Below are 143,505 nucleotides of genomic sequence, written 5' to 3'. Positions count from 1 at the left end.
CAGTAAACCTTTAGCAGAATATTGCTGGCCTACTTTATAAAGTACATTGTTGCATACAACATGGATACAAAGTTCCAAAGTTCTTGTCTTGACTAAATCAAGCTTTGTACAGCTTCATTTACTGTTCAGGTTTCATACAAAGTTCCGCTAAATCCTTTCACCATGTATATTTCGTAATCAAACAACAAACTAAAAGGAATTTGTGATTAGTTGCAAATAATTAGTAGCGTGTTATGAAAGTAAAGAGTCAAAATTCATAGTTTCAATGTGCAAGAGTCCACAACACAAATAACCCACAACTCTACAATCTGTGAAATATCAATTGGAATGCAAGCTGATTAAAAAAGCTCAAAGGCAACAGAAATGAGAATTAATGCTATTGGTGAAACTCCAAAGGTTAACATATCACACTGCATGCACCTTTGTATACATGGGAAGGTAATAAATGAGATTTGATTTGACATATTACCGTCACATGTAGACAGACACAGTGAAAAGTATTGTTTTACATGCTAACCAAACTAGGTTGATACGGCATCAGGAAAGCCAGTGCCAGACATGAGACTGCTGAGTGAGAGAGTTTATTTCAGGGGATAATGTTTGGTGTAGGAACCAGAGGAATGTACCTGCATGAGTAACGGGCATGGTCAATGTGAGGTCAGGTCGAATGACATATAAAGATCAAGTAGATGCAACAGCCCTGAACGAGAATGTCACCAAGACCATACGAATGCTGCAAACTCGCAAACAGTGCAGGGGCACAACGTGCCCAGCTCCTCGACAGCCTTTCCAATAGTTTGGGAACATGTGTGTTCGACTTCTCCGTCAAGATTCTCGGAATCTGAGATGGTCACTGCCTCGACGCCTTTTCCGCTTGCAGAATAAAACTGATTTCTTGCGAAATACTCTCGGTGCAAGAGGCAGGCTACTGCACATTACACTCTGCCCGTATCCGAGACAGGATTAGAGGAACCTGACCCGACGCTAGAACATCCAGAAACCACAAAAGAAAAAGAACCAGCCTGTGTCCTTGAACTCAGAAGGGGAGGAATATATTGAATGTAATGAGGTCAGCCAGATGGACAGCACAGAGTGAGTTTCCTGAATGGGGCTTAATCTGGTCCAGTCAGGAAGCCCTGGCTGATTGATAAGAACTGGAGTGTCGGACATCCTGCTCACTCTGAAAGAGTCGGTTGAGTGTCAAGGACTCTCAGTTTGTAAATAAAAGGTGACTTGGTGACAGGATACCAGCTCTGCGGAATTATTTCAGGTCCCTCTTAAAAACAAAATTTTTGATCCCTTCCACTGCGACAAATTAAAAATTCTGAGTGAAAACCCAAGAGGACAGCGGATGCTGTAAATCAGAAATAAAAGCAGAAGTTGCTGGAAAAGCTCAGCAGGCCTGGCAGCATCTGTGAAGGAAAATCAGAGTTACCATTTCAGTGACCTTTCCTCAGTTCTGAACAAGTACATTCATCATATGAATGCTGCAAACTCGCAAACAGTGCGGAAGCATGACATGCCCAGCTTCTCGACAGACTTCCGATAATTTTGAGCATCTTGCTAAATCTCCTCTACACCCTCTCTAAAGCTTCCACATCTCTCCTATAATGAGGCGACAAAAGCTGAACATAAAAATACAAGTGTGGAGTAACCAGAGTTTCAGAGAGCTGCAGCATAACCTAATGGCTCTTAAAATCAATTCTCCTGTCAATGAAAGCCAACACACCATATGCCTTCTTAAAAACCCTCTCAACTTGGGTAGCAACTTGGTGGGAGCTTTGGATATGGACCCCAAGATCCCTCTGTTTCTCCATACTTCCATTAACCCTGTAATCTACATTGAAGTTGAACTTACAAAATAAATCAGTTCACACTTTTCTGGTTTGAATTCCATCTGCCAGTTCTTTGCCCAGCTCTGCATCCTGTTGCAACCTGCAACAGCCCTCCACACTATCCACAACTCCAACAACCTTTGTGTCATTGGCAAACTTAGTAACCCACCCTCCCACTTCCTCTTCCAAATCGTTTATAAAGATCACAATCAGCAGGCGTCCCAGAACAGATCCCTGCGGAACACCACGAGTCACCGAGCTCCAAGCTGAATACTTTCCATCTACTACCAACCTGTCTTCTATTGGGCAGCCAGCTATGTATCCAGACAGGCAAATTTCCCTGAATCTCATGCCTCCTTACTTTCTGATTGAGCCTACCATGTTGAAGCTTATCAAATGTCTTGCTAAAATCCATAGACACCACATCCATGGTCTACCTTCATCGATGTATTTTGTCACATCCTCAAAGAATTCAATAAGGCTTGTGAGGCCTGACCTACCCCTCTGAAAGCCATGCTATTTCGAATCAAACTGTGCTTTTCCAAATAATCATAAATACTATACTATTCATATTGGGATATACCCACATCACATGGACTGCAGTGACTTATTCTCACCTTCTCAAAGGCAATTAGAATTGGACAATGGACACACTCCATGAATGATTTAAGGAAAAAAAAAACTCCGTGTCTGTCATTTTTGTTCCACTGACACAGTCATCCTCTTCTTTCCACCCTCTACCCAGTTAGAAATTTTAGGTTGAAGCTCCAAACCAGGACTTGAGCACAAAATGATGGCAATGTTGAGGGAATGCTGCAATGCTGACGTACCTACTCTTGGCATTCTTTCCGAAGCCTGAATTCAATGGAAGTCAGCAATAAAAAAGTTAGCCAGAACGTGTCCATTAAACCATTCTCAATTGCCATTTGGTTCACTAATGCCCGACACAGAAGGAAACCTGGCCTAGGATACACGTGATTCCAGTCTTCGCATTCATAAAATCACAGAATCATATGGTACAGAACAAACCCTTCAGTCTAGGCCATGCATCATAGTTTACGCTTAACTGCCTTCTAAGCAATTTGGCATGAGCAATAAACAGTCACCTAGCCAGCAACACAAGGCCCATTTAGAAAAAGTACTGATAATATTGGCTTCCAAGAGTTACTGACGTCGACACCATCAAGAAGCTGAAATAACATAAATATAGTGATGCAAAAATTGACTCAGCGGCACCTAACTAAGCTCCTTGATAATGAGCAGAGACTCAGAATCTCCAAGCTGGTAAGCTCAATGTCATTACTAATCAAAGCAAAGGATGCAGAGGTACATGCTGTTAATCTTAGTTGTGTGTCACTGGTCAAGTTCAAAAAGGGGGCCACAATGATGATTAAGAGCGTCTAAGTTGGCGGTTGGTTGGCTGACTGTCATAAGCCAAGCTCATTATGTGCTGAGGACACAGAATGACTTGTATGAAAATAAATTAATTTTAAAAATTATATTTCCTCATTAGAAGTACAGGATAGTTTTAATAGCCCTGAAGGGAACATTATAAAGAGTCACTTTAGGCTTTATGTTTGTTTTGCTTCTGTCCTACAGGGGTTATGCGTGTAATTTTCATCAAAAATGATTAGCTGCTCTAGGCTGGCCCAGATTAAAATTCTAGCAGTTTGGTAGTGGCTTGACCACTCGACCATAAATATAGCATAAAGACCCATTCATTCCTTGGCAGTTTTATTAACTCCAATACCGTTTGTTATTAGAAAGGCTGTCAAAACATATCAGAAAGAATCCTTCAAAGGAATCAGCTGAGAATACAATACTGCAAAGATAATTTTCTCTTCAAGTTGTCAAATCATTTTATTTTTAAGGGTGGACAACTATCGTGGACAAACAAGAGACACAAAATTCTACAGGTGGGGGTGGAGTAGTGATATCATCGGACTATTAATCCAGACCCACAAGCTAATGTCCTTGGGACTTGGCTTCAAATCTCACTATGACAGACGATATAACATATTTACTCTCTCCTAATGTCCCCTTAACTCCTCAATACCTTGTACCTAAACATTGGAAATTAATTCCCTTTATACAATTACAGGAATAAAAATAATTTACATTTTCGATAGTCAAATATCAAACTTCTAGTTAGATATATGTCACAACCAACTCATACCTGACCTGATCAGAATTATAAAACTTTCAATGAATGTTTAAAACAAAACCAGTGTTATGACAGTGGATCAGAGCTTCAAAATACAAACAGGCCTCTTTTCACTTCGCATTTCAAAATTACTCACTTTTGAAAGAAAAACAGGACTGCTACAGAAAGTATAAACTGTAAATGTGAACTCACTGAAAAGATCCTACAAGAAGCCCACGTAATGCTGTAAAGAATCACAGAAATTTCAAACAGGGACAGACCTCCTAAAAAGACAGACCGAGGGGCTGACTGCACCCCTGTCAGCAAACAGCCACCTCTTTCAGGCATATCTGTGTTAGCCTCCAGAAATGTATGAAAAAGAGGTTAAAAAGTGAATGCAACAATGAGCCTGTCACTATTAGCAGAAAATGTCCTGGTATATGGCCCAGAGTGCTGAGGGACACAGCTTTGAGAATAGCGATTTTTAACAGCCCTATCCTACCAGAAAAAACACAGAATCACCCCTTCTTCCTCCACATGCTGTCAGTGAGTTCAAAAGTAATCACAAAGGAATTTTGATTACAAAATCAACATCAAAACTGTCAGCTCAACTATCAAGGTCAACGCTATTGGCCCAATCCAATCACAGCTGCTACATCTTTGCACTTGCTCCTCACAAATAATTCAGAGGCTCATCTGCATTTTGCTTTTACTTTTATCCAGTTGCACTCATCGCTTACTTTTATAAGTTTAGTAGTTTAATTATGTATTTTTTTATTTTGAAGAAACTGAAAAATGTTTGGGAGGAAACAAATGCTAGGAAAGTCAAGGAAAACTGTCTCAACTCCCCTAGTCAATTTTCATCATGGGATATCACATCCCTGGAATTATTGTAAATTGCTTCTGCTCTGCATCCAACATATTCACAACATTCCCATAGTATTGGAGGTTTTCATCTGCCATGGTGGCATAAACCTATTTAGAAGTAACCTTGCCAGAATCTTCCTGGAAAAGGTAAATCTGACGAGCAGCAATTCTAACATGTGAAGCTGTAAAGGCAACAATACACATTTTCAGCTCAGACAGCAGAAGGGAAGTTCTCCAGGGAAAGAGAAAAAAATAGCAAAGAAATAAACTGTAATGATGGCTGAGAGACAGTGGGCAAGTGGCAAATACAGTGAACTAAAAATCCAGAGACCCAGGCTGATGCTCTGGAGAATGTAGGTTCATGTTCAAACACTGTAGCTGGTCAAATTTACAATTCATTAAAAAAATACCCAGAACTAAAAGTTATTTCCAGTAACGCTATCATGAAACTATCAACAATTGTTGGTAAAAATCCATCTGATCCACTCATGTCTTTTTGGGGAGAATTTGATCATCCTTACCCCATCTGATCTACATGTGGCTGCAGAGCCACAGCAATGTAGGTAGCTCTGAACCACCCTCCCAGCCATCCACTCAGTTCAACAGCAATTAGTGAAGGACAACAAATGATACCTTCACCGGTGATAGCCACATCCCTTGCAAGAATGGAACATGTTATAATGAAATGGAAGGACTTGATCAATGTAGTGTGAAATTATCAACAGATGAATGGATAGAATTGGATACAGAATGCAGTTCATCAATATGATGAGATGGTGCAAAACAGAGGATATTGCTTTCAGGATTCCTGTCATTAAGGCAAACTCGAAGACTCAGCAAGCAGTTAGGGCACTCATTAATGTATGAGCAGAAACTAAATAGCCATGAAAACCAACATAAAAGTACAAACAGCAGGCTCTTAAAATTTTTTGGAGATGTGCAAGGCAATATTAAATTATGCCCTGAAGTGGTTAAGTTCAGTTAATCCTATTATAAATAGCACTGAAACTCACTGTCAATTACACATTAGTCCAGAATTTTCGAGGCAATAGATAAAGTGAAGCAGAATACCAGTTTCCATGAGGAACAAACTTAATTTGGAAGTTAAAGGGATGAAAGGAATTACTTTTCTGAACAACGTTCTGAACAAAGACAGGCAGAGGGCAGATTGAGAATATGAAACATTGAGGAGATGGTAAGTAAAGAAACAGGTTTGGAAGCAACAGTGTGGTAGAATTGTAGAAGTTCTCTGGCCTCATGCAACATCAGGAATGAATACATTTGATCTTTATAGAACAGAATGTCAGAGAAGGGGGGGCTCTCTTCCAAAATGGTCAAGCTTACAAAATGTAGGAAAAAGGCTGCCTTCCTCTTGGTGCTTCTCACTGGATGAACACTCGAGGAAAGTTGTGCTCATTGGTTGCGGACCTGTTGGTGGTTGCTTCGTTCATATCAGGCAGATTCTCCCACAGCGGGTGAAGGTGTGGTCACAGTCTTCACTGGGGGCAACTGAATCTATTCCTCTTCTTTGTTCTTTCATGCAAGTTCTGTGTTTGGATTCCTGATTGTGGCTACAAACTCATCTATCTGTCCCTCGAACGATCAAGTCTCCGATCACTCACGTCCTGTTTACCTTACCCTTTTCCGCCGTGCCCCAGAGCCAATTACACTTTACTTTAAACAAATTTTCAGTCCAAATCACGGTAAAAGGAAGCCATTTGGTCCATCATGTTTGAACTAGCTCTCCAAATACATATCACAAATTTGTGCCTTTTCCTTACCCTGCACATTATTTTTCTTTCATTAATCAACTAATGCTCTCTTGCATCTTTTGCTGAAACTGCCTCCTCCAGGTAATGCATTCTATAGACTGTGATAAAGCTATTTCTTACAGGGCAGTTACTTCTTTTGTCAATCACTGCAAACCTCTGCATCCAATTCTCAATTCTGTCACAAGGTAGGAAAGTCTTCCCGTCGTCTGCTCTGACCAGACCTCAAATGATTTTGCAAGATTCAACATAATCTCTTCTAAGTCTTAGCATCTTCGAGGAAAGCTGTCCCAATTCCTCTAATCAATTTTCATGAGATATCACATCACTGCAATCATTATTGTAATTTGGTCCTGCTCTGTCTCCAACATTTTCACAAAGTTCCCTCAGCATGGAAGGTTTCTGCACCCATTCAGAATGGTTCCTTCCATTTTATGTACTGTTTTTCCGACCGAACTTAACCACTTCACAATTTTCTGCATTACATTTAATGTACTACATCAACTGGTGCCTCTCCTCACCTTGACCTCTAACTTGCAGCCTCTCTCCACTCCCAAACCTTTGGGTTGTGCCCTCTCCTGCTTCTCAATCTCTAAGTAACAGCCTCTTTTCCTTCCCTCCGTGACCTCAGGGATGCAGTCTCTGCCTCCTCACCTCCTGCTGCTATTCAACAATAAATAGAACACAGAACAGAGAACATTACAGCACAGTACAGGCCCTTTGGCCCTCGATGTTGTGTCGACCTATCATACCGATCTCAAGGCCATCTAACCAACACTATTCCATGTACGTCCATATGCTTATCCAATGACGACTTCAATGTACCTGAAGTTGGCAAATCTACTACCGTTGCAGACAAAGCGTTCCATTCCCTTACTACTCTCTGAGTAGAGGAACTACCTCTGACATCTGGCCTGTATCTTTCACCCCTCAATTTAAAACTATGCCCCATCGTGCTTGCCGTCACCACCCTATCTAACCCTCTGATTATTTTATATGCTTCAATTAAGTCACCTCTCAGCCTTCTTCTATCTAATGAAAACAGCCTCAAGTCCCTCAGCCTTTCCTAAGATCTTCCCTCCATACCAGGCAACATCCTAGTAAATCTCCTCTGCACCCTTTCCAAAGCTTCCACGTCCTTCTGATAATGCAGTGACCAGAACTGTACACAATTCTCCAAGTGCAGCCGCACCAGAGCTTTGTACCGCTTCACCATAACCTCTTGGTTCCGGAACTCGATCCCTCTATTATTAAAAGCTAAAACACTGTATGCCTTCTTAACAGCCCTCTTAACCTGGTTGGCAACTTTCAAGGATCTGTGTACATGGTACAATTTTATTCATTTCGTTAATCTAATATTTGATATTATAGCAGCACTAAGTAGAGCTGAAGACTAAAAATGGCAGGAGATCCCAGACCTGTGTTATGCTGCTCTTGCTCAATGTGGGAGCTCAAGGACGTGGCTGATGTCCGTGACTCCTTCACGGGCAGGAAGTGTGTCCAGCTGCAGCTCTCGTTAGACCACATGATGGCTCTGGAGCTGTGGATGGACTCACTTTGGAGCATCCACGATAGCACATTCAGCAAATTGGTCATATCGCTAATGAGGATAGCTGAGGGAGAAAGGGAATGGGTGACCAAAAGGCAGAAAAAAAAGCAGGAAGGCAGTGGTGTCCCCTGTGGTCATCTCCCTCCAAAACAGGAAGGACAGGAAAAAGAGTGGAAGGGCTATAGCCACAGGGGATTCTATTGTAAGGGGAGGAGATAGGCGGTTCTATGGTCAAAAACATGCTATGTTGCCTCCCAGGTCCACCGGTCAGAGATGTGTCAGATCGACTGCAGGACATTCCAAAGGGGGAGGGTGAACAACCAGCTGTAATGGTGCATATAGGCATCAATGACATGGGTTAAAAAAAACACACAATGAGGTTCTACATGCAGAATTTAGGGAGTTAGGAGCCAAGTTAAAAGGTAGGACCTCAGGAGGTAGTAATCTCAGGATTGCTACCAGTGCCACATGCTAGTCAGAGTAGAAATGAAGAAATAGGCAGGACAAGTGAGTGGCTTGAGAGATGGTGCAGGAGGGAGGGGTTCAGATTTTTGGGACATTGGGACCGGTTCTGGGGGAGGCGGGACTATTACAAATTGGACCGTCTACACCGGGAGCCAATGTCCTCGGGGCTGCTTTTGCTAACGCTGTTGGGGAGGATTTAAACTAATGTGGCAGGGGGATGGGAGCCAAATGCACAGGTTAGTGGGCAGTAACAAGATAATAACTGCAGCCTGTAAGGAACTAGATAACGAAGTCAGTGTGACTAAGAGGAAGAGTAGACACAGAGCAGATGATGAATGCAGACGGACAGGTGGTCTGAGGTGCATTTGTTTCAATGCAAGAAGTGTGTAGTGCGCTATCAACGCAAGGTCGCTCAACTGTGGGGTCCTTACAAAAGTTATCTCAAAACTGAACAAGTTGAACTGCTGGGACCGGACAGATTTAGCAAATATCATGTGTGGCACAGCACAATTTTTGACAAAACAAATCTGAATTCTCAGAGATAATGGGAACTGCAGATGCTGGAGGGTTCCAAGATAATAAAATGTGAGGCTGGATGAACACAGCAGGCCAAGCAGCATCTCAGGAGCACAAAAGCTGACGTTTCGGGCCTAGACCCTTCATCAGAGAGGGGGATGGGGAGAGGGAACTGGAATAAATAGGGAGAGAGGGGGAGGCGGACCGAAGATGGAGAGTAAAGAAGATAGGTGGAGAGAGTATAGGTGGGGAGGTAGGGAGGGGATAGTTCAGTCCAGGGAAGACGGACAGGTCAAGGAGGTGGGATGAGGTTAGTAGGTAGATGGGGGTGCGGCTTGGCGTGGGAGGAAGGGATGGGTGAGAGGAAGAACAGGTTAGGGAGGCAGAGACAGGTTGGACTGGTTTTGGGATGCAGTGGGTGGGGGGGAAGAGCTGGGCTGGTTGTGTGGTGCAGTGGGGGGAGGGGACGAACTGGGCTGGTTTAGGGATGCAGTAGGGGAAGGGGAGATTTTGAAACTGGTGAAGTCCACATTGATACCATTAGGCTGCAGGGTTCCCAGGCGGAATATGAGTTGCTGTTCCTGCAACCTTCGGGTGGCATCAATGTGGCACTGCAGGAGGCCCATGATGGACATGTCATCTAGAGAATGGGAGGGGGAGTGGAAATGGTTTGCGACTGGGAGGTGCAGTTGTTTGTTGCGAACTGAGCGGAGGTGTTCTGCTGAATTCTCAGATAAAGATGCATGAAAACTGATGCTATCATAAATCATGAACTATATTCAGAATTTTCATAAAGCTCAATGATAAACTGAATTCATCAAGAACTACTGTAATATTTATATTTTATTATATACAATCTGATTTAAGTATTTCACAAACAATGAAAGTGCATATTTTTCACATTTTTCATTTCAGTGGTTCAGCCAGTTATTTTCTAACCATCTTTATCAGGCCGGAAAGCCATAACTAGTGGAGTGCCACAGGGATCAGTCCCAAGACGACAATTATTTACTATCTACGTTCATAACTTAGAGGAGGGGACAAGGCATAAATCCATCCAAATTTGCTGATGCTACAAAAATAGAGTAAGGGAATGTTGTCATGAGGACATAAAGAATCTGCAAGGGGATAGACAGGTCAAGCAAGTCGGAAAAAAGTTGGCAGAGAGAGTTTTCTGTAGGAAAGTACACTTTGGTAGGAAGAATCAAAAGATAGACTCTTACTTAAATAGAGGGGGACTCTAAAAAAATGCAGGGTAGGGGACTTGGATGCTCTCGTCCATGAAACACATAACAGCATGCAGGTGACTGATTGCTTTATCGCTGTCACATGTACTGAGATACTGTGAAAAGTGTTGATTTGCATGCTGGAGAGGCAAATCATACCGTACAAAGTGCAGAATACAGTGTTTACAGCCACAGAGAAGATGCTGAGAGAGAGAGATCAGAATTAACATTTGAGAGGTCCGTTCAATAGTCACAACAGGAAAGAGGCTGTTCTTAAATCTATTTGTACGCTTATTCAAACTAATATCCTCTGCCCGACAGAAGAGGATGGAAGAAAGTATAACCAGAGTGAGGGGGTATTTTGATTATGTTGGTTGCTTTCCCAAGGCAGTGGGAAGTGTAGATGGAGTCAATGGATGGAAGGCTAGTTTGCGTGATGGATTGGGCTGTGCTCATGATTCTCTTTAGCTTCTTGCAGTCTTGGGAACAGCAACTGCCATACCACACAGAGATGCATCCAGATAGGATGCATCTACAAAATTAGGTAGGGTCCTCGTGGACATGCTGAATTTCCTTAGCCTCCTTGACCATCATGTTGACATGGGTAGACCAGGACACATTGTTGGTGAGCAACATTCCCAGGATCTTCACACTATCAACCATCTCCACCTCAGCACCATTGCTGCAGACAGAAGCTTCCTGAAATCAATATCCAGCTCCTTCATTCTGCTATGTTGATGGACAGATTGTTATCTTTCCATCATGCCAGCAAGCACTCAATTGTTTTTCCTGTAATCTGACTTATTGTTGTTTGAGGTCCGACCTACAATGGAAGCATCATCAGCAAACTTGTAAACGGAGTTGGGGCCACACAGTCATGATTCCATAAGGAGTATAGAGTAGGGGCAGCTCTGCTGGGCACCGGTGTTGAGGCTTACGGTGGAGGAAGTGTTGTCATCTATCCTTACTGATTGTGGTCTCTGGGTCAGGAAGTCGAGAATACTGTTACAGAGAGGGATGCTGAGGCGTAGGTCTCAGAGTTTAGAGAGGAGATTGTTTGGAATTACAGTGTGGAAGGTGGTGCTCTGATCAATAAGTAACAGCCTGATGTAGGTATCCTTGTTATCCAGACATTCCAGGGATGACTGTCAGGCCAGGGAGACGGTATCAGCTGGAGACCTGTTGCAGTGGTAGGTGAATTGCAAAGGATCAAAGCACTTTGGTAGGTTGGAGTTGATGTGAGCCATGACGATGGTGATGCAAGTAATTAAGAAGGCAAATGGAATTTTGGCCTTTATTGTAAGGAGGTTTCAGTTTAAAAATGGGCAAGTTTTTTTGCAACTGATCAGGCTATCGAGGAGGTCACACTTGGAGAAATACAAGAAAGGATACACAGCCATGGGAAGCAGTTCAAAAGAGATTCACTGGGCTGATTCGTCGGATCATGATTTATCAAGAATGGTTACACAGAAGGTCTTTATTCATTCAAGTTTAGAAGAATGAGGGGTGATCTTACTGAAACACAAAATTTTGAGGGGGCTTGACAGGCTAGATGTGAAGACAATGTTTCCATTAGTGTGGAAATCTCAAACTCAGCAACATAGTTACAGAAGAAGGGAACATTTATTGAAACCGGAGATGCAAAGGAATTTCTTCTCTCAGCAGGTAGCGATTGTTTAGAATACAAGAGAATTGTGAAAGGGACATCACTGAAAGTATTTAAACAAGGTGGTCGAGAAGATTTTTGAAATAGAGAAGTTGAGGGCTCTGAGAAGCTGGTATGGAAGAGGAGTTGAGTCCTGGGCAGGTCAGCCATGTTCTTATAGGATGGTGAGGCAGGGTCGAGAGGTAGAACATCCAGATCCTGGTGCTATTTCTTATGTTTTTGTCTGCTTTCTAGAACTGATAAGGAGTTTTATTGTGCTAAATGGCCAAGCAAGCTACTGACACAGAACAAGACTGAAATAATTTGCTCAATAAAACATTTCATGAGGCTTTATGGGATAAAGAATATTTTCATGTACTACTTTGCTGACATCAATCAAAATCTGCTCAATTGAAAGAAATACATTCAGTTCACACAATTTTATGTCATTCTTTCCTTCAATGTATCAAGTATATCTTTGTTGTAATTCATTAAAGTTTGTCTTTCTCAGGGACTTAAAATATGAAACAATACATAATACTGAAGTGTACAGCAGTGAGCACAATGGTCCAATTCCAAATTCTTTTAGATGGATCGGGAAAAATATCTGCTACCTGCAGCTTCATCATGAATATATTCAAATTGTTCCAGTCCTGAACCATTTCAGACTGTAGTTCGGATGCTCACATCTCTCACTATTTGGATTTTGTTTTGCGATTACATTCTAAAGTGCAGACTACAGACCAGAACATTGTATTTTTGGAAAAGAAATATTATAAAACTAAATAACTTCATGAACCATGATAATAAAATATTAATTGCTTGCTTAAATTGAAAGGGTTCTTTATCTTGCTCATATATTTGAAGCCAAATTATTTGTACATGCTTTCTACAACAGATTGGCTAGTTTAGAAAATGTTTTCACTGTTACTTGTATAAATTTCAACCTCATATTTAAGTCATCAAGCTGGTGAGAAATCTTTGGAGAGAAAGAGACATCAAGTGGAGATAACTGACTGGCCAGATCATTTAATATTTTGACTTCTTGTTTGACTGGGGCAATTTCTTCTTTAAAAACCTAATGGAGAGGAAGCGTATAAAATCTGAGAAATATCCTGAAATTAATGATTAAATGTAAAGAAGAAATTAAATTAAAACTAACATCCTAATATTAAATACAAAATACAAAAGCATCTGCTGAAAATGACATTCAATTAATAAAGATCTCGAGTTAAAAGTAACAGTGATGATGAAACTATCATAAATTGTTGTAACAGAAAACTGAATTCACTAAACTATTCTTCAGGGAAGGGAATCTGCCTTCCTCAGCAATTCTGGTATATGACTTCAAATTCACTGGGATATGGCTGACTCTCTACTGACTTCCAAAATGGCCCACCAAGCCATTCCTCGATGGGAAATGAATGTTAGCCTTGCCAGCAGTGCTCTCATCCTGTGAAAGAATGCTTTAAAAAAAAGTGGATTTAATAAATGTAGAAGTAAGTAACAAAACAGGACAAAACAACTCAAAAAGGCTTTGAAGGATAATACTACTAAGTCCTGTTCTTCTTCCGTACTTTATGCTATCTGTATGCAGAACTGCATTTGAAATTACAATTTGACACCTGCCTGATGCACATCACACATAAAGACATCCTGAGGCATCCCAAAACTCAATCTGTTAACCAGTTCCAATTCAAGCCATTAGGAAATCAACCTCTGGATGTCGGGTATGCGTTGCCTGAACAAGCATAAACTCTTCCCTTTTTATATATACCACCAAGCAAATAGCAGACAATTAGGTTTAATGCAGAAACGGTTTTAGGTTTTGGTTGGGAAAATCAGGGCAGAACTTATACACTTAATGGTGAGGTCCTCAGCAGTGTCGCCAAACAAACTTGGGGAGCAGGTTCAGAGTTCCTTGAAAGTGGAGTTGCAGGTAGAGAAGAAGGCGTTTAATATGCTTGCTTTTCTTGGTCACAGCACTAAATATAGAAGTTGGGAAGTCATGTTGCAGCTACAAAGGACATTGGTTAGGCCATTTTTGGAATACTGCATTCAATTCAGGTTTCCTTGCTATAGGAAAGTTGTCGTGAAATTTGAAAGGGTTCAGAAAAGATTTACAAGAAGATTGCCAGGGTTGAAGGGTTTGACTGTAGGGAGAGGCTGCTTTCTCTCAAGTACCTGCTTCAAAATCTTCCCACCCCCAGCCTCATCTCATATCCAGCCCGACTGATCCAGACTGATCAGAAGGTAACAATGTGACCACCTCTGAATGGCACTTCTCACAAGACATTCGAAAAAAGTCGCTCAGCCACATCATTTCTTTTTCTGGCAACAGAAGTTTTAATTGCAAGAAATTACAAAGAATTAACGAAAAGAAAAGCATGCTGCTGTTCGACTCTTCAGAAATATGACAAATCCCAAATTTCCAGTTAAATCTTGGTAAAAATGGAGTGACGAAAATCATCTGCACACAGAGTGCGAGCAGCAGCGGAGTCAAGACGGACCCGGAAGACTGCAGCTCAGGTAAAGCAGTTTATTTTTAAAATTACTTACCGGTAGCGGGCAGCGGTGTTTTTCCTCTTTCAGAGAAGGAGCGGGAGCAGCAGAGGAAGTGACGAGGACCAGAGGGGCAGCCGGGAAGGAAAGCAGTGACCATATATATCAGCAAGGCGTGTTAGGGAGATGGAGCTGGAGCTGGATGAACTACGGATCATTCGGGAGGCAGAGGGGGTAATTGAGAGGAGTTACCGGGAGTTGGTCACTCCTAAGGCTCAGGACGAGGATAGATGGGTTACAGTTAGGGGGAGGAAAGGGGACAGACAGACAGTGCAGAGATCCCCTGTGGGCATTCCCCTCAGCAATAAGTATACCGTTTTGGATACTGCTGGGGGGGATGACCTACCAGAGGAAAGCCATAGTAGTCAGTTCTCTGGCACTGAGCCTGACACTGTGGCAAAGAAGGGAAGGGGGCAGAATAGAAAAGTACTCGTGGTAGGGGACTCGATAGTTAGGGGAATCGACAGGAGATTTTGTGGGCAAGATCGGGATTCCCGGAAGGTATGTTGCCTCCCTGGTGCCAGGGTCCGGGACGTCTCCGATCGGGTGTATAAGGTTCTAAAACGGGAGGGTGAACAGCCAGAAATCGTGTTACATATTGGCACAAATGATATAGCCAGAAATAGGTTTGAGGATATAAAAAGTGATTTCAGGGAGTTAGGATGGAAGCTGCAGAGCAGGACGAACAGAGTAGTGTTCTCTGGTTTACTACCGGTGCCACGAGATAGCGAGGTGAGGAACAGGGAGCGGGCGCAGCTGAACACGTGGCTACGCAGCTGGTGTAAGAGGGAGGGCTTCAGATATGTTGATAATTGGGATGCCTTCTGGGGAAGGTGGGACCTGTACAAGAAGGACGGGTTGCATCTGAACTGGAAGGGGACCAATGTCCTGGGTGGAAGGTTTGCTCGAGTAGTTCGAGAGGGTTTAAACCTGAGCTGTATACCAGAGGTGAGCGTTGATGCAGGTGAGGCAGTAACAGGAGGTAGACCAGCTAGTGGGAAGGATTTTCCTGGGAAGGAACCAAGGGATCGGTTAAAGTGTGTTTGCTTTAATGCAAGGAGTATCAGGAATAAAAGTGATGAACTTAGAGCATGGATCAGTACCTGGTGCTATGATGTTGTGGCCATAACAGAGACATGGGTTTCTCATGGGCAGGAATGGTTGCTGGATCTTCCAGGGTTTAGAACATTTAAAAAGAATAGGGAGGGGGGAAAAAGAGGAGGGGGTGTAGCACTACTAATCAGAGAGGGTATCACAGCTACAGAAGCTTCCTTTGTCGAGGAAGATCTGCCTACTGAGTCAGTATGGGTGGAAATTAGGAACAGCAAGGGAGTAGTCACCTCGTTGGGGGTTTACTACAGGCCCCCCAATAGCAGCAGGGAGATTGAAGAAAGCATAGGTCGACAGATTTTGGAAAAGTGCGCACGCAGTAGGGTTGTTGTAATGGGTGACTTTAACTTTCCTAATATTGATTGGAACCTCCTTCGAGCAGAAGATTTGAATGGAGTTGTTTTTGTAAGGTGTGTTCAGGAGGGTTTCCTACCGCAGTACGTTGACAGGCCGACGAGGGGAGAGGCCATTCTAGACTTGGTGCTCGGAAACGAGCCGGGGCAGGTATCAGATCTTGTGGTGGGAGAGCATTTTGGTGATAGTGACCATAACTGCCTCATGTTCTACATAGCTATGGAGAAGGAGAGGATTAGGCAAAATGGGAGGATATTTAATTGGGGAAGAGGAAACTATGATGTGATTAGACATGAGTTAGGAAGCATGGACTGGGAGCAGTTGTTCCATGGTAAGGGAACTATAGACATGTGGAGATGGTTTAAGGAACAGTTGTTGGGAGTGATGAATAAATATGTCCCTCTGAGACAGGCAAGAAGGGGTAAGATTAAGGAACCTTGGATGACGAGAGCGGTGGAGCTTCTAGTGAAAAGGAAGAAGGTAGCTTACATAAGGTGGAGGTCAAGTTCAGCTAGAGAGGATTACATGCAGGCAAGGAAGGAGCTCAAAAATGGTCTGAGGAGAGCCAGGAGGAGGCACGAGAAAGGCTTGGCAGAAGGAATCCGGGAAAACACAAAGGCATTTTACACTTACGTGAGGAATAAGAGAATGGTCAAAGAAAGAGTAGGGCCGATCAGGGATAGCATAGGGAACTTGTGTGTGGAGCCTGAGGAGGTAGGGGAAGCCCTAAATGAGTTTTTTGCTTCTGTCTTTACGAAAGAAACGAACTTTGTAGTGAATGAAACCTTTGAAGAGCAGGTGTGCATGCTGGAATGGATAGAGATAGACGAAGCTGATGTGCTGAAAATTTTGTCAAACATTAAGATTGACAAGTCGCCAGGCCCGGATCAGATTTGTCCTCGGCTGCTTTGGGAAGCGAGAAATGCAATTGCTTCGCCACTTGCGAAGATCTTTGCATCCTCGCTCTCCACTGGAGTCGTACCTGAGGACTGGAGAGAGGCAAATGTAATTCCTCTCTTCAAGAAAGGAAATAGGGAAATCCCCGGCAATTATAGACCGGTAAGTCTCACGTCTGTCGTCTGCAAGGTGTTAGAAAGGATTCTGAGGGATAAGATTTATGACCATCTGGAAGAGCATGGCTTGATCAAATACAGTCAACACGGCTTTGTGAGGGGTAGGTCATGCCTTACAAACCTTATTGAGTTTTTTGAGGATGTGACTAGAAAGGTTGATGAGGGTCGAGCTGTGGATGTGGTGTATATGGACTTCAGTAAGGCATTTGATAAGGTTCCCCATGGTAGGCTCATTCAGAAGGTCAGGAGGAATGGGATACAGGGGAACTTAGCTGCTTGGATACAGAATTGGCTGGCCAACAGAAGACAGCGAGTGGTAGTAGAAGGAAAATATTCTGCCTGGAAGTCAGTGGTGAGTGGAGTTCCACAGGGCTCTGTCCTTGGGCCTCTACTGTTTGTAATTTTTATTAATGACTTGGACGAGGGGATTGAAGGATGGGTCAGCAAGTTTGCAGACGACACAAAGGTCGGAGGTGTCGTTGACAGTGTAGAGGGCTGTTGTAGGCTGTAGCGGGACATTGACAGGATGCAGAGATGGGCTGAGAGGTGGCAGATGGAGTTCAACCTGGATAAATGCGAGGTGATGCATTTTGGAAGGTCGAATTTGAAAGCTGAGTACAGGATTAAGGATAGGATTCTTGGCAGAGTGGAGGAACAGAGGGATCTTGGTGTGCAGATACATAGATCCCTTAAAATGGCCACCCAAGTGGACAGGGTTGTTAAGAAAGCATATGGTGTTTTGGCTTTCATTAACAGAGGGATTGAGTTTAAGAGTCGTGAGATCTTGTTGCAGCTCTATAAAACTTTGGTTAGACCGCACTTGGAATACTGCGTCCAGTTCTGGGCGCCCTATTATAGGAAAGATGTGGATGCTTTGGAGAGGGTTCAGAGGAGGTTTACCAGGATGCTGCCTGGACTGGAGGGCTTATCTTATGAAGAGAGGTTGACTGAGCTCGGTCTCTTTTCATTGGAGAAAAGGAGGAGGAGAGGTGACCTAATTGAGGTATACAAGATAATGAGAGGCATAGATAGAGTTGATAGCCAGAGACTATTTCCCAGGGCAGAAATGGCTAGCACGAGGGGTCATAGTTTTAAGCTGGTTGGTGGAAAGTATAGAGGGGATGTCAGAGGCAGGTTCTTTACGCAGAGAGTTGTGAGAGCATGGAATGCGTTGCCAGCAGCAGTTGTGGAAGCAAGGTCATTGGGGTCATTTAAGAGACTGCTGGACATGTATATGGTCACAGAAATTTGAGGGTGCATACATGAGGATCAATGGTCGGCACAACATTGTGGGCTGAAGGGCCTGTTCTGTGCTGTACTGTTCTATGTTCTATGTTCTATGTTCTACAACGGGGTGGCCTGTTCTTGAATCCATAGTATTTATGTAGCCGATCTTGTTCAGTTTCTGGTTAATAGTAACACCTCTGATGTTGACAGTGGGGGATGCAGCGATGGTAACAGCAATAAATATCAAGAGATGATGGCTAAATTCTCCCTTGTTGGAGATGGCCATTGCTTGGCACTTGTGTGGTGCAAATATTACCGAGCACTTATCAGCCTAAGCCTGGATAATATACTGGTCTTGCTGCATTTAAACATGGACTGCTTTATTATCTAAGGAGTTGGAAATGGTACTGAACATTGTGGAGTCATCAGTGAACATCCCCACTTCTGACTTTATAGAGAGAAGCTGAAGCAGCACAGATGTTTGGGCCTTGGATGCTGCCCTGACGAACGCTGAAAGAGATGTTCTGGAGGTGAAATGACTATGTCTAACAATCACAAACGTTTTCCTTTGTGCTTGGTATGACTCTAATTAACAAAGACCTTTTCCCTGCCTTACAAGAATCTAAGTCCACCTTAAAATATTCAATGACCCCAACTCTGTCATCTTATGAGGCAGCTAGTTCCAATGTCATACAACTATCAGAGAAAAAATGCTCTGCTCATCTGTCCTGAAGTGGCAAGTCCAAATTTTGCATAAGTGTCCCGAGTTCAGCGCTCGCCAAAGTATAGGAAAAATCTTTCTACATATTCCTCATGAAGACCATTCGGAATCATATATACTTCAAGGAAATCACCTCCTTACTCTTCTCAACCTCAGCAAAAACAAGCCCAGTCTATCTAAGACAACAAAGTGTGGAGCTGGATGAACACAGCAGTCCAAGCAGCATCCCTGGAGCACAAAAGCTGATGTTTCGGGTCTAGACCCTTTAGCCTCTCTGATGAAGGGTCGAGGCCCGAAACGTGAGATTTTGTGCTCCTAAGATGCTGCTTGGCCTGCTGTGTTCATCCAGCTCGACATATTGTTATCTCGCATTCTCCAGCATCTGCAGTTACCATTATCTCTCCAAAATAAAGGCTGATGTCTTTCAAAACCCAATGTCAGATTTTGCAGACAGTCCTTACCATGGAAAAATACTAAATATGTATAAAGAAGAAAACTGGAGGTGAAACCATTCAAACAATTTTCATTGGCACAACAAATGTTCAAACTGTAAAAGCAGGTTAAGCACCTGTATATGAGGAAACTGTACTCTAACTTTGACCAGACACTTAGAGCTAACAAATGCGACAAATATCCATTTCTTTCTGGATTACCAATTTTGCTGTTGGGAAAATAGGCCTAGACTTAGCAATGTAAATTCAAACAAGATAGCAACCTCTCAGATCTCAACACTCACAGTCATAGAGTTCTGTTTTCACAGGTTGGAGTATAATAGCATCAAGTACAATACACCAAATCTTCTTTGGTACCTTTTCCTTCCATAAAACTGTTTTTAGTCGATGCGCACAGAATTCATTTTATACACGTTGAAAAGTTCAAGAGGCCAGTTCCAGCACTTGGACTTGCATCTTCTTCATCATCACAACAGAACAAAATAAAGACCCACTCTTTCGAAGTCACGTTTTCCATTTTTAGTGACAAGGTGAAGTGCAAGAACTGCTCACTTGATGTTAAAATCTCTTAACTATGTACCTATATATTTCAATTCTGTGAAATATGTGGAATGAGTTCGAGAAAAGGATTAATTTTGTTGCTCTGGGAGAGAGCTGGTACAGATAAAATAGGTTGAATGGCCTCCTCCCATGCTAAAAATGTCCATAACTATTCTTGGCCGTGCTAAATTAAAGTGGGCGTCCTTTCATTATGACTGTGAGACGCAGCATGTTACGATAGATGGCATAATGGAGAAATCCTTTGTTATTAATGAATTTGTCGGCACTAGGCATTCTTCCCAAGTCAAATGTTTGACATGTACCTGTTGCACTGACTTGGTTCCAAACACTTGTAATGTGGAGGTGCTGGTGTTGGACTAGGATGGACAAAGTCAGAAGCCACATGGCATCAGGTTATAATCTGACAGGTTTATTTGAAATCACACAAGATTTGAAGTGCAGTCCCTTCATCACATGCGGTCAGAGAGGAAAACACACAGACACACAATTTATAAGCAGAGAGATCAAAAGATCATACAACTGGTGTGAGTGGAGTGTCAGATAATAAGTCTTCATCCAGGACGTTTGTTTATTTGCAGATATTTTGTTGAAGAAGCACACAACTTGTAGTTACAGTCAGTGTGGCATCTTATAAATTCTTGCTTTTGAAATAAAGTTTAAAACTCTACGACAGATTCTGAACACAAGCCTCTAAACTACAAGTCAGAGTCTGACCTGAGATGTCACCTTGTACATTCCTGTTGCGCTGCCTGATTATCATGACAACACAGCACTGACATTGACTTTATAAACACTCTCCTTGCCTTTAACACTCTTGGTCGCCTGGAAAGAGTTATTATCTGACACTTCATTCAGGCCAATTCTATGATCTTTTGATCTCTCTGCTTATAAGCTGTGTGTCTGTGTGGTCACCTCACGAACTGCACCTGATGAAGGGGCTGAACTCCAATAGCTTGTGTGAATTGAAATGAACCTGTTGGACTATAAGCTGGTGTCATGTGACTTCTGACTTCACACAGTTGTAGGATATGTTTTCAATCCTACCATGACTTGACAATAAGCCAACTTCTTAAAATTTATAAAATGAGAAGTATGTCTAACCTTGAGCCTTTAAAAAAGGAAAGATTACAACCATAGTATTCCCCATGGTAGGCTCATTCAGAAGGTCAGGAGGAATGGGATACAGGGGAACGTAGCTGCTGGGATACAGAATTGGCTGGCCAACAGAAGACAGCGAGTGGTAGTAGAAGGAAAATATTCTGCCTGGAAGTCAGTGGTGAGTGGGGTTCCACAGGGCTCTGTCCTTGGGCCTCTACTGTTTGTAATTTTTATTAATGACTTGGATGAGGGGATCGAAGGATGGGTCAGCAAGTTTGCAGACAACACAAAGGTCGGAGGTGTCGTTGACAGTATTGAGGGCTGTTGTAGGCTGCAGCGGGACATTGACAGGATGCAGAGATGGGCTGAGAGGTGGCAGATGGAGTTCAACCTGGATAAATGCGAGGTGATGCATTTTGGAAGGTCGAATTTGAAAGCTGAGTACAGGATTAAGGATAGGATTCTTGGCAGAGTGGAGGAACAGAGGGATCTTGGTGTGCAGATACAGAGATCCCTTAAAATGGCCGCCCAAGTGGACAGGGTTGTTAAGAAAGCATATGGTGTTTTGGCTTTCATTAACAGGGGGATTGAGTTTAAGAGTCGTGAGATCTTGTTGCAGCTCTGTAAAACTTTGGTTAGACCGCACTTGGAATGGTGCATCCAGTTCTGGTCGCCCTATTATAGGAAAGATGTGGATGCTTTGGAGAGGGTTCCGAGGAGGTTTACCAGGGTCCTGGCTGGACTGGAGGGCTTATCTTATGAAGAGAGGTTGACTGAGCTCGGTCTCTTTTCATTGGAGAAAAGGAGGAGGAGAGGGGACCTAATTGAGGTATACAAGATAATGAGAGGCATAGATAGAGTTGATAGCCAGAGACTATTTCCCAGGGCAGAAATGGCTAGCACGAGGGGTCATAGTTTTAAGCTGGTCGGTGGAAAGTATAGAGGGGATGTCAGAGGCGGGTTCTTTACACAGAGAGTTGTGAGAGCATGGAATGCGTTGCCAGCAGCAGTTGTGGAAGCAAGGTCATTGGGGTCATTTAAGAGACTGCTGGACATGCATATGGTCACAGAAATGTGAGGGTGCATACATGAGGATCAATGGTCGGCACAACATTGTGGGCTGAAGGGCCTGTGCTGTGCTGTGCTGTACTGTTCTATGTTCATTGTACAGTCTGGCAGTAAAGACAGAACGAATGATTTAATCGACTGTGTTTGACACCTCACAATTAATCCCCCTGATGGAAGAAAGGTTGGCTGTGTTCTCTTTGTTCAGGAACATCCAGCTAATACCACCTTACTACTGCTTGTTTTATTCATCTGGTGTTCCATCTAATTCCTTTCAGTCTTGGTCAAACCTTCATGTAATTTATTTAAATTTTCAATAAAATAACTTTAACTTTATATTCCACAATTTTAACATTTCCTTTGAAGGTTTGAATGGTTCACTTAGTACACTGCACATGTTGTGTTCATAATTGGAGAAGATGGTGGAAAAATCAAGATATATTGACAAGTAAACAAATGGCTAACTTCTGCTTTCTTGTCAGTAAAGCCTTTTGAACAGAACATAAAGTTGCGCAACTACGTAGAGATAACAATTTAAAAGTGGGAAGACCACTGTTTGTGGTCCCCACACCAATCTCTATTCACTACCTACGGACTGCATTACTCCTCCTTGGCAACAATGTTATGTTACACTTGTCTCAGCACAACCTTGGCATCTTGTTTATCCCACGATGAACGTCCGACCACACATTCATGCAATCCCTAAAGCTGTCTCTTTACATCTTTTTAATACTGCCTACCTGTCTCTTGTCTTGACTCATTAGCAGTGAAACCTTCATCTGGAACTACTTCACTTCTGGACCTGACAACTCCAATGCATTGCCTGTTTGAGTCCCACATTTGCCCATTGAAAGCTTGATGTCGTCTAAATCTCCACTGCCCGAGTCTCATCTTGAGCCAAATCCTATTCTCTGTACTTTCTACCTGACTGATAGTATTAACAGTAATTTTATTAAATTCTCATTTTTGTTTCCAAATCGTTCCTTGGCTCTGCCAATCGCTATTTTCGTAATCTCCACCAGTCCAACCATAATTCAGGATATCTGCACTCGTCTAATTATGTCCTCTTGCCCACTCTTGATTTCAAACGGCCCACTACTGGTTGCCAAACATTTAATTGTGTAGGCTTCAAACCCAAGAAAAGACTTCCTACACCTTCAGCGAGCAAACTCACATCCAGAACCTCAACCTGAGCAACAAATCTTCGCAAAACTCACTAACTTCCGACACCTCTTAGCCTCTGTACATTTCCTCTTTTAAGGCACTTTTTAAAAGAATCCTCTTTGATCAAGCTCTTGATCATCAGAACTAACAACTTAATAAGGCTCAGTTGTATTCTGGGATCGTTAATACTCCTTTCAGATGTCTTCAAAGTTTCTCTCCAATAAAGAGATTACATAAGTGGTTGAAGTCATTGCCAAGCAGAGGGGGACGAATTGGGGAGTTATTTCAAAGAGCTATGATATGCCAGGAGACCTCCTTCCACACGCCAACTCTGATTCTACAAACACAAAAATGAGTTTCAGACTTGGGAAGATCCTTCAAAAATGTCACAAGTAACCAGCTTTTGGGCAGAGTCGAGCTGCTGAGATGATAGACCAGGATTTAGGGGTACCAGTCGTGATAATATGCTGAACACAATCAAATTTTGAGGTTGTAGAATGATGCGGTCTTCAGCATTTTTGACACTTTGACCATTTTCCTTCCTTTCCACAGAACAAGTCAAATAGCAGCAGCACAATGTTGCATGGCCGCTCAAGCCTGCTCCACCGTTGATGATGATTGTGGCTGGTCTTCCACATCAATTAAACTATTGCTCATATCTCATCCGCTTTTCAAAACATCGATTTATTCACGTGTAGCATCCCTCTCGCTAACTTCATGAGAATTCATTCCAATCACTGAACTCCTAACGCTGACCCACCTGAGATCAAAAAATTCAGCTGAGATCAGGAACTGATCTCGCCTGTATGGCTGAGCTGGCTTTTAAAAAGTTTGCCAGTGAGATAGTCCCAGTGAGAAACATTCATTCAAAAAAATAGAATTGCATGGATTGCTCTCCAATCCTAAACTCTATTCAAATTCAGTTGGCTGAACGGTTGGTTTGTGATGCAGAGTGATGCCCTGCAGAGAGGGCTCAATTGCCACACCAGTGACCTTACCACAAAGGGTCTTCGCCTCAACCGCTCTACTTGCCTGAGGCATGGTGATCTTCAGGTTAAATCATAACCAATTGTGTCTCTCTAAGGAGTGGCCAAATGGCGTGGTAAGGCTTTACCTTTAATCCTGGTAACATGGCAACAAGCAGATAACTCAGCTGATATCACTGACTAATAGAATCCTCAATTATACTAATATTACCGATGTGATATCATCAGAAGGCAGGCTCAACGAAGTTTTAATTTGCAAATTAAGTTAACAACCATTCAATCAATATTACTTCACTACTCATATTACTGATCGTCTCGATACAACATTGTGGTTACATCTGTTCATAAGTGAAGTGTAATGTAATTGCACTTACTGTGGTTTTATCAATGTGATCCTGCAATGAGTCAATAAGCAGTTCACCCACAGGTTGTCAATCAGTGCGGACCCCTTCAGCTGTTATCACATGAGCCTCAAGATCATCCAGAGCTTTCTGCAGTTCTTGAAGTTTCTCCAACACCTTTTCCACCTGTTTCTGCCAGTTGCTCGCATGGGTTTTCAATTGCTCCCAAGTTTCCTTCACTTCTATTGACTGTTTGCGGACAGCTTTGGCAATTCTCTGGGCTCTCTCTTCCGGGGTAGGTTCTGGAAATATGAAGCGCAAATAATTTATCAACTATTCATGACTTTGATCTATAGAACTTAAGTTTTCTTTCTAAACCCCTTTCCTCTAAAAGGTCTCTCTGGACTTTCTCCTGAAATTGGGAATAGAAAGTATAAGACTAAAGATTTTATGACAGGCACATCAATGATAAATTCTCTAATTAGCTAGCAGGTCGCGGAGCCATTAACAGGGAATCACGGAGAGCCAATGCCAAGCCGAATAAAATTCTGCAGATATTTGAAATTTATGGCTCCCAAGGAAACTTTAAAAAAGGAGAAGGATTCGAGTGACTAAATGGGTAAAATTCTCAACAAAAGATATGAACAATCCTTTCAGGATCTCTTTCGTAGCTATGAAACAAACATCCAACATAAACCAACTTTCATCTTTCAGGGCTGGCAAGTTAGAATGATAAACCCAAAGTCTACCCTGCATAGTTCTCTCTAGAACTCACTTAATGAGGTTCTTAAGAGATATAGACACAACAAAGTGTGCAGCTGGATGAACACAGCAGGTCAAGCAGCATCTTAGGTGCACAAAGGCTGACATGTTGGACCGAGACCTTTCATCAGAAAAGGGGGAGGGGAGAGGGTTCTGAAATAAATAGGGAGAGGAGGGAGGCGGATCGAAGATAGATAGAGGAGAAGATAGGTGGAGAGGAGACAGGCAAGTTAAAGAGGTGGGGATGGAGCCAGCAGAGGTGAGTGTAGGTGGGGAGGTAGGGAGGGGAGAGGTCAGTCCGGGGAGGACGAACAGGTCTCCGGGGCGGGAAGAGGTTAGGAAGTAGGAGATGGGGGTGGGGCTTGAGGTGGCAGGGTGGGCTGGTTTTGGGATGCGGGAGGGGGAGGGGAGATTTCAAAGCTTGTGAAGTCGACATTGATTCCACGGAGACGCAGGGTTCCCAAGCGCAATACGAGGTGCTGCTCCTGCAACCTTCAGGTGGCATCGTTGTGGCACTGCAGGAGGCCCAGGATGGACATCCTATCTGAGGATTGGGAGAGTCAAAACAGTTCACGACTGGGAGGTGCAGTTCTTTAGTGCATTGAGCATAGGTGATTTGCAAAGCAGTCCCCAAACCTCCATTTGGTTTTCCCGATGTAGAGGGGGCCACAAAGGGATCAGCGGATACAGTATACCACATTAGCAGATGTGCAGGTAAACATCTGTTTGATGTGGAAATTCTTCCTGGGGTCTGGGATGGGGGTGAGGGGGGAGGTATTGGGACAAGTGAATTTTAAACATTATGATGACAATATTTGTGGATATATAGGGAAAAGTGCTGGGTGTAGGGGGTGCTGGAGGCGAGTGTGGAGCGGATAAGGGAGTCACCTAAGTGTGGAGGGAAAAATGTCTTTGGTGTGGGGTCGGATTGCAGATGGCAGAAGTGTCGGCGGACGATGCATGGAATCCGGAGGTTGGTGTGGTGGTAGGTGAGGGTGAGGAGGACACTGTTTTGGTAGTTATTATGGGGAGCGGGTATGAGGGATGAGTTGTGGGAAATGCGGGTGACACGGTTGAGGGCGTTTTTGACTATTGAGGAGGGGGATGTTGTGGTTCTTGAACAACCCTCAACAATTTCTCTTTCAATTCCTCCCACTTCCTACAGACAAAGCGGGTGGCCAGTGTACCCACCTGGGCCCAAGCTATGCCTGCCGCTTTGTAGGTTACATGGAACGCTCCCTCTTCCGTACCTACACTGGCCCTCAACCCCACGTCTTCCTCCGTTACATTGATGACTGTATCGGCACTGCCTCGTGCTCCCACAAGGGGCTCGAACATCCACTTCAGCAACACCTTCCTCCCGAACTTTAAGTTCACCTGGACAATCTCTGATACCTCTCTCTCCTTCCTGGACCTCTCTATTTCCAACCACCAAGAAACAAATATCCATTTCAAGTCCACCAAATTCCCGCAACAATTCATCCACTTTCCCCATTCCTTTGACTCTGCATCTGCTCCCAGGATGAGGTATTCTACTCTCGTATATCTCAGATGTCCTCATTTTTCAAGGACCACAACTTCCCCCGCTCAGTGGTTGATAACGCCCTCGACCGTGTCTCCAGCATTTCCTGCAACAAATCCGTTTCACCCCACCCCACAACAACAACCAAAACAAAGTCTTCCTCGTCCTCACGTACCACCCCACCAACCTCCGGATACAACGCATCAGTTCCTTCGAAACTTTGATATTCTCTGGGAGGCTACGGAGGAGGTGGTGGAGCCTTTGGCCTTCATCTTTGAGTACTCATTGTCTACAGGTTTAGTACCAGAGGAATGGAGGGTTGCAAATGTTGTGCCTTTGTTCAAGAAGGGCAGTAGAGATGACCCAGGTAATTATAAACCATTGAGCATTACATCTGTTGTCGGAAATGTTTTGGAAAGGGTTATAAGAGATAGGTATTATAATCATCGAGCAAGCACCAATTTGATTGGAGATAGTCAACATGGATTTGTCAAGGGCAAGTCATGTCTCACAAACCTCACTGAGTCATTTTAGAAGCTGACGAAGCATGTGGATGAGGGTCGGGCAGTTGACGTGGTGGACATGGACTTCAGTAAAGCCTTTGATAAGGTTCTACATGGTAGGCTACTGGAGAAAACATGGAGACATGGGATTGAGGGAGATTTAGCAGGTTGGATTAGAAACTGGCTTTCAGTAAGAAGGCAACCAGTCGTGGTTGATGGAAAATATTCAGCCTGGAGTCTGATTACTAGTGGTGTGTCTCAAGGATCTGTTTTGGGACCACTGCTGTTTGTCATTTTCACAAATGACTTGGACGGAGGCATTGGTAGATGGGTTACTAAGTTTGCAGATGACACTAAAGTCGGTGGAGTGGTGGACAATGTGGAAGAATGTTGCAGGTTGCATGGAAACTTGGATGAACTGCAGAATTGGGCTGAAAGGTGGCAAATGGAGTACAATGTGGATAAATGTGAGGTGATTCACTTTGGGAGGAATAATAGGAAGGCAGAATATTGGGTCAATGGAAAGATTCTTGGTAGTGTTGCTGTGCAGAGGGATCTTGGTGTTCATGTACGTAGATCCCTGAAAATTGCCACCCAGTTTGATCGTGCTGTTAAGGCGGCTTACGGTGTATTAGGTTTTATTGGTCGAGGGATTGAGTTCCAGAGCCGTGATGTCATGCTGCATCTGTCCAAAAAGCTAGTGCGGTCTCACTTGGAATACTGTGTACAGTTCTGGTCACCCCATTCCAGGAAGGATGTGGAAACATTGGAAAGGTGCAGAGGAGATTTACCAGGATGTTGCCTGGTCTGGAGTGAAGGACTTCTGAAGAAAGGCTGAGGGACTTGGGTCTGTTCTCGTTGGAGAGAAGATGGTTCAGAGGGGATTGAATAGAGACATACAAGATGATCAGTGGATTAGATCGGGTGGACAGTGAGGGTCTTTATCCGAGGACGATGATGTCAGCTTGTATGAGGGGGCACAGCTAAACATTGAGGGGTGATAGATTTGAGATAGATGTCAGAGGCAGGTTCTTTACTCAGAGTGGTAAGGACGTGGAACCCCCTGCCTGCCAATGTAGTTAGCTCAGCCACATTAGGGGCATTTAAACAGTCCTTGGATATGGATGATAATGGGATCATGTAGGGGGATGGGCTTAGATTAGTTCACCGGTCCGCCCAGATCGTTGCAATGGGCAAAAAAGCCCACCATTGTCTCTACTTCCCAGGAGGCTAAGGTAATTCTGTGCGTCCACAAGGACAACTTTCACTGATGTACCACAGAAAGCATCCTATCTGGATGCATATCACAGCACGGTTCCTTCAGCTAAACAATCACAAGTTATTATGGCTCCTGCCTTTCTTCTTCAAGGCAGAATTGGTTCTGCTTTGTCATAACTATATTGGGAGAAAATCCATGCTCAGTGCAAGTTAATTCTTCCAACAATTGAGATACCATGGAATACTGAGCAATGAGTTGGTGTGAGAGAGAGAGAGAGAGAGAGAGAGAGAGAGAGAGACAAAGACAGAGAGGTTGGTCGGGGGGGGGGGTGGAGGGAGACAGGGACAGAGAGAGAGATGGGCGATGAGGGAGAGAGAGAGACAGTCAGACAGACAGAATGGGCGACAGAATGTGAGCGTGTGAGTGCCTGCATCAGACAGTGTGAGAGATGTTGCTGAGGTGGAGATAGTTGAGAGTGACGATCACCAACGATCTCTCCTGGTCCACCCAGATCGTTGCAATGAGTGAAAACAGCACACCAATGCCTCTATTTCCCCAACAGCAGCTTCTTCACCGCTGCTATTGGACATCTGACAAAGGAAGTCAGGAAACATATCAAAGAAAAAGAGACAGCCTATAAAATGGCCAAGAGCACTGGGAAATCAGAAGATTGGGAAGGCCACAAAAACAGACAGAGGATCACAAAGAGAGCAATCAGGAAGCAGAAGATCATATATGAAGGTAGGCAAGCTAGTAATATTAGAAATGACAGTCAAAGCTTTTTTCAATACGTAAGAAGCAAACGAGAGGCAAAAGATGATATTGGGCTGCTCCAGATTGATTCTGGAAGGCTATTGATGGGAGAAAAGGAAATAGCTGAAGACCTTAATAAGTACTTTGCGTCAGTCTTCACAATGGAAGACATGAGTAGTATGCCAACAATTAGGGAGAGCCGGGGGCAGAGTTGAGTACAGTAGGCATTACAAAAGAGCAAGTGCTCGAAGAGCTCAAGGGTCTAAAAACTGATAAATCTCCTGGCCCCGATGGGCTACATCCTAGAGTTCGGTGGGAGGTGGCTGAGGAAATCGCAGAGGCTTTGGTCGTGATCTTTCAAAAGTCACTGGAGTCAGGGAAAGTCCCAGTTGATTGGAAAATTTCTGTTGTAACTCCCTTGTTTAAGAAAGGATCAAGGCAAAAGATGGAAAATTACAGGCCGATTAGCCTAATCTCGGTTGTTGGTAAAATTCTAGAATCCATTGTCAAGGATGAGATTTCTAAATTCCTGGAAGTGCAGGGTCAGATTAAAACAAGTCAGCATGGATTTAGTCAGGGGAGGTCATGCCTATTCGAATTCTTTGAAGAGGTGACAAGTATGTTAGACCAGGGAAACTCAGTAAATGTTGTCCATCTAGACTTCCAAAAGGCCTTTGATACAGTGCCTCACGGGAGGCTGCTGAGCAAGGTGAGGGCCCATGGTGTTCGAGGTGAGATACTGGGTTGGATTGAGGATTGGCTGTCTGACAGAAGGCAGAGAGTTGGGATAAAAGGCTCTTTTTCGGAATGGCAACCGGTGACGAGTGCTGTCCCGCAGGGTTCAGTTTTGGGGCCACAGCTGTTCGCCTTATATGTTACTGATCTGGATGAAGGGACTGGGGGCATTCTGGCGAAGTTTGCCGAAGATACGAAGATAGGTGGACAGACAGGTCCTACTGAGGAGGTGGGGAAGCTGCAGAAAGATGTAGACAGTTTAGGAGAGTGGTCCACGAAATGGCTGATGAAATTCAATGTGAGTAAATGTGAGGTTTTGCACTTTGGTAAAAAGAATACAGGCATGGACTATTTTCTAAATGGTGAGAAAATTTGCAAATCAGAAGTGCAAAGGGATCTGGGAGTGTTGGTCCAGGATTCTCTACAAGTTAACTTGAAGGTCGAGTCCGTAATTAAGAAAGCGAATGTAATGTTGGCGTTTATCTCAAGAGAGTTGGAATATAAAAGCAGCCATGTGCTTCTGAGGCTTTATAAGGCTCTAGTTAGGCCCCATTTAGAAAACTGTGTCCAATTTTGAGCCCAACACCTCAGGAAGGACATACTAGCCCTGGAGCGTGTCCAGCGGAGGTTCACACGGATGATCCCTGGAATGCTAGGTTTAATGGAAATTAGGAACAGCAAGGGAGTAGTCACCTCGTTAGGGGTTTACTACAGGCCCCCCAATAGCAGCAGGGAGATTGAAGAAAGCATAGGTCGACAGATTTTGGAAAAGTGTGCACGCAGTAGGGTTGTTGTAATGGGTGACTTTAACTTTCCTAATATTGATTGGAACCTCCTTAGAGCAGAAGATTTGAATGGAGCTGTTTTTGTAAGGTGTGTTCAGGAGGGTTTCCTAACGCAGTACGTTGACAGGCCGACGAGGGGAGAGGCCATTCCAGACTTGGTGCTCGGAAACGAGCCGGGGCAGGTATCAGATCTTGTGGTGGGAGAGCATTTTGGTGATAGTGACCATAACTGCCTCACATTCTACATAGCTATGGAGAAGGAGAGGATTAGGCAGAATGGGAGGATATTTAATTGGGGAAGAGGAAACTATGATGCGATTAGACATGAGTTAGGAAGCATGGACTGGGAGCAGTTGTTCCATGGTAAGGGAACTATAGACATGTGGAGACGGTTTAAGGAACAGTTGTTGGGAGTGATGAGTAAATATGTCCCTCTGAGACAGGCAAGAAGGGGTAAGATTAGGGAACCTTGGATGACGAGAGCGGTGGAGCTTCTAGTGAAAAGGAAGAAGGTAGCTTACATAAGGTGGAGGAAGCTAGGGTCAAGTTCAGCTAGAGAGGATTACATGCAGGCAAGGAAGGAGCTCAAAAATGGTCTGAGGAGAGCCAGGAGGGGGCACGAGAAAGGCTTGGCAGAAGGAATCCGGGAAAACACAAAGGCATTTTACACTTACGTGAGGAATAAGAGAATGGTCAAAGAAAGAGTAGGGCCGATCAGGGATAGCATAGGGAACTTGTGTGTGGAGCCTGAGGAGGTAGGGGAAGCCCTAAATGAGTTTTTTGCTTCTGTCTTTACGAAAGAAACAAACTTTGTAGTGAATGAAACCTTTGAAGAGCAGGTGTGCATGCTGGAATGGATATAGATAGACGAAGCTGATGTGCTGAAAATTTTGTCAAACATTAAGATTGACAAGTCGCCAGGCCCGGATCAGATTTGTCCTCGGCTGCTTTGGGAAGCGAGAAATGCAATTGCTTCGCCACTTGCGAAGATCTTTGCATCCTCGCTCTCCACTGGAGTCGTACCTGAGGACTGGAGAGAGGCAAATGTAATTCCTCTCTTCAAGAAAGGAAATAGGGAAATCCCCGGCAATTATAGACCGGTAAGTCTCACGTCTGTCGTCTGCAAGGTGTTAGAAAGGATTCTGAGGGATAAGATTTATGACCATCTGGAAGAGCATGGCTTGATCAAATACAGTCAACACGGCTTTGTGAGGGGTAGGTCATGCCTTACAAACCTTATTGAGTTTTTTGAGGATGTGACTAGAAAAGTTGATGAGGGTCGAGCTGTGGATGTGGTGTATATGGACTTCAGTAAGGCATTTGATAAGGTTCCCCATGGTAGGCTCATTCAGAAGGTCAGGAGGAATGGGATACAGGGGAACTTAGCTGCTTGGATACAGAATTGGCTGGCCAACAGAAGACAGCGAGTGGTAGTAGAAGGAAAATATTCTGCCTGGAAGTCAGTGGTGAGTGGAGTTCCACAGGGCTCTGTCCTTGGGCCTCTACTGTTTGTAATTTTTATTAATGACTTGGACGAGGGGATTGAAGGATGGGTCAGCAAGTTTGCAGACGACACAAAGGTCGGAGGTGTCGTTGACAGTGTAGAGGGCTGTTGTAGGCTGCAGCGGGACATTGACAGGATGCAGAGATGGGCTGAGAGGTGGCAGATGGAGTTCAACCTGGATAAATGTGAGGTGATGCATTTTGGAAGGTCGAATTTGAAAGCTGAGTACAGGATTAAGGATAGGATTCTTGGCAGCGTGGAGGAACAGAGGGATCTTGGTGTGCAGATACATAGATCCCTTAAAATGGCCACCCAAGTGGACAGGGTTGTTAAGAAAGCATATGGTGTTTTGGCTTTCATTAACAGGGGGATTGAGTTTAAGAGTCGTGAGATCTTGTTGCAGCTCTATAAAACTTTGGTTAGACCGCACTTGGAATACTGCATCCAGTTCTGGGCGCCCTATTATAGGAAAGATGTGGATGCTTTGGAGAGGGTTCAGAGGAGGTTTACCAGGATGCTGCCTGGACTGGAGGGCTTATCTTATGAAGAGAGGTTGACTGAGCTCGGTCTCTTTTCATTGGAGAAAAGGAGGAGGAGAGGGGACCTAATTGAGGTATACAAGATAATGAGAGGCATAGATAGAGTTGATAGCCAGAGACTATTTCCCAGGGCAGAAATGGCTAGCACGAGGGGTCATAGTTTTAAGCTGTTTGGAGGAAAGTATAGAGGGGATGTCAGAGGCAGGTTCTTTACGCAGAGAGTTGTGGGAGCATGGAATGCGTTGCCAGCAGCAGTTGTGGAAGCAAGGTCATTGGGGTCATTTAAGAGACTGCTGGACATGTATATGGTCACAGAAATTTGAGGGTGCATACATGAGGATCAATGGTCGGCACAACATTGTGGGCTGAAGGGCCTGTTCTGTGCTGTTCTATGTTCTATGTTCTATGTTCTAATGTATGATGAACGGCTAAGGATCCTGGGATTGTCCTCATTAGAGTTCAGAAGGTTGAGGGGCGATCTAATAGAAACTTACAAGATAATGTATGGTTTAGAAGGGGTGGACGCTCGGAAGTTGTTTCCGTTAGGCGGGGAGACTAGGACACGTGGGCACAGCCTTAAAATTAGAGGGGGTAAATTTAAAACTGAAATGAGACGACATTTCTTCAGCCAGAGAGTGGTGGGCTTGTGGAATTCATTGCCGCAGAGTGCAGTGGAGGCCGGGACGTGAGATGCCTTCAAGGCAGAGATCAACAAATTCTTGATCTCAAAAGGAATCAAGGGCTATAGGGAGAGTGCAGCGAAGTGGTGTTGAAATGCCCATCAGGCATGATTTAAATGGTGGAGTGGACCGGATGGGCCGAATGGCCTTACTTCCACTCCTCTGTCTTAAGGTCTTATGGACAGGTACATGGATGGGCAGGGAGCAAATGGACACAGACCCTTAGAAAATAGGTGACAGGTTAGACAGAGGATCTCGATCGGCGCAGGCTTGGAGGGCCGAAGGGCCTGTTCCTGTGCTGTAATTTTCTTTCTTCTCTTTATTTGTACTCTTGCCTCTCTCTTACCTTTATAGCTGAAAAAAAACTCCTGCAATTTTTTTTTAATATTACCCTCATTAATATTGCCCTCATATTTCATCATCTTCCCCCTTATTGCCTTTTTAGTTGTCCTCTGCTAGTTTTCGAAAGGCTTCCCAATCCTCTGGCTTCCCACTCACCTACACCACATTTTATCCTTTTTCTTTTGCTTTCATCCTGTCCCTGACTTATCTTGTTAGTCGTGGTTGCTGATCTTTTCCTGATCTCAACTCCACTCTCCTGCCAGCTCCCCATGGCCCTTGATCCCTATTTTTCATCAGAAACATATTTATTTCTTTCCTGGATCGGTCGATTGGTGCTGCCTCCATTGCATTCAGAGGCAATGAATTCCACAGATTCACAACCCTCTCCTCATCGCCATTTTGAACATTCCATCTCTCACTCAACAGCCACAGCTTCTTGTTTGAGACTGTTCCACAATGCAGAACATGTGCTCAATGCCTATCTTTTCAATCCCCTTTACTATTTTATATACCTCAATCAGAACCACCCCCTCACTCTTTCGAATGCCAGCAAGTACAAGCGCAAGCTACTCAGCCACTTCTCATATGACAGCCCTTTCATCCCTGGAATCAATCAGTTAAACCTCCTCCGAACTGCCTCCAGTACAAACGTATCCATCCTCAGTGAGGGGATCTAAACTGGACACAACACTCTGGTCTCACCAACACCCAATGTATGAGGAAAAACACTTTGTTACTTTAATGATCCAGTCCTTTTGTGACAAATGCCAGAGTTCCATCTGCCTTTCTTACGCTATGCTATACCTGCATACCCACTTTCGGCTATTCATGCACAAAGGCAGCCAGATAACAGACTTTGAATCTTCCTTCCATTTAAATAATAATTCGCCCTTTTTTCCCCTGGGCAAAACAGGCAAGCCTTGTGCTTATCCACATAAACCACCTGCCAGATTCTGGTCCATTCTCCTCGCCTGTCAATGTTCCGCTCTGTATGTTCTATTTCACATCACAGGCTGTTGTCCCACCTATTTCAGAATCATCCATGCATTCTGTTATGTTACATTTTGTCTCTGCTTACATATCATTTGTATAGGTTACAAATAGTTGAGGTCAGAGAACTGAACCCGCAGCACCCCACTAGTGACAATTCACCATCCAGGCAAAGACTCATTTATCCTGACACTCAGCTTTCTGTCAGTTAGCCAGGCCTTTATTCAAACCAATATTCTACCCTTCATCCCCTTGGATCTAACGTTCTGGTTCACATTTTTATGCAGCAACTGGTCAAATTCTTTCTGGAAATCTCAATATGCCACATCCCTCGGATCCCTGTACAAGATCCTCAATTCTGCCACCTCATCAGTTCCTGACTTCATTACAGCTTTTGTTCAAACATGGTCGAAAGAGTTGAATTCCGGAGGTGAGCTAAGGATGGCTACATTTGACCGAGTGTGGCATCAAGGAGCGCTACCAAAACTGGAGCTGATGGGAATCCAGCAGAAACTCACCACTGGTTCGAATAATATCTGCACAGAGGACGATATTTTTTCCATTCTTTCATGGGAAAGAGGGCATTGCGGGTTAGACCAGCTTTTATTGCCCATCTCAAATTGCATAACTGATATCTGGAGTTCCATGTAGGCCACACCAGGCGACGCAGTTTCCTTCCCTAAAGAACATCAGTGAATCAGATGGGTTTTTCCAACAATTGACAATGGATTTACGGTCATCATTAGACTCTTAATTCCAGATTTTCATTGAATTCAAATTCCATTATGTGCCATCGTGGAATTTGAACCAAGTCCTCAGCACATTACCTGAGTGTTTGGATTAATAGTCCAGTCATAATACCATTAGGTCATCGCCTCTCCTAAAGGGAGGCATTTTGGTTGTTGGAGGTCACCTGCAGGAGGTCCTGAGAGTACAGTCCTAAGCCTAACCATCTTCAGCTGCCTTATCAATGACCTTCTCTCCATCATAAGCTCAGAAGTGGGGATGTTCACCAGAGATAGCAGAATATTCAGCATCATTCACCACTCCTCAGATAGTGAACCTGTCCATGTCCAAATGCAACAAGGCCAGAACGATGTCTAGGCTGGGGCTGCTAAGTGGCAAGTCGCATTTATACTTTACAAATACTAGGTAATGACCATCTCCAGTAAGAGAAAATCCATAAATTGTCCCTCGACATTCAATGGTGTAACCATCACTGAATTGTCCGCTATCAAAATCCCAGGTTTTACCAGTGAACAGAAATTCAACTGGACTTCCTATTTAAATGCAGTGGCTACAAGAGCAGGCCCAAAGTTCGGATTACTGCATCAAGTAACTCACCTCCTGATTCCCCAGGCCTGTCTACCAGCTACAGGAACAAGTCTGAAGAATGGTGGAATACTCCCCACTTGCGTCGATGGGTGCAGATGCAAAAGCACTCAACAAGTTCAACACCATCCAGGAAAAAGCAACCTACTCCCTCCAGTGCTCAAAAGCAGCAGTGTGTACCATCTATGAGATGCACTGAGAAATCTGCACAAGATCCTGAGATAGGACTTTCCAAACCTATGACAAATTTCAGCTACAAGGGCAAGGGTAACAGATATATGAGAACAGCACCACCTACAACACCCTGTCTAAGCCACTCACCATCTCAACTTGGAAATATATTGCTGTTCTTTCACTATCACTGGGTCAAAGTCCTGGAAATTCGCCCCTGACTGACTGAGTCTACCTACAGCACATGGACTACAATGATTCAACAATGACAAGGGTAACTAAGGATGGGAAGTAAATGCTGGCCCAGTTAGTGATGCCAGTGGCCCAGAAACAAATAACAATTAAGTATCACCTATCTCTTCTTAATTCCAGTTTCTCATGCAGCACCATTCTGATTAATCTATAAAACCTGGTCTTTCTATAGCAATGCTCAAAGCTACACACAGTACTCAGTTGTGATCAAATCATAGTCTGCACAATATTAAGAACCATCACTGGCTGATAAGTATGATTGCCCAGCTAGGAAATTCCATATCACAGGTCCTGAGCTCTGTGCGGGTTGATTAGCCTGAACTGGAGCCACATATCTGACCACACGTTTAGGAGGTCTTTCGGAGTGGTGGAAGTGGTCTCGGCCTTGAGAACATTGGCATTCCTTTCTCCAGTTCCTTTCCCACACTTCAACTTCTTGTCTGGTGTTCATGAAGAATTATGTGCCTTCATACAGGAGATTCCCCCAAGTTGGTTTCTTCTGAATGGGGATATCCATACTTAGACCTCCAAGTACTACTTCTTGAAGGAACATTTCAAGGTCTTTTAAATGCTTCCTTTGACTTCTTCTTGTTCAGATGCCTTCCTTGAGTTGGCAAAAATTTACTTTGGTAGTCATAACTTAGGCATCCCAAGTACATGGCAATCCCAATGAGGTTTGTTTCAAATCATCATGGCATCAATGCTGATGCTGGGAGGTTTTTCCTCCTCGCTGATGTGGAGAATCCATGATAAAACTGTGCTGAACGGGTCTTGAAGTGGCAGCTCTATGTTATCCAGGTTTCACAGTCATATAGAAGAGGCTGAACGATGCATGCCTTGAACTCAAGGATCTTGCGATCAGCACAGATGTCACAATTGTGCATTCTCATCCTCTGGAGTCCAAAGGTGCCACTCGCAGATTGGACGTAATGTTAGAATCTCTGTATCGATGTCAGCCTTAAAAGAGAGAGAGCGTCCCATCTAAGGGAAATGTTCTACATTTGGGAGGATTTCTCTATTAATTTTGATGAAAAGATGGACCACAACATGACAGATTGGTAAAGGATTTGAGTCATCTTGAGGTTCGAACACAGAACATAACAGCGCAGTACAGGCCCTTTCGGCCTTGATGTTGTGAAACCAACCTGAAGCCCAACAAACCTACACTATTCCATTATCATCAATATGTTTATCCAACAACCATTTAAATGCCCTAAAAGTTGGCAAGTCTACTACTGTTGCAGGCAGGGCATTCCACGCCCTTACTACTCTCTGAGTAAAGAACCTACCTCTGACCTCTGTCCTATATCTATCACCCCTCAATTTGAAGCTATGTCCAGCCCGTGTCAAACATGGCCATCCGAGCCAAAAGATTCTCACTGTCCACCCTATCTAATGCTCTGATCATCTTGTACGGTTCCATTAAGTCGCCTCTTAATTTTCTTCTCTCTAACGAAAACAGCCTCAAGTCCCTCAGCCTTTCCTCAAAACGCCTTCCCTCCATACCAGGCAACATCATGATAAATCTCCTCTGCACCTTTTCCAATGCTTCCACATCCTTCCTGTGATGCGGTGACCAGAACTGTAGGTAATACTCCAAGTGCAGCTGCACCAGAGTTTTGTACAGCTGCAACATGCCCTCATGGCTCTGAAACTCAATCCCTCTACGAATAAAAGCTAACACACCGTATGCCTTCTTAACAACCCGATCAACCTGGGTGGCAAATTTAAGGTTGAGGCTAATTCTTCAGTATACTTCTGCAAAGGCCTTAAGGGAGATTTGAAGACTTCTGAGAGCGGAAATGACATTGTGAACCACATACTGAAGTTCCATATGCGAGGTCAGTGTCATTTTCTTCTTCGATTTCAACTGGTTGAGGTTAAAAGGTTTTCCATCAATCCTGTCCAGGCCACTGGGAAGCTTGTTCTTCACGAGATTAAGAATGGCGGTGACAAAGCTGGAGAAAAGGGTGGGCGTGATGACACATTCTTCCTTGAGCCTCAACTTGACCTCAAAGAGCTTCTGCACAATATTGCATTTCTGGTATTGAAGCCTGATTTAAGCTGTTGGCCTTTTATCATTTTAGCAAACTACTTCAACTTTGAGGGAAGATTGTATTTAAATGGTTAAATCCCTAAGTTTCCACTGATTGGAACAATTCTATCAAGTGGAATAATATATTACTCACCGGAGTGCAGTACTCCACCATGGGGCAATGTAACTTGTGTCCCTTTGATGTGCGCCCCGAAAAGAAACAGCTTTGGCAGATGTCAGAATTGAAGTGCTTGAGACTGCGGTACCTATAAAGAAAGAACAAGAAGTAAGAGCAATGTTCATTTTTGTTTAGATATTTTCAACCTTTGAAGGAATGCAAGCTAAGTAGTTAAATTACATATTTCTTTTTATTTTGAAGAAACGGTAAATTGTTTGGGGAGAAACAAATGCTAGGAAAGTCGGGGAAAACTGTCCCAACTCCCCCAGTCAATTTTCATAATGAAATATCTCATCCCTGGAATCATTCCTGTAATTTGGTCCTGCTCTGTCTCCAACATTTTCACAAAGTTCCCTTCACATGGAAGGTTTTCATCTGCCATGGTGGCATAAACCTATTCAGAAGTAACCTTGCCAGAATCTTCCCAGCAATGGAAAGGCTGGTGATCCCATGGTTCTTTGAGCAATCTGACATTTCTCCTTCAGTTTTGTACAAGATATGGCATCTTAAAGATTCTGTGAAATCCTGCCCTGTTCCTCATAGTCCATGAAAAGCTAACAGATCTTGGCCTTCAGAGTTAGGCCACCATTCCTCAAGCTTCAGATGGAATTCAATTGACTCCGGGTCGCTGTTGCTCTTTACTTAGTTATGGCAGTCATAGTTTCATCCACAGTTGGGGTCTCACTTCTTAGACAGGGAGTTGTTTGGTCAGATCAATGGCAGTAACATGCACCTTTTCAAAGATGGTCAATCGTAGAAATGTAGGAGAATAGTTAACCAAAAAGGTTCAATTACCCCTTAGAAATCCTGTCCAAATATGCATTTTAATTTACTAATTATGGACAAGAAGTTTTATCGATCATTTAGCAACACCACAGCAATCACTTTCATAGGATGCACACACACTGATTACAGGACTAATAAAAAGGCCTTTCTGTAAATTCCCAATAATTGCAAATTACAGAAGCAACCGCAAGTCGAGTTACAATCCATTCTGAGCCACAGTGTCTGTGATCAATGCAACTGTGAACAAAATACCATAAACATGCAGCATTCACCTCTCACAAAAATTAAGGTAAAGAAGTTGATACTTAATTTATCCTAATTACTTCTCTGGTCCATAAATTTGTTGGGATTTTTGACGATTTCAGTTATCATTTACTGACAGAGTTTCCAATAGAACATCTAAAGTTAAAGCTTTCTTTAAAAACTAATTCCCACTAACTTTCTGCTGGTTTGCACATCTCACCTGAAACCTACGATTGGGTACTCTTTGCAGATGTTACACTTAGCCTGATGTTTTGCAGTTTCAGCAGCTGCCACACGGTGTCGAACAGGCAGCCACACCATGGACTGAGGCTCCAATCTCATCCACTCGACAAAGCGTTCAACATCAATCTCTGGTTTGTTCTGGCCCTGGAGGGAAATAAAAGATCAGCTGCATGATTAATTATGTCAAGCTTACGTCCGCTATCCTCAGTGATATGGTATCTCATACACTATCACTGGGGTTTCTGACATTGTTTTTTGTCATTAATCTAATAAAAACATTGACTACTTATCAACATGATAGCCTTGGATTAGTGGTGGTACATGTTGGCCTCTGGAACCAATTCAAACCAAAAATGAGCACAAAAATCATACTGGCAAGTGGACCCGCTTGACCTTATGAATTGGTGCAGAGCACACTTACATGTTGGAAGCAACTGCGGATACTTGGTTCAATGTTGCAGCCTCCAAATGAAGCTACCTCACCCAGCTGCCAAGGGATCTGGACTGCATCGTAAAGCAAAAGACTCAGGCTTCGTTGGTCACATAAATCTGTGGGTTCAGCGACTTGTTTGAAGAGATCTGCCAAAGTTATCCAGAAGAAAAATATTGATATTCCTCAACTTAAGGGAGGTAGTTGAGAGTTCAATACATCCAATACATCTTCCTCAATTGCCTTGTTTTGTAAATTATGTTAAAAGATTATTTTATGATCTTGATTGGCTATTTGCAAACAACTGTGGAAACAAAAACTTCTGTTTGTTTACAACAATGGACAATGTATGTTGTATGATTCTCCAAGGAAGTCATTTTGTCAATTTCTTTCTTGATTGTAAATCTCAAAACTCTCTGATATCTCCTCATTCATTTCACAGAGGTAATCTTTGTGTGGACCTGGAAAACATGGGCACTGTCCTCAATGAATATTTTGCGTCAATCTTTACAACGGAGAAGGACACTGCAAGTATAGATATCAGGGCAGAGGACCTCGGAACATCAGAGGTTAAGACATAGGGAGATGCAGCTGGTTTAGCAACTTTAAAAGTGGATACATCTGCAGGCCGAACTGAAACGTATACCAGTTAGCGAGGGAAGTGAGGGAGGAGATATCTGGGCCCCTGGCAGCAATTTTCAAACCCTTGTCAATCACACGTGAAGTCATGAAGGACTATTAACATTGTCCCACTATTATCAAACGGACAAAGAAACAGACCAGGAAATTAAAGACCAGTCAGAATAATCTCAGCACTGGAGAAGCTACAAAGAGGCATTCTTAGGGGTAGAATGTACTTGCATGAATTAATCAGGGATAGTCAGTATGGATTTGTTAAGATGAGGTCACATTTCAGAAATTTGATCCAAATTTGAGGAGATGTTGGAAGATTGATGAACTTCTGCATTTGATGTTGACTTCGTAAAGACCCCCTTGGCAGACTGATCAAGAAAGCAACAGTCAACGGGATCAAAGGCAAAGAGGCACACTGGAGCCAAAACTGGCTGAGGCAGAGAGCACAGGGTGATTGATGGTAGAGGGATGTCTATTTGACAGGATGTTTGCTTTCAGTGGGGTTGTGCAGGGCTTGCCACAAGGACCCTTGAAGTTTGTCATGTATATTCTTCATTTGGGCTTAAACACAATTTGTATGACCGTGTCACTAGCAAATCACGAATTCAGTGAGGAGGATATCGGTGGAATGGTCATATAAATAACAGCCATGGGATCAAAGGCAAATTGGCAAATTGGCAAATTGGTTGACAGACAGGAAGAATAAACTTCAGGAGGAGATCAACAGACTGGTCAGCGGGACACAGCAATTGGAACTCAACCAGGAAAAGTGTGAGCTAACGAACTCGGGAGGGCTAACAAGGCAAGGGATCACACTATGAAGGGTGTGATCCTGGAGATTACTGAAAAAACCAAGATGCTGCCTGGGCTGGGGGTTCTCATGGAATCATAGAGTACAGAAGAGGTCCTACAGCCCACTAAGGCTGTACCTCTAAAAATACACTGCGACATATACTAGTCCCATTTTTACACACTAGACCATTCTCAAAAATATTATGACATTACAAGTGCTCATCCAAGTACTTTTCAAAGGTTGTACGGTTTCCTGTTTCAACTTCCCTCCCAGGCAATGCATTCCAGACCTTTACCACACTCTGGATGAAAATGATTTTCCGCAAAGCTCCTCTAAATTTCCCGTCTTTCTCTTTAAAATTGTGCCCTGTTGTTAGTGATGCTTTAACTAAGGGGAACAATGCTTTCTACGCAACCTATCTATACCTCTCATAATCTTCTATGCCTCTATCAGGACCTCCACTCACCCCGCCAAACGTTCTCTGCTTCACAGAAAATAATCTGAATTTTTCCAGCCTTTCTTCACAGCTAAAATGCTCCAACACATGCAACATCCTTTTCATTCCCTCCAGTACAATCACATCCTTCCTAATGGGTGGTGACCAAAACTCCACACGTGACTCCAGCTGTGGCCTAACCAAACTTTTAAACAGCTCCAAAGTGACCTCCCCACTCTTACAATCTATGCCACGACTGATAAAGGGAGATGTCCTATATGTCTTTGTAACAACCCTTACTAGCCTGACCTGATCCCTTCAGGAATTTATGAACAAGTACCCCAGGATCCCTTTTCTCCTCTAAGCTTCCCAGTGTCCTGCTATGCATTAGATTTAGATTTAGGTTTTATTATCACATGTATTCAATACAGGGTACAAGAGTACAATGTCACCTCAGACGGTGCCATCTCAGGTACAAAGTACCTCGGTACGAAATTTTAGATGCAGATGTAGAAAATTTATCCATCCTTCTTTACTCAGAGTCGTAGGGGAGTGGAATGCAATGTTGAAGAGGGTAGTGGAGTCAGCCTCATTAGGGGCATTTAATCGGCTATTAGTCAAGCACATGAATGACAGTATAAGGTAGGAGTGGAGGTTAGATAGACCTTAGGATGACGGTAAAAGTTCGGTACAACATCGTGGGCCGAAGGGCCTGTACTGTGCTGTACCGTTCCATGTTCTATGTTAGAAAAATAAATGAATAAGTTAACAAGTTCAGCACGACAGTCTTCTTAATATAACAGTAGAAAAATAAAAACAAAAGTTTAAAAAGTCAAACATTACAGTCCTTTCTGAAGCCACGAGTTTGCAGACACACTGAACGAGGGCTCCACAGTGACGGCTCGTATTCCCCTGTGCTGGGCTCAGGCCCGCCCATCCTTGCCAGTGGACTTCACTGCTGACGGCCGTTGCTGTCCTCCATCGGGCATGACAGGCTTTGCCACATGAAGTACTCTCTTATCTTATTCCTTCTTCAGGCTATATCAATTTGCCACTGACCTGCCCAACTGACCGATGCCAAGAGTGGAGCAGACAAGGGGACCTGGTAAAGGTGTTTAAGATTTTGAAGGGCATAGAAAGGATAACTGGAAGTTGCTTTTTCCATTCGTAGACAGGGGAGGGGAGTTGAGGAGAACCTATTTACCCCAGTGTGGTGGGAGTCCTGAGCTCACTGACTGAAAGTGTGACTGATTCAGAAAGTGTCTGAATATTTAAGCAGTATTTAGATGTTCACTTGTGTTGCCGTAGGCTCCAAGGCTATGGGTCAAACAGTCAAAAAGGAAATCAATGCCTTGTGAGTTCAATGTAGACAGATCTTTGTTGAGTAGTGCAGGAACTACAGACCACACGGCCTCCTCCTGTGCAACAAACATCCATGAGTCTATAATTACACAGCTTTTCTTGGAGGCATTTCTCCACTTGACTGATTCTTTGTAAAAGCAAGGCTAACAAAATAAATCCTTTTTATTAAAAGCTTCCATCTCACTGAGAAAGCTTCAGGCCAATTTGATAATCTGCTCTCAAAGATCTGCTCATATTTTGATAGTTGGGACAAATTCTACTGTCAGGGCTGACACAATCCACAACATTCTAAATCAATCAACAATATTCCAGAAAGATGATCATTTGCCTATCCGACCGATTTTAACTGATGCTTTAAAAAAATAGAGAAATAAATCTGGATCTGTCAAAAACTAATCAGTTCTTCCTTTGACCATACCCATACGTACCAGCTTTCAATGAAATATGCCCATTAGTTTGTGAGATACATTGTTGACAAACAGCACAACAAATGGGCAAAAACATAACCTCACACTAAGTGTTACCACTGCTGCAACTGAGCACTTGAGTCATACCACACTTCTGAATATTTTTCCCAGTATTCTAATGATGAAAACATGATTGGGAACAAAAACAGCTGCTAAGGTTAGTGTCTTTGAGAAACAATAGCATCATACATATGTAGCGCATCATTTATCTTGCAGGAATGCACTGTGCAGATTCTGCACAGACCAAGTTATGACTTAACATTCATAGTGGTAATGACTAATTACAGAAATATACTAATACAGCAAACCTTTTGTTAAACAGCACCCGTGGTACCAGGAATGTGCTGAGTAATCAAAAATTCCAGTTGATCAATAGGTGCACACGCACAAAAAAACACACACTCAATAATCGGAACATAATGCACAGGATATATGCATCACTGTTCTCCTTCATTTACAGTATAAATAACTTCAGTAATGAAGCAACTTTGCCTTAACTAAAACTTACTGGCAGGGAGCCTTCTCACTTGCACCCTCACCAGACATCACAGAGATTATGAGAATACAGTAAACATCTGGTGTATAATTTTTGTCAGTTTATTGAGTGTGCTAGTTTGTTAAACAAAGTTTACATACAGTTAAATCTACAGTTTACATGTGTATCAGCAATGATAGATTTAGTACTGACACTTGTATTTTTCCTCTAGATGATCCTTGAAGAGTCACGTCAAGCCAATTTTCAAAGAAAGCACTCTGATTCTTCCACTCATACCCCTGGAAAAGGAAGTTGCAGAATGTCATGACTGACTTTACTTATTTGAATACAGCATAACATACATAGAACATCGAACAGTACAGGCCCTTCAGCCCACAATGTTCGGCCGAACTTTTACCCTAAACCTCAGGTCTATCTAACCTCCACCCCTATCTTAAACTACCATCCATATGCCTGTCTAATAGTCACTTAAATGCCCCTAATGAGGACGACTCCGCGACCCACTCGAGCTGAAACAAAGATCTCTTTGAATTGTCATTTGTCAGACATGTATTGAATCAAAAAACAAATTTCTCACTTCCATAGATTTCTACAGCATCTTAATATGATTTGTGAAGATTATACTCCACCCTTTCATTTAATAAATACAACTTTAAACAAAATGCCACTATATAGAACTTGTATGTTGGTATTTGTGCATATGCCATTTCAGTTTGTGTGATCTGTTTCGATGCAACGAGTGATAAACACTTTGATTAAAATGGTTGAGAGCAGTATATGTGAGATTTAATACCATGTTTAATCTACAGATAGTCCATCTGCAGGTAGTTATTCATGAGACTCAACTGACATCATGTCTCAGGGGAGCTTGTGATCTCTGGGTTATGCACTGTTTGACCATTGCCGACTGGTCACTAGTTGAGTGGAAAGAGAACTACTAGCTGCTATCCATTTTCAACAAGTGATCACGATAATCTACCTGTGTTTCAACGTCCCATCAACATTCAAGAATTATTGCTCGAAGAGGCTTCTGTGTAACAAATAGGAGCGGAATCAAGATCAGCCATGTTGTTTTCCCTATCTGAACAAGCTGCCAACACCATACATAAAGGGACCGTCTTAATCATTCTTATACAATTAACTTTTACAATAGACAACAGGGGCAGGATAAGGCCATTCGGCCCTTCGAGCCAGCACCACCATTCATTATAATCATGGCTGATCATCCACAATCAGTATCCTGTCCCTGCCTTATCTCCATAATACTTGATTCCACTATCTTTAAAAGCTGTATCTATCTCTTCTTGAAAGTGTCCAGAGACTTGCCCTCCACTGCCTTCTGGGGCAGAGCATTCCATATATCCACCACTCTCTGGGTGAAGAAGTTTTTCCTCAACTCTGTTCTAAATGCCATATCCCTTATTTTTATACTGTGTCCTCTGGTTCTGGACTCAATCATCAGCAGAAACATGGTTCCTGCCTCCAGAGTGTCTAATCCTTTCATAATCTTATACGTCTCAATCAGACCCCTTCTCATCCTTCTAAGCCATGTCCCGGTACAGCTGCAGATGGACCTCTTTGCTCCGATACTCAATTCCTCTTGAAGGCCAGCATGCCATTGGCTTTCTTCACTGCCTGCTGTACCTGCATGCTTGCGTTCATTGACTGATGTACAAGAACACCTGCATCTCGTTGTACTTCCCCTTGACCTAACTTGACTCCATTTCGATAGTAATCTGCCTTCTTGTTCTTGTCACCAAAGTGGATAACCACACATTTATCCACATTAAACAGCATCTGTCATGCATCCGTCCACTCACCTAGCCTGTCGAAGTCACCCTGTATTCTCATAACATCCTCCTCATATTTCACACTGCCACCCAGCTATGTGTCATTGGCAAATTTGCTAACATTACTTTTCATGCCTTCATCTATATCATTAATGTATATTGTAAACAGCTGCTGTCCCAGCACCGAACATTGTGGTACCCCACTGGTCACCACCTGCCATTCTGAAAGGGACCCGTTTATCACTAGTCTTTGCTTCCTGTCAGACAGCCAGTTTACAACCAAAGTCAGTATTTTGCCCACAATACCATGTGCCCGAATTTTGCTCACTAATCTCCTAAGTGGGACTTTATCAAAGGCTTTCTGAAAGTCCAGGTAGACTACATCCACGAGTTTTCCCTCGTCCATTTTCATAGTTACGTTCCCAAAAAATTCCAGAAGATAAGTCAAGCACAATTTCCCCTTCGTAAATCCATGCTGACTCTGACCTATCCTGTTGCTGCTGTCCAAATGAATCGCAATTTAATTTTATAATTCTTTCCCACCACTGACGTCTGGCTAACCGGTCGATAATTTCCATTTTCTCTCTCCCCCCTTTCTTGAAAAGTGGGACAACATTAGCCACCCTCCAATCCGCAGGAACTGATCCTGAATCTAGAGAACATTGGAAAATGATTACCAATGTGTTCACAATTTCTAGAGCCACCTCCTTAAGTACCCTGGGATGCAGACCATCAGGACGTATCAGCCTTCAGACCCAACAGTCTATCCAACACCATTTCTTGCCTAATATAAATATCCTTCAGTTCATCCATTACCCTAGGTCCTTCAGCCACGATTACATCTGGGAGATTGCTTGTGTCTTGCCTAGTGAAGACAGATCCAAAGTACCTATTCAACTCTTCTGCCATTTCCTTGTTCCCATTAAATAAATTCACTCGTTTCTGTCTTCAAGGGCTCAATTTTAGTCTTAACCATTTTTTTTTCCACACACCTAAAAAAAACTTTGACTATCCTCCTTTATATTTTTCGCCAGTTTTCCTTCGTACCTCATTTTATTCTCTGCGTATTGCCTTTTTAGTTATCTTCTGTTGCTCTTGAAAAGCTTCCCAGTCCTCCGGCTTCCCGCTAATCTTTGCTCGGTTATACTACTTCTCTTTTATCTTTATAGAGTCCTTAACTTCTCTCGTCAGCCACGGCCATCCCTGCCTCCCCTTAGGATCTTTTTTCCTCCTTGGAATGAACTGATCCTGCATCTTTTGCATTATATCCAGAAATACCTGCCATTGTTGTTTCACTGCCATCCCGGCGAGGGTATTGAACCATTGAACTTTGGCCAGCTCCTCCCTCATAGCTCCCTAGTTCCTACAATACTGACACTTCCAATTCTCCCTTCTCCCTCTCAAATTGCAGATCAAAAATTATTGTATTATGGTCACTACCTCCTCATGGCTCCTTTACTTCGAGGTCCCTGATCAAATCCGGTTGGTTGCACAACACCAGATCCAGAATGGCCTCCTCCCTGGTACGCTCCATACTGACTCTACATCTCCTGATTCTATGTCTCCACTCGCAAGGGACTGGAGATTTTATATTTCTTCACATTCATAATTTCATATTTTTTCACTATTTTTATTATTACTTCATTTCATATTTCTTTACTTCTGACTATTTTAAATACAACAGGTTTTCTTATGCTACATCAGTGACGACATTTCAAAGGTAGTTTAGCTGCCTATAAAGTACTTTTTATGCCTGAGACCATAAAATGTGCTACATAAATGCAGTTCTTTCTTTTATTAACTGCTGTAGTTGTGTGTTTCTTTGCCAATGGAGGATTGGCTACAATTACGCAGAGTAACATAAGTGAAATACATTTCCATGACAAAATTCCAAACCATGGTTACTCAATTAGAATAATAAAATATTGGCTGTTTGCAACCGAACACTGTAGATGAGCGAGCGTCACTTAGTCAGTAAAGTACCAAATAAATATGTTCCCGACATGGAGAATACAAATGAAAACTACGGTAATGCTCACAGGAAATTGGACAATGTTCTATTTTATGATCACAGCAATGCCATATCATCAACACATGCTTTAATAGATAATAAGTCACTCTGCGATATTTATTCATTTGTTTTTCATTCTCAAGATCATCTTGGCAAATCCTGTGAACCGGGACCACTTAGTTAGGACTTAATTCGCATTTTTTTCCACCTATAATATCCATGGTTTATCCATCTCCACTCTATGTTTGTCTGCAGGAAGATGAGTTGACAGGGGGTTTACAGTTTTAATTCATACAGATATATGTCCAATGTTTGTAAACATCTGTCTGTAGCTAGAATCTATGCTGTTGTAATAAATAGGTATTCTTGTTAAGAACAGAAAAGTGAAAACTGCCGGGTTAGAAAGTTCCAGCTACGCGCTTACCTGATGGAAATGCATTGACTGTGATATTAATATATATAATTGTTAAATGAGAATACTGACGAATTTTGCTTATTGTTTCTGTGATGATCTAAACAATCCATTTGTCAACACTATAAAGTAGATATTGTTATTGTAAACACCCCTGAAAATGCAAAGAAAATTTCAAGAGGGGCCAAATAAGTAGTGTTGGGGAACAAAGAAATGGCAGAGGAACTGAACAAATATTTTGCATCAGTCTTGAGGTTGGAAGGCACCAGTAGTAGAGCTTTAAGGGAGTCTGAAGCAGAAGTGAGTGCAGTGGCCATCACTAAGGAGAAGGTACAGGGGAAACTGAAGGGTCTGTGTGGAATTTGTACATTCTCTCCATGTCTGCATGTGTCTCCGCCAGGTGCTCTGATTTCCATCCACAGTCCAAAGATGTGCAGGCAAGGTGGATCAGCCGTGGCAAATGTGAGCTTGCCGGGAAACAGTACAGGGCTGGGTCTTGGTGGGATGTTCTTTGCGGAGGTGGTGCAGACCCAATGGCCTCTTTCCGCTCTGTAGGAATTCTATAATTCAGAGAAGATGGTAAATTACATGGACCAGATGGACTGTCCCCCAGAGTTCTGAAGGAGATAAGTGAGAAGACCATTGGTGATCTTTCAGGAATTACTGGAGTCAGGGTGGGTCCCAAAGGAGTGCAAAATGGCAAATATAACACCCCTGTTTAAAATGGAGGGAGGCAAAAGATGAGAAATTACAGACCTGTTAGCCTGGCGCTGGTCATTGGGTCAGATTTCAGAGTCTATTATTAAGGATGAGACCGGACAATGCTTGGAAGTACATGGCAATACTTGGAAATACATGGTAAATTGGGCTGAGAAAACACAACTTTGTCAAGGGAAGGTCTCTGTTAGATTCTTTGGGAATGTAACCAGTGAGTCAAAACCAAAGAGAGCCATTGAACTTTATCTATTTGGAATTCCAGAAAGCCTTTGACAAGGTGACACACAGGAGTCTTCAAAATAAAAAATGAGCTTATGGTGTTCGGGAGTAGGTACTGGCATGGACAGAGGATCGGCTAACTGGCAGAATGCAGAGAGTGGCAATAAAAGGGTCTTTTTCAGGATGGCAGCCAGCAACTACAGGAGTTCCGCACTCATCAGAGATCAGACTACAGCCATTCACGTTATACATTAGCAATCTCGACAAAGGAACTGATGGTATTGTTGTCCACAGGGCGTTGTTGCTAAGTCTGCAGATGACATTTCGATAGGTGGAGAGGCAAGTAGTGTTGAGGAAGTGGGGAGGTCACAGAGAGTCTGTAGAGATGGGCAAGTACAGGCATAGACTATTTTCTAAATGGGGAAAGGCTTCAGAAATCTGAACCACAAAGATGCCCCAGTTCAGGATTCTTTTAACATGCAGGTTCAGTTGGCAGTTGGGAAGGCAAATGCAATATCAGCATTCATTTCAAGACGGCAAAAATATAAGAGCAGAGGTGTATTGCTGAGGCTGTGTAAGGCTCTGGTTATCTTGCATTTGGAATATTAAGAGCAGTTTTTGGCCATCTATCTAAAGATGGATGTGCTGGCCTTTGTCAGGGTCTAGAGGAGGTTCTCAAACATAATCCTGGGGATGAAGGCACTGTCACGTGAGGAGTGGCTGAGAACTCTGGGTCTGTACTCGATGGAGTTTAGAAGGACGAAGGGGGTCACACTGAAGGTCAGTCAGGCCTGGATAGAGTGGACATGGAGATGATGTTTCCACGAGTAGGAGAGACCAGGACCTGAGGGCACAGCCTCAGAGTCAAAGGGACCACCTTTCAGGATGGAGGTGAGGAGGAATTTCTTCAGTCAGAAAGTTGTGAATCTGTGGAACTCATTGATGCAGAAAGCTGTGGAGGCCAAGTCAGAGTTGATTTCAGGCATAGATAGATATGTTCTTGCTTAGTGAGGACACAGGAGGTTGAGAATGACAGATGCCACTCAATGGGCTGAATGGTCGAAATCTGTTCTGAAATCTGAAGGTCGAAAACACTGGAATGTTAGTTCAGTGTTATTTTTATTGCACTGCAAGGACAGTATCTCTCCAAAAGACCTAACAAATTTTCCCACTCTGTTGTTGCAAACATATTCAATAACTAGCAACAATGCTCCTATAGTGCCTCCCTCAGCCGACGCTAGTTCGTTCTACACTCATCGTAACTGCACGTGTTTGCCACCACTGAAACATCCCGGTATTACTGGCACTAGTGCCATGTTTAAAGGCTATTGTGAACCAGTAAAATACCCAGAATCCAGAACTGCCTTGTACAGTTCATAGCAATTGTCCCAGACAGGGCAGGAAAGGGGAAATTAGCACCTTATTTACAGTTAGGGACCTGGAGGTCCTGGTGGATGGATTGGTGCAGTGGAGGACTGTCCTCTTTCCCAAGCACAAGCACAGGAGGCCACAACACAATATTCAGCCAGACTCATCTGAGGCTGTCCAGTGTCAATGCAGTCTCAACCACCAAAAGAACCATACAGCAGTGCTGCAGGATCAGTGACCTCTGCTCCAATGGAAGAGGATCCTCATTGGTCTGTGCTACCTCACATTCACACTCTCTCTAATTCTGCACCACCCTTCAGCACAGCTCATGTAATACCATTCTCACCAAAGCATTCAATGTCTGTCTTCGCTTGCTCTCGTCTACTTGAGGCCCCAAGGCTATTATTCCTGTATGTTCTCTGTGCCTCTTGCTCTCACCCAGGAGACCTCACCTCCCTTCCCAAACATACATGAGCACTAACAAATGCACCAGCTCATTTCATCTCACTCAATTCCTCCCTTTGTTTCATTCCAGGAAAAACAGCCCACAGTAGGGCAGAAAGAGCTAACACAGGTAGTGAGGTGTCTAATGTTTGACTTCTCACAACCTATGACGACAGTGTCCTGACCATGGTCATTCTGAGCAGCCAACTGATTGCATCCAAGCCCCTCGAGTGATATCAGACAATGCCCTGGAGTTAGCTAGATCTGCTGCCTGAAAGTGCCTCCCTTGACTGGAGACCATTCCCCTCAGAACATGAAGCATGACCATGTGGTTGGAGACAATGCAATGCCTTCTGTGCTTCTGCAGCTGGCACAGACTGCAGGTGTGAGATCAACATATCACGGTGCTGAACGGCAACACATCCACTCCTTTGATTGATGACTGCTGACAAGCATGACAAGCTGTCTGGCTTGGTCTCGATGCTAAAAAGTTAATCAACATAGTAGCGTTATGAGTCTGTTAGATGTGGCGGAGGGGCAAACCTTAAGAAGACAAGGCAAATGAAGACAAGGCAGAGGAGCTGTTAGCATTCATGCAGGGACACAATGAGAGTTGAGAGCTCAAGCAAGGTGTCCTGATGTGTAACGTGGCCCAATACACGAATGGGTGCCTGTCCCTGCATCCAAAAGTGCCCTGGCAGTAGCACTGCAATGAGGGGGGCTGCTGCAATCCAGAATGCAGCAATGAAGTACAGAAGAGTACTGAAAGCAGATCTGTGATGTGCCATGATGTGCTGAGGCTGGAACATGTCACATGTCAAAACTGAGGACATGGGGTGATCCTGATGGGTGTGGCTGCAGATGCTGCGGACTAGTGCCCAAGTTGGAGGTGCAGAGGAGCATTGAGCAATGTGGAAGCACCACACACCCACTCAGAATTTCATGTCGTTAATTCGGAGCATCCAGTTTCTGTCTGGCAGGTAGAAAAAGGGAATAAGTACTAATGAGGGTGGTACTGGGAAATAGTGCATGTCGTTCAGTGCTCCCTAGCGAGAATTTCAGCTCAATATCTACAATTTCCCTGGAAAAGGCAACATTTTGGTTTTGACATCCTGAAGCAGCTTGAGCTGCTATCAATATGAAGGGTACGCACCTAATGAAGAATGTCAAAATTGACAGTCGCAATAACAATTTAATATTGGAACACATCTCATGCAGACAAAGCTCAATTTTATATTAATGGTAAATTCAAGGTGATTGGGGTGGATAGGAGGACACCGAAAGTTTAACCCTGGACGTCCATTGCCAAGTCCTAGAATTGTATCCAGCCTGGACTGAAAGAAAATAAAATTCTCTCCGCTTGCAAGGATTCCCCAATATACTGTCACAGTCCTAATACATTTCCAAGTGAAGTGCATAACATTATTCCTAAATGGAGTTTACTAAACAATCTGACTGAGATAAGCTGAACGACAATTAGTCTGGAAAATACCACAATGGCACAGTTAATGCTCTTCAAGATACTGGCGAGGTTAAAAAGTCTCAGTTATGAGATAGACTGGTATGCTGGGTTTGTTTTCCTTGGAGCAGAGGAGGCTGAGGTTGGGGTTGGGATCTGATTGAGGCAAAGAAAATTATGACAGGCACGGGCAGAATACATTGTGAGAATCCTTTCTCCATGGCACATGTGTCTAAGACCAGATGGCACAAGTTTACGGTGAGGATTAAATGCTTTGGAGGAAGTCTGAGGAAAAGCTTTTTCATCTAAAAAGTGGTAGACGTATGGAGCACGCTGCCTGAGAGGGTAGTTGAGGCAGGTATTCTCAACATTTAAAAAGCATCTGGGATGAGCATTTAAAATGCTAGGTCAAAGTAGGCTGTGGAACAAGTGCAGATAAATGAGATTAGTGCAGCTTGGTGTATGTTGGGAGGCATAGACACGGTGTTTCTATGCTGTATGACTCTACGAGATTGAGGGTCACATAAAAATTTATTCTACATCTGGCCGTTTATTCCTTGACATTAACTGGATGATGTTCATATTGTGTACTTTATACACGTCTTTCTCCAGCACTAACATTTGTCACCGTGAAGAGCATTACAATCAGAGTGTCGAGATGTCTACATGATCCTGAACAGATCTGACCAAATGGATTCCAAAGTATATCAGTTTCAATTTTACGATTTAAAACAAAAATCGCTAAAACTTTCAACTACTTTATCTGTTTAAGTGAAATGAAATTAGAACATACTGAAACCTTATGTCAACAATACCAGGATTGATTTTAATCAGTCGACAATCTTCATATTCACTGAACGGATCATATACATATCAAAATCCAATCCGTCGGATGCAGTTTAAATGCACCTTAGGAGAATCTAAACATACTACATTAAAGTGTAAATCATACATACGTATCAAATACGTTCAGCAGCCAGTTCAGACACATGTCGACACAGAGTGGCACATTGACCAAGTCCTTGTGGTTTTGTTCCAAAACATCATAAATGGACGTTAAACAGTTGATTACTTCAGTCACATTCAGAAGTTGCTCGGTTTGTGTCAATTTGTGTTGATCAAAGACGCGTTGCGCTGTGTGCAACTCCAACAGATCCACTACAAAGGAGGAAGAAAACTAACTTTGATTACAGTTTTAACTTATTGAGCTATCAAATAAAATTAATTCCTGTATTTGGCCTAGAAATAAATACAATGATTCACAAAAGTACTCTGGAATGAAGGAAACAGGCCATTTCCTTCTCAAATGCACGATGTCAAATCTAACTAGGGAACCGTCAGTGATAATGTATGGTTTAGAAGGGGTGGACACTAGGAAGTTGTTTCCGTTAGGCGGGGAGACTAGGACCCGTGGGCACAGCCTTAAAATTAGAGGGGGTAAATTTAAAACTGAAATGAGACGACACGTCTTCAGCCAGAGTGGTGGGCTTGTGAATTCATTGCCGCAGATTGCAGTGGAGGCCAGGACGTTGGATGCCTTCCAGGCAGAGATCGACAAATTCTTGATCCCAAAAGGAATCAAGGGCGAGGGGGAGAGTGCAGGGAAGTGGTGTTGAAATGCCCATCAGCCATGATTTAAATGGCAGAGTGGACTTGATGGGCCGAATGGCCTCACTTCCACTCCTATGTCTTATGGTCTTATGATGCTGGTCATATTCTGTCGTTTGGTTCAGTAATTTCTGCAGAACAATGGTGGAGGAACAGTAGCTTTGTATGTTATGAAGCCCTCCTTTATATTTATGAAGCAGGACTCAGTACAATTTAAACTAAAACATCCATCTCTTTCAACCGACGTGCATTCTCACTACATCCAAATCCAAAGTACAAACTAATTGGCTCTTTACTCGTTTCAAATAGTGGATCTTACAACCCCTATTTCACTGCTGGTAATCAGCATTCATTTAAATCACACTAGGTTGCAGCTATGAAGTGTGTTAATCACACATTCTTGTTCATTTTAAAAAGGCGCTCTGTTACCTCGGTTTTGAACTAGATTTCTCTTATAATTTTGCTCTTTTGTCAGACACATGGTATGTTCTACAGCGTCTACCAAAAACAATTAGTAGTTAAACAAGTATCAATTCAATTTTAGTTCACATGATGCCAACAAAATCTGGCAAACATGGTCAAAACATGGAATGCCAATCGAACCACTCCAAATACAACAGAACCTCCATAAATAAAATCTAATGGCAATATGAGGAATGAAGCTCCCAGAGATATGCATTCATCTGAGTGAAATCGTTGATTTTCTCAGCTTCTAACCCTTTCACAGGCAGAGAGATCCTGGCCCATGAACCTTCACTGCTTGAAAAAAATTCCCCTCGACATCGCCCTACATCTTTTCCCCAAAACATGAATGCATTCCCTTCTCCTTGTAACATCATCCACCAGCCATGGGAACACAGCCTCTCCATGTTTATCTTATCCCAACCAATCATAATCCTTTATGTCTCCATTAACTACTTATTAATCCCCTGTACTCCAATGAAAATAGCGTTAGCTAAATTTGTTGATAAAATGTCACAATCCTAAAACAGGTTGGGTAAATTTCATCATTATTACTCAATATTACCAAAATTATTACTCTTGAAGTTTAGTCCCAGATTTGGGTGTATCATTCCAGTCCTATTTCAAGGTTCAGGATAACTTCTTTGTTTTAGCACTGCATGAGCTACATTATAAAGCCCCATCCCACAGATACGAAGGTGGGAAGAAACACATAAAATCTGGAGGGCACTGTGTGTACATGTGTGGAAGTTCTGGGGAACTGTCAAGCAGCCTGCCTATCCTTTGACCTCCTGAGACTAATTGATGGCAATTTAAGGGATCCCCTCTATTGCGTAAGGAGATGATGTCAATCAGGAAGGCAGTCAGCTTTACATGCACAATCCAGCCTCGAAAAACTGAGTTGGTAGGGGATCCTCATCCACAGGCCCCTTGGCCTGATCCAAGGCACTTCACGCCCTTAAACTCTCATCCAACGTTTCAACAACCCCGAACAACCCTCGACCACTCCGCACCTCTAGTCCGGGACCTGCCATCCAGCCATCAGCAACTTCAGACTCTTCTGGGCTCTAAGTGGCCAGGAGTTCTACAAGGTAGAACTTCCATCCAAGAGGGCGCCCCATGTCCTGCCTCCAGCCATTTAATGCTGCAGGGCAGCTGTGAAGAGCATGGGCAGGGTCCCATTTGGCATTTCAACTGGGAGACACCTGAGCAGGAGTGGGGGCAACAGCACCATGTCGAGTACTATTCACCAGACCAAAACTTCCATATCCTCAGCATTCTCTCCAATGTTCTGCCAATTCAACAGTCAGTGCCCAAGGTTAGTGGGAAACCAGAAATAAGGAAAGATTTCAAAGCCGAGAAATAGAAAAGAAACCGACAATAAGAGCTTATTTAAACAAATGAAAAGGAAGGAAGAGGTCAAAGTGAACGCAGATCCCTTAAAGAATGGAGGCTGCAAAAATAATAATGGGGAATCAGGAAATGGCAAATGAGACAAATAAATACTTTATGTCAGTCTTCACAGCAAAAGGCACAAATACCATCTCAAAAATATTTAGTGAACAAAGAGCAAAAAGCAGACAAGAAATATCACCAGAGAAAAGGTGCTCGGGAAACTAATGGGGTTAAAGGTCGATAGGTATCTGGGACCTGATGTACTCTGTGCTAGTATATTAAAAGATGTAGCTAGTGCGGCCTTACTTGAAATACTGCGTGCAGTTCAGGTCGCCCCATTACAGGAAGGATGTGGAAGCATTGGAAAAGGTTCAGAGGAGATTTACCAGGATGTTGCCTGGTCTGGAGTGAAGGTCTTATGAAGAAAGGCTGAGGGACTTGGGTCTGTTCTCATTGGAGAGAAGAAGGTTAAGAGGTGATTTAATAGAGACATACAAGATGATCAGTGGATTAGATCGGGTGGGCAGTGGGAGTCTTTTTCCGAGGATGATGACTTCAGCTTGTACAAAGGGGCACAGCTTCACATTCAGGGATAATAGATTTGAGACAGATGTCAGAGGCAGGTTCTTTACTCAGAGAGTGGTAAGGGCGTGGATCGCCCTGCCGGCCAATGTGGTTCACTCAGCCACATTCGGGGCATTTAAACAGTCCTTGGGTAAGCAGATGAGTGCTGATGGGCTGGTGTAGCGGGGTGGGCTTATATTAGTTCACTGGTCTGTGCAACAACAAAGCCCGAAGGGCCTGTTCTGCGCTGTATCGTTCTATGTTCTAACCCCCCACCAGCACTCATCTTCACTGGTTTCATCCTCGCCGCTTCGAACTGTCTGTCTCCTCTCGAACTATCTTCTCAGCTATCCATCTTCAATCCGCCTCCCCCTCTCTCCATATTTATTTCAGAATCCCTTCCCCTGCCCCATTTCTGAAGAAGGGTCCAGACTCCAAACATCAGCCGTCCTGTTCCTCTAATGCTGCTTGGCCTGCTGCACTCATCCAGCTCGACACCTTGTTTCTTCAGATTATCCAGCATCTGCAGTTCCTACTATCTCTGAAGAGATTTTCTTTCTCTTCTCCCACAGCAGTCTTGGAAACAACTCATATGGGCGTGGGGATTTGTTCACTTTTAAACCAGCCAATAATTTCAATTTCACACTGCATCTTCCTGCTTTATAGACATCAATGCTCCTCCTTGAAGGGAGGACAGATGGGAGGTGCTTGTCGACTGTATCGATGCTCTTCAGTTCTGAACACAGATTGCCCCATCACCCTTCGTACACCCCGGTTTCTAATTGGCCCTACTCTTTCCCTGGTTATTCTCCTGCTTGATATGCCTGCAGAATATCTTGATATTCTTTCCAATCTTGGCCACCACCGTTTCTTCACACTTCATTTTTATACGTCACTAGTCATCCATTCATTTGCTCCCTTTGCACTTGTCATAAACATGTCCTGAACATTCCTCAAGATCCAGGGTTCTCCAGGCTTGTTGATCATAAATTTCACCCAAAACGGAACATAGCTGGCCTTTACTCTCCCAGTTCCTTTTAGAACATACAACATAGAACATAGAACAGTACAGCACAGAACAGGCCCTTCAGCCCACAATGCTGTGCCGACCATTGATCCTCATTTTCTGCTGTAGATTCGCCCTCAACTAACTTCCCAAAATATTACACCCAGATCCTGCCTTGTTTCAGTCAAATATGCCTTACCCCAAACCAAAAACATTTTTTTTTAAACAGATCTCCTCTCCCACGTTGAAAAGTCTGTTGTCATGGTCACTATCACTAAAGCACTTAGCCACTGTCACCTTGAACACTGCCTTTGTGTCCCAGAAGTAGGTCCAGCATTGCACCGTCCCTTACAAGCTCGTCTACATGGTGATGTTAAATAATCTCTCAAATGTATTTAAAGAATTATTTCCCAAGTAAAACTTTTATGTTATCTCAATTAATGTTGTGCAGTTGAAATCCCCTAATATAATCTTAATATTATTATTTTCTCACCCCTCAGTGAATTACCTGCTCTTCAATTGCCCACTGCTTGGAGGCCGACAGCTTAAATTCCTCACCACATTAGCAAACCCTTGTGCAAGGATTTTGGTTCCTTTCTGCTTCAGCTGCAGACCAGCCAACTTGCAGAGGATATACCATCCCCACAAATTGTCCTTCAGATCCATGTGTCTAAATCCCTCCCCAAACACAAACACTTGAGCCAAGCATTCATCTGTTTTCTTCCCCTTTTTCTTGCCTTCTCAGCATGTGGCACCAGGAATAATCCAGAGATTGCAACTTTAGAGGTTCTGCTATTTAATCCACTGCCTAGCTCTCGGAACACTTGATGCAAGACCTAATCACTCATCTTACCAAAGTGTACATCGAGCTGCGTCTTACAGTCCTCCTCCTTCAGGATATTTTTAATGACATTGTTGATCTGGTTAACACGCCATAATGGAGTCACATCAATGACTGTGAAAAATCTGGTCTACCCAGATCGTCGCAATGGGCAAAAAAGCACACCAATGTCTCTACTTCCCAGGAGGCTAAGGCAATTCAAATATAAAGGGCAACTTTCATTGATGTACCAGAGAAAGCATCCTATCTGGATGCATATCATAGCATGGTTTGGCAACTGTTCTTCCTAAGAAAACAACAGACTCCAGAGTCATGAACACAGCACAGTGCATCATGCAAATCAGCCTTCCACTCATTCATTCCACCTATACTTCCTGCTGCCTCGGGAAAGCAACTGAAATAATCAAAGGTCTTTCTCACCCGCCAATTACACTCTCTTCTACCCTTTTCTGAAGGGAAGGTGTCAAAAACTTTGTATTCATGTGTGAACAGATCCCAGAAAAGCTTCTTCACCACTGTTATTGGACATCTGAATAGAACACTTAAAATTTTAAATCTAATTTTGATCTTGCTCTCTGTGCATCTTCTCTGTTGCTGTCATTATGTTCCATTTCACTAATGCACCTTGTATGGTATGATCTGTCTATACTGCATGCATCACAGAACTTTTCACTGTACCTAGGCATATGTAACAATGAATACTCTAATCAAATTGACTGTGTGCAAGAGAGAGGTGAACATATGATTGTGTTCAAGAGTGCAAAGACAGTGCACGAAAGTGAGAGTGTGCGCAGGACAGAATGTGTGCGCCAGTGACTGTGCTCAAGAGCGTGTAAACGAGAGTCAGCACAAAAGCGAGTGTAACAGCATGCATGAGGCAGTGAGAGTGTCTGTGAGAGCGAGTGAGCTTGAGAGCAAGTGAATTTGTAACCCCAAGTGTGTGAGGGAGAGTTTTGTGTGTGTGTGTCTGTGTGTAGTTGAGTGTATGAACATTGGCAAAAGATCCTGCGAACAGGGCATGCAAGTGTGCCACGGAATGTGTGCAAGACCATGCATGATTGTATGACAGTATGGAGTATGAATGAGTGAGAACGTGACTCTGTGTGTGTGTGTCTGTCCGTGTGTGTCTGCCCGCGTGTGTCTGTCCGTGGTCAGTGTGTGTGGATAGTATGTTTGTGCATGAGGGATAGGATATGCATGTGCAACATAGTGTGACTGTGAACTTCTGTTTGTGCCTGAGTGAAGTGTTGGGGGAGAATAGGGAGAGGAGAGATCGAGAGAGCGTATGTGAGAGAGATGAGATGAGGAGAGGAATAAGAAATGATGAGTGGTCAATACCTGGAGGTAAAAAAGAACAGTGTGAGAGGGTTAATAGAAGCCGCTGGATAGAATATGGAGGCTAAAATAGTATCAGAGATAATGGGAACTGCAGATGCTGGAGAATTCCAAGATAATAAAATGTGAGGCTGGATGAACACAGCAGGCCAAGCAGCATCTCAGGAGCACAAAAGCTGACGTTTCGGGCCTAGACCCTTCATGAAAATGGTTGGCGACTGGGACGTGCAGTTGTTTAGTGTGAACCAAGCCTCCGCTTGGTTTCCCTGACGTAGAGGAGGACCACACAGGTAGTGGGAACTGCCGATGCTGGGGAGTCTGAGATAACAAAGTGTAGAGCTGGATGAATCAAGGGCTATGGGGAGAGTACAGGGAAGTGGAGTTGAAATGCCCATCAGCCATGATTCAGATGCCAGAGTGGACTTGATGGGCCAAATGGCCTTACTTCCACTCCTCTGTCTTATGGTCTTATGAACACAACAAGCCAAGCAGCATCATCCAGCTCTAAGATAATAAAATGTGAGGCTGGATTAACACAGCAGGCCAAGCAGCATCTCAGGCTCCTGAGATGCTGCTTGGCCTGCTGTGTTCATCCAGCCTCACATTTTATTATCTTGGAATTCTCCAGCATCTGCAGTTCCCATTATCTCTCATCATCCAGCTCTACACCTGTTATCTCAGATTCTTTTGTGTCCAATTCCTGACAAAAGATCTGGACCAAAAACGTCAGCTTTCCTACTCCTCTGATGCTGCTCAGCCTGCTGTGCTCATTCAGCTCGACACCTTGTTATCATAGAGACAGCACATGTTAGGTGTCTTTGCTACATCAAGTTTTCTGAGTGTCATAACCTATATGACAATGTGTATCAGCTCTGAACTTATTTGTATGTTGAAGCCATTCATGTAATTTGCATGTGAATAAATTTACATTTGGACTCTGGTGAAATACAAAGAAACCTAGACTTGTTTGAAAATTAAATCGACTTAATTAATTCAGTCATATAATTGGCATAAAAATATAAGAAATTAATCCTACTCAAAATCTTGGAGATGTGTTTGTTTGGCATTAGGGTATTGAAGGTGGAGATGTGGTCAATAAGTAGGAGCTTGATGTAGATGCCCTTGTTATCTGGACGTTCCAGAGATGTGTGTAAAGCCAAAGAGAGGACATCGACGATGGATCTGCTGCATCAGTAGGTGAATTGCAGTGGATCAAGGTAATGTGGGAGGGTGGAGTTGATGTGACCCATGACCAACCTCTCAAAGCACTTCATAGTGATGAAAATGGATGTAAGAGCCACTGGGCAGCAGTCATTTGAGGCTTCTGGAAAAATTTGCTGACGTTCAGTGCGGGGATCTTAAAGCTTTAGCATGAACATCAGAAAATTGGAGAAGCCTCGAGCATATGAGCACAGGTAGCTGAGGGTAGGGAGGGCGGGAATTCCAGAAATCAAAGAGGGCAAGACACAGAGAGAGAGAGAGAGAGAGAGAGACGGAGATCATAGTGAAGAAATGATTAGCCTGGTAGGCAGTGGAAAATACATGATTTTCCATGGAACATGCAGACATCTTCGAAAAACAGGACATTGAGTTTTCAAAGTTTTGGAAATTAGTGTTATAGTTGATTTAGAGTGAATCAAATTGCTGTTCACACCATTGCCATCACCTTGCCCTTGTCAAGACAGACATGGATAAAGTTCTCAAAGCTGATAGAAAATTGAAAGCACTGGCATCCTGTGACGATGGTACGTTTCCTTCCTTTAAAAATAATGCTTGCAGCTTAATTGGCATAATAAAGAGCACAGGGGCTCTGTTTGACGCTGCCGCCTCACGGCACCAGCAACTTGGGTTCAATTCCACCCTTTGACTATCTGTGTGGAGTTTGCACATTCTTCATGTGTCCGCATGGGTTTTCTCTGGGTGCTCCAGTTTCCTCCCACAGTCAAAAGACGTGCAAGGTCGGTGGATTGGCCATGCTAAATTTCCCAAGGTGTTCAGTGATGTGTAGGTTAGGTGAGTTATGGGTGGATGGGTCTCGGTGGGATGCTTTGAGGGGCAGTGTGGTTGTGTTGGACTGACGGACCTGTTTCCACACTGTAAGGATTCTCTGATTCATGATTCTATGATTTTACTGAGCACAAAGGTACAATATTAGCCCGTCATATTTGTCTCACCTCTTGACACATTGACAAGAAAGCTTTAATTTCAGTTTCTGTGCATTTTCAATGTGTCTGCTGTCTCTAACAAGGCTTGACTGTATCTCCTTCTCGAATGCACATCTCCTGTCCCCTAACAAGTAGTGGTGTCACTTGCTTTTCATTCAGTACCATCAGTAAAACAATAGCCTCCATATTATAAGATAATAAAATGTGAGGCTGGATGAACACAGCAGGCCAAGCAGCATCTCAGGAGCACAAAAGCTGACGTTTCGGGCCGAGACCGTTCATCAGAGAGGGTGTTGGGGAGAGGGCTCCTAAATAAATAGGGAGAGAGACGGGGAAGCGGACCGAAGATGGAGACAAAAGAAGATAGGTGGAGAGGAGAGTATCGGTGGGAAGGTCGGGAGAGGATAGGTCAGTCCAGGGAGGACGGACAGGTCAAGCAAACGGGATGAGGTTAGTCAGGAGGAAATGGAAGTGCGGCTTGAGGTGGGAGGAGGAGATAGGTGAGAGGAAGAACAGGTTAGGGAGGCGGGACAAGCTGGGCTGGTTTTGGGATGCAGTGGGGGGAGGGGATGAGTTGGGCTCGTTTTGGGATGCAGTCGGGGAGGGGAGATTTTGAAGCTTGGGAACTTCACATCGATACGATTGGGCTGCAGGGTTCCCAAGCGGAATATGAGTTGCTGTTCCTGCACTCTTTGGGTGGCACCATTGTGGCACTGCAGGAGGCCCACGATGGACAGGTCGTCTGAGGAATGGGAGGGGGAGTTAAAATGGTTCGCGACTGGGAGGTGCTGTTCTTTATTGCAAACCGAGCGGAGGTGTTCTGCAACGCAAACATGAGATTTTTTCCTTCTAGCTTGCACTCACTGGAGCACTGCAGCAAGCCTGAGACAGAGATTTTGGCCAGGGATCATGATGGAGTGCTCAAGTGACAGGCAATTGGAAACCTGGGGCCATTTTTATGGACAGAATATAGGTGTTCTGCCAAGTGGTTGGTCAGTCTGTGTTTCGTCTCCCTGATGCAGAGGGAGACCATATTGTGAGCAGTGAATACAGTAGACTAGATTGAGTGAAGTGTGGGTAAATCGCTGCTTCTCCTGGAAGCCTTGGATAGTGAAGCGGGAGGAAGTAAATGGACAGATATTATGCCTTCTGTGGTGGCATGGAAAGTGCTGTCGGGTAATGGGGAGGTGTTGCGAATGGATAAAGAGTGGACTGAGGTGTCCTGACGGAATGGTCTCTGCGGAAGGCTGACAAGAGAGGGGAGGGGAATATTTGCCTGGTGGTGGAATCTTGTTGGAAATCGTGGCTGATGTTCTTCTAGATGTGGATATTGATGGGTTGGGCTTTGAGGACCAGTGCACATCATCAGGGGTGAGGCCAAAGTGTAGGAGATGGGTTGGACACAGCTGAGAGCTCTGTCAACCACAAACGCAAGGAATGCTCAGTTGAGGAAGAATGCAGACATTTCAGAATCCCTCCAACAGAAGACGAAATCATGAGAACAAGTGGATCTGTCGGGACAGTCCTGTTTGAAGATTATGGGAACTAAGACTACGTTGTTTGTCATAAAGGCTATGGTTGAGTGATCATATTCAAACTGAAGAGACCAAGAATGTGAGATTGGAGAATGGGTGGAGAACCATGCCTCGAGAATCCCTCTGCGGGTCTATGCTTGGCTTGGGCTACTATGGTTACCTTGTCCCAGTTTCGTATGAGAGGCGTGATCCTCCACCCATAATGCAGCCAACAAAGAGATACAATTGGACCCCCACATACAAAACCATACAGATCAAAACCCGAAATGACAGTACTCATGGTAACAGACCGGACAGTGTCAATTCCAGACAGAGTAGAATAACATTGTTTCGCTGGAGGCTTTACTGATGATGTCACACATCATGGTGACGAAACGTCTCAATGAAAACAAGCCAGCTCGGCGAGCAAGTCAACAACCTCAATCAGAGAGCTGGCTGTTTTGAACTACCTTGTTCAAGTGTATCATTTTGGATCTTGAATGTTAAATCTCGCTCCAACACAGGGACGGAGGATTGCTGTTAACAGCTGCATTATAACTAATTCATATTGAATCATTGTTTTGACCAGTCCAGAGATGTGCAGGTTAGGTGCATTGGGAATGCTGAATTACCCACAGTGCCCACATACGTGTAGGTTAGGTATATTAGCCATGGGAAATGCAGGCTGACAGGGATAGAGTAGGGAATGGGGATGGGTCTGGGTGGGATGCTCTTTGCAAGGTTGCTGCGGACTTGTTGAACTGAATGGCCTGTTTCCACACCAGGGATTCTATAAAACCAGGTTTTACTAAATTAGTGAGAGAGTGAGTTTATCAATTGCTAAATGCAAGAAGTCAGAAGGCACCACAAATACACACAAGTTAGAAACAAGAAATTAGCTCAAAAAACATAACCGTTAAGAGGGATACGGATAGTTCAGCCTTTGGATTGTTTGTGAAGAATAGAAAGTGGGATGTTGTGGCCACTAAGTTGGGCGATCCCCGGAATGCTTATATGAATTCAGCAGTTAATTTTGAGATTCTTGTTGAAATTCTTTTGACCTTGTTTCCTTTTTGACATTGCCCTGGTTTGCAGAGCTCAGAGCAAGAGATTGTCTTTTCTTCTAACCTGCAGCATAGGCCTATGAAATGGCTGTCCTAGAACTGTGACCTCCACAACTCCATAGACCACACGAGCAGAGTCGCCCAGGAATACACACGATCTGACATTCAAGAACTATTGAGATAACAATACTCAGTGTGGGATTGGAAAAGACAGCATGTACAAACAGAAAACAGCTGTAAATACTGTCAAGAGGTGAAATAAAGTTATAGAGCTAAATTAGTGGCTCTTTGCTTACATGCTCATTGTATTCAGAACAAAATCAACAAATTAATAGCACACATACAGGTTGGCGGGCATGATTTGAGAGCTATTACAAAGACATAGTTATAAGGAGATCAACACTGGAGGTAAATGTGCAGGGCGACGTGACATTCCAAAAAGACAGGCAGGAGGGAAACTGACTGTCAGCGATGAAATTACTGTGAGAACAAGAAACGATCTTCGATCGGAAGACGTAGAATCCAATTGTATTTATTTGTTAACGGGAGGAGGACATCACTAGCTACGCAGTGTTTGTTGTCCATCCCTAATTGCCCAGGGGTCAGTTCAGAGTCAATCATATGGCTGTGGGTCTGCAGTCACATGTAGGCCAGACCATGTAAGGATGGCAGTTTCCTTTACTAAAGGACATCAGTGAACCAGGTGGGTTTTTCTGACATTTGGCAATGGATTCATGGTCATCATGAGATTCTACATTCATGATTTTCTTTTATATTCAATTCAAATTCCACCACCTGCTGTGCTGGGATTTGAACACAGGTCCCCAGAATGTGATCTAAGTCTCTGAATTAACAGTCCAGTAATAATACCACTCGGCCATTTCCTCCCCAATCTTGGAACAAGAAAACCTGTAGCTGACTCCCACATGGGGAAAAACACTGAACCAGGAGCTTCTTCAAACGAGGTGATCGCCTCTTCTTACATTTTAAGATAGCTATGAATTATCAGGACCTTGGGGGAAGCTACTAAATTGGGGGGAGGAGTATCAGGTAGGAGCAGAGCAGTATTAATTGGGAGGAGCTTTTATTGTACATGTCGACATTTGATACGTGGGAGTTATTTAAAGACCTAGTGATCAGCGTTCAGATCTGGCCTATTCCAGGGAAGGAGGAATGACAAGGATGGCAATCTCAGGACATATGGACATAAGAAATAAAGCAGGAGTAGGTCATCTGTCTCTTCCAGCTCGCTCCGCCATTCAATAAGGTCATCACTGATCTTTTTGCGGACTCAGCTCCACTTACCCTCCCATTCACCAAAATCCTCAATTCCTTTCCTGTTCAAAGATCTATCTGTCTTGGCCTTTAAAACATTCAACCAGGGAACCTCAACTGTTTCACTGGGCAGAGAATTCCACAGATTCACAACCCTTTGGATGAAGAAGCTCATCCTCAACTCAGTCTTCAATCTGTTCACCCTTATTTTGAGGCTGTGCCCCGGAGTTGTACTTTCACCCATCAGTGGAACCAACTTCAGTGCTCCTTTCCTGTGTATTTCTTTCGTAATTTTAAAAGTTGCTATTAGAACATCCCTCATTCTTCGAAGTTTCAGTGAGTGCAATCGTAGTCTCCTCAAACTCTCCCCATACAGCAACATTTTCAATTCTAGAATCAATCTTGTGAAGCTCCTTTGCACCCCCTCCAGTGCCAGTACATCCTTTCTCCAGTGAGGAGACTAAAACGGTACAAACTACTCTACATCAAGCCTCACCAGCACCCTATACAACTGGAGCATCCCCTCCCGATTTTTAAACTGCATCACTCGAGCAATAAAGGACACTATTCCATTTGTTGCCTCAATTACCAGCTGCGTCTGCAAACGTTTTGTGCTTCATACACAAGGCTGCCCAGCTCCCTCTGCATAGCAGCATGCTACAATTTTTCACCATTTAAGTAATACTCCATTTTGCCCGAATTGCCACCAAAATGGATAGCCTCACATTTTCCATCATTGCACTCCATCTGCTAGACCCTTGTCCATTCACTTACACTTTCTGTGTCCTTCTGCAGACGTTCATTATCCTCTTCACACTTAACACTAAAATGTGTGGTAGAGTAATCTGTGAACTGTAATAGAACATATAACAACACAGCGCAGAACAGGCCCTTCGGCCCTCCACGTTGCGCCGAGCTGTGAACTAATCTAAGCCCATTCCCCTGCACTACCCCATCGTCAACCATATGCTTATCCAAGGGCTGTTTAAATGCCCCTCATGTGGCTGAGTTAACAACATTGGCAGGCAGAGCATTCCACGCCCTTAACACTCTCTTAGTAAAGAACCTGCCTCTGACATCTGTCTTAAAACCATCACCCCTCAATGTGTAGCTGCACCCCCTTGTACAAGCTGAAGTCATCATCCTCGGAAGAAGACTCTCACTGTCCACCCTATCTAAACCACTGATCATCTTATATTATCTCTATTAAATTCCCTCTTAGCCTCCTTCTCTCCAATGAGAACAGACCCAAGATCCTCAGCCTTTCTTCACAAGACCTTCGCTCCAGACCAGGCAACATCCTGGTAAACCTCCTCTGCACCTGTTCCAACGATTCCGAGGCCGCACTAGTGTTTGTAAGTTGCAGCATGACATCACGTCTCCGGAACTCAATCCTTCTACCATTGCAACCTAACACACCATCAGACTCCTGAACAGCACCATCTACCTGGGTAGCAATTTTCAGGAATCTATGCACATGGACACCAAGATCCCTCTGCTCACCTACACTGTCAAGAATCTTTCCCTTGACTCGGTGTTCTGCCTTCCTATTCGTCCTCCCAAAGTGAATCACCTCACATTTATCCGTATTAATCTCCATTTGCCAACTTTAGGGACAATTCTGCAGTTTATCCAATTCTCCCTACAACATGCAACATTCTTCCACAATGTCCACCACTCCACCAACATTAGTGTCATATGCAAACTTACTAACCCATCCACCAATGCCTGCGTCCAAGTCATTTACACAAATGACAAACAGCAGTGGTCTCACAACAAATCCTTGAGACACACCACTAGTAATCAGACTCCAGGCTGAATATTCTCCATCAACCAGCACTCGTTGCCTTCTTACCGAAAGCCAGTTTCTAATCCAAATGGCTAAATCTCCCTCAATCCTGTGCCTCTGTATTTTCTCCAATAGCCTACCACGGGGAAACTTATCAAAGGCTTTACTGAAGTCCATGTACACCACGCCAACTGCCCGACCCTCATCCACATGTTTGGTCACCTTCTCAAAAAATTCAATGAAGTTTCTGAGACACGACCCGCCCTTGACGTATCCATGTTGACTATCTCCAATCACATTGTTACTTGCTAGATGATTATAAATCCTATCTCTTATAATCCTTTCCAAAATTTTTCCTCCAACACACCCAAGGCTCACAGGTCTATAATTGCCTGGGTCATTCCTACTACCCCTCTTGAACAAGGGCACAACATTTGCAATCCTCCACTCCTCTGGTACGAAACCTGTAGACAATGAGGACTCCAAGATCAAGGCCAAAGGCTCCACCACCTCCTCCCTCGCTTCCCAGGCAATCCTCGGAAAAATCCCATCAGGCCCAGGGGTTTTATCTACCTTCACACCTTGTCGAATTGATAACACTTCCTCCTTACTAACCTTAACCCTTTCAATTCTAGTGCCTCTAACTCAGTCACCTCCTCTACAATATTCTCCTGTCCCTCAGTGAAAACAGATGAGAAATATTCATTTAGCGCCTCTCCAATCTCCACAGCGTCCACACACAACTTCCCACTTCTGTCTTGGACTGGCCCTATGCCTACCCCAGACATCCTCTTATTCCTCACATACCTATCGAAAGCTTTTGGGTTCTCCTTTATTTCCCTGCCAATGTCTGCTCATGCACCCTCCTTGCTCTTCTTAACTCTCTCTTTAAATCCTTCCCAGCTAATCTGTAGCTCTCCATCACCTCATCTGAACCATCTGGTCTCATCATCACATCAGCCTCCCTCTTCTGCTTAACTAGAGATACAAGTTTTTTTTAGTTAACCACAGTTCCCTTAGCTTATCGCTTCCTCCCTGCCTGACAGGGACGTGCCTATCAAGAACACGCAATATCTGTTCCTTAAACCAGCTCCACAATTCAATTGTCCCCATCCCCTGCATTTTGCTAACCCATTCTATGCCTCCTAAGTCTTGACTCATCACCTTATAAGGGAGGAATGGAGAAGCCGATAGTGAAGAGGACGATCAGAGGTTACAGCAGAACATAGATAGACTGGAGAGTTGGGAAGATAAATGGCAGATGGAGTTCAATCCAGGCAAACGCGAGGTGATGCATTTTGGAAGATCACATTCAAGGACAAACTATACAGTAAATGGGGAAAATTGATGAACAGAGAGATCTGGGCGTTCAGGTCCATTGTTCCCTGAAGGTGACAATACAGGTCAATAGGGTGGTCAAGGCGGCATATGGCATTGGACGGGGTATTGAGTACAAGAGTTGGCAGGTCATGTTGCAGTTGTATCGGACTTTGGTTCGGCCACATTTACAGTACTGTGTCCATTACCAAAAGGACATGAACGCTTTGGACAGGGTACAGAGGAGGTTCACCAGGATGTTGCCTGGTAAGGAGGGTGCTAGCTACAAAGAGAGGTTGAGTGGATTAGGATTATTTTCATGAGAAAGATGGAGATTGGGGGGGACCTGATTGAGGTCGACAAAATCATGAGGGTATAGACAGGGTGAACAGCAAAAAGCTTTTGCCACCCAGAGCGGAGGACTCAATTACTAGGGGTCATGAGTTTAAAGTGAGAGGAGGAAAATTTAGGGGAGATATGCATGGAAAGTTCTTTACAGGGAGGTTGGTGGGCACCTGGAACGCATTGCCAGTGGAGGTGGGCGACGCAGACACATTAGCATCTTTTAAGATATATTTGGACAGGTACACGGACGGGCAGGGAGCAAATGGACACAGACCGTGAGCAAACAGGTGAGAGGTTAGACAGAGGATCTTGATCGGCGCAGGGTTGGAGGGCAAAAGGGCCTGTTCGTGTGCTGTAATTTGCTTTGTTGTTTTGACTGACTGGAGGGAAGGAGGAATGGATCGCTGGAGGGAGGGAGGGAGGGAGGGAGGAATGGATGGATGAATGGACGGGGCAAGGAGCAGGAGGACGGGGTGGGGGGGGTGGGGGAAGGAGAAGGAGGACGGGGGTGGGGAAGGAGGAGGAGGACGGGGGAGGAGAGAGAAGGAGGGCGGCGGCCGGGCGGGGGGGGGAAGGAGGAGGAGGAGGGCTGGGGTCGGGGGGGAAGGAGGAGGAGGAGGACCGGGGAGGGGGGGGGAGGAGGAGGACCGGGGCGGGGGGGGGGAGGAGGAGGAGGACCGGGGGGGGGGGGGAGGAGAAGGACGACGGTGGGGGGGGGGAAGGAGGAGGACGATGGTGGGGGGGGGGGAAGGAGGAGGACGACGGTGGGGCGGGGAAGGAGGAGGACGACGGTGGGGGGGGGGGAAGGAGGAGGACGACGGTGGGGGGGGAAGGAGGAGGACGACGACGGTGGCGGGGGGGAGGAGGAGGACGACGACGGTGGGGGGGGGGAAGGAGGAGGACGACGGTGGGGCGGGGAAGGAGGAGGACGACGGTGGGGGGGGGGGGGAAGGAGGAGGACGACGGTGGGGGGGGAAGGAGGAGGACGACGGTGGGGGGGGGGAAGGAGGAGGACGACGGTGGCGGGGGGGGAAGGAGGAGGACGACGGGGGAAGAAGGAGAAGTAGGACGGTGGGGAAGGGGAAGGAGAAGGACGACGGTCGGGAAGGGGAAGGAGAAGGAGGACGGTGGGGAAGGGGAAGGAGAAGGAGGACGGTGGGGAAGGAGGAGGAGGAGCGGGGAGTGGGGGGGGAGGAGTTGAACACAGCAGACATCCTGACATCAGCTTCCCTGGCCTCTGATGCTGCATGTCCTGCTGTGTTCATGCTCACGAACACCTCGTTACCTCCCATTCTCTTTTGTTTGTGTTTTCTTGCTCTTCCTCCCTCCCTCTGATTCTCACCCCCTCTCTCACCTCTGCTGGCCCTAATTTCACTCCCTTGTCATGCTCCTTTATTTCCATCTTTCTGTCCCTTTTCTCTCTCCCACCACAAATTCACTCTCTCTCACTCTGGCTTTATGAACAGGGGGAGAGAGTACAAGAGGAAAGGAAACCAAAGCACACAGCGCCTTCGGCTGAGAGGGAAATTAAGAACTGCCAGAGATTTTCCAAACCGTGACACAGGAGTTGCCTCTCTCCCTCTCTCTCGACAGTCTCTGTCACTGCCTCACCCAACCCCACACCCATTCGCGTCCCATGGTGACTCTCCACAAACCCACCTCCGGGTAGAAATGCAAACACAAGTTACTGGAAATGCTCAGCATCTGTGAAGAAAAAGTACTGAGGTAGCATTTTGGGTGCGATGACCCTTTCTCTCCGAGCTCCGGCTAGAAATGCTCCAGCCTCTGGGACAGGGTCCCCTTGTAGTCGGAGAGCTGCGGGTCGATCTCGGCTGTTCGCTTGGCGCAGGGCATCAAGAGCTCCCCTCAGCCCCAGGAAGGGATATGTTCACCCCCTAACCTTATACTGACAGTGGTTGTGTTCTTCCCTCATCCCCGGGAGCCCCTCTTGCCTTCTCACCTGGTCGTCGGAGTGCTATTCGGCTACGGAGGGCGGTGCGATAAAGAGCCCACTTCCCACAGCCGCGGGGGAAGGGGGCATCCCTTTACTCCTCAACCTCCTCCCATCTCATCTTGTGGCAGTGGCTGTTCGGCTGCAGAAAGCAGCGCTGCCCGTGACCCCAAACCTCCCGACAACACCCCTCTCCGAACCCAACCCCCACCACGACCCTTTTGCAGTAGCTGTAGGCCACTCAGTCACAGGGCTGTACGATAGTGACTCTCCCCATGTCCCCTCGCTTCCAGGACGGCTATCCTCCAACGCCTACCCCATCCCATCCCGCTCCTTCCCTTTACCTTGTAGTCGGAGAGCTGTAGGCAGTTCTGCTACGGAAACCCGCGCAGGGCTGTATAATAGACACCCTCCCAATGTCCCCAGCCTTCCCCTCACCCGGGGAGGGGTATTCTCACCCCCAAAACATACATTCCCAACCCCTCGCTTTGTGATAGGAGCGGCGCAGGGTGTGAAACAGGGATCGTGCTCATGTCCCCAGTCCTCCCTTCACCCCAAACCCCGCTGTGACCTTGCAGTCGGAGATTGTTGTCGGCTGCTCAGCCACGGAAGGCGTCGCGTAACGCGGCCAGGTACTCGGGGAGCGCAGGCTCGGTGCCAGGCAGCTGTTCAGGCAGGTAGCTGTGCCCAGGAGCCGGGCAAAGAGGCCTTCTCCCACCTCAGATCCCCGCTCCTGGCAAAGGCGGCGCAGGGCCGAGCCAATGAGCAGCGAGCGCTCCAGCAGCCCGGATGCCTGCTCCTAGCCCGGTGGTCATGCTGGAGGCCGCTGGAGAACAGGGGGTTGTAGGGGTCCAGGAGCGTGGTGCGATGATCCCCGCTGCCGAAACCCTGGGTCCTCAGCCCCTCCCGGGAAAAGGGATCCAGACAGCGGACTCGTCGCCGAGGGAGAGGGGGAAAAAGGCGTGAGTAGGAACAGGAGAGGAAGGGGATTGACTGCGAGGGAGAAAGAGACAGAGTGTGTGTGAGAGAGAGAGGGGATTAGAAATGCAGTCTGATTGTGGATGGGTTGGGTTTAAACAGAGATTTTTAAACTTTGTTCGAACGAAACCCAGAACGCTGCCTGCTGAGCGAGTGGAGAGGCTCGGACAGAGAGGAAGAGAGACACAGGGAAAGATAGGGGGGCGGGGGAGAGGGGGCAGAGAGAGGTCACAGGGAGAGACGGAGAGACAGGGGAGAGAGAACGGCAGAAGCACACACAGAGGGAGGCAGAGACAAGAGGAGAGACAGAGGGGCGCACACACACACAGACCAAAGAGACAGAGAAGTGCACAGCGAAGTGGCAGAGACAAGACGACAGAGAGAGAGATACAGAGACATAGAGTGAGGCACACACAGAGAGATGGAGAGACAGAGATTGTGTGTGTGGGGCAGGGGGTGGGTTTGGAGAAAATGGGAGAGAGAGAGAAAGAGGCAGAGTTGTAGAGTTGTACAGCAGTGAAACAGACCCTTCAGTCCAACTCCTCCATGCCGACCGGGGGGCCGGGGCCCGTCAGGGCTGCGGGGGGCCGGGGCCCGTGGGCGGGACAGGGCTGCGGGGGGCCGGGGCCCGTGGGCGGGACAGGGCCGCGGGGGGCCGTCCCTCTGAGGGGGACAGGGCTGCGGGGGCGGGTCAGGACTGCGGGGGCAAATCGCCGTGAGCGGGTCAGGACTGCGGGGGCAAATCGCTGTGAGCGGGCCAGTGCTGCGGGGGCAGGTCCCCGTGAGCAGGACTGTACTGCGGGGGCCGGTCCCCCTGAGCGGGATAGGGCTGCAGGGGGCCCGTCCCCGTGAGCAGGACAGGGCTGCAGGGGGCAAATCGCAGTGAGCGGGACAGGGCTGCGGGGGCCGGTCGCCGCCAGCGGGAGAGGGCTGCGGAGGCAAATCGCCGTGAGTGGGAGAGGGCTGCGGGGGCCGGTCCCTGTGAGCGTCTCAGAAATGCAGGGGCAAGTTGATCCGGTGAATTCAAGTATGAAATTACATGAAAGACAGCAATGAATTTAAAGCATCAAGAGGAAAGAGATTTGGAATCCAGCATTCGTTCATGGGGATGGAGCAGCGCTTGGAATATTACCTTCAGTTCTGGTCGCTTCATTACAGGGAGGATGTGGAAGCTTTAGAGAGGGTGCAGAGGAGATTTAGCAGGATGCTGCATGGAATGGACGGCAGGTCTTATGAGGAAGGGTTGAGGGGGCGAGGACTTTTTTCATTGGAGCAAAGAAGAATGAGAGGTGACTTGATAGAGGTATACAAGATGATGAGAGGCATAGCTGGAGTGGATAGTCAGAGATTTTTTCCCAGAGCAGAAATGACTATCACGAGGGGGAGAAATTTTAAGGTGACTGGAGGAAGGAACAGGGGAGATGTCAGACCTAAGTTCTTTACACAGAGAGTGGCGGGTGTGTGGAATGCGCTGCTGGCAGTGGTAATGGAGTCAGATACATTTAGAGGCTTTTAAGCGACTCTTGGATAGGCACATGAAGGACAGTAAAATGAACGGTATGCAGGGTAGTTTGATCTTAATGGGATAATAGGACGGCACAACATCGTGGGCCGAAGGGCCTGTACTGTTCTTTGTTCTATGTTCAGCCAAAGGTTCTTTTCAGGAGAGAGTAATTGATTGTAGTTTTTAAAGACAGAACTGGAGGACAGAGAAAGATATCAAGGAAGGTTGCACGTTAGTGACAGTATCAACAAGTCCTCAGCAAATGTACTCTCTGAGGAACTACACTGTTTTGAAGGCGAGAGGACCAATGATATCAGTTAAGCCCCCCTTGTTTTTGTATTGTGTACTTCTGACATATGCGCAAATGGACAACCTCACTCTCCTGCAAAGCTGCAGAATGAATAATGCTGCAATATTTGTCAACTCCCAAATGGGCATTGATACATTAGTAAATCGCACATCAATAAACTTACGTCTCAAGGTTCTCGCCTTCTAGAACTGTTTGTACTGGTAAATAACCCAAGCGAGGATGTTTGGCAAAGTATTTCTTTGATCTGAACTTATTTTTCAGCACCTTGCTGAAATCACGCACATCTTCACCTGATGTTGTCTAAAAATGTAAAATAAATCAAATTCAGTTAAGAATTAATAATGAACCAATCTACTCAACTCACTCTATAATCCATGCTCTCCCTGCTAAATGTCTTTGAGGATGTAAAATTAAAGAGTCTGCAATTCTGAGGGATAAAGTCGCTATCTTTCTGTAAGATTATGATAAAGGTTAGATATGTCTGAATGTGAGTTTCGAACAATTAAGCTTGAGTTTCATAGAGTCGTACAGCATGAAAAAAGATCCTTTGGTCCAACCAGCCTATGCTGATCACAATCCCAAACTCAACTAGTTCCACCTGCCTGTGCTTGGCCGATATCTCTCCAAACATTTCTATCATCTTTCTATCTTCTAGCTACAACATCACCTGAACAGAATTCTCCATCTTGTGGTCAAATACTAAAACTATACAATTAAGTAATTTCAAATGATTCACATTAGTGGCCTTTCTGGTTGAATTGCTAATTATTTTAACAACAGTGCATTTTTTGTCCAATTATGCCATGTATAATTACTGATCCAAAATTCATCTCATTGGGTTTCATTTTTTTGGTTTTGTGTATTGAGTCATAGATGAGATCAATACAGGGGGGGAGAAGGGCGCGGGACGAGGGGGGGAGAAGGGCGCGGGACGAGGGGGGGAGAAGGGCGCGGCACGAGGGGGGGAGAAGGGCGCGGCACGAGGGGGGGAGAAGGGCGCGGCACGAGGGGGGGAGAAGGGCGCGGCACGAGGGGGGGAGAAGGGCGCCGCAAGAGGGGGGGAGAAGGGCGCCGCACGAGGGGGGGAGAAGGGCGCCGCACGAGGGGGGGAGAAGGGCGCCGCACGAGGGGGGGAGAAGGGCGCCGCACGAGGGGGGGAGAAGGGAGCAGGACGAGGGGGGGAGAAGGGAGCAGGACGAGGGGCGGGGAAGGGAGCAGGACGAGGGGGGGGGGAAGGGAGCAGGACGAGGCGGGGGGGAAGGAGCAGGACGAGGTGGGGGCGTAAGGAGGAAGGGAAATGAACACAGCAGACAGGCTGACATCACCTCGACACCCAGAATATTCAGACCCTAGATAAGCGTTTCTCCCTGCGACTCCTGAAACTGACACTCGCAGCCATGCGCCGGCACCTCCACACACTGCAATCCAGCCTGCCCCAGCTCAGAGCCTCCCTCTCCCAGACCTGCAAAGGACCCCTGCTGTTTTTGATCCGCCGCAGGTTCCACAGACTGAACACCCAGTTCCACTCAGCTTTACTGGACACCAAAAATCGTAAGTACAACCAACTCACGGGCCCCTGCCACCCACAAGAGGATTCCTGCGCCTCCCAAATCCCGAGTCTGTACCTGCCCCGCCGCCATTGACCATGAAGACACGGCCGGAGACCCCACCGATGACGTCACATCCGCCTCAGCTGGCGACACCACTTCCGGAATCGCTGCTGCACTCACCACCTCCACTTCCACAGGTACAACACCTCACACACCACCCTCACCGCAGCTGCTGCCGCCTCCCCCGATACACCAACCGCCGACGGAACCCCGCCCACGGCCGACGGAACCGCGCTCACGGCCGACGACCTCATCGCTCCGCCCACAGCCTCCACAGCCAGCAACCCCAGAGGAGACAGCCACACTGAGCCCTGCCACATGTTCGCCGTCTCCCCAGACCTCCCACTGACTGAGGACGAACGGTCAGTCCTCAGTGAGGGGCTCACCTTTGTCCCCCTACAACCACACATCAACCAATACCAGTCACGATTGGACATAGAGCAGTTTTTCCGCCATCTTCGCATCCACGCCTACTTCTTCAACCGGGAGCCTAAAACTCCCTCCACTGACCCCTTCACCCTCTTCCAACACAAGTCCTCCTCCTGGACACCACCCCCAGGCCTCCTAACCTCCCTCGACCTCTTCATCTCCAACTGCCGTCGAGACATTAACCGCCTCAATCTCTTCACCCCTCTCACCCACTCCAACATCTCCCCTGAAGAACGGGCAGCCCTCCGCTCCAACCCCAACCTCACCATCAAACCCGCAGACAACGGTGGCGTAGTGGTAGTATGGCGCACTGACCTCTACATCGACGAGGCCGGACGCCAACGCTCCGACACCACCTCCTACTGTCCCCTCGCTCATGACCCCACACCCGAGCACCAAACCATCATCTCCAACACCATTCATGACCTCATCACCTCTGGGGACCTCCCACCCACAGCCTCCAACCTCATTGTTCCCCAACCCCGCACGGCCCGTTTCTATCTCCTTCCCAAAATCCACAAACCTGCCTGCCCTGGTCGACCCATCGTCTCAGCCTGTTCCTGCCCCACCGAACTCATCTCCACCTATCTGGACTCCATTTTCTCCCCTTTGGTCCAGGAACTCCCTACCTACGTCCGTGACACCACCCACGCCCTCCACCTCCTCCAGGATGTCAAATTCCCTGGCCCCCAACACCTCATCTTCACCATGGACGTCCAGTCCCTAGATGGCCTCCAGGCCCTCCGCTTCTTCCTGTCCCGCAGGCCCGACCAGTCCCCCTCCCCCGACACCCTCATCGGCCTAGCCGAACTCGTCCTCACCCTCAACAACTTCTCTTTTGACTCCTCCCACTTCCTACAGACTAAGGGGGTGGCCATGGGCAGCCGCATGGGCCCCAGCTATGCCTGCCTCTTTGTAGGTTACGTGGAACAGTCCCTCTTCCGCACCTACACAGGACCCAAACCCCACCTTTTCCTCCGGTACACTGATGACTGTATCGGCGCCGCCTCTTGCTCCCCAGAGGAGCTCGAACAGTTCATCCACTTCACCAACACCTTCCACCCCAACCTTCAGTTCACCTGGGCCATCTCCAGCACATCCCTCACCTTCCTGGACCTCTCAGTCTCCATCTCAGGCAACCAGCTTGTAACTGATGTCCATTTCAAGCCCACCGACTCCCACAGCTACCTAGAATACACCTCCTCCCACCCACCCTCCTGCAAAAATTCCATCCCATATTCCCAATTCCTCCGCCTCCGCCGCATCTGCTCCCACAATAAGACATTCCACTCCCGCACATCCCAGATGTCCAAGTTCTTCAAGGAGCGCAACTTTCCCCCCACAGTGATCGAGAACGCCCGTGACCGCGTCTCCCGTATTTCCCGCAACACATCCCTCACACCCCGCCCCCGCCACAACCGCCCAAAGAGGATACCCCTCGTTCTCACACACCACCCCACCAACCTCCGGATACAACGCATCATCCTCCAACACTTCCGCCATCTACAATCCGACCCCGCCACCCAAGACATTTTTCCATCCCCACCCCTGTCTGCCTTCCGGAGAGACCACTCTCTCCATAACTCCCTTGTTCGCTCCACACTGCCCTCCAACCCCACCACACCCGGCACCTTCCCCTGCAACCACAGGAAATGCTACACTTGCCCCCACACCACCTCCCTCACCCCTATCCCAGGCCCCAAGATGACATTCCACATTAAGCAGAGGTTCGCCTGCACATCTGCCAATGTGGTATACTGCATCCACTGTACCCGGTGTGGCTTCCTCTACATTGGGGAAACCAAGCGGAGGCTTGGGGACCACTTTGCAGAACACCTCCGCTCAGTTCGCAACAAACAACTGCACCTCCCAGTCGCAAACCATTTCCACTCCCCCTCCCATTCTTTAGATGACATGTCCATCATGGGCCTCCTGCACTGCCACAATGATACCAGCCACCCGAAGGTTGCAGGAACAGCAACTCATATTCCGCCTGGGAACCCTGCAGCCTAATGGTATCAATGTGGACTTCACCAGTTTCAAAATCTCCCCTTCCCCCACCGCATCCCTAAACCAGCCCAGTTCTTCCCCTCCCCCCACTGCACCACACAACCAGCCCAGCTCTTCCCCTCCACCCACTGCATCCCAAAACCAGTCCAACCTGTCTCTGCCTCCCTAACCTGTTCTTCCTCTCACCCATCCCTTCCTCCCACCCCAAGCCGCACCCCCATCTATCTACTAACCTCATCCCACCTCCTTGACCTGTCCGTCTTCCCGGGACTGACCTATCCCCTCCCTACCTCCCAACCTATACTCTCTCCACCTATCTTCTTTTCTCTCCATCTTCGGTCCGCCTCCCCCTCTCTCCCTATTTATTCCAGAACCCTCACCCCATCCCCCTCTCTGATGAAGGGTCTAGGCCCGAAACGTCAGCTTTTGTGCTCCTGAGATGCTGCTTGGTCTGCTGTGTTCATCCAGCCTCACATTTTATTATCTTGGATTCTCCAGCATCTGCAGTTCCCATCATCTCTGACATCAGCTTCCCTGAGCCTCTGATGCTGCTTGTCCTGCTGTGTTCATCCACATCAACACCTTGTTACCCCCCATTCTCCTTTGTTTGTGTTTTCTTGCTCTTCCTCCCTCCCTCTGATTCTCTCCCCCTCTCTCACCTCTGCTGGCTCTAATTTCACTCCCTTGTCATGTTCCCTTATTTCCATCTTTCTGTCCCTTCTCTCTCTCTCTCCGCCCACAAACTCACTCTGGCTTTATTCACAGGGGGAGAGAGTACAAGAGGAAAGGAAACCAAAGCACGCAGCGCCTTCGGCTGAGAGAGAAATGAAGAAATGCCGGAGATTTTCCAAACCCTGACGCAGGGGTTGCCTCTCTCTCTCTCGACAGTCTCTGTGACTGCCCCATCAAACCCCACACCCATTCCCGTCCCATGGTGTCTCTCCACAAACCCACCTCCGGGTAGAAATGCAAACACAAGTTGCTGGAAATGCTCAGCATCTGTGAAGAAAAAGTCCCGAGGTAGCGTTTTGGGTGCGATGACCCTTTCCCTCAGAGCTCCGGCTAGAAATGCTCCAGCCTCTGAGACAGGGTCCCCTTGAGGTCGGAGAGCTGCGGCTCCATCTTGGCTGTTCGCTTGGCGCAGGGCATCAGGAGCTCCCCTCAGCCCCAGGAAGGGGTATGATCACCCCCTAACCTTATACTGACAGTGGTTGTGTCCTTCCCTCATCCCCGGGAGCCCCTCCTGTCTTCTCACCTTGTCGCCGGGGTGCTATTCGACTACGGAGGGCTGTGCGATAAAGATCCTACTTCCCACAGCGGCAGGGGGAGGTGGCATCCCTTCGCTCCTAAAACACCCCCTCCCATCCAATCTTGTGGCGATGGCTGTTCGGCTGCAGAAAGCGGCGCTGCCCGTGACCCCAAACCTCCATACAACACCCCTCTCCTAATCCGACACTTTTGCAGTAGCTGTAGGCCACTCAGTCACTGGGCTGTACAATAGTGACTCTCCCCATGTCCAATCACTTCCAGGACGGCAATCCTCCAACCCCGACCCCATCCCATCCGCCTCCTTCCCTTTACCATGTAGTACGAGAGCTGCAGGCTGGTCGGCTACGGAAACCCGCGCAAGGCTGGATAATAGACACCCTCCCAATGTCCCCAGCCTTCCCCTCACCCGGGGAGGGGTATTCTCACCCCCAAAACATCCATTCCCAACCCCTCGCTTTGGGATAGGAGCGGCGCAGGATGTGAAACAGGGACCGTGCTCATGTCCCCAATCCTCCCTTCACCCCAAACCACCACCCCCAGCTTACCTTGCAGTAGGAGATAGTTGTCGGCTGCTCAGCTACGGAAGGCGTCGCGGACCTGCGGCCGGGTGCTCGGGGAGCGCGGGCTCAGTGCCAGGCAGCTGTGCCCAGGCGCCGGGCGAAGAGGCCTTCTCCCCCCTCGGATCCCCGCTCCCGGCACAGGGCCGAGCCACTGAGCAGCGAGCGCTCCAGCAGCCCGGATGCCTGCTCCCAGCCCGGTGGTCATGCTGGAGGCCGCTGGAGAACAGGAGGTTGTAGGGGTACGGGAGCGTGGTGCGATGATCCCCGTTGCCGAACAGCTGGGTCCTCAGAACCCTCCCGGGAAAAGGGATCCAGACAGCGGACTCGTCGCCGAGGGAGCGGGGGGGGAAAGGCGTGAGTCGGAACAGGAGAGGAAGGGGATTGACTGAGAGGGAGAAAGAGACAGACTCTCTGTGTGTCTGTGTGTGTGTGTGTGTGAGTGAGAGAGAGAGGGGATTAGAAATGCAGTCTGATTGCGGATGGGTTGGGTTTAAATGGAGATTTTTAAACTTCGTTCAAAAAACTCACAACGCTCCCTGCTGAGCGGGTGGAGAGGCTCGGATAGAGAGGAAGAGAGAGACAGAGGGGCGGGGGAGAGGGGACAGAGAGAGGTTCACAGGGAGAGACGGAGAGACAAGGAGACAGGGGAGAGAGAACGGCAGGAGCACACACAAACGGAGCCAGATACAAGACGAGAGATAGAGAGGGGCGCACACAGAGACCAAAGAGACAGAGTGAAAGCGGAGAGAGGAGAGAGACAGAAGTGCACAGCGAGGTGGCAGAGACAAGACGACAGAGAGAGACAGAGACATAGAGTGAGGCACACACAGAGAGATGGAGAGACAGAGATTGTGTGTGTGTGGCGGGGGGTGGGTTTGGAGAAAATGGGAGAGAGAGAGACAGAGTCGTCGAGTTGTACAGCAGGGAAACAGACTCTTCAGTCCAACTCCTCCAGGCCGACCAGATACCGTAACTGACTAGTTCTGTTTGCCAGCCTGTAGCCCATATCCCTCCAGCCCCTTCCTATTCATGTGTCCCTGCAGGTGACTTCTAAATACTGTGAGTATAACAGCCTCTGTCACTCCTCTGGCAGTTCATGCCACACACAGACTACACTCGGGAGAACACGACGGCGCCAAATCCATCTCCCATCCTCTGAGAAAAGGAACCGGAAATGACATCACCAACCCAAGGAAACCGGAACACTTAAAGAGAAGGCGGGACCTAACTCCAGATGCTCACTGATGATTTTACCTGGAATGGTGCCGAAACGTCTGCAAACTAACCTTCCAGCTCAGTGAGCAATCTTACATCCAGAACCTCAACCCTGAGCTACAAATCTTCTCAAAATTCGATAATGCTTTGCCACTTGATTAACAGATGCATCCTATTTTTTGAAAAAAATAAACTTTTTTTGCTGGATGTATGACTGACTGACCAGTGTTTATTGTCCTTCCTTAACTGAGCCTTGGGAGCTCTGCAGACCAATGGTATCAACGTGGATTTCACAAGCTCCAAAATCTCCCCTTCCACCACTGCATCCCAAAACCAGCCCAGCTCGTCCCCTAATCTGTTCTTCCTCTTACCGATTCCCTTCCTCCCAGCTCAAGCCAAACCCCCATTCCCTACCGACTAACCTCTTCCCGCCCCCTTGACCTGTCCGTCCTCCCCAGACTGACCTATCCCCTCCCTACCTCCACACCCACACTCACCTCTACTGGCTTCATGTCCGCCCCTTTTACTTAAGACCAGAAGACATCGGAGTGGAAGTAGGGCCATTCGGCCCATCAAGTCCACTCCACCATTTAAATCATGGCTCAGGGGCATTTCAACTCCACTTCCCTGAACTCTCCCCGTTGCCCTTGATTCCTCGTGAGATCAAGAATTTGTCAATCTCTGCCTTGAAGGCATCCAACGTCCTGGCCCCGACTGCACTCCGTGGCAATGATTTCCACAAGCCCGCCACTCTCTGGCTTTACAAATGTCATCTCATTTCCATTTGAAATTTACCCCCTCTAATTTTAAGGCTGTGCCCATGGGTCCTCGTCTCCCGGCCTCACGGAAACAACTTCCTAGCGTCCACCCCTTCCAAGGCAGACATTATGTTGTAAGTTTCTATTAGATCTCCCCTCACCCTTTGAAACTCTGATGAGTACAATCCCAGGATCCTTAGCCGTTCATCGTATGTCAAACCTACCACTTCAGGGATATTCCGTGTGAATCTCCGCTGGACACGCTCCAGGGCTAGTATGTCCTTTCTGAGCTGTGGGGCTCAAAATTGGACACGGTATTCTAAATGGAGCTTAACTAGAGCTTTATAAAGCCTCAGAAGCACATCGCTGCTTTTATATTCCAACCCTCTTGCGATAAAGGACAACATTACATTCACTTTCTTAATTACGGACTCTACCTGCAAGTTAACCTTTAGAGAATCCTGGACCAACACTTCTAGATTCCTTTGTACTTGAGCTTTACGAATTTTCTCACCATTTAGAAAGTAGTCCATGCCTGTATTCTTCTTACCAAAGTGCAAAACCCCACATTTACTCACATTGAATTTCATCAGTCATTTCCTGGACCACTCTCCTAAACTGTCTAACTCTTTCTGCCGCCCCTCCACCTCCTCAGTACTACCTGCCTGTCCACCTATCTTCGTATCATCGGAAAACTTCGCCAGAATGACCCCAGTCCCTTCATCCAGATCATCAATACGTAAGGTGAACAGCTGCGGCCCCGACACCGAAACCTGCGACACCAATCGTCACTGGTTGCCATTCCGAAAAACAGCCTTTTATCCCAACTCTCTGCCTTCTATCAGACAGCCAATCCTCAATCCAAGCCAGTAGCTCATCTCAAACACCATGGGCCCTCACCTTGCTCAGCAGCCTCCTGTGAGACACTTATGAAAGGCCTTTTGGAAGTCTAGATAGACAACATTTACTGGGTTTCCCCGGTCTAACATACTTGTTACCTCTTCAAAGAATTCTAACAGGTTTGGCAGGCACGACCTCCCCTTACTAAATCCATGCTGACTTGTTCTAATCTGACCCTGCACTTCCAGGAATTTCAAAATCTCATCCTTGACAATGATTCAAGAATTTTATCAACTACCGAGGTCAGGTTAATTGGCCTGTAATTTTCCATCTTTTGCCTTGATCCTTTCTTAAACAAGGGGGTTACAACAGCAATTTTCTAATCATCTGGGACTTTTGAAAGATCACATCCAAAGCCTCTGCTATTTCCTCAGCCACCTTTCTCAGAACTCTACAATGTAGCCCATCGGGGCCAGGAGATTTAGCAATTTTTAGACTTTTTAGCTTTTCTAGCACTTGCTCTTTTGTAATGCCTACCATACTCAACTTTGCCCCCTGACTCTCCCTAATTGTTGGCATACCACTCATGTCTTCCACTGTGAAGACTGACACAAAGTACTTATTAAGTCCTTCAGCTACTTCCTTATCTCCCATCACTAGCCTTCCAGCATCAATTTGGAGCGGCCCAGTGTCTACTTTTGCCTCATGTTTGTTTCTTATGTATTGAAAGAAGCTTTCACTGTGATTTCTAATATGACTAGCTAGCCTTCCTTCATATTTGCTCCTCTCCTTCCTTATTGCTCGTCTGTCTCCTCTGCACCTATCTTCCCCTCTGTCCATCTTCAATCTGCCTTCCCCCTCTCCCTGAAAATTTATGTTCAGGGAGATCTGGGTGTTCAGGTCCATTGTTCCATGAAGTTGGCAATGCAGGTCAACAGAGTGGTTAAGAAGGCATATGGTGTGCTTTCCTTCATCGGACGGGGTATCGAGTACAAGTGTTGGCAGGTCATTTTGCAGTTGTATAAGACTTTGGTTCGGCCACACTTGGAGTACTCCGTACAGTTCTGGCCACCTCATTACCAAAAAAATGTGGATGCTTTGGAGAGGGTGCAGAGGAGGTTAACCAGGATGTTGCCTGGTATGGAGGGTGCTAGCTATGAAGAGAGGTTGAGTAGATTCGGATTATTTTCATGAGAAAGACGGAGATTGAGGGGGGAACCTGATTGAGGGCTACAAAATCATGAGGGATACAGACAAGGTGGATAGCAAGAAGCTTTTTCCCCCAGAGTTATTGACTCAATTACAAGGGGTCATGAGTTCAAACCGAGAGGAGGAAAGTTTCAAGGAGATATGCAAGGGAAGTTCCTGAGGAAGAGGGTGGTGGGTGCCTGGAATGCGTTGCCAGCAGAGCTTGAAGACGCAGACACGATAGGGTCTTTTGAGATGTACCTGGACAGGTACATGGATGGGCAGGGAGCAAAGACCCTGACAAAATAGACGACAGGTTTAGACAGAGGATCTCGATTGGCGTAGGATTCGAGGGTCGAAGGGCCTGTTCCTGGGCTGTAATTTTCTTTGTTCTTGGATCAGAAAAGAAGGAAAAGGGAGGTGTATAACAGTTATCAAGGGAATAAATCAACAGAGTCCCTGTAGACACACTAATGTCAACCAGGCCAACATCCCCAGCACTGAGGCACTGACCATCCTCGATCAGCCACAATGGGCTGGACACTTCATCTGTATGACTGACACGAGACTCCCCGCATGTTCTAATCCCAGCTTCAAAACAGCAGGCGAGACCCAGATGTGCAGAGGAAGCACTCGGTGATAAACTCAAGGCCTCAACGGTGAAGTGCAACATTCCTGCAGACACCGAGAATCACCGGCCGAAGACGGTCCGACGCCTGAGGAGCACCTGGGAAGGCATCAACACCTCGAGGCTTGATTTGGAAGCAGCGGAAGCCATGCAGCTACATCAACAACCCCCTCACCCCTTCCCAAGACCGCCTTCTGCCCCAAGTGCAACAGAGCCTACGGTAGCTGCATCGGTCTGGGCAGCCACCCGGAGATTCAGCCTGAGAGTGGGAGACTGTCATCCGCGAGAAACCACCATGATGGTGATGTATGGTGTGCAGGGGGATCTTGTCATAGCAATTAAGAGAACAAATAGAGGGCAACAGAACGCTGGTGACCAGGATTAGGATCAGGGAGAATCTCAAAATCTTCTACAAGTGTCTCAGAGCGAAAGAGAAAATCCAGGGAAAACCAGGTCTCATGAGGGATGAAGAGGCAAATGTATGGTTTGAACTGGACAGCAATTGTCAGGTGTTAAACAAGAAATTCACATCACCTTTTACATGTGAGAAGGAGCATTTCGGCACACAATTCCTGAGCAGAATTAACAGAGACTGGGGACATGTAAGGTGATCCGGTGAATTTAAAATCAGAAGAATTACCTGGAGAACAAGTAACATAGTTCCGCTTATCAAAATGCATGACAAACATAAAGCAGAGTATTACAGTCTGGAGAGTATCACATCAGTAGATAGGAAAATATTGGAGAATATTCTGAACGGCAGGCTTAATTTCCTTGGAAAGAAGCGGGGTTTGATCAGCAACGGTCAGCATAGCTTTGTCAGAGGGAGGTCATGCCTCACAAACCTAGATGATCCTTTCAAAGAGGTGACGGAGTGTGTAGATGGGAATTGATGCAGTGAAAACAGATTTCAGCAAAGACTTGGACAGGGTCTCACATGGGAGCCTGGCAAAGAAGGTAAAAGCTCGTGGGGTCCAGGAAAATACAGCAAGTTCAATCCAAAGTTATACATTGGTCAAATGGGCAGGTCAGTGGTAGATGGAGTGTTAACACTGATAAGTGTATGGTAATGCAATTTGGAAGAACTAACATGGCAAGGAATCTTTCAATGGATGCCAGGACACCAGGAAGGTCAGAGCAATGGTGTTATCTTGGGGTGCTTGTGCACAGATTGCTGAACATGGCATGGCAGCTTAAAGGGACAGTTAGGAAAGCAAATGGCTGAAGAGCTGTGCAGGAGTTTGGTTAGGCCCCAGCTGAAGGACTGAGTGCAGTTCTGCTCTCGCTTTAAATTGAAGGGTGAAAGAATAGCTTTAAATTGAGGGGTGAAAGACATAGGACAGATGTCAGAGGTGGTTTCTTTACTCAGAGAGTAGTCAGGGAATGGAACGCTTTGCCTGCAACGGTAGTAGATTCGCCAACTTTCGGTACATTTAAGTCGTCATTGGATAGGCATATGGACGTACATGGAATAGTGTAGGTCAGATGGGCTTCAGATCGGTATGACGGGTCGGCACAACATCGAGGGCCGAACGGCCTGTACTGCGCTGTAATGTTCTATGTTCTAATGGTCTCTTCATTATCGAAAAGAGGTGATTGCATTTGAGCATGTGTGGAGGACATTCATCAGGATGTTCTGAGGGGGTGAAGCATTTTAACTCGATGGAGAGTCTGGATAAGTTTGAGATAACAAGAACTGTCAATGCTGGAGTCTGAGATAACACAGCGTGGAGCTGGAGGAACACTGCAGGCCAGGCAGCATCACTGTTTTATCTGGATAAGGTTGGCTTGTTTTCTTCCGAAGAGAGAAGGTTGAAGAAGGTCCTGAAAAAATGGTCTGCATTCTGATGGGTCTAGGCGAGGGAAGCAGAACGACCATTCATGGGGTGGGAGGTCTGGGGGCCAGGGGGAAGAGATACATACATTTAAGCTAAAAGGCTCAGAAGGAATTTCAGGAAAGAAAAGACACCCAGAAGGTGCTGGGTGTTTGGAATTCATTGTCTGGGACTTTAGTTGAGGTGGTGGATAATCTTTTCACATTAAAGAAAAAGGGTTGGTACAGCACTTAAAATGAAATAACATTCAAGGCAACGGGCCTATTGCTAAAACATGAGCCGAATGTGAACTTAGTGTGGCTTCAGTGGTTACAGACACAATGGAATGAAGTGCTTGTCCAATTCACACGGATGATCCCTGGAATGGTAGGCTTAACCTATGATGAATGGCTAAGGATCCTGGGATTGTACTCACTACAGTTTTGAAGGTTGAGGGGAGAACTAATAAAAACTTCCAAGATAATGTAGAGATGGGCTGAGAGGTGGCAGATGGAGTTCAACCTGGATAAATGCGAGGTGATGCATTTTGGAAGGTCGAATTTGAAAGCTGAGTACAGGATTAAGGATAGGATTCTTGGCAGCGTGGAGGAACAGAGGGATCTTGGTGTGCAGATACATAGATCCCTTAAAATGGCCACCCAAGTGGACAGGGTTGTTAAGAAAGCATATGGTGTTTTGGCTTTCATTAACAGGGGGATTGAGTTTAAGAGTCGTGAGATCTTGTTGCAGCTCTATAAAACTTTGGTTAGACCGCACTTGGAATACTGCGTCCAGTTCTGGGCGCCCTATTATAGGAAAGATGTGGATGCTTTGGAGAGGGTTCAGAGGAGGTTTACCAGGATGCTGCCTGGACTGGAGGGCTTATCTTATGAAGAGAGGTTGACTGAGCTCGGTCTCTTTTCATTGGAGAAAAGGAGGAGGAGAGGGGACCTAATTGAGGTATACAAGATAATGAGAGGCATAGATAGAGTCGATAGCCAGAGACTATTTCCCAGGGCAGAAATGGCTAGCACGAGGGGTCATAGTTTTAAGCTGGTTGGTGGAAAGTATAGAGGGGATGTCAGAGGCAGGTTCTTTACGCAGAGAGTTGTGAGAGCATGGAATGCGTTGCCGGCAGCAGTTGTGGAAGCAAGGTCATTGGGGTCATTTAAGAGACTGCTGGACATGCATATGGTCACAGAAATTTGAGGGTGCATCCATGAGGATCAATGGTCGGCACAACATTGTGGGCTGAAGGGCCTGTTCTGTGCTGTACTGTTCTATGTTCTATGTTCTATGTTCTAATGTATGGTTTAGAAGAGGTGGACGCTAGGAGGTTGTTTCCGTTAGGAGGGGAGACGAGGACCCGTGGGCACAGACTTAAAATTCGAGGGGGTCAATTTAAAACTGAAATCAGACGACATTTCTTCAGGCAGAAAGTGGTGGGCTTGTGGAATTCATTGCCGCAGAGTGCAGTGGAGGCCGGGATGTTGGACGCCTTCAAGGCAGAGATCGACAAATTCTTGATCTCAAAAGGAATCAAGGGCTACGCGGAGAGTGCAGGGAAGTGGTGTTGAAATGCCCATCAGCCATGATTTAAATGGCGGAGTGGACTTGATGGGCTGAATGGCCTTACCTCCACTCCTATGTCTCATGGCCTGATGGTCTAATTCTGAAGTATTCTCTTATTCTATGATTCTGGAGCAGGGGACAGTGAGTGGACAGCACAGGACAGTTCACCTAACTTCTCCTTTACCAATCTTCTATCTGCCTCCCCACTTCTCCCTATTTTTTTCAGAATCCCCTTCTCCCCCAACCATATTTGAAGAAGGGTGTCGACCCGAAACGTCAGCTTTCTTGCTTCTCTGATGCTGCTCGGCCCGCTGTGTTCATCCAGTTCTACTCCTTGTTCTCTCAGATTCTCCAGAATTGGCAAGTTCCTACTATCTCTCGAGGAAACTGACTTGTTTTTGCACCAAAACTGTGGTGAGAATGTGGAACGCACCGACTGTGTGGGTGGTAGAGGCAGAAACCATGATAACACTTAACAAGTCTTTGATTGGTCATTTGCGATACCAAGGCATACAAGGCTCTGGGTCGAGTGCTGGGAAATGTGATTAGAATAGTAAGGGACTTGCATCTTGTGAGGGCGCATACAATTTGCTGAAGGGTCTGTTCCATTGCCACAGCATTCTATTATGCTGTCCCTCAATGATCCTATGACAAGTAAGTGAAGGTTTGCAGAAAGAGATAGTTTTCAAGGACAATGCCGAAAGGAAAACTGATGCACAGGCAAAGTGCATGTAAGAATTTAACCAAGGATTAACACCATTCAAGAACTGGAATTTGTGCCAATGCACCAAACCTGCAGATGAAAATGCAGTGTCCAGTTTGATTGCAAACAGCAACAACCACCAGTTAGGAACATGATCAATGGAAATATCTGAATGCCTGTTGTTGTGATCTCAAGCATTTACCTGCATCGAGTGAAATCCACCACCATAGTTCTGTTGCATCGTTAGCCACCTCGCAATCGGTGTTGCATAGTCAAAATCATTCCTTGACAATGCTTGAAGCAAGGCATAAGCAGTGGTTTCCACAGTCATCGCAAAAGCCCGTGCTGCTTCAATTAGATACGGCTTCTCGTCCTCCAACAATGGAGGCTTTCCAGTTACCAACATCACAATCTGTCATTTGAGAAAGGGATTAGCTGAGAATAAAGTTTACATCATATAGATTTTTGTTTGCATTTCAACAACACAACAATGGTTTTGCTGGTCAAGATCCAGCATTATCTCACCACTGATGTCTATAACATTCTCCATACTTCCCGCTCAGTGATGGGTCCTTTTCTTTGGGAAAAATAGGCACCTTCGAATGCAAATGAATCAAGATGAGCTTTAGTTTCTCATCAGGCTACATGGAGTTACTACAAGATGTTATGAGCAAAAGGTGAAGGAGCAGATGAAACCATTCATAGCATCAGTCTGGATGATCTTCTTGCGCTCATCCTGAGGAGGCATCACAGATCTCAACTTACACGCAATTCAAATTATTTCACGCAATGACAAGACTGAATGTTCTGGATACTGTAAATGCCATGGCACCTGGCAGCATCCCACAAACTGTATTGGAACAATGTGCCCCAACGTCACCACACCAACAGTAAATGTTTTCCAGTACATTTTTAAACACTTGCAACACTCACATTTCAGAGAAAGATGACCTATCACGCAATCGGCAGACAAATTGTCCTGACCAATTATGACCTCAATGTATTCTCAATCATCAGCAAAGTAATGCAACATCTGGATGACAGTGCTGTCAAACAGTTGCACACTGAGGCTCAGTTCACTTTTCGTCATGCCACACTTCTCGCAACCTCATTCAGGATTTACCACAAATATGATCAGAGATCCTGAGCTTGAAAAGGAAGGAAACTGCAATCTGTCATTTCCACCAAGGCAACTTCTGATTGAATGTGGTGTTCAGCAGAGTTATAGGAAGTTGAGTCAGTGGCATTCACTGGATACCTGCACTGGTTGAAGTCATGTCTTCACTTGAACCAAAGTGGAGACATGAATGTTCATTGAATATTGTCCAGGTGTCCAGCAGAATTCATGACTTTTCCAACAGTGAAGTCAACGATGAGAAAATACAGTGAGACTTGGACAATTATCAGGCTTGGCCTGACAAAGGATAAGTAACATTTGCACCATACAAGTGCTAAGCAGCAATCAGCTCCAACAAGAGAGAATATGACCATATCACAAAATTCCATGTCCTTACCATCATCCTTACATTTTTTTTAAATGTGCAAGTGTTATCCAAGCCATGCAAGGCTATGGGCCAGGTGTTGGAAATGAGGTTAGAACAATTCAGTGCTTGTCTTTGACTGTCACAGAATCCGTGAGCTTCAGAATTTATTTCTCCTGTACTGTAGACCACTGAGGTGCTTGGCTATCCACTTCATCAAGGTTTACACTTATCTAAAACCAAACTGGAACGGTTATATAATCAGCAGTAGCCAGGGCCGTTGTACAAACCGCCCTGCTGTGGGACAGGGTCAGGTAAATCCAAGTGAGTGATCGTGGTTGGAGACTCATTCGTTGGGGGCATAGTTTCTGTAGCCACATTTGAGATACCAGGGCTGTGTGTTGCCTCCCTGGTGCCAAGGTCAAGGAAATCTCTGAGTGGTTGCAACAAATTCTTAACGGGGAGGGTGAGCAGCCAGAGGCCATTCTGCACATTGGTACCAATGACGTAGGTAGAAAGAGGGATGTGATCCTCCGGACTGTGTACAAGGAGTTAGCAAAGAGGCTGAAAGGCAGGACCTAGAGGGTAATAATTTATGGGTTGCCACGAGTGCCACATGTTAGTGAGTTAAGTCAGAGAAAGATAGGTGAGAGATGAATGCATTGGTTAAGGAGCTGGTACTGGGGGCAGGCTTTCAGGTTCATGGATAATTGCGACCGGTTCTTGGGCAAGGGGTGACCTGTCTAAGAGGGATGGGTTGCACCTAAACTGAACGGGAACAAATACCCTCACAGGGAGGTTTGCTAGTGCTACTTGGGAGGATTTAAAGACTGGCAGGCAGCTGGGAACCAGAGCAGCAGGTCAGCAAGTAGATGAATTGATGGCAGGTACATGCTAGGACCAATAAATCAGAAAAGAATGGCAGTCAGAGACAGGTACATGAACATGATGGCACGAACAAGCTGAAATAAGATTGACAAGTCGCCAGGCCCGGATCAGATTTGTCCTCGGCTGCTTTGGGAAGCGAGAAATGCAATTGCTTCGCCACTTGCGAAGATCTTTGCATCCTCGCTCTCCACTGGAGTCGTACCTGAGGACTGGAGAGAGGCAAATGTAATTCCTCTCTTCAAGAAAGGAAATAGGGAAATCCCCGGCAATTATCGACCGGTAAGTCTCACGTCTGTCGTCTGCAAGGTGTTAGAAAGGATTCTGAGGGATAAGATTTATGACCATCTGGAAGAGCATGGCTTGATCAAATACAGTCAACACGGCTTTGTGAGGGGTAGGTCATGCCTTACAAACCTTATCGAGTTTTTTGAGGATGTGACTAGAAAGGTTGATGAGGGTCGAGCTGTGGATGTGGTGTATATGGACTTCAGTAAGGCATTTGATAAGGTTCCCCATGGTAGGCTCATTCAGAAGGTCAGGAGGAATGGGATACAGGGGAACTTAGCTGCTTGGATACAGAATTGGCTGGCCAACAGAAGACAGCGAGTGGTAGTAGAAGGAAAATATTCTGCCTGGAAGTCAGTGGTGAGTGGAGTTCCACAGGGCTCTGTCCTTGGGCCTCTACTGTTTGTAATTTTTATTAATGACTTGGACGAGGGAATTGAAGGATGGGTCAGCAAGTTTGCAGACAACACAAAGGTCGGAGGTGTCGTTGACAGTGTAGAGGGCTGTTGTAGGCTGCAGCGGGACATTGACAGGATGCAGAGATGGGCTGAGAGGTGGCAGATGGAGTTCAACCTGGATAAATGCGAGGTGATGCATTTTGGAAGGTCGAATTTGAAAGCTGAGTACAGGATTAAGGATAGGATTCTTGGCAGTGTGGAGGAACAGAGGGATCTTGGTGTGCAGATACATAGATCCCTTAAAATGGCCACCCAAGTGGACAGGGTTGTTAAGAAAGCATATGGTGTTTTGGCTTTCATTAACAGGGGGATTGAGTTTAAGAGTCGTGAGATCTTGTTGCAGCTCTATAAAACTTTGGTTAGACCGCACTTGGAATACTGCGTCCAGTTCTGGGCGCCCTATTATAGGAAAGATGTGGATGCTTTGGAGAGGGTTCAGAGGAGGTTTACCAGGATGCTGCCTGGACTGGAGGGCTTATCTTATGAAGAGAGGTTGACTGAGCTCGGTCTCTTTTCATTGGAGAAAAGGAGGAGGAGAGGGGACCAAATTGAGGTATACAAGATAATGAGAGGCATAGATAGAGTTGATAGCCAGAGACTATTTCCCAGGGCAGAAATGGCTAGCATGAGGGGTCATAGTTTTAAGCTGGTTGGTGGAAAGTATCGAGGGGATGTCAGAGGCAGGTTCTTTACGCAGAGAGTTGTGAGAGCATGGAATGTGTTGCCAGCAGCAGTTGTGGAAGCAAGATCATTGGGGTCATTTAAGAGACTGCTGGACATGTATATGGTCACAGAAATTTGAGGGTGCATACATGAGGATCAATGGTCGGCACAACATTGTGGGCTGAAGGGCCTGTTCTGTGCTGTACTGTTCTATGTTCTATGTTCTATGTTTATTTCAGTGCAAGGAGTATTATAGGTAAGGCAGATGAGCTTAGAGCCTGGATCAGTACATGGGACTCTGATGTTGAGGCCATTACAGAGGCTTGGTTGAGACAGAGACAGGACTGGCTGCTCAATGTTCCAGGGTTTCATTGCTTCAGACAAGATAGAGGGGAAGATAAAAGAAGGAGGTGCACTCCTAACCTGTGGGAAATGTTACATCTGCACCTTGAAAGGACATTCTGGAGGGCTTGCCCACTGAGGCAATAGAGGTAGCATTGAAAAATAAGATAGACACAATCACTCTGATCAGATTAAACTAATAGCCTGCTCCCCTGTTGCCACTGACACACTGAGGAACAAATATGTAGGCAGCTTTTGAAACGATGCAATAACTCAGAGTTGTCACAGTCAGTGAATTTAACCTCCCCGGTATTGACTGGGACTCCCTTACAACAAGAGTTTAAATGAGGCTGAATTTGTTAAGACTATCCAAGAGAGTTTCTTGACACAGTGTGTGGATAGAAGATGGGCCATACTGGACTTTGTCCTGGTCAGGTAACTGGTGAGAAGGGTGGGAAAGCATTTTGGAAATAGTGATCACAACTCCTTCAATTTTAAGATTGCTATGAAGAAGGATAAGTCAGGACCTTGGGGGAAGAGTAAATTATATCAATTTTAGGTAGGAGCTGGGGTGTGTTAATTGGGAGGAGCTGTCACATTTGCCATATGGGAATTGTTTAAAGGCCTGCTTATGAGTTTAGGATCAGGAAGGAGGAAGGACAAGGATGGCAAGGTAAAAGACCCTTGGATAATTGGGGAGGTTGTGAAGTTCGTCAAAAGGGAAAAACAAAAATATGTCAGGTTTACGAAGCTAAAATCGAACAGGGCCGACATAAAGAAAGCAGAAAAAGAAAGGCTATGAAATGACCTTGGCAAGGAGGGTTGAAGGAAATCCCAAGGCATTCTGTGCATACATCTAAAACAAGGGGATAAATAGCAAGAAGGTACGACCATTCAGGATAAAGGAGGGAACTTGTGTTTGGAAGCAGAGGATGTGGGCAAGATCCTAAATGAGTACTGTGCATCACTATTCACTCAGGCGAAGGGTATGGAGGATAGTGGGATTTGTGTGGAGCATGCGAATATGATAACAGCATTTTGAAATCAAGAAAGAGCATTAAGGTGGATAAGTCCTCAGGACCCAGTGGTATCTACTCAAGGTTTTTGAGCGAGGTGAGAGAGGAGATTGTCGGGGCATTCAGCAAGATCTTTGTATCCTTGGTAGCCACTGGAGGGGTACTGGAGGATTAGCAAGTTGCTAAATGTTCTTCTTCTGTTCAAGAAGGGAAATAGGGTCAATCCAGGAAACTCGACTAGCGAGTTTCTCATCGTTCATTGGGAAGCTATTGGAGAGAATTCTTAGGGATTGTATTTATCTGTATTTGGAACAGCATGGCCTAATTAGGGACAGTCAGCATGGCTTTGTGCAGGGCAGGTCACGTCTTACTAAGTTGACTGAATTTTTTGAGGAGGTGACGAATGTCATCAATGAAGGTAGAGCAGTGGATATTGTTTTCATGGATTTCAGCAATACTTTCAACAAGGTGCCTCATGGTCGGATCATCCAGAAAATTAAGATGCACTGAGTCCATGGTGGCTTGGATGCTTGGATTCACAACTGGCTTGCCCAGAGAAGACAGAGGCAAGTGGTGGAAAGGTGCTTTTCAGGCTGTAGATCCAGGAGGATTGGTGTTCCGCAGGGATCTGTGCTGGGACCTCTGCCGTTTGTGGTCTATACAAAATGACTGAGGTGAAAATATAGATGGATGGGTTAGCAAGTTTGCAGACAATAGAATGATTGGTAGAATCGTGATGAGTGTAGACGTCATAAAAGGATACAGATCAGTTGCAGAAACGGCAAGTGGATTTTAATCCATTAAATGTGAGATGCTCCACTTTGGGAAATCAACTATAATGGAAAAATATACAGTTAATGGCACCCCTCAGTGCAGAATTGTTAAGGTGGGGATGCAGGTGCACTCAATCTGTTCATTGAGAACTGTCGATGTGATATCACCTCAATTTCTCTGTTCCCCGCACCAAACCCAACCTACGTCCTGCCCAACTGACTGCCCTCCACGCACTCATATCTCACCCTGACTTTGTTATTAAGCCTGCCGATAAGGTGCTGCTGCTGTGGTCTGGTGAGCTGAAGTCTACCTTGCAGAGGCTGAGCGCCAGCTCTCAGATACTTCCTCCAACTTCTCCTGGACCATGACCGCACCGGGCCATTGTATCTACTACAGTAACTGATCTTGGTCTATCCGGTGATCTTCCCCCTCTGTTTCCAAGCTGAAAGGCCACAGCTCCCCACAGGTTGCTCCTACGCCCCCTAAAAATCCACAAATGAGACTGTCCTGGCAGACCCATTGTTTCAGCCTGTTCCTGCCCCACAGAACTCATCTCTTCCGACCTTGACTCAATCTTCTGTCCCCTGGTCCAAGCCCTGCCCACGTACATCCAGAAATACTCTGACATCTTACGCAGGTTTAAAAAGATCAGTTTGCCGGTTCCAGCTGCGTCCTCTTTACCATGAACGTGTAATTCGTTTACACATCCATTCCCCACCGAGAGGTTCTTCGGGCTGTCCTCTTCTTCCTGGAGCAAAGAGCTGAACATTCCCCTCCCACCACCACCCTCCTCCACTTGGTCGACCTCATCCTCACCCTCAACAACTTCTTTTTTAACTCCTCTCATTTTCTTCGGGTAAGAGGAGCAGCTCCGGGCACCTGCATGGGCCCGAGTTATACCTGTCTCTTCACGGGGTACGTGGAACATTCCCACCCACAACACTTTCTCCGATACATCAATGATATCATCCGACTGCTTCTCTCTCTTGTCTGAAATTGGAAAACTTCATCAACTACGCCTCCAATTTCCATCCTGCCCTCACTTTCACCTGCTCTATCTCTGACTCCACCCTTCCCTTCCTCAACATTTCTGCTTCCATTCCTGGGGGTAGGCTTCGCACTAATATCCATTACAAACTCTCTGACTCTCACAGCTACCTGGTCTATATATCCTCACACCCCACTTTCTGTAAAGACTCCAACCTCTTCTCTCACTTCCTCCATCTCCATCGAATATGTTCTCATGAGGCCAACATCAACAAGGGAGCCTCCAAAATGTCCACCTTCTTCCTCAACTGAGGATTCCCCGGCTCCGCGGTCAACAAGGCCCTCAACTGTGTCCAAACCAGCTCCCGCACTTTTGCCCTCACCTTTTCTCTTCCCTCCCAAGACAACAATAAGCTTCCACTTGACCTTACCTATCAACCCACATGCCCACATCCATACAAACATCAGGCACCATTTCCACCACCACCAGCAGGATGCCGCCACCAGACACATATTCCCCTCCTCTCCCTTATCCGCCTTTACCGGAGGACCCGGAGGAAATGCAAGCAGACACGGGGAGAACGTGCAAACTTCGCACAGACGATTGCCCGAGGCTGCAATGCGAATCACTTGAGCCACCGTGCTGCCCAGAATCTTGGTGGTGTGGATGAGCAGAGAGATCTCGGTGTCCATGTGTGTAGATCCCTGAAAATTGCCACGCAGATTGATAGGCTTGTTCAAAAGGCGTACGACGTGTTAGGTTTTATTGGTACAGAGATTGAGTTTCGGAGCCATGAGGTCATGTTGCAGCTGTACAAAACACTGGTGCAGCCGCACTTGGAGTATTGTGTACAGTTCTGATCGCCACATTATCGAAGGAATGGAGTGGGTTTCTTAGGATCTTGTCTGGTGTGGAAGGAAGGTCTTATGAGGAAAAGCTTCGAGACTTGAGGCTGTTTTTGTCAAAAGAAGGTGAAGAGGCAATTGAATGGAGACATACAAGATAATCAGAGGATTAGATAGGGTGGACAGCGACAGCCTTTTTCCTCGATGGTGATGGCGAGCACGAGTGGAGAAAGGTTTAAATTGAGGTGAGATAGATATGGGACACATGTCAGAGGGAGGTTCTTTATTCAGAGAGTAGTATGGGTGCGGAATGCCCTGCCTGCAACAGGAGTAGATTGCCAAGTTTAAGGGCATTTAAATGAACATTGCTAAATATATGGATGGTAATGGAATAGTGTCGGTTAGATGGGCTTCAGGTTGGATTCACAGGTCGGCGCAACATCGAGGGCTGAAGGGCCTGTACTGCACTGTAATGTTCTATGTCATAATACTTCAGTGAATTCTGGTTACCCTGCCGTATGAAGAATGCTGTTAAACTATACAGAGTGCAAAAATAATTACAAAAGGTCATTGCCGGGACTGGAGGGTTTACGAGGAGTGGTGGATAGGCTCGGACTTTTTCCCTGGTGTATCGGAGATGAAGGGGTGACTTTCCAGAGGTGTAAAAAATCATGATGGGCATTGATAAGGGGAATAACCAAGGTCGGGGAGTCCAAAGCTAGAAGGGAGGAGGTTCAAATGTGAAAGGGGAAAGATTTAAAAGTGACCCGAGAGGCAACTTGTCCCACACAGAGGGTGGTGCGTGAATGCAATGAGCTGCCAATAGACGTGGTAGAGGCAGATAATATTACTGTATTTAAAAGACATTTGGACAGGTACACAATGAGAAAAGGTTTAGATGGATACCAAACGCAGGCAAATGAGACCGGTTAAGTTTGGGACACCTGGTCAGTACAGATGATTGGGGCTGAAGGTCCTGATTCTGTGCTGTATGACTCTATGAATCTATGACTGAAGAGCTAACTAGGTGTGTGGATGAGGGCAATGCATTTGATACAGTCTACTTGGGCTTCAGCAAAGCTTTTGACAAGACCCCCCATTTGAAGACTGTTAGAACAGGAAACAGTCCATGGGATCCAAGGACACGTGCACAGGAAATCATAACTCATGTAATTTGAATGAGTTTTTTAAAGTAGTAATGAAGAGCATTGATTAAGGCAGAAAGATGGACGTATATGGGCTTCAGTAAGGCGTTCAAGAAGGTTCCTCACAGAGGTCCAGTAGGGAAGTTAAATCACACGGAGCACAGGGAGAGCTAGCCATAGAACATAGAACACAGAACATTACAGCACAGTACAGGCCCTTCGGCCCTCGATCTTGTGCCGAGCTGTCAGGCCGAACTCAAGCCCATCTAACCTGCACTGTTCCATGTACGTCCATATGCTTGTCCAATGACCACTTAAATGTACCGAAAGTTGGTGAATCTACTACCATTGCAGGCAAAGCGTTCCAATCCCTTACTACTCTCTGAGTAAAGAAACTACCTCTGACATCTGTCCTATATCTTTCACCCCTCAATTTAAAGCCATGCCCCCTCATGCTCACTGTCACCACCCTAAGAAAAAGGCTCTTCCTATCCACCCTATCTCACCCTCTGATTATTTTATATGTTTCAATTAAGTCACCTCTCAACCTTCTTCTCTCTAATGAAAACACCCTCAAGTCCCTCAGCCATTCCTCGTAAGACCTTCCCTCCATACCAGGCAACATCCTCGTAAATCTCCTCTGCACCCTTTCCAAAGCTTCCACATCCTTCTTATAATGCGGTGACCAGAACTGTATACAATACTCCAAGTGCGGCCGCACCAGAGTTTTGTACAGCTTCACCATAACCTCTCGGTTCCAGAACTCGATCCCTCTATTAATCAAAGCTAAAACACTGTAGGCCTTCTTAACAGCCCTGTCAACCTGGGTGGCAACTTTCAAGGATCTGTGTTCATGGACACCGAGATCTCTCTGCTCATCTATACTACTAAGAATCTTACCATTAGCCCTGTACTTTGCCTTCTGGTTCCTCCTGCCGAAGTGCATCACCTCACACTTGTCTGCATTAAACTCCATTTGCCACCTCTCAGCCCAGCTCTGCAGCTTATCTATGTCTCTCTGCAACCAATCCTTTGTCACTATCCACAACTCCACCTATCTTAGTGTCGTCTGCAAATTTACTAACTCATCCTTCTACGCCCTCATCCAGGTCATTTATAAAAATGACAAACAGCAGTGGACCCAACACCGACCCTTGCGGTACAACACCAGAAACTGGTCTCCAGGATGAACGTTTCCCATCAACTACCACCCTCTGTCTTCTTTCAGCAGGCCAATTTCTGATCCAAGCTGCTGTATCTCCCACAATTCCATTCCTCTGCATTTTGTACAATAGTCTGTTATGGGGAACCTTATCGAACGCCTTGCTGAAATCCATATACTCCACATCAACCAGTTTACTCTCATCTACCTGTTTGATCACCTTCTCAAAGAACTCAATAAGGTTTGTGAGGCACAACCTACCCTTCACAAAACTGTGCTGACTATCCCTAATCAATTTATTCTTTTCTAGATGATTGTAAATCCTATCCCTTAGAACCTTTTCCAACACTTTACCAACAACTGAGGTAAGGCTCACTGGCCGATAATTACCAGGGTTGTCTCTACTCCCCTTCTTGAACAGGAGAACCACAATTGCTATCCTCCAGTCATCGGGCACTATTCCTGCAGACAATGATGAGTTAAAGATCAATGCCAAAGGCTCGGCAATCTCCTCCCCGGATTCCCCGAGGATCCGAGGATGAATCCCATCCGGCCCAGGGGTCATAGCTATCTTCACCCTCTGTAGGATTTCAAATACCTCTTCCTTGTGAACCTCAATCCCACCTAGTCCAGTAGCCTGTATCTCTGCATTCTCCTCGACAACATTGTCGTTTTCTAGAGTGAATACTGTTGAAAAATATTCATTTAGCGCTTCCCCTATCTCATCTGACTCCACACACAACTTACCACTACTATCCTTAATTGGGCCTAATCTTACTTTTGTCATTCTTGTATTCCTTAAATACCGACAGAAAAGTTTACTTTTTACCCTGATCCTGTCCGCCAACAACTTCTCATGTCTCCTCCTGGCTCTTCTGAGATCTCTCTTTCGGTCTTTCCTGGCTACCTTGTAACCTTCAACCACCCCAACTGAGCATTCACATCTTATAGTAACAGAAGCCTTCTGCTTCCTCTTGACCAGAGATTCCACTTCCTTCGTAAACCATGGCTTCCGTGCTCTACAGCTTCCTCCCTGCCTGACAGGTACATACTTATCTAGAAAGCACAGGAGCTTTTCATTGAATAAGCTCCACATTTCTACTGGGCCCATCCCCTGCAGTTTCCTTCCCCATCCTATGCTCTCTAAATCTTGCCTAATCTCATCGTAATTGCCTTACACCCAGATATAACTCTTGCCCAGTGGTGTACACCTATCCCTTTCCATCACTAAAGTAAACATAACAGAATTCTGATCGCTATCACCAAGGTGATCACCAACTTCGAAATCTAACACCTGGCCGGGCTCATGACCCAGTATCAAATCTGATGTGGTCACTGCACTCCAACTCCATTGGTCACTGCATCCCATTTCGCTCAGTCACTGCATCCCATTTCAGTCAGTCACTGCATCCCACTTCCCTCAGTCACTGCGTCGAATTTCACTCAGTCACTGCATTACATTTACCTCAGTCACTCCATCCCATTTCCAACAGTCACTGCATCTCCTTTCCCCGAGTCACTGCACATCATTTCCCTTGGTCACTGCATCCCATTTCACTCAGTCACTGCATCCCATTTCTCACGGACGCTGCATCCAATATCCGTCAGGTACTGCATCCCATTTCCAGAGTCACTGCATCCCATTTCCCTCAGTCAGTGAATCCCATTTCCCTCAGTCAGTGAATCCCATTTCCCTCAGTCAGTGAATCCCATTTCACTCAGTCACTGCATCCCATTTCACTCAGTCACTGCATCCCATTTCACTCTGTCAGTGCATTCAATTTCCATCAGTTACTGCATTCAATTTCCATCAGTCACTGCATCCCATTTCACTCAGTCACTGCATCCCATTTCCATCAGTCACTGCCTCCCTTTTCACTCAGTCACTGAATCCCATTTCACTCAGTCACTGCATCCCATTTCCAACAGTCACTGCATCTCCATTCCCCGAGTTACTGCATCTCCTTTCCCACAGTCACTGCATAACATTTCACACAGTCACGGCATCCCATTTCCATCAGTCACTGCATCGCATTTCACAGTCACTGCATCGCATTTCACACAGTCACTGCATCGCATTTCACTCAGACACTGCAACGCATTCCACTCAGACACTGCAACGCATTCCACTCAGTCACTGCATGGCATTACACTTAGTGATTGCATCGCATTCCAATCTGTCACTGCATCGCATTTCACTCTGTCACTGCATCCCATTTCACTCTGTCACCGCATCCCATTTCCCTCACTCACTGCATCCAATTTCACACAGTCACTGCATCCAATTTCCATGAGTCACTGCATCTCACTTCACTCATTCACTGCATCCCATTTCCATGACACACTGCATCGCACTTGACACAGTCACTGCAGCTCATTTCACTCTGTCACTGCATTCAATTTCCATGAGTCACTGCATCTCACTTCACTCATTCACTGCATTCAATTTCCATCAGTTACTGCACTCAATTTCCATCAGTCACTGAATCTCATTTCACTCAATCACTGCATCCCATTTCCAACAGTCACTGCATCTCCATTCCCCAAGTTACTACATCTCCTTTCCCACAGTCACTGCATAACATTTCACACAGTCAAGGCATCCCATTTCCATCAGTCACTGCATCGTATTTCACTCAGTCACTGCATCGCATTTCACACAGTCACTGCATCGCATTTCACACAGTCACTGCATCGCATTTCACACAGTCACTGCATCTCCTTTCCCTCAGTCACTGCATTTCATTTCACTCAGTCACTGCATCCCATTTCATTCAATCACTGCATCCTATTTCACGCAGTGACTGCAACCTATTTCACGCAGTCACGGCATCCCATTTCACACAGTCACTACATTCCATTTCACTCAGTCAGAGCATCCCATTTCACTCAGTCAGAGCATCCCATTTCACTCAGTCACTGCATCCCATTTAACTGAGACAGTGCATCCATTTCCCTTAGTCACTGCACCCTATTCCCCACAGTCACCGCATACCATTTCCCTCAGTCACCGCTTCCCATGACCCTCACTCACTGCATCCCATTCCCCTCAGTCACTTCATCCCATTACCCTCAGTCACTGCATCCCATTACCCTCAGTCACTGCATCCCCTTTCTATCAGTCACTGCATCCCATTTCACTCAGTCACTGCATCCCATTTTACTCAGTCACTGCCTCCTACGTCACTCAGTCAGTGCATCCCATTACACTCAGTCACTGCACCCCATTTCCCTCAGTCACTGCATCCCAGTTCACTCAGTCAGTGTGTGCCATTACCCTCACTCACTGCATCCCATGACCCTCAGTCACTGCATTCAATTTCACTCAGTCACGGCATCCCATTTCCCTCTGTCACTGCATCCCATTTCACTCAGCCACTGCATCCCATTTCACTCAGCCACTGCATCCCATTTCATTCAGCCACTGCATCCCATTTGACTCAGTCACTACATCCTATTTAACGGAGACAGTGAATCCTATTCAACTGACACAGTGCATCCATTCCCCTCAGTCACCGCATCCCATTTCACTCAGACACCGCATCCCATTTCCATCAGTCACCGCATCCCATGACCCTCACTCACAGCATCCAATTTCCATCAGTCACAGCTTCCCATTTCACTCAGTCACTGCCTCCTACGTCACTCAGTCACTGCCTCCTACGTCACTCAGTCACTGCATCCCATTACCCTCAGTCACTGCATCAGATTACCCTCAGTCACTGCATCCCGTTTCACTCAGTCACTGCATCCCGTTTCACTCAGTCACTGCATCCCGTTCCACTCAGTCACTGACTCCCACTTCACTCAGTCACTGACTCCCACTTCACTCAGTCACTGACTCCCATTTCAGTCACTCCCTCCCATTTCAGTCAGTCACTCCCTCCCATTTCAGTCACTCCCTCCCATTTCAGTCAGTCACTCCCTCCCATTTCAGTCACTCCCTCTCATTTCAGTTAGTCACTGCTTCCCATTTCCCTCAGTCACTGCATCCCATTTCCCACATTCACTGCATCCCATCAGCCTCAGTCACAGAAATCACATTTCACTCAGCCACTGCATCCCATTTCACTCAGCCACTGCATCCCATTTCACTCAGCCAATGCATCTCTTTTCACTCAGCCATTGCATCCCATTTCACTCAGTCACAGCATCCTATTTCAAGGAGACATTGAATCCTCTTCAACTGAGACAGTGCATCCATTTCCCTCAGTCACCGCACCCTATTCCCCACAGACACCGCATTCCATTTCCTCAGTCACCGCATCCCATTTCCCTCAGTCACCGCACCCTATTCCCCACAGACACCGCATTCCATTTCCTCAGTCACCGCATCCCATTTCACTCAGTCACCGCATCGCATTTCCTTCAGTCACTGCATCCCATGACCCTCACTCACTGCATCCTATGACCCTCAGTCACTGTTTCCCATGACCCTCAGTCACAGCTTCCCATGACCCTCAGTCACAGCTTCCCATTTCACTCAGTCACTACATCCTATTTCACTCAGTCACTACATCCCATTTCACTCAGTCACTGCATCCCATTTCACTCAGTCACTGCATCCCATTACCCTCAATCACTGCATCACATTACCCTCAGTCACAGCATCCAATTTCCATCAGTCACAGCAGCCCATTTCTCTCAGTGACTGCATCCCATTTCACTCGGTCACTGCATCCCATTACACTCAGTCACAGCATCCCATTTCACTCAGTCACTGCCTCCCATTTCACTCAGTCACTGCCTCCCATTTCACTCAGTCACTGCCTCCCATTTCAGTCAGTCAATGCCTCCCACTTCATTCAGTCACTCCCTCCCATTTCAGTAAGTCACTGCATCCCATTTCCCTAAGTCACTGCATCCCATTTCCGTAAGTCACTGCATCCCATTTCCCACATTCACTGCATCTCCTTTCCCTCAGTCACTGCATCCCATTTCACTCATTCACTGCCTCCCATTTCAGTCAGTCACTGCCTCCCATTTCAGTCAGTCACTGCCTCCCTTTTCAGTCAGTCAATGCCTCCCACTTCGTTCAGTCACTCCCTCCCATTTCAGTCAGTCACTGCATCCCATTTCCCTAAGTCACGGCATCCCATTTCCCACATTCACTGCATCTCCTTTCCCTCAGTCACTGCATCCCATTTCACTCATTCACTGCCTCTCATTTCAGTCAGTCACTGCCTCCCATTTCAGTCAGTCACTGCCTCCCATTTCAGTCAGTCACTGCCTCCCTTTTCAGTCAGTCAATGCCTCCCACTTCGTTCAGTCACTCCCTCCCATTTCAGTCAGTCACTGCATCCCATTTCCCTAAGTCACGGCATCCCATTTCCCACATTCACTGCATCTCCTTTCCCTCAGTCACAGAATCCCATTTCACTCAGTCACTGCATCCCATTACCCTCAGTCACTGCATCCCATTTCCCATAGTCACTGCATCTCCTTCCGCCATTAACTGCATCGCATTTAACTCAGTCACTGCCTCCCACTTCACTCAGTCACGGCCTCCCATTTCACTCAGTCACGGCCTCCCATTTCACTCAGTCACGGCCTCCCATTTCACTCAGTCACTGCCTCCCATTTCACTCAGTCACTGCCTCCCATTTCACTCAGTCACTCCCATTTTAGTCAGTCACTGCATCCCATTTCCCTCAGTCACTGCTTCCCATTTGCCATATTCACTGAATCTCCTTTCCTTCAGTCACTGCATCCCATTTAACCGAGACAGTGAATACGATTCAGCTGAGACAGTGCATCCGTTTCCGTCAGTCACCGCCCCCCATTCCCCACAGTCACCGCATTCCATTTCCCTCAGTCATCGCATCCCATTTCCCTCAGTCACCGTATACCATTTCCCTCAGTCACCTAATACCATTTCCCTCAGTCACTGCATCCCATTTCACTCAGTCACTGCATCCCATTACCATCAGTCACTACCTCCAATTTCAGTCAGTCACTGCATCCTATTTTACTCGGTCACTGCATCCCATTTCACTCAGTCACTACCTCCCATTTCCCTCAGTCACTGCATCACATTTCCTTCAGACACTGCAGCTCATGTCACTCTGTCACTGCATCCAATTTCCATCAGTCACTGCATCCCATTTCACCCAGTCACTGCATCCCATTGCACTCACTGATGCATCCCATTTCCCACAGTCACTGCAACCCATTTCCCACAGTCACTGCAACCCATTTCCCACAGTCACTGCGTCTCCTTTCCATCAGTCACAGCATCCCATTTCCCTCAGTCAGAGCATCGCATTTAACTCAGTCACTTCATCCCATTTAACTGAGACAGTGAATCTCATTGAACTGAGACGGTGCATCCCATTACCCTCAGTCACAGCATTCCATTTCCCTCAGTTACTGCATCTCATTTCCCTCAGTCAATGCATCCCATTTCACTCAGCCACTGCATCCCATTTCACTCAGCCACTGCATCCCATTTCACTCAGCCACTGCATCCCATTTCACACAGTCACTGCATCACATTTCACTCAGTCACTGCATCACATTGCACTCAGTGACTGCATCGCATTTCACGCAGTCACTGCATCCCAATTCCCTCAGTCACTGCATCCCATGTCCATGTGTCACTGCATCCCATGTCCGTGTGTCACTGCATCCCATGTCCCTCAGTCACTGCATCCCATGTCCCTCAGTGACTGCATCACATTGCACTCAGTGACTGCATCGCATTTCACGCAGTCACTGCATCCCATGTCCATGTGTCACTGCATCCCATGTCCGTGTGTCACTGCATCCCATGTCCCTCAGTCACTGCATCCCATGTCCCTCAGTGACTGCATCACATGTCCCTCAGTGACTGCATCACATTGCACTCAGTCACTGCATCACATTGCACTCAGTCACTGCATCACATTGCACTCAGTCACTGCATCACATTGCACTCAGTGACTGCATCGCATTTCACTCAGTGACTGCATCGCATTTCACTCAGTCGCTGCATCCCAATTCCATCAGTCATTGCATCCCATGTCCGTGTGTCACTGCATCCCATGTCCGTGTGTCACTGCATCCCATGTCTCTCAGTCACTGCATCTGATGTCCCTCAGTCACTGCATCCCATGTCCCTCAGTCACTGCATCCCATTTCCCTCAGTCACTGCATCACATTTCCTTCAGACACTGCAGCTCATGTCACTCTGTCACTGCATCCAATTTCCATCAGTCACTGCATCCCATTTCACCCAGTCACTGCATCCCATTGCACTCACTGATGCATCCCATTTCACTCAGTCACTCCATCACATTGCACTCAGTGACTGCATCGCATTTCACGCAGTCACTGCATCCCAATTCCCTCAGTCACTGCATCCCATGTCCATGTGTCACTGCATCCCATGTCCGTGTGTCAGTGCATCCCATGTCCCACAGTCACTGCATCCCATGTCCCTCAGTGACTGCATCACATTTCACTCAGTCACTGCATCACATTGCACTCAGTCACTGCATCACATTGCACTCAGTCACTGCATCACATTGCACTCAGTGACTGCATCGCATTTCACTCAGTCACTGCATCCCATTTCACGCAGTCACTGCATCCCAATTCCATCAGTCATTGCATCCCATGTCCGTGTGTCACTGCATCCCATGTCCGTGTGTCACTGCATCCCATGTCTCTCAGTCACTGCTTCTGATGTCCCTCAGTCACTGCATCCCATGTCCCTCAGTCACTGCATCCCATGTCCCTCAGTCACTGCATCACATTTCACTCAGTCACTGCATTACATTGCACTCAGTGACTGCATCGCATTTCACTCAGTCACTGCATCCCATTTCACTCAGTCACTGCATCCCAATTCCATCAGTCACTGCATCCCATGTCCGTGTGTCACTGCATCCCATGTCCGTGAGTCACTGCATCCCATGTCCCTCAGTCACTGCATCCCATGTCCCTCAGTCAGTGCATCCCATGTCACTCAGTCACTGCGTCCCTTTTCGGTCAGGCACTGTATCCCATTTCCCTCAGTCACTGCACCCCATGCCCGCTCGGGCACTGATTCCCTATTAACTCAGAAACTCCTTCCCAGTACCTCTGTCACTGCAGCTCATGTCACTCTGTCACTGCATCGCATTTCCATCAGACAGTGCATCTCATTTCACTCAGTCACTGCATCCCATTTCCCTCAGTCACTGCATCCCATGTCCCTCAGTCAGTGCATCCCATTTCCCTCAGTCACTGCATCCCAATTCCCTCAGTCACTGAATCCCATGTCCGTGCGTCACTGCATCCCATGTCCGTGTGTCACTGCATCCCATGTCCGTGTGTCACTGCATCTCATGTCCCTCAGTCACTGCATCCCATGTCCCTCAGTCACTGCATCCCATTTCACTCAGTCAGTGCGTCCCTTTTCGGTCAGGCACTGTATCCCATTTCCCTCAGTCACTGCACCCAAAGCCCGCTTGGGCACTGATTCCCTATTAACTCAGTCACTCCTTCCCAGTGCCTCTGTCACTGCAGCTCATGTCACTCTGTCAATGCATCGCATTTCCATCAGACAGTGCATCTCATTTCACTCAGTCACCGCATCCCATTTCCCTCAGTCACGGCATCCCATTTCCCTCAGTCACGGCATCCCATGTCCCTCAGTCACTGCTTCCCATGTCCCTCAGTCACTGCTTCCCATGTCCCTCAGTCACTGCATCCCATTTCACTCAATCACTGCATCCCATTTCACTCAGTCACTGCATCTCCTTCACCATAGTCACTGCATCCCATTTTCATCTCTCACTGTTCCCCGTATCTCACAGACGCTGCATTCAATTTCCCACACTCACTGCATCCCATTTCCCATCGTGGCAGCATCTCCTTTCCCTCAGTCTCTGCAACGCATTTCACTCAGTGATTGCATCCCATTTCCCTCAGTCACTGCTTCCCATGTCCCTCAGTCACTGCATCCCATTTCACTCAGTGACTGAATCACATTTCACTCAGTCAGTGCATCCCATTACCATCCGTCACTGCATCCCATTTCACTCAGTCACTGCATCACATTTCACACAGTGACTGCACCCATTTCACACAGTGACTGCACCCATTTCACACAGTGACTGCACCCATTTCACACAGTCACTGCATCTCCTTTTCCTCAGACACTGCATCCCATTTCACTCAGTCACTGCATCCTATTTCCCTCAGTATCTGCGTCACATTTCCGACAGAAACTGCATCACATTTCACTCAGTCTCAGCACCCCATTTCACTCAGTCACTGCCTCCCAATTCATGCAGTCACTCCGTCCCATTTCACTCACTCAGTGCGTACCATTTCCCTCAGTCACTGCATCCCATTTCTATCAGTCGCGACATCCCATTTCCCTCAGTCACTGCATCCCATTACCATCAGTCACTGCATCCCATTACCATCAGTCACTGCATCCCATTACCATCAGTCACTGCATCCCATTCACTCAGTCACTGCATCCCATTACCATCAGTCACTGCATCCCATTTCACTCAGTCACTGCATCACATTACCCTGAGTCACAGCATCCCATTTCACTCAGTGACTGCATCACATTTCACTCAGTGACTGCATCCCATTTCACTCAATCACTGCCTCCCATTTCCCACAGTCACTGCAACCCATTTCCCACAGTCACTGCAACCCATTTCCCACAGTCACTGCGTCTCCTTTCCATCAGTCACAGCATCCCATTTCCCTCAGTCAGAGCATCGCATTTAACTCAGTCACTTCATCCCATTTAACTGAGACAGTGAATCTCATTGAACTGAGACGGTGCATCCCATTACCCTCAGTCACAGCATTCCATTTCCCTCAGTTACTGCATCTCATTTCCCTCAGTCAATGCATCCCATTTCACTCAGCCACTGCATCCCATTTCACTCAGCCACTGCATCCCATTTCACACAGTCACTGCATCACATTTCACTCAGTCACTGCATCACATTGCACTCAGTGACTGCATCGCATTTCACGCAGTCACTGCATCCCAATTCCCTCAGTCACTGCATCCCATGTCCATGTGTCACTGCATCCCATGTCCGTGTGTCACTGCATCCCATGTCCCTCAGTCACTGCATCCCATGTCCCTCAGTGACTGCATCACATTGCACTCAGTCACTGCATCACATTGCACTCAGTCACTGCATCACATTGCACTCAGTCACTGCATCACATTGCACTCAGTGACTGCATCGCATTTCACTCAGTCACTGCATCCCATTTCACACAGTCACTGCATCCCAATTCCATCAGTCATTGCATCCCATGTCCGTGTGTCACTGCATCCCATGTCCGTGTGTCACTGCATCCCATGTCTCTCAGTCACTGCATCTGATGTCCCTCAGTCACTGCATCCCATGTCCCTCAGTCACTGCATCCCATTTCCCTCAGTCACTGCATCACATTTCCTTCAGACACTGCAGCTCATGTCACTCTGTCACTGCATCCAATTTCCATCAGTCACTGCATCCCATTTCCCACAGTCACTGCAACCCATTTCCCACAGTCACTGCAACCCATTTCCCACAGTCACTGCGTCTCCTTTCCATCAGTCACAGCATCCCATTTCCCTCAGTCAGAGCATCGCATTTAACTCAGTCACTTCATCCCATTTAACTGAGACAGTGAATCTCATTGAACTGAGACGGTGCATCCCATTACCCTCAGTCACAGCATTCCATTTCACCCAGTCACTGCATCCCATTGCACTCACTGATGCATCCCATTTCACTCAGTCACTCCATCACATTGCACTCAGTGACTGCATCGCATTTCACGCAGTCACTGCATCCCAATTCCCTCAGTCACTGCATCCCATGTCCATGTGTCACTGCATCCCATGTCCGTGTGTCAGTGCATCCCATGTCCCACAGTCACTGCATCCCATGTCCCTCAGTGACTGCATCACATTGCACTCAGTCACTGCATCACATTGCACTCAGTCACTGCATCACATTGCACTCAGTCACTGCATCCCATTTCACGCAGTCACTGCATCCCAATTCCATCAGTCATTGCATCCCATGTCCGTGTGTCACTGCATCCCATGTCCGTGTGTCACTGCATCCCATGTCTCTCAGTCACTGCATCTGATGTCCCTCAGTCACTGCATCCCATGTCCCTCAGTCACTGCATCCCATGTCCCTCAGTCACTGCATCACATTTCACTCAGTCACTGCATTACATTGCACTCAGTGACTGCATCGCATTTCACTCAGTCACTGCATCCCATTTCACTCAGTCACTGCATCCCAATTCCATCAGTCACTGCATCCCATGTCCGTGTGTCACTGCATCCCATGTCCGTGAGTCACTGCATCCCATGTCCCTCAGTCACTGCATCCCATGTCCCTCAGTCAGTGCATCCCATGTCACTCAGTCACTGCGTCCCTTTTCGGTCAGGCACTGTATCCCATTTCCCTCAGTCACTGCACCCCATGCCCGCTCGGGCACTGATTCCCTATTAACTCAGAAACTCCTTCCCAGTACCTCTGTCACTGCAGCTCATGTCACTCTGTCACTGCATCGCATTTCCATCAGACAGTGCATCTCATTTCACTCAGTCACTGCATCCCATTTCCCTCAGTCACTGCATCCCATGTCCCTCAGTCAGTGCATCCCATTTCCCTCAGTCACTGCATCCCAATTCCCTCAGTCACTGAATCCCATGTCCGTGCGTCACTGCATCCCATGTCCGTGTGTCACTGCATCTCATGTCCCTCAGTCACTGCATCTCATGTCCCTCAGTCACTGCATCCCATTTCACTCAGTCAGTGCGTCCCTTTTCGGTCAGGCACTGTATCCCATTTCCCTCAGTCACTGCACCCAAAGCCCGCTTGGGCACTGATTCCCTATTAACTCAGTCACTCCTTCCCAGTGCCTCTGTCACTGCAGCTCATGTCACTCTGTCAATGCATCGCATTTCCATCAGACAGTGCATCTCATTTCACTCAGTCACCGCATCCCATTTCCCTCAGTCACGGCATCCCATTTCCCTCAGTCACGGCATCCCATTTCCCTCAGTCACGGCATCCCATGTCCCTCAGTCACGGCATCCCATGTCCCTCAGTCACTGCTTCCCATGTCCCTCAGTCACTGCATCCCATTTCACTCAATCACTGCATCCCATTTCACTCAGTCACTGCATCTCCTTCACCATAGTCACTGCATCCCATTTTCATCTCTCACTGTTCCCCGTATCTCACAGATGCTGCATTCAATTTCCCACACTCACTGCATCCCATTTCCCATCGTGGCAGCATCTCCTTTCCCTCAGTCTCTGCATCGCATTTCACTCAGTGATTGCATCCCATTTCCCTCAGTCACTGCTTCCCATGTCCCTCAGTCACTGCATCCCATTTCACTCAGTGACTGAATCACATTTCACTCAGTCAGTGCATCCCATTTCCCTCAGTCACTGCATCCCAATTCCCTCAGTCACTGAATCCCATGTCCGTGCGTCACTGCATCCCATGTCCGTGTGTCAATGCATCCCATGTCTCTCAGTCACTGCATCTCATGTCCTTCAGTCACGGCATCTCATGTCCCTCAGTCACTGCATCCCATGTCCCTCAGTCACTGCATCCCATTTCACTCAGTCAGTGCGGCCCTTTTCGGTCAGGCACTGTATCCCATTTCCCTCAGTCACTGCACCCAAAGCCCGCTCGGGCACTGATTCCCTATTAACTCAGTCACTCCTTCCCAGAACCTCTGTCACTGCAGCTCATGTCACTCTGTCACTGCATCGCATTTCCATCAGACAGTGCATCTCATTTCACTCAGTCACTGCATCCCATTTCCCTCAGTCACGGCATCCCATTTCCCTCAGTCACTGCATCCCATGTCCCTCAGTCACTGCTTCCCATGTCCCTCAGTCACTGCTTCCCATTTCACTCAGTCACTGCATCCCATTTCACTCAATCACTGCATCCCATTTCACTCAGCCACTGTATCCCATTTCCTTCAGTCACTGCCTCTCCTTCACCACAGTCACTGCGTCCCATTTCCCTCAGTCAATGCATCCCATTTCACTCAGCCACTGCATCCCATTTCACTCAGCCACTGCATCCCATTTCACACAGTCACTGCATCACATTTCACTCAGTCACTGCATCACATTGCACTCAGTGACTGCATCGCATTTCACGCAGTCACTGCATCCCAATTCCCTCAGTCACTGCATCCCATGTCCATGTGTCACTGCATCCCATGTCCGTGTGTCACTGCATCCCATGTCCGTGTGTCACTGCATCCCATGTCCCTCAGTGACTGCATCACATTGCACTCAGTCACTGCATCACATTGCACTCAGTCACTGCATCACATTGCACTCAGTGACTGCATCGCATTTCACTCAGTCACTGCATCCCATTTCACGCAGTCACTGCATCCCAATTCCATCAGTCATTGCATCCCATGTCCGTGTGTCACTGCATCCCATGTCCGTGTGTCACTGCATCCCATGTCTCTCAGTCACTGCATCTGATGTCCCTCAGTCACTGCATCCCATGTCCCTCAGTCACTGCATCCCATGTCCCTCAGTCACTGCATCACATTTCACTCAGTCACTGCATTACATTGCACTCAGTGACTGCATCGCATTTCACTCAGTCACTGCATCCCATTTCACTCAGTCACTGCATCCCAATTCCATCAGTCACTGCATCCCATGTCCGTGTGTCACTGCATCCCATGTCCGTGAGTCACTGCATCCCATGTCCCTCAGTCACTGCATCCCATGTCCCTCAGTCAGTGCATCCCATGTCACTCAGTCACTGCGTCCCTTTTCGGTCAGGCACTGTATCCCATTTCCCTCACTCACTGCACCCCATGCCCGCTCGGGCACTGATTCCCTATTAACTCAGAAACTCCTTCCCAGTACCTCTGTCACTGCAGCTCATGTCACTCTGTCACTGCATCGCATTTCCATCAGACAGTGCATCTCATTTCACTCAGTCACTGCATCCCATTTCCCTCAGTCACTGCATCCCATGTCCCTCAGTCAGTGCATCCCATTTCCCTCAGTCACTGCATCCCAATTCCCTCAGTCACTGAATCCCATGTCCGTGCGTCACTGCATCCCATGTCCGTGTGTCACTGCATCCCATGTCCGTGTGTCACTGCATCTCATGTCCCTCAGTCACTGCATCCCATGTCCCTCAGTCACTGCATCCCATTTCACTCAGTCAGTGCGTCCCTTTTCGGTCAGGCACTGTATCCCATTTCCCTCAGTCACTGCACCCAAAGCCCGCTTGGGCACTGATTCCCTATTAACTCAGTCACTCCTTCCCAGTGCCTCTGTCACTGCAGCTCATGTCACTCTGTCAATGCATCGCATTTCCATCAGACAGTGCATCTCATTTCACTCAGTCACCGCATCCCATTTCCCTCAGTCACGGCATCCCATTTCCCTCAGTCACGGCATCCCATGTCCCTCAGTCACTGCTTCCCATGTCCCTCAGTCACTGCTTCCCATGTCCCTCAGTCACTGCATCCCATTTCACTCAATCACTGCATCCCATTTCACTCAGTCACTGCATCTCCTTCACCATAGTCACTGCATCCCATTTTCATCTCTCACTGTTCCCCGTATCTCACAGACGCTGCATTCAATTTCCCACACTCACTGCATCCCATTTCCCATCGTGGCAGCATCTCCTTTCCCTCAGTCTCTGCATCGCATTTCACTCAGTGATTGCATCCCATTTCCCTCAGTCACTGCTTCCCATGTCCCTCAGTCACTGCATCCCATTTCACTCAGTGACTGAATCACATTTCACTCAGTCAGTGCATCCCATTACCATCCGTCACTGCATCCCATTTCACTCAGTCACTGCATCACATTTCACACAGTGACTGCACCCATTTCACACAGTGACTGCACCCATTTCACACAGTGACTGCACCCATTTCACACAGTCACTGCATCTCCTTTTCCTCAGACACTGCATCCCATTTCACTCAGTCACTGCATCCTATTTCCCTCAGTATCTGCGTCACATTTCCGACAGAAACTGCATCACATTTCACTCAGTCTCAGCACCCCATTTCACTCAGTCACTGCCTCCCAATTCATGCAGTCACTCCTTCCCATTTCACTCACTCAGTGCGTACCATTTCCCTCAGTCACTGCATCCCATTTCTATCAGTCGCGACATCCCATTTCCCTCAGTCACTGCATCCCATTTCACTCAGTCACTGCATCCCATTACCATCAGTCACTGCATCCCATTACCATCAGTCACTGCATCCCATTCACTCAGTCACTGCATCCCATTACCATCAGTCACTGCATCCCATTTCACTCAGTCACTGCATCACATTACCCTGAGTCACAGCATCCCATTTCACTCAGTGACTGCATCACATTTCACTCAGTGACTGCATCCCATTTCACTCAATCACTGCCTCCCATTTCCCACAGTCACTGCAACCCATTTCCCACAGTCACTGCAACCCATTTCCCACAGTCACTGCAACCCATTTCCCACAGTCACTGCGTCTCCTTTCCATCAGTCACAGCATCCCATTTCCCTCAGTCAGAGCATCGCATTTAACTCAGTCACTTCATCCCATTTAACTGAGACAGTGAATCTCATTGAACTGAGACGGTGCATCCCATTACCCTCAGTCACAGCATTCCATTTCCCTCAGTTACTGCATCTCATTTCCCTCAGTCAATGCATCCCATTTCACTCAGCCACTGCATCCCATTTCACTCAGCCACTGCATCCCATTTCACACAGTCACTGCATCACATTTCACTCAGTCACTGCATCACATTGCACTCAGTGACTGCATCGCATTTCACGCAGTCACTGCATCCCAATTCCCTCAGTCACTGCATCCCATGTCCATGTGTCACTGCATCCCATGTCCGTGTGTCACTGCATCCCATGTCCCTCAGTCACTGCATCCCATGTCCCTCAGTCACTGCATCACATTGCACTCAGTCACTGCATCACATTGCACTCAGTCACTGCATCACATTGCACTCAGTCACTGCATCACATTGCACTCAGTGACTGCATCGCATTTCACTCAGTCACTGCATCCCATTTCACACAGTCACTGCATCCCAATTCCATCAGTCATTGCATCCCATGTCCGTGTGTCACTGCATCCCATGTCCGTGTGTCACTGCATCCCATGTCTCTCAGTCACTGCATCTGATGTCCCTCAGTCACTGCATCCCATTTCCCTCAGTCACTGCATCACATTTCCCTCAGTCACTGCATCACATTTCCTTCAGACACTGCAGCTCATGTCACTCTGTCACTGCATCCAATTTCCATCAGTCACTGCATCCCATTTCCCACAGTCACTGCAACCCATTTCCCACAGTCACTGCAACCCATTTCCCACAGTCACTGCGTCTCCTTTCCATCAGTCACAGCATCCCATTTCCCTCAGTCAGAGCATCGCATTTAACTCAGTCACTTCATCCCATTTAACTGAGACAGTGAATCTCATTGAACTGAGACGGTGCATCCCATTACCCTCAGTCACAGCATTCCATTTCCCTCAGTTACTGCATCTCATTTCCCTCAGTCAATGCATCCCATTTCCCTCAGTCAATGCATCCCATTTCACTCAGCCACTGCATCCCATTTCACTCAGCCACTGCATCCCATTTCACACAGTCACTGCATCACATTTCACTCAGTCACTGCATCACATTGCACTCAGTGACTGCATCGCATTTCACGCAGTCACTGCATCCCAATTCCCTCAGTCACTGCATCCCATGTCCATGTGTCACTGCATCCCATGTCCGTGTGTCACTGCATCCCATGTCCCTCAGTCACTGCATCCCATGTCCCTCAGTGACTGCATCACATTGCACTCAGTCACTGCATCACATTGCACTCAGTCACTGCATCACATTGCACTCAGTGACTGCATCGCATTTCACTCAGTCACTGCATCCCATTTCACGCAGTCACTGCATCCCAATTCCATCAGTCATTGCATCCCATGTCCGTGTGTCACTGCATCCCATGTCCGTGTGTCACTGCATCCCATGTCCGTGTGTCACTGCATCCCATGTCTCTCAGTCACTGCATCTGATGTCCCTCAGTCACTGCATCCCATGTCCCTCAGTCACTGCATCCCATTTCCCTCAGTCACTGCATCACATTTCCTTCAGACACTGCAGCTCATGTCACTCTGTCACTGCATCCAATTTCCATCAGTCACTGCATCCCATTTCACCCAGTCACTGCATCCCATTGCACTCACTGATGCATCCCATTTCCCACAGTCACTGCAACCCATTTCCCACAGTCACTGCAACCCATTTCCCACAGTCACTGCGTCTCCTTTCCATCAGTCACAGCATCCCATTTCCCTCAGTCAGAGCATCGCATTTAACTCAGTCACTTCATCCCATTTAACTGAGACAGTGAATCTCATTGAACTGAGACGGTGCATCCCATTACCCTCAGTCACAGCATTCCATTTCCCTCAGTTACTGCATCTCATTTCCCTCAGTCAATGCATCCCATTTCCCTCAGTCAATGCATCCCATTTCACTCAGCCACTGCATCCCATTTCACTCAGCCACTGCATCCCATTTCACTCAGCCACTGCATCCCATTTCACACAGTCACTGCATCACATTTCACTCAGTCACTGCATCACATTGCACTCAGTGACTGCATCGCATTTCACGCAGTCACTGCATCCCAATTCCCTCAGTCACTGCATCCCATGTCCATGTGTCACTGCATCCCATGTCCGTGTGTCACTGCATCCCATGTCCCTCAGTCACTGCATCCCATGTCCCTCAGTCACTGCATCCCATGTCCCTCAGTCACTGCATCCCATGTCCCTCAGTGACTGCATCACATTGCACTCAGTCACTGCATCACATTGCACTCAGTCACTGCATCACATTGCACTCAGTGACTGCATCGCATTTCACTCAGTCACTGCATCCCATTTCACGCAGTCACTGCATCCCAATTCCATCAGTCATTGCATCCCATGTCCGTGTGTCACTGCATCCCATGTCCGTGTGTCACTGCATCCCATGTCTCTCAGTCACTGCATCTGATGTCCCTCAGTCACTGCATCTGATGTCCCTCAGTCACTGCATCCCATGTCCCTCAGTCACTGCATCCCATTTCCCTCAGTCACTGCATCACATTTCCTTCAGACACTGCAGCTCATGTCACTCTGTCACTGCATCCAATTTCCATCAGTCACTGCATCCCATTTCACCCAGTCACTGCATCCCATTGCACTCACTGATGCATCCCATTTCACTCAGTCACTGCATCACATTGCACTCAGTCACTGCATCACATTGCACTCAGTCACTGCATCGCATTGCACTCAGTCACTGCATCCCATTTCACGCAGTCACTGCATCCCAATTCCATCAGTCATTGCATCCCATGTCCGTGTGTCACTGCATCCCATGTCCCTCAGTCACTGCATCTCATTTCCCTCAGTCACTGCATCCCATTTCCCTCAGTCACTGCAACCCATTTCCCTCAGTCACTGCATCCCATTCCCCACAGTCACTGCATCCCATTACCCTCAGTCACTGCATCCCATTACCTTCAGTCGCAGGATCCCATTTCCAACAGACACGGCATCCCATTTCCGTCAGTCACTGCATCCCATTTCCCTCAGTCACTGCATCCCATCTCCCTCAGTCACTGCACTCCAAGTCCCTCAGTCACTGCATCCCATGTCCCTCAGTCACTGCATCCCATGTCCCTCAGTCACTGCAACCCATGTCCCTCAGTCACTGCAACCCATGTCCCTCAGTCACTGCATCCGATTGTCCTCAGTCACTGCATCCCACTTCACTCAGTCACTGCATCCCATTTCACTCAGTCACTGCATCCCATTTCACTCAGTCACTGCAACACATTTCACTCACTGACTGCATCCCATTTCCGTCAGTCACTGCATCCCATTTCCCTCAGTCACTGCATCCCATTTCCATCAGTCACTGCATCCCAGTTCAGTCAGTCTTGGCATCTCATTTCCCTCAGTCACTGCATCCCATTGCCCTCAGTCACTGCATCCCATTTCCCTCAGTCACTGCATCGCATTTCACTCAGTCACTGCATCGCATTTCACTCAGTCACTGCATCCCCTTTCACTCAGTGACTGCAACACATTTCACTCACTGACTGCATCCCATTTCCCTCAGTCACTGCATCTCATTTCACTCAGTCACTGCATCCCATTTCACTCAATCACTGCATCCCATTTCCAACAGTCACTGCATCGCATTTCACTCAGTCACTGCATCGCATTTCACGCAGACACTGCATCCCATGTCCCACAGTCACTGCATCCTATTTTCATCAGTCACTGTTTCCCGTATCTCTCAGACGCTGCATTCAATTTCCCACACTCACTGCATCCCATTCCCCTCAGTCACTGCATCCCATTACCCTGAGTCACAGTATGCCATTTCCCACAGTCACTGCATCTCCTTTCCCTCAGTCACTGGATCCCATGTCCCTCAGTGAATGCATCCCATGTCCCTAGTCACTGCATCCCATGTCCCTCAGTCACTCCTACCCAGTACTTCAGTCACTGCATCCCATTTCCCTCAGTTACTGCATCACATTTCCATCAGACACTGCAACTCATGTCACTCTGTCACTGCATCCCATTTCCATCAGTCACTGCAGCTCATGTCCCTCTGTCACTGCATCACATTTCCATCAGACACTGCATCTCATTTCACTCATTCACTGCATCACATTTCACGCAGTCACTGCATCCCATTCCACTCAGTCACTGCATCCGATTTCACTCAGTCAGTGTGTCACATTGCACTCAGGCACTGTCTCCCATTTCCCTAAGTCACTGCACCCCAAGCCCGCACGGGCACTGCATCCCTATTAACTCAGTCACTCCTTCCCAGTACCTCAGTCACTGCATCGCCTTTCACTCAGGCACTGCATCCATTTCCATCAGTCACTGCATCCCATTACCCTCAGTCGCAGCATCCCATTTCCCACAGACACTGCATTTCCTTTCCCTAAGTCAGTGCATCTCATTTCCACCAGTCACTGCATCCCATTTCACACAGCCACTGCATCCCATTTCACTCAAAGCTTCACTTTACACTCAGTCAGAGCATCCCATTTCCATCCGTCACCGGGTCCCATTTCCTCAGTCACTGCATCTCCTTTCCACAGTCACGGCAATCCCGTTTCTCTCAGTCACTGCATCCCATTTCAATCAGTCACTGCATCTCCTTTCCATCAGTCACTGCATCTCCTTTCCATCAGTCACTGCATCTCCTTTCCATCAGTCACTGCGTCCCATTTCACTCAGTCACTGCGTCCCATTTCCCAGAGTCACTGCATCCCAATTCCCAGTCACTGCATCCCATTTCCCTCAGTCACTGCATCACATTTCCCTCAGTCACTGCATCACATTCCCCTCAGTCACTGCATCCCATTGTCCTCAGTCACTGCATCCCATTGCCCTCAGTCACTGCATCCCATTGTCCTCAGTCACTGCATCCCATTGTCCTCAGTCACTGCATCCCATTGCCCTCAGTCACTGCATCCCATTGTCCTCAGTCACTGCATCCCATTGTCCTCATTCACTGCATCCCATTGTCCTCATTCACTGCATCCCATTTCACTCAGTCACTGCATCCCATTACCCTCAGTTACTGCATCCCATTTCACTCAGTCACTGCATCCCATTTCACTCAGTCACTGCATCCCATGACCCTCAGTCACTGCATCCCATTACCTTCAGTCGCAGGATCCCATTTCCAACAGAAACTGCATACCATTTCCTTCAGTCACTGCATCCCAGTTCACTCAGTCTCGGCATCTCATTTCCCTCAGTCACTGCATCCCATTTCCCTCAGTCACTGCATCCCATGTCCCTCAGTCACTGCATCTCACGTCCCTCATTCACTGCATCCCACGTCCCTCAGTCACTGCATCCCATTTCACTCAGTCAATGCATCCCATGTCCCACAGTCACTGCATGTCATTTCACTCAGTCACTGCATCCCATTTCACTCAGTCAGTGCATCCCTTTTCGGTCAGGCACTGTCTCCCATTTCCCTCAGTCACTACACCCCAAGCCCGCTCGGGCATTGATTCCCTATTAACTCAGTCACTCCTTCCCAGTACCTCTGTCACTGCATCCCATGTCCCTCAGTCAGTGCATCCCATGTCCCTCAGTCACTGCATCTCATTTCACTCAGTCACTGCATCTCATTTCACTCAGTCACTGCATCCCATTCCACTCAGCCACTGCATCACAGTTCACTCAGTGACTGAATCATAGTTCACTCAGTGACTGAATCACAGTTCACTCAGTCACTGCATCCAATGGTCCTCAGTCACTGCATCCCATTTCCATCAGTCACTGCATCCCATTTCCCACAGTCACTGCATCTCCGTTCCTCAATCACTGCATGTCATTTCACTCAGTGTCTGCAGCCCATTTCACCTCAGTCACTGCATCCCATTACCATCAGTCACTGCATCCCATTACCCTCAGTCACTGCATCCCAGTACGCTCAGTCACAGCATCCCATTTTCCTCAGACACTGCATCCCATTTCCCTCAGACAGTGCATCTGATTTCCATCAGTCACTGCATCCCATTTCCCTCAGTCATTGCATCCCATTAACCACAGTAACTGCATCGCGTTACCCTCAGTCACTGCATCACATTACCCTCAGACAGAGCATCCTATTTCCCACATTCACTGCATCTCCTTTCCCTCAGTCAATGCTTCACATTCCACTGAGTCACTGCATCCCATTCCACAGTGTCACAGCATCCCATTTCACTCAGTGACTGCAACCCATTACCCTCAGTCACTGCATCCCATTTCCATCAGTCACTGCGTCCCATTCATCTCAGTCACTGAATCCCAGTTCCCTCATTCACTGCATCCCATTTATCTCAGTCACTGAATTCCATTTCCCTCAGACACTGCATCCCATTCCCCACAGTCACTGAATCCCATTTCCCACATTCACTGCATCCCATTTCCATCAGTCACTGCATCCCATTTATCTCAATCACTGCATCCCATTCCCCACAGTCACTGCATCCCATTCCCCACAGTCACTGCATCCCATTTCACTCAGTCACTGCATCACATTACCCTCAGTCACTGCATCCCATTACCGTCAGTCACTGCATCCCATTTCACTCAGTCACTGCATCACATTACCCACAGTCACTGCATCCCATTGTCCTCAGTCACTGCATCCCATTACCCTCAGTCACTGCATCCCATTACCCTCAGTCACTGCATCCCACTTCACTCAGTCACTGCATCCCATTTCACTCAGTCACTGCATCCCATTTCACTCAGTCACTGCATACCATTAACTTCAGTCGCAGGATCCCATTTCAAGCAGACACTGCATCTCATTTCCCTCAGTCACTGCATCCCATTTCCCTCAGTCACTGCATCCCATTACGCTCAGTCACAGCAGCCCATTTCACTCAGTCACTGCATCCCATTTCAAGCAGTCACTGCATCCCATTTCAAGCAGTCACTGCATCCCATTTCATTCAGCCTCTGCATCACATTTAACTCAGTCACTGCATCCCACTTCACTCAATCACTGCAGGCCATTTCACTCATTGACTGCATCCTATTTCACTCTGACGCTGCGTCCCGTTTCCCTCAGTCACTGCATCCCATTACCGTCCGTCACTCCATCCAATTACTGTCAGTCACTGCATCCCATTTTGATCAGTCAGTGCATCCCATTACACTCAGTCACTGCGTCCATTTGACACAGTCACTGCATCCCATTTCCCTCAGTCACTGCATCCCATTTCCACCAATTACTGCATCCCATTTCATTCAGCCACTGCATCCCATTTCACTCAGCCACTGCATCCAATTTCACTCAGCCACCGCATCCTAGATCACACAGTCACTGCATTACAGTTCACACAGACACTGCAGCCCATTTCACACAGTCACTGCATCCCATTTCACCGAGTCACTGCATCCCATTTCACTCAGTCACTGCATCCCATTTCACTCAGTCACTGCATCTCATTCCCCACAGTCAGTGCTGCCCATTACCCTGAGTCACAGTATCCCATTTCCCACAGACACTGCATCTCCTTTCCCTCAGTCACTGCATCTCCTTTCCCTCAGTCACGGCAATCCCGTTTCTCTCAGTCACTGCATCCCGTTTCAATCAGTCACTGCATCTCCTTTCCATCAGTCACTGCATCTCCTTTCCATCAGTCACTGCGTCCCATTTCACTCAGTCACTGCGTCCCATTTCACTCAGTCACTGCGTCCCATTTCCCAGAGTCACTGCATCCCAATTCCCAGTCACTGCATCCCATTTCCCTCAGTCACTGCATCACATTTCCCTCAGTCACTGCATCCCATTCCCCTCAGTCACTGCATCCCATTGTCCTCAGTCACTGCATCCCATTGCCCTCAGTCACTGCATCCCATTGTCCTCAGTCACTGCATCCCATTGTCCTCAGTCACTGCATCCCATTGCCCTCAGTCACTGCATCCCATTGTCGTCAGTCACTGCATCCCATTGTCCTCATTCACTGCATCCCATTGTCCTCATTCACTGCATCCCATTACCCTCAGTTACTGCATCCCATTACCCTCAGTTACTGCATCCCATTTCACTCAGTCACTGCATCCCATTACCCTCAGTCACTGCATCCCATTACCTTCAGTCGCAGGATCCCATTTCCAACAGAAACTGCATCCCATTTCCGTCAGTCACTGCTTCCCATTTCCCTCAGTCACTGCATACCATTTCCTTCAGTCACTGCATCCCAGTTCACTCAGTCTCGGCATCTCATTTCCCTCAGTCACTGCATCTCATTTCCCTCAGTCACTGCATCCCATTTCCCTCAGTCACTGCATCCCATTACGCTCAGTCACAGCAGCCCATTTCACTCAGTCACTGCATCCCATTTCAAGCAGTCACTGCATCCCATTTCATTCAGCCTCTGCATCACATTTAACTCAGTCACTGCATCCCACTTCACTCAATCACTGCAGGCCATTTCACTCATTGACTGCATCCTATTTCACTCTGACGCTGCGTCCCATTACCGTCCGTCACTCCATCCAATTACTGTCAGTCACTGCATCCCATTTTGATCAGTCACTGCATCCCATTACACTCAGTCACTGCATCCATTTGACACAGTCACTGCATCCCATTTCCCTCAGTCACTGCATCCCATTTCCACCAATTACTGCATCCCATTTCACTCAGTCACTGCATCCCATTTCACTCAGCCACTGCATCCCATTTCACTCAGCCACTGCATCCCATTTCACTCGGTCACCGCATCCTAGATCACTCAGTCACTGCTTCCCATTACCCTGAGTCACAGTATCCCATTTTCCACAGACACTGCATCTCCTTTCCCTCAGTCACTGCATCTCCTTTCCCTCAGTCACGGCATCTCCTTTCTCTCAGTCACAGCATCCCATTTCACTCAGTCACTGCATCCCATTTCGCTCAGTCACTGCATCCTGTTTCCACAGTCACGCAATCTCCTTTCCCTGAGTCAATGCATCCCATTTCCATCAGTCACTGCACCCATTTACATCAGTCACTGCATCCCATTGCCCTCAGTCACTGCATCCCATTTCACTCAGCCACTGTATCCCATACCACTCAGCCACTGCATCCCATTTCCCTCAGTCACTGCATCCCACTTCACTCAATCACTGCAGGCCATTTCACTCATTGACCGCATCCTATTTCACTCTGACACTGCGTCCCGTTTCCCTCAGTCACTGCATCCCATTACCGTCCGTCACTCCATCCAATTACTGTCAGTCACTGCATCCCATTTTGATCAGTCACTGCATCCCATTACACTCAGTCACTGCATCCATTTGACAGAGTCACTGCATCCCATTTCCCTCAGTCACTGCATCCCATTTCCACCAATTACTGCATCCCATTTATCTCAGTCACTGAATTCCATTTCCCTCAGACACTGCATCTCATTCCCCACAGTCACTGAATCCCATTTCCCACATTCACTGCATCCCATTTCCATCAGTCACTGCATCCCATTTATCTCAGTCACTGCATCCCATTTATCTCAGTCACTGCATCCCATTCCCCACAGTCACGGCATCCCATTCACTTGAGTCACAGCATCCCATTTCAAACAGACACTGCATCTCCTTTCCCTCAGTCACTGCATCCCTATTCACACAGTCACTGCATCCCAGTTCACACAGCCACTGCATCCCAGTTCACACAGCCAGTGCACCCCATTTCACACAGCCACTGCATCCCGTTTCACTCAATGCTTCACTTTACACTCAGTCAGGGCATCCCATTTCCATCTGTCACTGCGTCCCATTTCCTCAGTCACTGCATCTCCTTTCCACAGTCACGGCAATCCCATTTCACTCAGTCACTGCATCCCATTGCCCTCAGTCACTGCATCCCATTGTCCTCAGTCACTGCATCCCATTGTCCTCATTCACTGCATCCGATTCCCCTCAGTCACTGCATCTCATTTCACTCAGTCACTGCATCCCATTACCCTCAGTCACTGCATCCCATTTCACTCAGTCACTGCATCCCATTACCCTCAGTCACTGCATCCCATTACCCTCAGTCACTGCATCCCATTACCTTCAGTCGCAGGATCCCATTTCCAACAGACACTGCATACCATTTCCATCAGTCACTGCATCCCAGTTCACTCAGTCTCGGCATCTCATTTCTCTCAGTCACTGCATCCCATTTCCCTCAGTCACTGCATCCCATTTCCCTCAGTCACTGCGTCCCATTTCCATCAATCACTGCATCCCATTTCCCAGTCACTGCTTCCCATTTCCCTCAGTCACTGCATCCCATTTCACTCAGTCACTGCATCACATTACCCTCAGTCACTGCATCCCATTGTCCTCAGTCACTGCATCCCATTACCCTCAGTCACTGCATCCCATTACCCTCAGTCACTGCATCCCACTTCACTCAGTCACTGCATCCTATTTCACTCAGTCACTGCATCCTATTTCACTCAATCACTGCATCCCGTTTCACTGAGTCACTGAATCACATTTGTTGTTCTCACTTGAATGCAATGGTCATGAATCTCCTCCAATGGTTGGTCATGTATTTCCAATGCAAAATTTTACCAAGTTTTGATTTTCAATTTTGATTACATGTGTCTCCTCTATTCTATAGGATACTGCAATAAACTCAAATTTGACGAATCATAATTCAACCACCATTACCTACAGAGTTAATTTCATCAAACAGATCCAATTAGAATTGTCACATTCCCAAATCCTGATTCACGTTTTTCTAATTATGGGCCACGTGGTTAAGAAAAAAGACACTTAGAATCACAGAGATGTACAGTCGGGAAACAGATCCTTTGGCCCAATTTGTCTATGTTGACCAGATATCCTAAATTAATTTAGTCCCATTTGCCAGCATTTGGCCCATATTCCTCTCAACCCATCCTATTCATATACCCATCCACATGCCTTTTAAATGTACAAGCCTCCACCACTTCCTCTGGCAGCTCACTCCATACATGCACCACTATGAAAAAAATCCGGTCCATTTTAAATCTTCCCTCTCTCATTTTTAACCCATTCTCTCCAGTTTTGGCTTCCAGCAATCCGGGGAAAAGATCTTGGCTGTTCGCTCTATCCACGTCCCTCGTAATTGTATAAACTTCTATATGGTCAGCCCTGAACTCCCAAGTTCCAAGAAATAGCTGCCTGTTCAATCCCACGGTATACCTCCAACCTCCGATGCTGGTAACATCCTTTTAGAGCTTCTCTGAACCCTTTCAAGTTTACAACATACAACAATACAGCGCAGAACAGGCCCTTCGGCCCTCAATGTTGCGCCGACATCCTTCCTCTCGCAAGGAGACCAAAATCGATTGCAGTATTCCAAAAGCAGCTGAACCAACGTCCTACATGGCTGCTAAGTGATCTCCCAACTCCTATACTCAATGCACTGACCGATAAAGGCGAGCACACCAAATGTCTCCTTCATATCCTTTCTACCGGTGGCTGTACTTTGATGGAACTACGAAACTGCACTCCAGCGTGCTGCCCTAATTTGCCTTTCCAAAATGTAGCACCTCACATTTGTCTAACCTCAACACCACCTGCCATTCCTCAGTTTATTGGCCCTTGTCAATGTCCCATTGTATTCTGAGGTGACCTTCTTGGCTGGCTACTACACCTTCAATCATTGGGAAACTTACTAACCACACCTTCTATTTTCATGTCCAAATCATTGCATCACTTCAACTCCCCCTCCCACTCCCTGAATGACATGTCCATCCTGGGCCTCTTCCAGTGTCACAACCAAACCACCCAGAAACTGGAGGAGCAGCACCTCATATTCCGCCTCGGGAGCTTCCAACTCAACAGCCTCAATGTGGACTTGGCCACCCTCAAAATCTCCCCACCCGCCAGCCTCATCCCAAGACTAGTTCCTCCCCTCATCCCCGCCTCCATGACCTGTCCGCCTTCTCTCCCACCTATCCACTCCTCCCACCTCACTGACCAACTCCCACCACTGCTTGGAATTATTCTTCTTTTCACACTTCATCAGCTCGATGTTATTTCTAAAATCTATTTTCCAATTTTGGAAAAAGTGAGATAAAGAGAAGTAAAAGAAGTTACATTCTTACCACTCGTGAAATCTCTGAATATTCTTCTGTTGAAAGGCCGCCAAGGAACGATGCAATTCTTTTGTCACAAACGCTGTGAGGGAGACATCTTTTTCGGTTCCACTAACTCCACCCTAAGGAAGACAAACCCACGTAACATATCTAGTGACTTAAAACATACTCTATTGTTGCCCAAGGTGGAGAGCTGGATGAACACAGCAGGTCAAGCAGCATCAGAGAAGCAAGAAAGCTGATGTTTCGGGACGAGACCCTGCTTCAGAAAATTGGCGCTGGAGAATCTGAGATAACAAGGTGTAGAGCCGAATGATACTGCTTGGCCTGCTGTGTTCATCCAGCTTTACACCTTCTTATCTCAGATTCTCCAGCATCTGCAGTTCCTACTACCTCTATTGTTGCCCTTTCACTTTACTGAACTAATATGAGCCAGTAGTTTTGTTTAGGCTCGTGTAATCTTACGGTTATTGGCCTGTACAAAATCCTGAATTAATTTTGATCGACTGACGGGAGGAGAGATGAATTTTATAGAAATTTTTGTTTTCTACCAATTTGCAGAGGGCATCGTGGGCGATTGAAGGACAGTGTTATTATCCTCCAGGTCTGTGGACTGCATCATTACCAACTTGCCCATTTGCATACACATACAATATTCATTATGTACCAATGAAACATAATAAACCAATACTGCGTACTAAAAACAACCCTCACATATCAATGGAAATTTAAATATTTATCATAGAGTTTGAAGGATTGAATTCAATGATAAAAAGCAAAAACCAGTGAAGATGAGTGCAGTTGGTCAGCACTTTTGCCACTAAGTGGAGGTTGGCAGTTTGAGGCCACCCAGGAACAAGCAAGCTCTGTCTAACACCAAGGGCAGCACGGTGGCTCAGTGGTTAGCACTGCTGACTCACAGCGCCAGGGACCCAGGTTCGATCCCACCGTTGGACGATTTTCCATGCGGAGTTTGTACATTCTGCCCATGCCTGCATGGGTTCCTGCTGGGTGCTCTGGTTTCCTCCCACAGTCCAAAGATGTGCAGGCTAGGTGTATGGGCCATGCCAAACTTGCCCATTGTGTTTAGGGATGTGTAGATTAGGTGTGTTAGTCATGGGAAATGTAGGGTTACTGAGGAAAGGGTTGGGGGATGAGTCAGGGTGAGATGCTCTTTGGAAGGTGGCCGTGGACTTCTTGGGTCAAAAGGGGCTTGTTTCCACACCGTAGGGATTCTATGATATGGAAGTATCTTTTGAAGTGGACATTCATGGGTATGCTGTAACAGAGACCTTGAAATACTGCACAACAAATATTTGGAACTAGACTGTCAATTCAGACATAGCATCAAAAAAGGTCATGGAAGTTGTCACCGACATAAAGCAGGATTGATGAAAATCCAGCAGGAAATGGTGTCAAAAGGCACAGTATCTTTTAGTCATCTCCAGTTATTTTGTCCAAGGCACTGGATGCTGGCAGGATTGAAACATTTAAGAAATGCTTCACAAATCACATATAAGGACCTGCACATCTTTGAACAATGGGAGGAAACTGCAGCACCTGGCAGAAACCCCTCGCAGACGCGGGGAGGACGTGTCAATTCCACACAGATATTTACCCAAGACTGGAATCTCAATTGGCTCCCCAGTGCATGAGCAGCTCTAACCACTGAGCAACTACCTTGCCCAGAAGGGCTTTTATAAGCGCATACATTATTTCCATTAAGACAGATCCAATCCTCTATGTCCAATCAAAATAACATATTGTAGATATCATGACAACAATCATAAATGATTTTGAATAAGTAAATCAAAAAACTTGAAATAGTTTCCAAGCCTAAACACGAGATATGGTGCAGTTAAGATGAATAGTGCAACAACAAAAAGGCCATATTTTATGTGACCATCGGTAACACTTGAAAACTTGCAACAATTCGTCGCCAGTAGTGCTCTGAAGTGGCTTGATGGTGCACTCCTTCAGACACTGGAATGAAACACCAAAGATCACAAATTCTCCTTCAATACCGTGTTGTAACAGTGACTGCATCAACCTGTGTTTATGGGCCTGACTGGAAACCCACACAACATGCATAAACAATAAAATAATCTAAGGTGATAGGAGAAAAAATGTATGTATGCAACGTCTTTGAAAAGCAATCATTTCTAGCGGCTGCAAGCCCATAAGAAATCTCATTTCGCAGATTATATTCATTTGCACTGCAGGTCATGCCAGTCAGAATCAGTTTTCGTTTCATGACAGATAACTAAAATGTCCATTACAATGAACTTTGGTTGATCAGAAGATTTTAAGTAAGGACTATGTCTTGTGTGAGCTGACGGCATTAGGGGATGGAGAAGGTACATGCACTGCTGGCATCTTGACACCATTGAATGAGCAAGCGTGGACGCAAAGGTTGTAACAGGTAACAATTGTACAGGCAATATCTTTTGAGCTCCTTCCGAGCAGGCCTGTAATACTCTAAAGCTGTGCCAGACCCTCACTTCCTCCACCTTACGTACGCTGCCTTTTCTTTTTGACAAGAAGCACCTTTGTACCCGTCATCCAAGGCTCCTTAATCTTACCCCTTCTTACCGGTCTCAGAGGAACAAATTTATACATCACTCGCAACAACTGCTCCTTGAACAGCCTCCACATGTCTGCTGCGCCCTTTCTGTGGAACAATTGCTCCCAATCTCTACTTCCCAACTCCTGTCTGATAGCATCATAGTTTCCTTGACCCCAGTGAAATATCTTCCCCTGGTAACTGCTCCTTTCCCTTTCCATGGCTATGGTAAATGGGAGGCTCTTGCGGTCACTGTCGCCAAAGTGTTCTCCCACCACAAGATCTGACACCTGTCCTGGCTCATCGCCGAGCACCAAATCCAAAATGGCCTCCCGCCTCGTCGGCCTGTCCACATACTGAGTCAGGAAACCCTCCTGAACACACCTGACAAAAACGGCTCCATCCAAACCATCTGCACTCAGGAAGTTTCAATCTATATTGCGAAAGTTGAAGTCACCCATAACAACAACCCTGATACGTTTGCACTTTTCAACAATCTGCCGGCCAATGAGTTCTTCGATCTCCCAACTGCTATTTGGGGTCTGTAGAAAACCCCCAGTGAAGTGACTGCTGCCTTGCTGTTCCGAACTTCCACCCACACTGACTCAGTCAACAAACCTTCCTTGGCAACCTCAGCCCATACCACCTCAGTAGACGAGTCCTCAAAGGTTCTTTCAGCCGCCGTTATGCTGTCCTTGACCAACAAAGCCACACCTCCCCCTCTTTTTCCACCTTCCCAGACCTTAATGAAAGATCTAAACCCGAGAACCTGCAACATCCATTCCTGACCCTGCTCTATCCATGCCTCCGAAATGGCCACAACATCGAAGTCCCAGGTACCTATCCAAGCTGCAAGCTCACCTACATTATTCCGGATACTCCCGGCATTAAAGTCGTCAAACTTCAATCCAGCTTGCTGTCTGCCAGCACACTTCTGTGACAGTGAGGTCCTGACCATGTCCTCCCTACGCTCATCCTCCTGTGTACTGGGACTACACCTCAGTTTCCCATCCCCCTTCTGAGCTCGTTTAAATCCACCCGAATGGCACTAGCCAATTTCCCACCCAGGATATTCGTGCCCCTCTCATTCAAGTGGAGACCGTCCTGTTTGTACAGGTACCACCTTCCCCAGAATGAGCCCCAATTGTCCATGTACCTGAAGCCCTCCCACCTGCACCATCCCTGCAGCCACGTCTTCAGCTGAAATCTCTCCCTGTTCTTTGCCTCGTTATCACGTGGTACGGGTGACAAACCAGAGATGACCACTCTGTTTGTTCTAGCTCTCGGCTTCCACCCTAGCTCCCTCAAATCCTGCCTGACATCCCTACCCCTCTTTCTACATATGCCGTTGGTGCCGATGTGGACCACGACTTGGGGCTGGTCACCCTCTCCCCTCGTGACCCGAAAGAGACGATCCGAGACATCACAGACCCTGGCACCTGGTAGGCAACACACCAATCGTGAGTCTCTTTCGTTCCCGGCAAATCTTCTATCAGTCCCTCTAACTATTGAGTCCCCAATGACTATCACTCTCTTCCTATCCCCGCTTCCCTTCTGTGCAAGAGGGACAGACTCTGTGCCAGAGACCTGCACCCTACTGCATACCCCTGGTAAGTCGTCCCCCGGAACAGTATCCAAAACGGTATAGTTGTTTTTCAGGGGAGCGACCGCAGGGGATTTCAGGGGAAGGTTAGTCAACACCGGGTAAACGTGCATTTTTGGCTGAAGAAACATGTGTTTCAATGTGAGCTAATGGAAGAAGCCATGGAGTCAAAGCTAAACATTTCGACAATAAGACAACCATTCTTCAAAGCAGCAGACAGCATGAAAAAGAAATGAGCTGCTTGAATATCCACTTAAAATTTATGTGGAATATCAGATGGAATTTTCTTATTGACTCCATTGTGCAATCATGTCGAGCTAAAAATGTTAACTGCATTAATTAATACTAACCAGAAACGGACTTTGTAGTAAATGGTTTGACGATTTTCTGTATCTGGAACATCCCTTTTCCTTCTCGAACGAAGATCGTACCAACCTATGGTACCAAACTGTGAGTCAAACGGATGGGACACATAATCTTTAAATTTCTCATCAAAACAGTCCAATCGTATGGTTCTGTGCAATAAAAGAGAAAGAATAAACATGTTTCCAACAATTTTGCTGATGTTTATGAACAGAATGCTCAAATTCAAAAAGTTTGGGCTGGCATGTCTGCTTCCTCCAGCCTGTTTAAACTGTTCCATTCAATGTGAAATTTGTGATAAGTTTTAGCACACAGGTCTATGTGATCTGCGCCACCACCTTCTATTAGTCATACATGCTTTCCCCCTCTTCCTGTAATACATTCCTTGAAGTGTTCAATGAGATTTTGATTTTAAATCTTATCGTCATATTCCTTTGATTCTCAAGCATCCATGAATCTGATGTTGCCGCCATTCCATGCAGTGCACAGCACGTCAAACAGGAGTCTTACTCTTGCCATGAGCACTGAGGTAGTATGGGGTCACAACTGTCTCATAGTTCAGAATGAAATTCTACAGATAGGGCTATGAAGAGTCATGCAGTTAATTTTATTTGACATGCTATTTCTTTTCTTCACAAATATGCTGGATTTAAAGTGATCTTCACCCTCATTTAAAATGAATTCAATATCCAACCATCTGTAAAACTAGCATATCCAAATTTTAATTTGAGTTCAGTGTTACACAAAGATATGACTTTTTTTAAAATTATGTTCGAGTCAACATTAACATTTCATTCCCTGACAGCGGGTGAACTTATTTTTAAACTCCAATTTTCCTTCGGTATTAATGGAGAGGTGAGCCTTTTTGCAAGCACCGAAAGGCTGCACCAGTTTATGCTAAAACTTACGGAACTGTAAGTTTCACAAATATGTTCCTATTAAACACTAATTCCTATTGAAGCAGTATGAAGCTAAATTCATTCAACTGGACAGCAAAAACGGTCAAGATTTTAAAAGCAAGCAACTATTTTGAAGTCACTCTTCGAACTAAATTCCATCTTGGTGTGTGAGAGTCCATAGGTTCCTCACTCTCAACGAACCATTCAACTGTCATGCAATTACTGAAACACACAGACAAAAAACATCAATGTTAACAGTCACTAAGATTTTGAGAGTGATTTGGAATTCGTACTCAATACCCCCTGGGGAAAATCTGTTCCAATCTGGATAGTACTCACTTATCACCATCCCACCTACCTTCCCTACCACCTCCTCCCCCTCCACACTATTTGTTTCTGAGCTCCCTTCCACCCTCCATTTCTCAGGAAGGGTCCTGACCCAAAACCCCAACTTTCTTGAGCCTCTGATGCTGCCTGCCCTGCTGTGTTCCTCCAGCTCCACAATGTGTTATCTCAGACACCAACATTGGCAGTTCTTACTATCTGGATAACTCATTCTCACCTTGTCACAAGTGATTTATACTCATTATCTTTTCAGATGACGCATGTACATGTATATACATAAATATACATATTGCACTTTTATGCCTGAACCACTAACCTAGAGGATATTTTAAAAGAGTCTCTTCATGTCTGCATGAAAGAGAAATCATCAAGGTCATAACTTTCATTTTAGGAATAACTCGAACATTCAAAGTACTCACAGTCAGTGTCCCATTTCCTTGACCAGTCAATTTGATGTGAATCTTTCTTCCAAGTGGAAACTATAACAGCAATTATATTTGACAGTCAAACACTTAATTGCATCACCAATATTTCCTTGTCTGTTTGAAGCATAACATAATGAAATAATCATGGACAGATTGGCCAACAGTGTAATTTAATGTGTGTTATGGCAACTCAAAATCACAACCATTGAAGTGAGCTTTAAAAAGCTGCTGTCATACAACAGAGCACTTTTTGAGATGCAGTGATGAACATACTTCCTGAGATGCAAATAATATATGCCAAATTAATTCCAAAGAATACCTTTACAATTAAAAAGAAGCTAAAAATCTCTTTACATTGCGAAGCTTGTCAGATTGCTATTAGTCAATGGAAATCGTTCAGAACAATTATTTATTCCCAGATGAAAAGGAAGTGTATACATTTCATGACAACAAAATGTGAGGCTGGATGAACACAGCAGGCCAAGCAGCATCTCAGGAGCACTTTTGTGCTCCTGAGATGCTGCTTGGCCTGCTGTGTTCATCCAGCCTCACATTTTGTTGTCTTGGATTCTCCAGCATCTGCAGTTCCCATTATCTCGTATACATTTCATTTTCACATCTTATCCAAGAGAGAAAAAAAAACACCTTCATGAATGCATTGTCAAACAAGAAGACTCACAAAAAAAGTCATTTGGCCCATTGAATATTCCTCCATCATTCGGTGAGATCATGGTTGATCTCATTACATGTATCATGACACAGCATTTCCACCAAACCCTGCTTATAGCTAATACATTCCGATCCAAGTAACATCCTGGTAAATCTCTGTTTCTGGGCCATGCCTTGTCTTTCTAAATATTTTTTCAGTCATCAACAAATTTCGCCACAGCACATGCACCTCTTTCCTCCAAGTCATTAATAAACAAGCACAAGAGCTGTGGTTCCTTCAGCGCGACCTCATTTCTTACTGACAAGCCAACCCTGGCATCTCTGTCCATTTGTATCGGAGATAATAGGAACTGCAGATGCTTCAGAATCCAAGATAACAAAGTGTGGATCTGGATGAACACAGCAGGATGAACACACAGAAGTAGAAGGGTCTCGGCACAAAACGTCAGCTTTTACGCTCCTGAGATGCTGCTTGGCCTGCTGTGCTCATCCAGCTCCACACTTTGTTATCTCTGTCCATTTGCCTGTTCTTTCTATCGGACATGAATCATTGGCTATTTCGTTCCCAACACTGATCCCCTAACAACCACCTCTCTGTGATACCCAGAGTGATGTATCTGTCAATTTCAATCTGCACCACAAACTCATTCACTTTGTTTCATACACTCCCTGCAATTCAATACAAGATCTTCAGTCTGGCATTTACAGCCACCCTTCTTATCTGCTGCAGCTGAAGTGAGACTCCTGACCATTTCCATACTTTTTGTCCTATTACTGGCTCTGGAAACTTTGCTGAGCACTTACCAGCTTCTAACTTTTTCCACAATTTTCCATGCAACTGAGCTCATTTTATTTTTTATTTTTCACTTTTTATTTTAACGCCCTAGCCCCAGGCCTAGCTCTGTATTTTGCCAGGAGACTTATCCCAATATGATTCTCGTCGAGCCGAGAACACCAGAACAACTCCCTCCTTCCCCATACCGATGCCAATGTCCCATGAATTCAAACACATTTCTGCCATGCCACCATTTGAACAATGTACATCTATAATTATGTTCACACCGTGCCAAATTGCTCAGATAATAATCCAGAGATTATTACCATTCTGGTTCTGCTTTCTCACCTCAGCACCTCGGTGCTCATAATCCCTCAGGAGAACCTCTTTCCTCTTTCTTCCATATCAATGGTACCTGTGTGGACCATGATAGCTGGATTTCTACTCCTCCCACTTCAAGTTCCTTTGTAGCCGAGATGGAATATCCTGAACCTGGGCACCAGGCAGGCAACACTACTTTCGAGACTCTCGATCCTGGTCACAACGAACAGTGTTCATTCCCCTAACTATACTACCTCTGATTATAACTAGATTTCACTTTTTATTCCCGCTTCAATGTCCCCCTGTACCACAGTGCTACAGTCAGTTTACTCATCTTCCCTATACCCTGCACTCTCATCCACACACGAAGAAAGAATCTCAAACCTGTTAGATAAGATCAAAGGCCAAGGTTCCTTCTGCACTACATCCTGAATCCTTCCACCTGCCCTGTTCTTTGTCATTGGCCACTGACCAAGTTTCAGCTAGTTAATCTAAGGTGTGTGACTGCCTCCTGAAGCACAGCATTCCCCGGTAACTGTCCCCCACATGATTTGTTGATTGGTAAAAACTGAGATTCCAGTTCATCAACCCTAAGCTGGAGTATGGGGCCTGACCACTCGCCCGTCATGTAGGTACAAATCATCATCTGGCCTGGCATCTCCATTTCAATTACTTCGATCTTAATTTGATTTGAAAACATTCTGGTCTTTTAGTTTGTAGCCTGGAAATATTTCTCCGATTTACTTTCAATCTGAAAGCTACCGATAATAGATTCTTAAACCAGTAGCGATCACCAACCAATGAAACTGGTTCACCCTCTCGGTCCCTGATTCTGGCTTCAATTCACCCTGTCTCAAAAAAAATGCTTACCAACTATCAGGCAAAAAAAGCAAGCAAATGGCACCTCTTACCCTCTGCACTGACTTACCGCATTGCCACCAAGTTCCCCAAAATATATATTCACTTGGTGCATTTCACTCGAGATGTCATCTCTCCTTCCAGAACGTGCAAAGCATACTGATCCATAGCAATATACTAGCTTCAAAACCTCAGCTCTTAGCTTATTACTTTTGAGTACATTCTCAATGCTTTCTCCAAGTCCAAACACAACACATTTACTGGTTTTCCTCTATTAATTCTCCTCCCAAAACTTCCTCCAAAAACCCAAACAAATTAGCCAGACATAATTTCTCTTTCATCAGGCTATGGTGATTCTGTTTGATTAGATTCTGATTTTCCAAATGTTCTGCTACTATTTTCTTCATAGTTGATTGCCACATATTTCCAACAATAGATGTTAGGCTGGTTCGGTTGTAGTTATCTTCTTTTTGCCTCTCTCCTTTTTAAACAGGGATGTCACATCGGCAGTTTTCCAGCCCTCAGATGCTTCTCTGGAATCTAAACCTTTTTGGGAAATTACAATCAATGCATACACCGACTCTGAAGCTCATTGTTTAGAATCTTAGAAAGTAAACCATCACGGCAAAGAGTCTAATCTGCTTTCACTCCATCAGATTGTCTACTGCTACTTCTCTCATGGTACTGATGGTGTGGTAGTGATGTGTTTAATTCCTCCCTGTGTTCTTCAGTAATAAGGGGATCCTTGAAGTATCTTCCACTGCAAAGACTACCCTTTTCTCATTATCACTGATAATGGGAACTGCAGATGCTGGAGAATCCAAGATAACAAAGTGTGAAGCTGGATGAACACAGCAGGCCAAGCAGCATCTCAGGAGCACAAAAGCTGACGTTTCAGGCCTAGACCCTTTTCTCATTATCATTGTTTCTTGATTGAAAAATTAACCTGGCCGTTACAGCCTAGCATATGATTAATGGCATTACCTCTAAAACCTTCTCGGCTAAAGTGTTCGATAGAGTGCGACAACCTGAAAGAAGTAATTCTTCCCTGAATTAATGGGCAACCAATTTGAAAATGTGGCCTCTGGTCATAAAATCTTTCACAAATGGGAGTAATCTCTACGGATATACACTATCAAGCCTCTTAAGAATCTTACATGTTGAAAAAATAAGATTGTTTTCAATCTTATAAACGCCAATGAACGTAGTCCCTGCCTGCCCAACTTTCCTAAGCATAGCAATCCCCTACGCCATTTCCGAAATCAACCCAGTCAACATGAGGTGTACGGCCTCCGCAGCATTCGCTCTGTGGCCGTACATGACTTGTAAGTTACCATCTTGCTGCTACAACTCTACTTCTATTAACAATGCAGTCTTCTGTCCATCCGAACATACTACCCTTGAACACACGGGCTCTTTTCCTTCGAGACACCTTACGAGCTGTACCTTATCAAATGCTTTGTTGAAATCTCAATGTACGACATCAACTGGTGGTCCTTCATCAGTAATGTTTGTTTCCTTCTCAAAGCACTGTAGCAAGTTTGTCAAGTATTATTTCCCCGTTATGAAAGGATGTTAACTCTGTAGGATGTTATAGCACACTCAGTACCCTGTTATTTCATCTTTCATTGCCGGCATGAACATCTGCCCAGGTTCACCTAAATTGGCAATACTTGCTTACTATTTTGTCCAAGTATCTTTGTAATAATGGTGTTATGTTCACCATCTTTCAATCCTCTGCGAATTTTCCACAATCTAAGGATTCTTGGAACATTATCATCAGTGCCTCCATTGTATCTGAAGCTGCGCTGTTCAACATGAGAGGATACAACTCATCACACCCCTTGGCTATTTTCTCTACTGATTGGAGTCATGTTTGGAATTCTGTGCAGTGACATTCACTTTTAACAGTTTGCTAAATACTACCTGGAACAGAAATTGTCATCCAGCTGCAACTAAACTAAAGCTTTCAGCACAGAAGGAAGTGTTTCAATTCATTATGAACCTAATAACTCCTGAAAAGGGAAATACAATTTGCCTCAGTCCATAAATGTTCTTCCTCCAACATCCTGAGATGCATCATCTGTATTTCTTCAAATTTACCACAGATTCTGTTTCAATCATCCTTTCAGCAATACGCATGACAACAATTCGGCATTTTTAGTCCCCCTGTAGCCTCCGTTGCACATGTGCATTGTTAGATGATTATTTATTTGCGTGCCTGCTTTTTTGCTCGAATGGATAAAGGTAAATTTCTGTTCTTTTGTCATCAGAGCTATTGCCTCCTCACTCTCATCTTCCTTGTTTTATCCTGTGCTGGAATATTTAATTTGTTGACATATCTGAAATATGTTGTTGAATGGATCGGGTTTTGTAACATTGCATCCCCCATAGACCATCTACCGATGCTGTTGCTTGTTCTAACAGTTATTATCTCGTAGAGTGGAAAATGCAGTTTGAAAGCAATGGAACATTATCGATGAAGAAGTTGATGCATAAATTGTTGCGATCTTCCAAACTAAAAACTCACCTTCAATTCTTTCTCGGTCAGAGCATTATGCCGGCGCAAATGAATCGTGTTCTCAATGGGACTTCCAAAACCATGGAATTGAATTTGCATGTTGATTTCTTCTTCCCTCTTCAGAAATGCAAAGTAGTATCGTGATGAAGCTTCCAAGGCGATGATTGTGTCCTTCAATGAACGGAAAAGTGACTTTTAGATTCATGGAAATATTTCACTAATCTATAGACATGAAAGGCAAACATTCTCCCTGCATATGACCCAGTCTCATTTTATCGTATCTTTCTCATTTTACATGCCACGGGATAATCATTGCAGTGTAACAGAAATGTTGATCATGGAAATTTATCACTGTTTTCATAAATAATGGCAAATTTTCAACATCTTGCAATTGTATGAAGGCTCAGTCTCATCACACCTCGCCTGCTGCACAAAGACATTCTTACACTGCTTTCAATGTTAGGGCTGAAACAAAACACAATCATGACACAAATGCATCAACACACCACTTTCAACAGGATCTGATATCCTTGCCAGGCACTGGAGGGGTTGCGGAGACTGGTGAGTGGATAAAGTCATTCCTCTGTTCAAGCAGGAAAACAGGGACTTTCCAGGAAACTACAGACTGGTGAGTGTCTCATGTCTCAAAAGTATGGGCTAATAAGGGACAGCCAGCATGGTATTATGCGAGGCAGGTTATGTCTTACCAAGTCAGTTGAAGTTTTCAAGGAGGTGACAAGGGTGATCAATTCGGGTAGAACAGTTGATAACATATACATGGATTTTACGAACGTTTTCAATAAGGTCCCTCATGGTATGCTCATCCAGAAGATTAAGATCCATGAGATCCGTGGTGACTTGGCCTGCCCATATAAGGCAGACGGTAGCGGTGGAAGGCGAACAAAGAGAACACAGTATAGGGCTGGAGGAACACAGTAGGCCAGGCAGCATCAACAATGTCAGCTTTCCTGTTCCTCTGATGCTGCCTGACCTGCTGCGTTCCTCCAGCTCCACACTTGGTTAACTCTGATTCCAGCATCTGCAGTTCTTGCCGTCTCAGTGGTGGAAAGCTGTTTTTCTGGCTGCAGTTCAGTGACGAGTGGTGTTCCGCATCGATGTGATTTCTGCTGTTTGTGATATGGTTTGTGATATAGGTTCACCTGCACATCTGCCAATGTGGTATACTGCATCCACTGTACCCGGTGCGGCTTCCTCTACATTGGGGAAACCAAGCGGAGGCTTGGGGACCGCTTTGCAGAACACCTCCGCTCAGTTCGCAACAAACAACTGCACCTCCCAGTCGCAAACCATTTCCACTCCCCCTCCCATTCTCTTGATGACATGTCCATCATGGGCCTCCTGCACTGCCACAATGATGCCACCCGAAGGTTGCAGGAACAGCAACTCATATTCCGCCTGGGAACCCTGCAGCCATATGGTATCAATGTGGACTTCACCAGTTTCAAAATCTCCCCTTCCCCTACTGCATCCCTAAACCAGCCCAGTTCATCCCCTCCCCCCACTGCACCACACAACCAGCCCAACTCTTCCCCCCCACCCACTGCATCCCAAAACCAGTCCAACCTGTCTCTGCCTCCCTAACCGGTTCTTCCTCTCACCCATCCCTTCCTCCCACCCCAAGTCGCACCCCCAGCTACCTACTAACCTCATCCCACCTCCTTGACCTGTCCATCTTCCCTGGACTGACCTGTCCCCTCCCTACCTCCCCACCTACACTCTCTCCACCTATCTTCTTTACTCTCCATCTTCGGTCCGCCTCCCCCTCTCTCCCTATTTATTCCAGTTCCCTCCCCCGATCCCCCTCTCTGATGAAGGGTCTAGGCCCGAAACGTCAGCTTTTGTGCTCCTGAGATGCTGCTTGGCCTGCTGTGTTCATCCAGCCTCTCATTTTACTATCTTAACAAAGTGTGGAGCTGGATGAACACAACAGGCCAAGCAGCATCTCAGGAGCAGAAAAGCTGACGTTTCGGGCCCAGACCCTGTATCACAGACGGGGATGGGGTGGGGGAACCGGAATAAATAGGACGAGAGGGGGAGGCGACCCAAGATGGAGAGAAAACAAGCTTCAAAATCTCCCCTTCCCCCACTGGATCCCAAAACCAGCTCAGCTCATCCCCTCCCCACAGTGCATCCCAAAACCAGCTCAGCTCGTCCCCTCCCCCAACTGCATCCCAAACCTCTTCTTCCTCTCACCCATCCCTCTGTCCCACCTCAAGCCACACCTCCATTTCCTACCTCGACCTCATCCTGCCTCCTTGACCTATCCATCTTCCCTGGACTGACCTATCCTCTCCCGACCTCACCTATACTCTCCTCTCTACCCATCTTGTTTTCTCTCCTTCTTCGGTCCGCCTCTCCCTCTCTCCCTATTTATTCCAGTTCCCTCTCCCCATCCCCATCTCCGATGAAGGGTCTGGGCCCGAAACGTCAGCTTTTTGCTCCTGAGATGCTGCTTGGCCTGCTGTGTTCATCCAGCTCCACACTTTGTTCACGTGGATTGTCCAGCGTCTGCAGTTCCCCTTATCTCTCCTCCTCCTCCTCCTCCTCAACTCCTCCATTGCCACCCAGCCCACTCCTCCTCCTTCCACCCCACCCTCCTCCTACTCCGTGATAACAAAGGAGGAGCAAGAGGAGGGTTGGGGGAGAAGGAGGGTGGGGGGGGAATGAGGAGGAGGGTAGGGGGTGGAAGGAGGAGGGTGGTAGGGGGAAGGAGGAGGGTTGGGGGGAAAGGAGGAGGAGGAGGGTGGGGGGGGGAATGAGGAGGGTGGTGGGGGGAAGGAGGAGGGTTGGGGGGAAAGGAGGAGGAGGAGGGTGGGGAGGAGGAGGGTGGGGAGGAGGAGGAGGGTGGGGAGGAGAAGGAGGAGGGTAGGGGGTGGAAGGAGGAGGGGGGTAGGGGGTGGAAGGAGGAGGAGGGTAGGGGGTGGAAGGAGGATGAGGGTAGGGGGTGGAAGGAGGAGGGGGGTGGGGGGAAGGAGGAGGGTGGTCGGGGAAAGGGGGGTTGGGGGGGAAAGGAGGGGGTTTGGGGGGAAAAAGGAGGGGGGTTGGGGGAAGAAACGAGGGGGGTTGGGGGGAGAAACGAGGGGGGTGGGGGGAGGGTGGGGGCAAAGGAGGTTGTGGAGGAGGGTGGTGGGGAAAGGAAGAGGAGGTTGGGGGGTGGAAGGAAGAGGAGGGCGGGGGGGTGGAAGGAGGGGGAGGATAGGGGGTGGAAGGAGAAAGAGGGTGGGGGGTGGAAGGAGGAGGAGAGTGGGGGGTGGAAGGAGGAGGAGAGTGGGGGGGTGGAAGGAGGAGGAGAGTGGGGGGGTGGAAGGAGGAGGAGGGTGCGGGGGTGGAAGGAGGGGGGTGTTGGGGCGGGAAGGAAGAGGAGTGTAGGGGGGGATGGAGGAAGAGGGTCGGGGGGGAGAAGGAGGAGGGTGGGTGGGGAGGAGGAGGAGGGTGGGGTGGTAGAGAGTGGGTCAGGACTGCAGGGGCCAGTCGCTGTGACCAGGTCAGGACAGAGGAGGCAAGTCGCTGTGAGCGGGTCGAGACAGCGGGGGCAAGTCGCTGTTAGCGGGTCAGGAGTGCGGGGGCCAGTCGCTGTGAGCACGTCAGGGCTGCAGGGGGCAAAGTCGCTGTGAGCACGTCAGGGCTGCAGGGGGCAAAGTCCCTGTGAGCACGTCAGGGCTGCGGGGTCAAAGTCGCTGAGAGCACGTCAGGGCTGCAGGGGGCAAGTCCCTGTGAACGGGAAAGGGCTGCGGGGGCCAGTCCATGTGAGCGGGCGAGGGCTGCGGTGGCAAATAGCTGTCAGGGGGTCAGGGCTGCGGGGGCCAGTCCCTGTGAGCGGGTGAGGGCTGCGGTGGCAAATAGCTGACAGCGGGACAGGGCTGCGGGGGACAGCCCTGTGAGCGGGCGAGGGCTGCGGGGGCCAGTCCCTGCGAGCGGGCGAGGGCTGCGGGGGTAAATAGCTGTCAGCGGGAAGGGGCTGCGGGGGCCATTCCCTGTGAGCGGGTGAGGGCTGCGGTGGCAAATAGCTGTCAGGGGGCCAGGGCCGCGGGGGCCAGTCCCTGTGAGCGGGCCAGGGCCGCGGGGGCCAATCCCTGTGAGCAGGCCGGGGCTGCAGGGGCCAGTGCCTGTGAGCGGGTCAGGGCTGCGGGGGACAGTCCCTGTGAGCGGGTCAGGGCTGCGGGGGACAGTCCCTGTGAGCGGGTCAGGGCTGCGGGGGACAGTCCCTGTGAGCGGGTCAGGGCTGCGGGGGACAGTCCCTGTGAGCGGGTCAGGGCTGCGGGGGACAGTCCCTGTGAGCGGGTCAGGGCTGCGGGGGACAGTCCCTGTGAGCGGGTCAGGGCTGCGGGGGACAGTCCCTGTGAGCGGGTCAGGGCTGCGGGGGACAGTCCCTGTGAGCGGGTCAGGGCTGCGGTGGCAAATAGCTGTCAGCGGGACTGGGCAGCGGGGGCCAGTCCCTGTGGTGGGACAGGGCTGCGGGGGCCAGTCCATGTCAGCGGGACAGGGCTGCGGGGGACAGTGCCTGTGATCGTGTCATGGCTGCGGGGGCCAGTCCCTGTGAGGGGGTGAGGGTTGCGGTCGCAAATAGCTGTCAGGGGGTCAGGGCTGCGGGGACCAGTCCCTGTCAGGGGTTCAGGGCTGCGGGGACCAGTCCCTGTGAGCGGGTCAGGGCTGCGGGGACCAGTCCCTGTGAGCGGGTCAGGGCTGCGGGGACCAGTCCCTGTGAGCCGGTCAGGGCTGCGGGGACCAGTCCCTGTGAGCCGGTCAGGGCTGCGGGGGCCAGTCCCTGTGAGCCGGTCAGGGCTGCGGGGGCCAGTCCCTGTCAGGGGGTCAGGGCTGCGGGGACCATTCCCTGTGAGCAGGTCAGGGCTGCGGGGGTAAGTCCCTGTGAGCGGGTCAGGGCTGCGGGGGCCAGTCCCTGCGAGCGGGTCAGGGCTGCTGGGGACAGTCCCTGTTAGCGGGTCAGGGCTGCGGGAACCAATCCCTGTGAGCGGTTCAGGGCTGCGGGGACCACTCCCTGTGAGCCGGTCAGGGCTGCGGGGACCAGTCCCTGTGAGCCGGTCAGGGCTGCGGGGACCAGTCCCTGGGAGCCGGTCAGGGCTGCGGGGAC

The 143,505-nt window shown here is 46.6% G+C and overlaps 1 protein-coding gene across 5 annotated transcripts; it reads right to left on the bottom strand.

Annotated features, from left to right (window-relative positions):
- Positions 1-24,787: 24,787 nt before the first annotated feature.
- Positions 24,788-127,169, bottom strand: LOC132208097 (utrophin-like). Of its 5 annotated transcripts, none has more exons than XM_059643857.1 (6): positions 127,063-127,138; positions 74,927-75,063; positions 54,297-54,498; positions 40,281-40,447; positions 39,008-39,119; positions 24,788-25,031 (listed from the first exon to the last, which is right to left on the bottom strand). In XM_059643857.1, exons 4-6 carry the CDS (start codon positions 40,400-40,402, stop codon positions 24,972-24,974), a joined length of 294 nt encoding a protein of 97 aa, XP_059499840.1. In that variant the 5' UTR covers positions 40,403-40,447; positions 54,297-54,498; positions 74,927-75,063; positions 127,063-127,138; the 3' UTR covers positions 24,788-24,971. The 5 variants fall into 5 exon arrangements, 2 of the variants coding, with proteins under 2 accessions (XP_059499840.1, XP_059499841.1); XR_009444186.1 differs by lacking the exons at positions 24,788-25,031; positions 39,008-39,119 and adding exons at positions 40,725-40,882; positions 45,113-45,198 and having other exon boundaries at positions 40,291-40,447; XR_009444187.1 differs by lacking the exons at positions 24,788-25,031; positions 39,008-39,119; positions 127,063-127,138 and adding exons at positions 40,725-40,882; positions 45,113-45,198; positions 76,389-76,452 and having other exon boundaries at positions 40,291-40,447.
- Positions 127,170-143,505: the final 16,336 nt, after the last annotated feature.

The sequence above is a fragment of the Stegostoma tigrinum genome, unplaced genomic scaffold (assembly GCF_030684315.1).
Source record: "Stegostoma tigrinum isolate sSteTig4 unplaced genomic scaffold, sSteTig4.hap1 scaffold_294, whole genome shotgun sequence".
Classification (NCBI taxonomy): domain Eukaryota; kingdom Metazoa; phylum Chordata; class Chondrichthyes; order Orectolobiformes; family Stegostomatidae; genus Stegostoma; species Stegostoma tigrinum.
Note: the sequence above shows the minus strand (reverse complement) of the source record. Positions and strands in the feature narration are given on the sequence as shown.

Coding starts and splice junctions, on each gene's coding strand:
- LOC132208097 (XM_059643857.1), bottom strand. CDS start 40,402: ATGAGATTGGAGCCTCAGTCCATGGTGTGGCTGCCTGTTCGACACCGT. Junction 39,120..40,280: donor TACCCAATCGTAGGTTTCAG/GTGAGATGTGCA, acceptor CTTTCTTTATAG/GTACCGCAGTCTCAAGCACT. Junction 25,032..39,007: donor TGGTGGAGTACTGCACTCCG/GTGAGTAATATA, acceptor TCATATTTCCAG/AACCTACCCCGGAAGAGAGA.